At 38.5% G+C, this 141,828-nt stretch overlaps 13 protein-coding genes and 1 long non-coding RNA gene across 22 annotated transcripts; 3 read left to right on the forward strand and 11 right to left on the reverse strand.

Annotated features, from left to right (window-relative positions):
* Positions 1-787: 787 nt before the first annotated feature.
* On the reverse strand, positions 788-2,170 carry LOC121747584. The gene is made up of 3 exons (XR_006039225.1): positions 1,733-2,170; positions 1,554-1,637; positions 788-1,454 (listed from the first exon to the last, which is right to left on the reverse strand). It is a non-coding gene; the product is annotated as an uncharacterized LOC121747584 (long non-coding RNA).
* Positions 2,171-2,935: 765 nt separating this feature from the next.
* Positions 2,936-4,896, reverse strand: LOC121747583 (E3 ubiquitin-protein ligase RMA3-like). Of its 2 annotated transcripts, none has more exons than XM_042141657.1 (2): positions 4,805-4,896; positions 2,936-3,960 (listed from the first exon to the last, which is right to left on the reverse strand). In XM_042141657.1, the coding sequence occupies exon 2, from the start codon at positions 3,935-3,937 to the stop codon at positions 3,263-3,265; it is 675 nt and encodes a 224-aa protein (XP_041997591.1). In that variant the 5' UTR covers positions 3,938-3,960; positions 4,805-4,896; the 3' UTR covers positions 2,936-3,262. The 2 variants fall into 2 exon arrangements, with proteins under 2 accessions (XP_041997591.1, XP_041997590.1); XM_042141656.1 differs by lacking the exon at positions 4,805-4,896 and adding an exon at positions 4,682-4,785.
* Positions 4,897-5,920: 1,024 nt separating this feature from the next.
* Positions 5,921-18,579, reverse strand: LOC121748481 (phospholipase A-2-activating protein-like). Its single transcript, XM_042142868.1, has 24 exons — positions 18,439-18,579; positions 18,222-18,345; positions 17,426-17,757; positions 16,414-16,517; positions 15,993-16,061; positions 14,825-14,885; positions 14,404-14,543; positions 12,446-12,635; positions 11,992-12,053; positions 11,762-11,850; positions 11,493-11,565; positions 11,339-11,398; positions 10,959-11,105; positions 10,832-10,870; positions 10,703-10,743; positions 9,841-9,927; positions 9,456-9,621; positions 8,449-8,526; positions 7,781-7,917; positions 7,179-7,255; positions 6,885-6,954; positions 6,625-6,690; positions 6,259-6,410; positions 5,921-6,127 (listed from the first exon to the last, which is right to left on the reverse strand). The coding sequence occupies exons 2-23, from the start codon at positions 18,294-18,296 to the stop codon at positions 6,276-6,278; spliced, it is 2,298 nt and encodes a 765-aa protein (XP_041998802.1). The 5' UTR covers positions 18,297-18,345; positions 18,439-18,579; the 3' UTR covers positions 5,921-6,127; positions 6,259-6,275.
* A 6,780-nt stretch (positions 18,580-25,359) lies between these two features.
* On the reverse strand, positions 25,360-27,407 carry LOC121748412 (UPF0496 protein At4g34320-like). 2 transcript variants are annotated; one of them, XM_042142758.1, is made up of 2 exons: positions 26,921-27,407; positions 25,360-26,767 (listed from the first exon to the last, which is right to left on the reverse strand). In XM_042142758.1, exon 2 carries the CDS (start codon positions 26,618-26,620, stop codon positions 25,508-25,510), a length of 1,113 nt encoding a protein of 370 aa, XP_041998692.1. In that variant the 5' UTR covers positions 26,621-26,767; positions 26,921-27,407; the 3' UTR covers positions 25,360-25,507. The 2 variants fall into 2 exon arrangements, with proteins under 2 accessions (XP_041998692.1, XP_041998691.1); XM_042142757.1 differs by having other exon boundaries at positions 25,360-26,809.
* Positions 27,408-28,040: 633 nt separating this feature from the next.
* Positions 28,041-33,088, reverse strand: LOC121746718 (dolichyl-diphosphooligosaccharide--protein glycosyltransferase 48 kDa subunit-like). The gene is made up of 13 exons (XM_042140636.1): positions 32,597-33,088; positions 32,260-32,396; positions 31,983-32,108; positions 31,767-31,820; positions 31,557-31,670; positions 30,634-30,689; positions 30,525-30,566; positions 30,082-30,157; positions 29,891-29,962; positions 29,678-29,803; positions 29,490-29,594; positions 28,706-28,789; positions 28,041-28,376 (listed from the first exon to the last, which is right to left on the reverse strand). Exons 1-13 carry the CDS (start codon positions 32,868-32,870, stop codon positions 28,329-28,331), a joined length of 1,314 nt encoding a protein of 437 aa, XP_041996570.1. The 5' UTR covers positions 32,871-33,088; the 3' UTR covers positions 28,041-28,328.
* Positions 33,089-42,929: 9,841 nt separating this feature from the next.
* LOC121746508 (mediator of RNA polymerase II transcription subunit 13-like) lies at positions 42,930-58,431 on the forward strand. 3 transcript variants are annotated; one of them, XM_042140377.1, is made up of 24 exons: positions 42,930-43,123; positions 43,304-43,366; positions 43,455-43,595; positions 44,703-44,776; positions 45,592-45,731; positions 45,805-45,891; positions 46,029-46,116; positions 46,191-46,274; positions 47,115-47,192; positions 47,326-47,405; positions 47,886-47,964; positions 48,111-48,434; positions 49,054-49,113; positions 49,200-49,458; positions 49,802-50,053; positions 50,880-52,232; positions 52,937-53,210; positions 53,284-53,398; positions 53,550-53,637; positions 53,803-53,881; positions 54,437-54,729; positions 55,323-56,421; positions 56,653-57,021; positions 57,387-58,431. In XM_042140377.1, exons 3-24 carry the CDS (start codon positions 43,572-43,574, stop codon positions 57,995-57,997), a joined length of 5,910 nt encoding a protein of 1,969 aa, XP_041996311.1. In that variant the 5' UTR covers positions 42,930-43,123; positions 43,304-43,366; positions 43,455-43,571; the 3' UTR covers positions 57,998-58,431. The 3 variants fall into 3 exon arrangements, with proteins under 3 accessions (XP_041996311.1, XP_041996310.1, XP_041996312.1); XM_042140376.1 differs by lacking the exon at positions 43,304-43,366; XM_042140378.1 differs by lacking the exon at positions 43,304-43,366 and having other exon boundaries at positions 49,215-49,458.
* A 753-nt stretch (positions 58,432-59,184) lies between these two features.
* Positions 59,185-62,525, reverse strand: LOC121747956 (deSI-like protein At4g17486). Of its 4 annotated transcripts, none has more exons than XM_042142137.1 (4): positions 62,362-62,525; positions 60,265-60,518; positions 59,840-60,127; positions 59,185-59,668 (listed from the first exon to the last, which is right to left on the reverse strand). In XM_042142137.1, the coding sequence occupies exons 2-4, from the start codon at positions 60,473-60,475 to the stop codon at positions 59,415-59,417; spliced, it is 753 nt and encodes a 250-aa protein (XP_041998071.1). In that variant the 5' UTR covers positions 60,476-60,518; positions 62,362-62,525; the 3' UTR covers positions 59,185-59,414. The 4 variants fall into 4 exon arrangements, with proteins under 4 accessions (XP_041998071.1, XP_041998072.1, XP_041998069.1 ...); XM_042142138.1 differs by having other exon boundaries at positions 60,265-60,625; XM_042142135.1 differs by having other exon boundaries at positions 62,278-62,525.
* Positions 62,526-63,855: 1,330 nt separating this feature from the next.
* Positions 63,856-66,409, reverse strand: LOC121747955 (arabinosyltransferase RRA3-like). The gene is made up of 2 exons (XM_042142134.1): positions 66,046-66,409; positions 63,856-65,291 (listed from the first exon to the last, which is right to left on the reverse strand). The coding sequence occupies exons 1-2, from the start codon at positions 66,226-66,228 to the stop codon at positions 64,164-64,166; spliced, it is 1,311 nt and encodes a 436-aa protein (XP_041998068.1). The 5' UTR covers positions 66,229-66,409; the 3' UTR covers positions 63,856-64,163.
* Positions 66,410-75,569: 9,160 nt separating this feature from the next.
* LOC121749711 (HVA22-like protein k) lies at positions 75,570-78,542 on the reverse strand. Its single transcript, XM_042144308.1, has 8 exons — positions 78,326-78,542; positions 77,830-77,888; positions 77,472-77,569; positions 77,125-77,176; positions 76,925-76,988; positions 76,214-76,309; positions 76,043-76,115; positions 75,570-75,905 (listed from the first exon to the last, which is right to left on the reverse strand). The coding sequence occupies exons 1-8, from the start codon at positions 78,356-78,358 to the stop codon at positions 75,778-75,780; spliced, it is 603 nt and encodes a 200-aa protein (XP_042000242.1). The 5' UTR covers positions 78,359-78,542; the 3' UTR covers positions 75,570-75,777.
* A 4,213-nt stretch (positions 78,543-82,755) lies between these two features.
* On the reverse strand, positions 82,756-89,640 carry LOC121749605. Its single transcript, XM_042144178.1, has 17 exons — positions 89,413-89,640; positions 89,074-89,249; positions 87,928-88,325; positions 87,588-87,813; positions 87,271-87,516; positions 87,069-87,187; positions 86,573-86,671; positions 86,384-86,471; positions 85,894-86,123; positions 85,586-85,770; positions 85,263-85,462; positions 84,519-84,851; positions 84,338-84,439; positions 83,904-84,201; positions 83,656-83,804; positions 83,296-83,580; positions 82,756-83,217 (listed from the first exon to the last, which is right to left on the reverse strand). Exons 3-17 carry the CDS (start codon positions 88,224-88,226, stop codon positions 83,005-83,007), a joined length of 3,072 nt encoding a protein of 1,023 aa, XP_042000112.1. The 5' UTR covers positions 88,227-88,325; positions 89,074-89,249; positions 89,413-89,640; the 3' UTR covers positions 82,756-83,004.
* Positions 89,641-105,072: 15,432 nt separating this feature from the next.
* LOC121746594 (polyol transporter 5-like) lies at positions 105,073-110,458 on the forward strand. Its single transcript, XM_042140486.1, has 3 exons — positions 105,073-105,297; positions 105,407-105,769; positions 109,195-110,458. The coding sequence occupies exons 1-3, from the start codon at positions 105,159-105,161 to the stop codon at positions 110,250-110,252; spliced, it is 1,560 nt and encodes a 519-aa protein (XP_041996420.1). The 5' UTR covers positions 105,073-105,158; the 3' UTR covers positions 110,253-110,458.
* A 9,059-nt stretch (positions 110,459-119,517) lies between these two features.
* LOC121746600 (oxidation resistance protein 1-like) lies at positions 119,518-122,908 on the forward strand. Of its 2 annotated transcripts, none has more exons than XM_042140493.1 (8): positions 119,518-119,839; positions 120,612-121,076; positions 121,173-121,245; positions 121,329-121,409; positions 121,527-121,590; positions 121,952-122,039; positions 122,356-122,440; positions 122,615-122,908. In XM_042140493.1, exons 2-8 carry the CDS (start codon positions 120,646-120,648, stop codon positions 122,642-122,644), a joined length of 852 nt encoding a protein of 283 aa, XP_041996427.1. In that variant the 5' UTR covers positions 119,518-119,839; positions 120,612-120,645; the 3' UTR covers positions 122,645-122,908. The 2 variants fall into 2 exon arrangements, with proteins under 2 accessions (XP_041996427.1, XP_041996426.1); XM_042140492.1 differs by having other exon boundaries at positions 119,519-119,839; positions 120,607-121,076.
* Positions 122,909-122,986: 78 nt separating this feature from the next.
* Positions 122,987-125,712, reverse strand: LOC121746601 (ABC transporter I family member 10-like). Its single transcript, XM_042140494.1, has 5 exons — positions 125,417-125,712; positions 125,064-125,150; positions 124,415-124,540; positions 124,203-124,325; positions 122,987-123,289 (listed from the first exon to the last, which is right to left on the reverse strand). The coding sequence occupies exons 1-5, from the start codon at positions 125,666-125,668 to the stop codon at positions 123,080-123,082; spliced, it is 798 nt and encodes a 265-aa protein (XP_041996428.1). The 5' UTR covers positions 125,669-125,712; the 3' UTR covers positions 122,987-123,079.
* Positions 125,713-126,091: 379 nt separating this feature from the next.
* Positions 126,092-140,975, reverse strand: LOC121749793 (phosphatidylinositol 4-kinase alpha 1-like). The gene is made up of 26 exons (XM_042144429.1): positions 139,792-140,975; positions 139,320-139,661; positions 139,069-139,230; positions 138,705-138,875; positions 138,411-138,569; positions 138,185-138,312; positions 137,789-138,095; positions 135,124-135,292; positions 134,773-134,990; positions 134,076-134,234; positions 133,802-133,984; positions 133,180-133,689; positions 132,734-133,093; positions 132,065-132,279; positions 131,719-131,902; positions 131,474-131,610; positions 131,225-131,375; positions 130,604-130,870; positions 130,227-130,304; positions 130,073-130,144; positions 129,495-129,667; positions 129,216-129,411; positions 128,408-128,548; positions 127,318-127,526; positions 126,693-126,854; positions 126,092-126,606 (listed from the first exon to the last, which is right to left on the reverse strand). The coding sequence occupies exons 1-26, from the start codon at positions 140,680-140,682 to the stop codon at positions 126,348-126,350; spliced, it is 6,003 nt and encodes a 2,000-aa protein (XP_042000363.1). The 5' UTR covers positions 140,683-140,975; the 3' UTR covers positions 126,092-126,347.
* Positions 140,976-141,828: the final 853 nt, after the last annotated feature.

The following is a 141,828-nucleotide window of genomic DNA, read 5'->3' on the forward strand; positions in this document are numbered from 1 at the left end:
TGTTCAGATCTGATCAAATTGAACAAAAATTTGATATGAAATCCGAATACTTACCCCTACTAATTAATATGAAATCCGAATACTTAAGAAGTTTCAACGAAGGGTTGGTACATGAAATAATTAAAAGAAAAAGATTCTTCTAGTGATATTGAAAAACTAAGCCAACTAGTCCAAGATGACACTTTAATTTATTCTCCGACCAACAACCCACTCTTTTTTTACTATAAAACTTGGGTCTCCGATTTCATTGACTACGATGCTTAATTTCATGATTGATCGATGAGGATTATTTATTTAGAGATCAGTTCCATTCCAGCCAGCGACACAAACAATATTCTACAATGAAGGGCAAACCGCTACAAGAAACAATGCATTCGGATATTAATATAACAAAAGACCAAACTTGTCCTTTCTGTACTTACATTAATCACAAAAACAATTATTGTCACAATAACATACATGCATCATGATATTATATAGTATACTACTAATACATATTGGTCATGCACTTAGTGCATGCCCACCAAAGTTCTCGTCATATATTCAACTCTTTCACAAGATTACATGCATGCATATGACTCAAGATGGCCCGAAAAATCTATATTGCCCCAAAATGAAAATAGCCCGACCCCAATAAAATTTAGTTTGATTGACTCAAAACAAAAAATATCATGTGCCTAGTAAAAAACAATCCGATTGACATCTCTAATTCTATCACTTAAAGTCGTCTCTGTTACATACTATGAAGATATCATCAAACACATCCTTGACATAGAGACCTGAAAATTATCATGTACTAGCTCTTTAAAGCTGCATATTGTTCCATCTACATCAAGAATGGAATGATATCAAAATATTTGAAACATCCACCAAATATATTATTTCTTGATCTATGTATGTGTCTGCATCCACCAAAACTACTTTTTTTGGACACATATATAGCATGGATCTGATGTTGAGAGATGAGCCTCTTGTTGAGGTCTCTCAAGAGATGAAAAATGAAAGAGAAATACGTCTGTCTCACCTAACTATGAATATGATGTCTAAGTTTCTTCATCTTCTCTCTCATATGTATAACCATAATGATGTGTTTTTTAAAACCTATGATTCTAAGGCAGGACTCAAATTTCTACGACGTAGGTCTCCCTCGTTTATGATTAGTTTTTGGTTGCTTTGAAGCAGACGAATCAACGAACTTGATCAAGAATAGTAGGAAGTTCATATCCTCAGGAAATTCGTCTTACCTTCCTATAACCACTGCTGTTCCATCTTGCAAATCCCAAATCTTTTTATGACGACAGTTGTGACTATGGATGCAAGATTTGTCTATTACTCAACAACTCAAAAACAGAGAAATTTTGATTTTTTTTACCTGTGAATGAGATAGAAAGCTGATGCAGGTGGTGAGCATGATACCACCAAAACCAGCATGTAGACTAGGCATACTTGGATCACTATGCATGAGACGAGACGAGACGAGACAAAACAAACAACATGAGACGGAAAAAACAAGAAGAGTGCACTATTTTCTTGAACTTAACGTCGATCACTACCTATAGTTCAACTGTTCAAGGCAGGTACTGTTCAACCTTGATGGGGACTTTTGAGTTAGGCCGTCATGACTCTAGCAAATTTTCCTGGTTGATCATAAAGAAACAGAGTATGTATTATCCAGCGTATGAGAAGCCCTGCAAAAAATATACTATGATAGCTTCACAGTAAATGAGCTTACATTCCGTTAGGGTTAGTACTTAGTAGATCAGCGTCTGAGATAGGCAGGGATGTTCGGTAGAGCTTCTTGTCCCCGTTGATTTGCAGCGTGGACGGATTATGCTTTGGTTATTCACAAGTTACAAACAGATTTGAATACTTCTGAAACATTTGGATCTTCCAGAAATGCAACATCACAATGCAATTCAAGAACGTGGAAGAAAATTATGCCAATAATTTTACAGAGAAGTTTCAAGAATCAAGCATCTAGATTTGCCTAACTGGTAGTACAGTATTTGTCAAATAACGATAACTTAATTAATTGTATATCTAAAACATACAATATGTAAAAAAAGTTAAATCACTTAACGCTACAAAATATAGATTACTAATCGAGATTGAGACAATATATGCTACTCCTACTTAATTAATTTTTAATCGTGTTCGGTCTATATAAGTTCTAAATTGATTCATAGATAGCATTCTTTACAAACTTATACTTCTTTCTTTTATTACTATTTATATAAATTATTATTAATGTTTACTGTATGTATTTTTAGTATTTTATCTAGAGCAGAAACCAATTATTATTAAAGTATTAATTTATATGATAGTACTATATATTATAGATTTAAATGTGCTTGAGAAATTAATGAGTGTTTGGAACTAAGAACGAATAGTAAAATCTCAATTAGTAGGATTTGAGAATATCTAATAAAGTTAAAATATGGTTCGCTTTTTAAAATAAATACTCCTGGTAAAATCTCAATTAACTGTGTGTTCAGGGGGACAAGTTAAAATATCATTATATAGAACTATGTAGATTTTGTTTTTCTAAATCAAGCCAATGTATATGTTTTTCTCAACCGGAAATAAAGGGGTAGAATACCATCGATAGATTTTCTTTCTATTTTCTTAACAGAGCAGATAAGATTTTGCTTAAATATACTTATATCCCAGTATGAATATGAAATACTACTAAGGACTATAATAATGAGAGTGGTATCCGATTAAATTGGAAGAAAAGTTCAATTGACGTATAAAATAAATAACATTTGCATACCAAATTAGGCATGTGACATTGCAGATAACTTCAAGAATCAACCAAATCAGATCAGACATTTGGACCTTTCTTTCTTCTCTAAAATATCCAAAAAACAACTCCAGAAAATTCATCCAGATCAACACCACCACCCACAGGAAATAGAATGAATCCATACTCTCATTTGAACTCTGAAACCACACACACAAACACACATAGTGAAGGAGAAACAGCTAAAAATACATAATAGGTGGCGAGATAATTACAGATCAACCTAGCGATACATAAAAAAATCCGCATTCGATTTTTATTTAAGCAAAGAAAACTGAAGCGAGTGATTGTTGTGGTAGCCACAGGAAAGTATAGTAGTCCCTCATCACTAAACTGTTAACTATCATAGTATTATTTAGCCTGTAACACTAACACACACAAGTGGAATATATCCTATTTCAACTATAAATATACAGTTACCATAACTTTGGTTGGTAAGTCTTGAACCAGATTTGAGTATCAACCTTCATGCAATATTAGATGCAGGAGTAGGGAAATTCCGACGATGATGAATATAATCTTCCAAATAATTGGTTTCCATTCTATTGGAGCAGTATGATAGTTATGAAAGCCATGAACATAACCTCCATGAAAGGAGCTCGAAAACAGGTATGGGGCTCCAGAGGTGGCTCCATACACTGTGGCGTCGTGGAACCCGTGCACCTGGAGGTTGAAGATGGCCGGTATGACACCAAAGAGGGTAGACAGTGTCAGGTGGCCGAATCTTGCAGCTGACATAGGCATGGCTCTTATGATGGGGTCCAGCTCGTTTGGTTGGATATAGTTCATATCTACACGAGGGGCGGCCGTCTGTGGTCTCTGCCCCATTGGTCGATTTGGGACAAGGATTCCCGGGAGTGATCGGGACCTTGGATCACAATTTGATTTCCCCCTTCCGTATATGGGGATTAGTTTCTCCTCCTGTACAATGGCCTTGCAAACAGGGCACTCGTGGCAATGTGAGTGGAGTCGGAGCCACTGGTATAGGCACGGCCAGCAGTAGAGATGGCCGCATAGCGTCACAATTGGTTCTTGCGCTAGTTCAAAACAGATGTTGCATTCGAAATTTCCTGTGTCGTAGACTAAATCAGCTGAAGAGGAGGCGTCCATCAATTCACCAAAACCGCGATCCATATGTACAGCCCCGAGCGTTGAATCTGTTAGATCATAACCAATGCCAAAAACAACATTCTGATTTATATCCGTTTATACTTGATGCAAAAATCAAATTAAACAACATATGAATATATGAATTAAGGAGGAAACAAAAATAATGCCAACAGTCATCAATTCAATAGTTAAATCGATCTTCACATTAAAAAAAGAAAAGCAAGAACAATACATCAAACAACTTACACAAACCTAAAAATAAAGAAACTAATGACCTTCTCAATGACATATAGATCAAGTAATAATCTATCTATTGGGATTCACAAAATCTTACCATGAACAATTCAAACAATTATTCAATTTAGAAAGTATGAAATCTGAATCAAATTTTAACATACAGAATGCATCAACCTAACAACAGTAAAATCAGATTAACTTCGGATCAATCTCAATTTCAATAAACAACTGCAGATAATCAGATTACCGGAAAAAAAATTAAATTCCAGTCCACTAAAAACATATTAAAAGATAATCGGAATCATTCAATCGCAGAACTTCAAACATTAAACAAAACCACTGTTCCCTCAATCTAAAACCATCCGAAAAAATCAAGCTACTCAGATATAATTAATCACTCACTGAATACTAAAATCCAATACATAAAACAAAAAATCACAATTAGAACACTGAAAACACACATTAGATTTTTCCGAAGAAAAAAAAATTAAAAACCACAGACAAGCATCATCCGAGAAATTAGATATTCACCAGAAGAAAACATCAAAGCGAGCTGAAATAGATCAAAATTAGAAGGAAGATAATACAGATCAGGTAGAATTTACAATGTATGCATGAATTAAAGCTAAACGAGTGAAAATAGGGAAATCTAACCTCCTGAAGTAGTATACCAAAATACAACAGGTAGGTGGGATTAGAAAAATAGGCCGTAAATTTATGGAAGTTTGTGAGCGTGGAAAAGAAAAAATAAAGAGGAAATACGATAATTTACAGGGACTGATGAGCAAATACGGATAATTCTTAAAATGGATCTTAACCACATCTTCAGCATCCCAACAAATGGTCGGTGATTGCGGGCCGTTGGATTCCTTGATCAATAAACACAACATTAAATTAAATAATAAACAGAAATTACAAACATTTTATTTAACCTCTTTTGACATATTAAATGAGTAAATCCTCCTGGAAATTACAAACATTTTGTTCCAAAGCAATATTTCGCAATGATATTACAGCATATACGAAATTGCGGATTAATGTATAATATTGTTAGAGGTGGATGTGATGATGTTTCCAACCAAAACTCTTTTTTTCTTGTTTTATTTGTTGGTAAATAATGTTTTATACATGAGTGTCATTTGACGTGTCGCGTCAGCAATATACAGTACTGATAGGGTATGTACTATGTATTGAATAATAATTTTGCATATGTTTGTGTAGAAATGTTAAAATAGCAGTAGGAGTATAACATTTTGGTATAAGTGACAATAACATAGTAGTATGTGTTTCGGTACAAACTCTACTTAAAACATAGACTGCTACTTTTAACAATATCAATTTTTTTATACTCCATTTCTTTTAGGGAAAATTGAGACCAACAACAACATCAACAAGCAAGTAGGTTACATCTACAAAAATCCCGATTTCTAATTTATTAAATGATTCATAAATACATTCCTTCAATGTGACACGACTTACATCTAAGAAAAGGGCGTATTTCGTCCTTTTTTTATGTAAATTGATTGTTGTGGTTTGAATAAAATGTATTGTTTGAATAAATTACTTTGACGGTAAACAGTTAGACATTAAATAAGATTAATTTTCAGTTCGTTCTCGTCTTTGTTTCAATTTAATTATACATAGAATCTTTGAAGTTTGCAAGTAGAATGAAACAGAGGCAGATGTAAAAAATCATTTTGGTATTTACTTTTTGTTTTATTTCAATTCGATAATTTTCTCTCTCAGTTAAAATGTTAGTACTATATTTTGTTTATTAGTAAATCAATTTAACTAGAATTTATAAATAAGAAGAAAAAAATTGGAAAAGTAGATAAATTGTATAGTGTTCAATTTCTTAGTACTAAAAAATTACGAATACGGGATAGTGTTCAAAGATGTTAGAACTGGTGTCGCCTCAGGCCCGGTCGTCTTGGATTATAGTATGTTACAAAGCCAGCAGTGGTGACTTACACAGCCCTGTTGAAGTAAAAGAATCAAGCAAATGAAGCAGAGTCTCGTAACATGGCCTCACTATTATGTCTAAAATTAAAGCCATGAAGCGAAAATTCTGCAACAATGTGCACCAGAGCTGGAAAGGGAATGATTACCAGGGCATCATCATCAATCAGCTCTGTTTCGCAACCAGTTCAATGTCAGCTCCAATTTCAGCAATCTTGGCTTCCTTAGACGACTTTGCTGTTTTGGCAATTGTTAGCACGTCGAAATCCAAAGCAACCCTTCTCACTAGGCCTTCGAGCATCTGTTTTAAAAAATTTGGCATTGGGAGTTACGAAAATGTTCACAGCTTTTGTATTCCAGCTTTTGTATAACCATAATAAGTTCATCCATCACTAGGATAACAAAAGGTATATAGCAGTTGATAGGGGCATTAAATATAGCTTGGAAGAGAAATTCAGTAACTAGAAAGTAGAAAGTGGCCACTATTTCAAATAATGAAATGCAAGAATACATACCAGTGAGCCAATTGCCACCATAGCCCGAAATCTGGAATCGGAATCAACTGTTTCCCCTTCAGCCATCTACGGGAGATGACAAAAGAATGCAACAATATAAACATTAGTTACATCAATGAAACTTCAGCTCACTGCTCCAGCTAAACATGCTGTGACTCAAGTGCTTAAAGGAGAAAGGTTGACTAACTCAAATTCAAGACACCCATCCATTTCAATGTCTTTCATGATGAAATGGACAAAAACCAGCAAAGAAAGGATACCTCTAGTGCTGCCGAAAGAACTTGAGATTGGCCTTCCTCATCCTTCTTCTCAATCAAAAGAACAGCATAACTGCAGAAATCAATAGTTATCAACTCCAAGAAATTTTGTACAGTACTGATATTGCTCTAAAGTCAGCAATTTTACTTGCAAATCATCTTAAATCGCAAGTTCTAACATGAGATCATAAGTACTCCATATAGCTCATCATTTTCTCTCAAACAAAATGGAAAGAGCATTTGGCATAGATTTAAGTCAAAGTGAAATTAAGACAATTCACTAAATCTTCCACTTACTTGAGGATCAAAGTTGCGTAGGACAATTGGACATTCTTATTTGAAGATGAACAACAGCATGATAGTGCATCAAGAACCTACAAGATCAAAATATTAAAACTTTACCATAAATAAGTAAAAGCCTGTGCGAGTACCAGATGAGACAAAAAGAACATAGAGACAATTGGGAAATGAAGCAAGTTAGGAAAGAGAAAAATAGTCACATGCTCAACAACATAGCTATATTAGCCACCCAGACACCACCTACCCCTCCCCCAACCCTTGGAAGTATTTTCTGCAAATACACCCATGCAACCCGTCCACCAGCCCCATCAGATCTGTATCTCTTTCCTCTCACAATGTCACACAACCACCACCATCATGCAATCGCCGCCGCCACTGATGTTTTCCTGCTGCCCCCCCTCTCTAGTTTCTTTTGTTATTATATTTTTTCCATTTCGTTTTCATTTTTGGGGGTATTTAGGTCAATTTGGCAAAAAATTATCTTTTGAAGTTGGTGACTGAAAACAAAATTCCACAATCCAAAGTGATTACAACAATATTTGGTTCCACAACATATGCCACAGGAATGAAGGGTGTTTTCTGCATAATATCGCTCTTACCTCAGCACGATTATTTAATAACCATTCATGGTAGCATGTGTTTTTGAAAAGATTAGTAACTGCACGGAGGCAGGTAAGCAGATTTGCAGGAAGCGGAGGACTCGCAGTCACCTTCTTTATCACCTCAATGACTATATCTGATAAGAACAAATTCAAGAATGAAGCAGTAACAAATGAATAAGAAAAAAACTTAAAATAATAAACACAAGACCCGGCCCTCTAGAAACAGCACCCTAAGCACAGTCAAGCTAGTAGCAGCCCCAAAAATTAATATATACTCCCTCCGTCCGCGAATAGGAGTCCCGTTTTGCCATTTTAGTCCGCCGCGAATAAGAGTCCTGGTTCACTTTTACCATAAATGGTAATAGGGTCCCACCTTCCACTAACTCATTCCACTCACATTTCATTTAAAACTAATATATACAAGTGGGACCCCTATTCCATTTACTTTTTTCCACCCACTTTTCTTAACATTTCTTAAAACCCATGCCGCCAAGAAATGAGACTCCTAATAGCGGACATAGGGATTAGTTTATAGATCTATATACCATGTGGAAAACAAGAAAGTAAAACATGAAGAGCATTCAACAACAACAGGAACCTATTTGGTGAAACAGATGTGAAAAAGAAAGTGAAATGAATAATCACAGAGCTAATCTCATTAGTACCATCTTGATCCTTGACGTGCTGCATAAGCTTCGCTGCTCCATCCGGGTGCAACACAATCATCCTTACTACGTCAATAACTGCAACAATGGCTTCTAGATTAGTAAGAGATAAAAATAAAGTGCCTGTGTTGGAAAAGTTATTTTTGTCACTGAAAAAGGCCATGCATGCAGCCTTCCTTTTTAACATATAAAGGTCTTTCACACACAGTTTTCTCCTTTATCATATCCCACACAGTTTTCCCACGGTAAGTGTGGTGTGGAGTGGAGGGAACGGGTTTATTAAATTGTTGGTAAATGTATTTTGAGTAGAGAAAGGTCCCTCAAGGCTCAAAGGGTATTGTGTTAGGTAATAAAGTGTTGGGCTTTTGGTAATTATTGAGTATGCATGGGGTTTAAAATATAAAAGAATGGATGGGGTCATGTACTAAAACAGAAACACCACAGTTATTGTGGACGGACGAAAATGGAAAAAAGACCACATTTGCCAAGAAAAGTAATGCATTGTTCTGTATGTTAGCTTTCACAATTTCATAACTAAATGAGAAATAGTATCTACGTAGTCTGTCCCTACACTAGAGTTTGAGATGATGCATTTAAAGTTTCTAACATGGCAAAAATATGCAACTCAGTATTCTCTTAAATAAAGCTTGAACAGAAAATTTGTGCCTAGTTTACCAACTTTTCAGTTTAAACAATCCTGTATATTTTCAATCTAACAGGATGCAAAAAATGTCAAACGAGCAGCTCCAGCTTATTTGATTGTCCATCCAAATCATCCCAATGCTAAAAATTCCTCAACACAAACACTAGAATTTTTCCACATTATGAAATGATCAAGTAGCATCTCATTATCACATTACCATATTTCTACAGATAAGTGGTTAAACTAAAAGCGTATGCAAATATGCATGTGCACCCGCATGTTTCTGCACACACATAATTACACAAAACAAGTTGATAGCTTATGTATGTAGATACTATCAAACTATAGATCTAAAGATAGTTACCTGGAAAAAGCAAAGCAACTGGCCATGTTTTCAGAACTTTCAACATCAATGCCACATCAACATCTGCAAATCTACTGCTATGGTAGTGTGATGTGTCTTTCAAGATCTTAACAATGGCATTAAATCTAGACATATCACTGTCACTCAATGATAAATGTTTCTTTTCCTACAGGAATGCAAAAAACAAGTGTCAGACAGAAATAGGCTAGCTAAACAGAAACTAATCAGTGCGTGGCAATTAACATTTACAAGGTCAGAGGAAGAGGTGGCAGCAAAAATTAGAACTTTCAACAAGTGAAGTAACACGCAGAAGGTAAAACAATGCCATAGCTGACACCATATAACAAGAGGAAACAATAATCAGACTATGAAGGAAACAGATTACCGGGTCAGACAGCAGGGAACTGTTAAACTCAGAAATCTTCTTTAGGATTCCATCAAACTGAGCTGTGTCGAATGCAAGCATCCCTCTCTGCACAGAAAAAACAAGTATTAAGCATACTAGAGAAAGTAACCAGCATAAAGATTTTTTTGGATTTCGTGATCCAAAAAAAGCATTTAGTAAAGTATATGCGTAATAACTGCCATTAGTAGAAAAATACAATGGAGTACTGCATCTAAACAACATCGGCAGTAATCCTCACTGCTGCAAATATTATAACTCATTTAACCTAACTTTACACTTGGAAATTGATGCCAGAAGTAATTGGTGATCTTCAAGTTATGACCGAGGTATCTTCATCATACAATTAGTGAAAGAAGATCCACATTCTGATATTATATACCATAGGCATTTATCACTCTTTAAATGACATATCAAAAAACAAGACACTGTTATCTCCTGAAAATCAGAAGTGGAACACTTTGAAGCACGGAGACAAAGATATTCCATTTTTATAATTCTAAGATATTCCTATTTACTTAACTTTTACCAACCTGGAACAAGGACAGTTCCTAGGTTTAGTGGATTGTGTTTTCAATGTTAACATGGTTCACCTAACTTCCTGATATTTAACCAAAAAAGTGTCTGCAAGACTAGACTTCCCAGTGTTTTTCCCAACAACTCTCAATTTGTTCTCTCACAATAACACATCCCACAAACAGTTTCAAACACTTTCTGATGAAAATAAATCATACATGATCTAACCAAACCAAACCAAAGCATATGAACATGATTTATAACCTACCACAAAGAATTAAGCTCAACAGAGGAAAAACATAAAATGATTAAAGTTCACAAAAATTACTTTTGGAATGTGCTTGTAAGAAGGCTTTGACGATGATGCATCTGCATTAATACAGGCAACAATTACAACCTCTTCCACTAATAATCGCAGGAAAATGGAAAAAGAGAATACAAATTCAAGGATAGCAACCTGGGAATTTTGATGGTGCACCAGGAACATAAGCACTGGCTGAAGAATTAGAACAGAAAAATAAATGGTAAGGGTGAACAAAACATCAAAATTTATCCAGATTTACATAACAAACGCTGGGCCTTACATCCAGTATAAGGGTCTCGAAATAATGGATCTGGAGTAAAATCCTTTTGTCCTGTGTTTTGCAGAATAAATTCTACAATCTGTTGCCGGTAAGAAAGTGGCAAATTTTCATTGAGTAACCACTTATCAGCAACATCATATGGATTTTCTGTAGCACAGAGGTGTTTACAACATCAAAAGACTGATTTAAGTACCCCACAATTGTTCACAGAAAGAGAGAGAGAGAGCAGAATAAGAAGAAACAAATAGGGCCACAAGAAGATATTGAACTACAATATTTGGATTGCACCCATAATCGCATTACAAGCCGAATTTGATAAGCCAAAGGTACAAGGATTCCTATACATTCCCTAAAAAGTTTATGTTCTCAAAAGAGCATACCTGAGCGATTGTAGGGAAGTTTTCGTATAGGTTCACCGTCTCCAATGTCAACATCGAATACTGGACATGCCATGTAACTTGTTATTTAGTTTGGGGGGGAGGGGGGGTAAAGAAATGATATAAAAGATGATAAGAGTAGATATGCAAGCCTAACCATGGTCATACTGAACGCCATTGAGCATGGAGGACTTCATATTATCATCTGGTCCATCAACTACTTCACCAATCTAGATTGGAAATGAGGATGAAGTACACATGAGTCAGTTTGGAAAGCACAACCAGATAATTAACAAAAATGATAATTTCAGAAACTGATTAGGGTTTAGGGATTAACAAAATTGAAGGGCAATTCATGGCAAGGTAGTCGTCTTGACTCTTGAGGAATGTGAAATAGCCTAGTGCTGGACCACAAAATGCAATTACCTTATCCCACTTCTGTTCTCTCATATTCCAAGCATAGGCCACACCATTATCTCCTTCTCGAACTACCTTTGTCTGTCCATCACTACTTCCTGATCATTTACAATTGAAACATTTTTGCACGCATGAATAGAGTAGAAGCTCATGGGTGATTCAAGATAGACCCAATAATTACATTCGGAGGATCATAAACTCTAAATAGATGCAGTAGAAAATAATGATGCCAAACATACCTGGAGTCTTTAATGAATCTAGACCTGGTAACTCTTCCAATTTCAGGCCTCCAACTCTTTTCCTAAAGCACACCAGGTGAAAAACATCAGCAACAGAAAATGCACAGAAGATGTTTCAGAGTGACTCTACAGCTACTCTCTAGGTTACGTACAGTCTACCAAATTGAAACACAAAGCTTCAAACTTTAAATAATGTCATTCTTCTGAATCCACAAAACTACTTTCATCTTCAGTGTCTCCACACATAATGAAATAATACTTCAACATCTTGAAAATTCTGCCCTTTTTTCTCCAAACAAACAAACAGAGTGCATAGTGCATACATAGGCTTTCTGCCTGAACTTGGTATCACTATGCTCATAACCACACATAATGATCCCTTGAGCACAATACAGTGAGCACCTTAATTTGTCAATTTCTTGACCAAGTGACAATAGAGATAGGGCATGGATACCTGCTGAGTTTGTATTGAGAAATTTGAGAAGTAAATGAGTCAAGCTCTACAGTGTCAGCAGTCCTTTCATGATCTACGGTCCAGATGCGCACGATGCCATCAGAGCAAGCAGTCACAATATCGCCATTTTCCAAGAATTTAGCATCCCAGACGCAACCAGGATGCTCTATGCTCTGCACACAAATTCCATCTGCAATAGAAACATTATTTTTCATGCTAGATAAAGAATTTTGAATCATGGCATTACATGCACACTGCAATAATGATATGATATATAGAGGGTTGCACTAGGATAAACTATCCCATTAGTGCACAACTAAGAACTAAATAATTCATTGAATTACAAAATAGATTGTCTGGATTCTGTTTCCCGAATATCAGTATAAAAAATCGCGCAAATCAGGGAAAATAAAGGAAACGATAATATTAGAGCAGTTTATGTAAAGCTAACCACTTTCTCTCTCCTAAAAATATCTCAAAACTTTGAACTCCACATAACTCTCTCGATTTAAATTATTACTCCCCCCGTCCCATGCTGCTCACACTTTTCATTTTAGGCAGTAAATTACAGATTGAATAATTAGTGTAATTAAATTATTATCTTTAGTATAATAAAAATAAAAAATACTTAACAAAGGAACACTTTATTACCTTTAATATCTTAATAAAATACTCTGATTCTTACTTAAAATAGAAATAGTGCAAGTAGTTTGGAGCGGCCCGAAACAGAAAAGTGCAAGCGGCATGGGACGGAGGGAGTATCAAATTTAAAAGGTAATTTGATGAGAATTATAGCGACATCCTAATTGCACATGTTTTAGATGAGGAAACTTGATAACATTTTTTTTGCATGTTCATATGTTTGTGTGTTGAGTGTTATACTGATATTGATATTCCATGAACGTTTGTGTTGATATTGATAGGCTTCAATTCATCTTTACACAGTACATGAATTTATATATATCAGTATATCCTTCCGGCAATGTCTGCAGTATGATCTATATCACTTTATCACTTGCCCTATATCTATATGGTAAATAAAAAAGATCATTATGAGAAAATTTCGACCCATAACTACTTATCCACTAACATCTTAAATGCATCATCCTAATGTGAAGAATATATGTACATGCAACATATCAAAATATGCATATTAGTACCAGAAAGATACGCAATTGATTATGGAAATGTGGAGTTACATTAGGATATACAAGTACCTTAGTTTTAATGTTAGTTTTAATGGACCATCATATCCTTTTCTATTTAAATTAATTACAAAATATTGCTACATGACATGCGTTGATACCATTAATCAATAAATCAAATGAATATTATTGGTTCTTAATATGACTTGAATTGTGGTTTTCTTTAATACAGCCCTATACATACATAATCAACAAACCAAAATTGGACAAGTTGATATCATCTCCGATTATCGACACTAAAGAAATAGAGAATATTGAGGAAAATTTTTAGCAAATAGACATTGATCTAATTTTAAGTAAAGAAGGACCATCACGTGGACTATATAAATTTGATTGAATATTCTATATGTCTGTTGGCATATTACTACCCAACAACCAACTGGAAGACAATCTGAAGGAATAAAATACAGACAAATTTAAGCAAGGCCAAACATCGGAAGTAGATAAATATATTTGCTGATCACATCCATGATCCATGGCAGACACAACCATCATAAATACATAAAAAAACAATTAGGACAGTCAAATCCAAATAGAAGCTCACATTGTACCCGGTAGTTAACCAACAACCAAAGCAACAAAGAGCTGATTGTTCGCACATTGTCCATAGAAAGGCAAATTAATCCACGGGACTCATCAAATCTTGGCCAAATCAAGTATGCATTAAAAACGGAAAGAAAATAGTTTTTAAAAAAGAGTTAATTAATTTGTGGCAACTGGCAACAGAGGAAAAGGAAGAAAAAACAGAATCACCTTTCCATATCTTTGCGGAACAATCCTCGCTAGCACTGACTATAAGGCCAGATGCATGAGCATCTACAGAATAAACAATGGATGTATGACCAACCATCTCCATTAGAAGCTCCCCACTAAGGGCCCATAGCCTGATTGTACTGCCATATAGAAAGTAAATAACGATCAGGAGTGATCAGAATGAAGACAAAAACAGAGGGTAAAAGAAGAGAAAAATTATTCATAATCTTCACTAACGCCAAAACTAAATAGAAGTTGCTGTACAATACAATGTAACAATATCTGTATCGAACTATAAACACTTATAACAATGAGAGTAGCTAGCCACCGGGAAAAGTAGATATCAAGTCGATTATAGATATAAACCCTCTTTCGTTGTTATATATCTCTCATTAGCATGTCTACTCAGGAAACATCTTACCCATCATGAGATGCAGAAAGAATTCCTAAGTTTGGCATAATAGCCACTCCTCGAACAGTATCTGCCAAATATGAAGCGCAGCAAATCAGAATTCGTTAGTGAAGGAAGTAATTAAAAGATTAAATTAATGTCTTCCTCATTTCAGTTAAATCATTACCAAAAATTAAGATCAATCTAAAATCAACATTCATTAAGCTCAATAGATCCTTTCTATGATGCTCAAGAATTAGCATGTCTAGGAGTGTAAATGCCAAACTACATCATGATTCATGAACTACTCTAGGATTAAAAAGTAAGCTCAAAATTAATTGGGGCCAAATTAAGCTTCTTGAGTAGCTTGCAAGCTCAAATATACCACTCTCGATAGGCCAACAAACTCTAGGTTATTCATTAAGTAATTGAGCCCCATTTAAGCTAAAGATGTTAAAGCTCAGTGAAAGATCAAGCATTACAGTTTTTAGTCAAGAACTCAAGATCGACCTTAATCACACCCCTAGGCATGGACAACCATCACCTCAACTGGTTTGCATATAACTTAACTAAGTTCTAGGTCCATGAAGTGGTCTCCTGTCTTGTTGCTGACAACCTAAATATAAAGATGCACAATTGACTATTGCATATGCCACAAGATAGATAAAACCAAATTACAGCACATGATTGTCTTTTCATAAGAGCTTCAGGTTTTAAAGTGCACACATTTATATAATGAAATTGAACACACATGCTGCATCATGCATATTTAAAAAGAATTGACAGTAAGAACATAAGAGTACCATCTATAGCTAAGAAGCCATAATTGTTACACAGGAATATCCAAGACGAAGACCAATATGTAGATTACATTTGAATATGCTATATCAGATTGCATATTTGCATGACATTTTAAGAGCAACAAAAACAGTAGAATTAAAATAAATAAATAAATAAATAAAAAGGGAGACTGGAAGAAGGAGAGCCTACAAAGAACATTAATAGCATTATATATCACCTAAAGCCACAGTAATACCCAAGAGGAACACTAATATATATATTACATTTTAGGAAGCTTGAGCTTGTATTAGTTGTGAATCAAAATGAAAAATTGAAAAGCAACAAAAATATTGGCATTACCAGAAACTTGATAAATTACAGGGACAAAAAAAAATGGAAGAGTGGGTGATAAAATAACCTGTATGTCCTTGAAAAGTATGGATACAAGACTTCCCTTTCCAAAGCTTCAAAGTCATGTCACTGGAACCTGCATTAACCATTAAAACATATTGTAATTGAATGTTGAAATAAATATCTACCTTGCAAGATCATCAATCTCAAGCTACACAAACATTTTAGCTCCACTAGCAATTTAAGATGTCAGATTTTTTGGTCACTGAAAATACTTTTATATGGAATAAAACCAAAAGTAGCTAGAGATAGGTTTACAATTGGGATTGCAATTTTTTTCCATAAAAAGATTATCAGGATAAAAATTTCACTAATAACCTGCACACTGAACCATAATTGATGCGAGGAAAGCAATCAAGATAATATAATAAAGTAACTAAACCAAAAGACAGCTGGTGAAGTTGTAAAAGAAGGGATGAAGTCATTGCCTGTAACAAGCTCGCCAGAGGGCAACTTAATAACTGCTTGAATTGCTGCCTTGTGAGCTTCCCATTCCTCAACTTGTTGACTTCCTCTCCACCGTCTCAATGTACTAAGAAAAAGCAACCGCATCAATCCAGTTAGAGTGTAGCAAACAAAAAAGTCCCTTAACATACTTTGGGGGGGGGGGGTCTAAGTATAAGCTCTCGTAAAATGTTTTAGAGTGCTGAGTGAATTATAAGAAGCAACCTTATATGCTCCCAAATATGTGAAGGAACTTATAAGCTTACCCTCAGGGGGGAAGGAGAAAGATGTAAGCTATTTTAAGATCTCAACAAAACTCCTTTATTTTAATTAAAGCATCTGGATTATCATTATTATAATCAAATACAAGCTGGTGGTTTTTTATTCAAAACCTCAATGACTCATTTTTTGAACAGATTTCTTATCTTATAAGCTCCAGCCTTGACACAGGATCTTTCTATCTATATATAAGCTTATGGCACACCCTTTTAAGCCAAAAACATATGCTCCATATATGAATATATAGTTCTCTGTCACAAAACAGTGCACCACATAAAATTAGTCAAGTGACCAGTTGCATTACTAATTCATCTAAATTGAAGAGAGACCAGTCACATCAATTGCGGAGAGAGCAGTCACATCAGAATCCTTCGGCATTGGAATCGCCGCAAAACAAGAACACTCTGCATGTCTTTCTGTAAATGCCATATCTACAAGTCTGAGTAAATCTATGTATATGCATACCAAAAGTGACTGCCTAAGGCCAAGGATGTGCAGTTGTGCACCCTCAACAAGTGGCTAGTTGGGTTCCTACAGCTTTATCTAAATAAAATATGACGAATAACTATCACAGCAGGGATTAGATATCTAGGAAAGAACTTAATCGTGTTTGACTGTTTGTTACGTTAGTTAATCCCAACTAAAATAACTGCCACAGCTGGGATCATAATCAATAATCATGAAAGACATTATCATCATTCAGAAAATATAGCATACCAGTCCACGGATGATGACACGACATCTGAACCATCCAATGCAATGCCAGTGACTTGCAATTTATGACCCTTCAGCGTATGCACTTTCTCTCCCGTCGTCAGGTTCCAGACAAGAAGCAAAGTGTCCATCCCACCTGACATAATTCCTCCCTCTGGAAAATCTTCATTTGGAGGAATCCAAGCCAATGGCCCCACAAAACTAGTGTGGCCCAATAATATCTTTGACATTGTATAATCACGCTTTTGTGATTCATCCAAGGTCCAGAATCTAACTGTTCTGTCTCTTGAAGACGTTGCTATGCCAGCATTCCCGCATATGCATATACCTCGAGCCTAAAGATGTCAAAGTCCACAAAGCACATTAATAAGCACATTGAGTTCAGTTGTACTCATTATGAAGACAACCAGATAACGTCGATCAAAACTACATTAAACATCAAAATATTCCAGAAATGCATACTCTTACAGCATTAGTATTTCAATCCAGTTCATTAAGCCATTAAGCAGATAGTTTGAAACAAGCACCGAACAAAAAAAAACCTTAATTCTGTTTCAAAACTTTACACCGGTATATAAAAAACAGCACATACTCGAATCATTGGTCTGATCGATCAAATTAAGAATAACTAACTTGAAGTATGTCCAGATAAACATAAATTTCACAGTCAACTGTTCGTGATTGAATGAAATGCACCCAATGACATTGTGACTCGATAATAATATATCAAAACAGCACACATCTATTATCAAAAAACTAAACACGCTATACTCGTAATACAAAAATTGAGAGATCATACATCATCCTCGTGGCCTCGAAGTTGGCACCTCAGTTGATACTCCTTGAAATCGATATCCATAGAATTTGAAGCCATTCCTCAATTCGCGGCACGAGAGCTTTAGGGTTTAATAGAGGTTGCTTTGCTGACAAAAATGAAAATTTGAAAACATATTAAGCTGAAAATTAGGCAAATTGCCAACGGAGATATCAAAAAATAGGCGCAAATGATGACTTACATCAGTGAATTTCAGAATTGTAATGAGAGATTTGGGAACAGAAGTTGCTTTCCAGTATGTTGTTAGCGCAATGAAACTATTCCAGCCGTGAAATTATGAGAATCGGTAATAGGTTGCTACGCAAGTTAGTGAAGACGAGCATTCTCTCTCAACTCTCTCTCTCTTGAATTATTGGTATGGGCTAATTGCTAATGGGTTTGGTATCGGGCCTAATAGGCCTATGCTCTATTGAGCCCAATCATCATAGGCCTAAGGTTGCGCCTTGTATTTCGTTATATCTGGTTGACTGTTCTAGCCTTCTAGGAATTTTAACGCGATTTCACACTTGTTTGCTTGAATTCATCCAGAGATAGGAGGAAAAATCAGGGAAAATATAAAGTTTTTTTTCACATAATTTAAGAAAATAATATTTAGTTAATTAAATGAAAAAAAATAAAGTATGAAACGGGATAGAGTAAGACAAAATTTAAATATTAATTTTTACCGAAATGATAGTATGAGTCAATTACCTTATGCGTCCCAAAAAAGTACAAATTATATACCAAAAAGGCAGAGGGAGTACGATTTTTAATTATATTATGATATGTTTTATGGAATTATTTTCTTACAACTTGCATCCAAATCAAAAAATTTAAATAGTACGTTATTAGTGGATGGTACGAGTTTTAGTACAGAATTGATACAGGAAAAGAGATATAGAGAAAAATATTGGAGTGGGAAGTGAGACTCGGCGAGAAAAAACTACCAAAATAGAAATGATGAATTTTGGTGAACAGGTTAAAAATGACAAAAATAAAACTATTGGTTGAGGATGCAGGGAGTAATATATTTGATTCTTGCATAAACAATAGCCATGTAGGGTACAATAACTGTGTTTTAACAAAGTGAAACTACATTTGTTAGTCCTTGGACAATGCACTAATATCATTTGCAATCCTAAATATTTAAAAGTTATACCAAAAACTCCTGCACATTGATATAATATCGTTGGAATGACTTTTACACTATCTAAGACATAAATATCTTCAGGCTATATGGTATTTATGTATGCTTTCATGAGATAGAGAATCATCACTTTAGTCAAAGTTTTGAGACATTTTTTGAAAGAGAAAATAGTTAGTTATAACTAATAAGTTGATATAATATCCTTAATTTTTATATTCACAATATTGATACTGTAGAGTCTGGATTATCTAGCTTAATTTGATAATCCAGTGACTACTATTTAGTTATAATTAGCATGTTAAGGTTAGTTAACATTTAATACATTCGGTGCAACACAAAAAGTAATACCCATATGTAATGAAGCGTAAAAATGGGAGGTGGTGAAGAGGGATATGGTAGGTGAATCAAACTTATTAAGTATAACTAGTATTTTATAGTATTATATAGATATCGATTAATAAACAATACATCATCCCTTTCTTCATAAATGAGTAGCTAATTCTACGCTCGATACGTACATTCACATTCTCTATTTTTATAGTATGTATTAGTCTTGAGCAAATACCAGGCTCTTTCCACTTCTAGTCTTCATTAATACTACTAACGGAACCGAAATTTAAGTGCACACAAATTCAACAAGCGCTTACTAGTGGTATGTTACTTTCTATTACAAGTCTTCTCCACATATCCCTTTTTCATGTGGTCTCGTCATGACATTTCAACCTTGTCCTTACTTATATGTCGCGTCATGACATTTCCAAATTCCACCTTTTTAAAAGGGCACACTTGTTTTTCTCCTTCTCACCTCCACCGTACGTATCATTATCACTTTCTTCCCCAATTCCACCTTTTTAAAAGGGCATGAGCACCGCCGATGCTAGCTTGACGACGTCGCCGCTCCAAAACGAACAACTTTACATGGAGCATGTGATGACGGGGGAGATGCTTGGGTCCTTGGACAAGGCCTTCACTCAGAAGCTCCATCGCCTCGCTGCCTACAAGAAGGTGTCCGCACAGCGGCGGCCGTGATCTGCGTTTGGGCCGCGGCAGCCAATGCGGAGACACTCGGCGTTATGATTATTGGCGCTAAAATTGCTATTTCACGCGCTGGCTCGAAGGTTGCAGTTGGAGGCCGAATCTTTGTCGGAAACCTTTGATGATGATGGGGAGAAAGTGGCGGCGGTGGAAAAGTGCTTTGAAGAATTACTAGGGAAAGTTGACGACTACCGTGGTGACATGAAGTGGGTTAAACAAGTTGTGATTCGAAGCAGTATCTCCTAGATATGCTACTTGTAATATTGTTCAATTTGCAAGATTAAGTATCTCTATGTTTGATTCGTAAGATTGAATCTCCCAACTTAATTTTAGATGTATTTATCACCTTATAAATAAAAATACTAGTACTCTACGCATCATAAATAACTAGTACTAGTATTTTTATTTCCACAACAAAAGAAGCGAGTAATTTGTAGGGTTCAAGATTGGCAAACACTGAATATTTAGTTTTACTTACAAAAATCCGAGATCCTAAATTTTTGCTATTGACACATGTAAATCCTTTATACGGAGTAAATAATTATATGATCTAAATTGCACCAGACACGAGAATGAATCGTAGCCACCTAAGCTTTGTTGCATGGGGTGTGGATGCATGCAAGTTTTTCTCCACACGAATATTTATATAATCTCATTTTGTGTTAATATTGGTGTTTAATCGTCTTGGGTGATCTTTGATACGGAAAAGCTTACTATCATTATAATTATTTATTATACTATTAGTTATTCAGTCTAATTTATTAGTGTTCTTATTCGGAAAGTTACAAGTACAATCAAAGTGTTTTGATTAATACAGTACGGAGTATAACTAAACGACGATTGGTGATGAACCATTCAATAGGTGCTGAAAATTGTGGAGCTATATAAAGCATTTTGATCATCAAAGTTTCAGTCCACAATCGCTTTGAAGTTTGAATGTCTAAATATGAAGGAAATGAGTCTTCAGTTAGGATCGAGTTACTAAAGACATGCAAAGTGTGTAACAATCGATAAAAAAAAGTCAAAAAAAATTTTCCCCGGTCTCATTAATTGTTCCATTTTATCATTTTCATCTAGTCCTTAATTGTCTTATTTCATTTTTACTATATTAATTTGGTAAGTGAACTCCATATTTTACTAACTCATTTCACGCATAATTATTATAAAATTAATAATCACTTCGTCCACAAAAATAAACTAATTTCAGCAAAATTAGACTAATTCTAAATAAGGAAAGTTTTAAATATTTAATATAGACCTCACAATCCATCAATACTACTTCCACCATATTTTTCTTCCACTCTTTTACTTTACCAATTACGCATTAAATTTTGTGTCATTTACAAATGAATGAACTACGTAAATGGTACTTCCTCCGTCTCATAATAGATGTCACACTTTCCTTTTTAGTTTATCCCACAAAAGATTTCATATTTCATTTTTTGGAAAAAGCTTTCTCTCACATTAATATATATATATATATATATATATATGGGAGCGTTATTCTCCTTTTCACATCTTAGATCATTTTTCCTTCTTAATATTACGCGTTAGATCTAAGGCATCAACGGATCAGATTGATTCTATAAAACTGGTTCCGTGTTGCATTATAGAAGGTGGTTGTATGCATTACAGGGTTATTATTGACATTTGACGGAAAAGTAACTGTCACATTTTGGTATCTGCGAATAATGCACCACATGGTCACGAGTAATGCATATAATTGACTATATAATGCACAATATGTGAACTGCAATGCATACGAATAAGATGTATCATGTTATGATGTTTGGACACACGTTTCTTGTTTCCCCTAAGGGTTTAATAAGCTTAGGGGCTAGGGTATAGTATGTAGACACGTATGTAATCTTCACATGGTAACAAGTAATGGATATAATTGACTATATAATGCACAATTTGTGAACTGCAATGCATACGAACAAGAAGTGCTGTGTTATGATGTTTGACACACGTTTCTTGTTTCCCCTAAGGGTTTAATAAGCTTAGGGGCTAGGGTATAGTACGTACGCATTAATAACAAATTATAAAACGATACGAATAATTCACCAAATTGTCACGAGTAATGGATGTTATTAACTATATAATGCACAATATGTGAACTGCAATGCATACGAATAAGATGTACCATGTTATGATGTTTGACACACGTTTCTTGTTTCCCCTAAGGGTTTAATAAGCTTAGGGGCTAGGGTATAGTACGTAGACATTACTAACAAATTGTTGTTATTGGAATATACGTATGTGCATTATTTGGTTTAGGTAGTGCATTATGTAGCTGTTAATTGTCATTATCTCAGTATATTATGCATTATTAGAGGTATTGTGTATATGGGTTAATCAACGGATTGAAGATTACATACGTGCATTTAGTAATGTCTACGTACTATACCCTAGCCCCTAAGCTTATTAAACCCTTAGGGGAAACAAGAAACGTGTGTCAAACATCATAACATGGTACATCTTATTCGTATGCATTGCAGTTCACATATTGTGCATTATATAGTTAATAACATCCATTACTCGTGACAATTTGGTGAATTATTCGTATCGTTTTATAATTTGTTATTAATGAGTACGTACTATACCCTAGCCCCTAAGCTTATTAAAGCATTAGGGGAAACAAGAAACGTGTGTCAAACATCATAACACAGCACATCTTGTTCGTATGCATTGCAGTTCACAATTTGTGCATTATATAGTCAATTATATCCATTACTCGTTGCCATGTGAAGATTACATACCTGTCTACGTACTATACCCTAGCCCCTAAGATTATTAAACCCTTAGGGGAAACAAGAAACGTGTGTCAAACATCATAACACAACACATCTTGTTCGTATGCATTGCAGTTCACATATTGTGCATTATATAGTCAATTATATGCATTACTCGTGACCATGTGGTGCATTATTCGTAGCGGTTTCCAGCCATTATTAGATTACTATTGTACCCTCATAATGCACAAAATAGGACAAATAATGCAACACGGGATTAATTACCCAATGTTGATCTTGACCGTCCATTTCTCTAATCTAATGGCTGATATTAAGAAGGAAAAAGGAGGAAATATAGGAAAAGGAAATGAATACATCCCTATATATATATATATATACTATTTTCTCTCTCAACCTAACACACAAAACAACATCACCTAAAAACATGTGCCAGTCCCCAAGTGTGACATCTATTATAGGACGGAGGACTTGATCTTTCACTTTCGCACATAAATGGTACCTGATTTTTCTTTTACTATATCGTTTTTGGTACCTATAAATCACATTTTTGGTACCTGATGCGATTTTCAACCCAAAATGACCTCTAAACAAATACATTTTCCCATTTGTGTCATAAATAATATTTTGGGCACACAAAACTAGTACCAAAAGTGATATTATAATATCTTCTCGCATTCTCCTCACTCTTTGTACTATTATTATTAATCAATATTAATATTATTATTTTGATGTTATAAATTAATAATTCATTTATTTTTTTAATATCATTCAAGTATACTTAATTATAATTATAGTTATAATTATATTCAATTATTATAATAATATTATTGTTACAATACTAAAAACTAGTAGTAGTTAATAAATAATTATAGTATAATTATTTAAATTATGAATTATATAATATTATATAATTATAATTATAATTATAATTATTATTATTATTATTATTTTATATTAAATTAATAACCATTCAATATAGTTTTGATAAAAATTTAAAATTGTGAATTGTATTCATAATGAGTTGAATATTTTTAGTTAGGTGTTTCTACCCTAAAATGAATATAAAATAATTTAATAAAGAATATTTAATTGATTTAATTACTTTAAATAATTAATGTAATTAGATGTTTGGTTCTTGATTTATATTATGAATGCAATTAGATGTATGTATAAAACACTAAAAAGAAAGAAGAAAAGGAAGAGAAAAGAAAACACATGAAATATAAACTAAGGAGAAAAAAGGAAGAAGAAATGAAGATAAAGTACTAAAAAGAAAGAAGAAAATGAAGAAAAAAGAAAGAAGAAGAAACTGAAGAAGAAAAAAGGAAATAAGAAAGGAAGAAAAAAAAATCACATGTTTGGTACTTATGATTATTTTTGTCACGAAATACCAAAAACGATATAAAATAAAGATCAGGTACCATTTATGTGCGGAAATGAAAGATCAAGTAGTTCACTTCATCACTCTTTATAAATTGATCTATTTTTTTGGACATGAGGAGTATATAAAAATATGATTAATATTCCACTAACTTTTTTCACTTATTTTTCTTAACAAACTTAAACAATTTTTTACAACCGGCACCAATAAAAAATGGAACAATTAATGAGGTGAAGAGGGAGAGCCAGTAAGCCATGACATAGCTATAACCAAACACAATTATGTACCAGTCACCTTATAGATAATTGACTTGTACACAACAACGCTAGTTGATAAAAGCAACCTAATTTACCTTTGTTTGAATTTAAAAGATGTCTTATATACTTTGATATTTTTGTAAAACAAATCCAATGTGCATAAATTTTTGTAGTACAAGATTGTAGACGGCAAAAACGACAGGTCGACAACAATCTTTTTAATTCAAACATGAAAATATACTGTGACATGATATCTTATTAGTATTTCTCCAGTAATAATAGTAGTAGTAGTAGTAGTACTATTTTAGATTGAGGACTATACATATATGATGGGATTATATTTATGATGATTAAATACTTTTATTAGAATCTAGTATTTGAACATGTGATATACTAATTCCATTCTACTAAGTATATTACAAGAAGATAAAAGGTAAAGTATGATCACAATCACCATTACTGATATACTAGTAATATAGCAACTATTCCACAAAAAGAGAAATGCCAATAATCACATCACAGATGAAGAATAAAAAAAAATTGAAGATGAGGAAAAAGACTGAACTTTGAACCAGCATAAAGCCATATTCTTAGCAACAGAAACTATTATAACGAATGCAATTAGTCAGGCTAACATCCAAATATTCCTTGTCTACATATCAATAAAACAAATGATCCAACATTTTTCACAATGTTCAATTGTTAGGATGTCTGATAATCCGTTGCAGAATCACAGTTCTAGCCCTTCGAATGTCCCTGCTACACTTATCAGCCTGCACTTCCAATTCCTCAATATTCTTTGTAAACACCACCAATTTCTTCCTCATCTCCTCCACACAAACCTTCATAGCATCTTCATTCTTGGCGAAATCCGCCATTTTCAAGAGTGATTCAATCTCAATCTCCAACCTATCAACCAGCACTCGAATATTATCCAAATCCTTAATTGCAATGTAGGTTCCAACATTCATACAGTTGATGATCTCCTTCTGCCCCCTCAAAGCATTCTGATAGTTCTTGAGCAGAGAATCCATCCATCTTCCCATCGAACCCAACGGGATAGAGGCGGCCGCTGCTAGGGCAGCCGCCACAGGCGGGGCAGCCATGGCAGCAGCCACCACCGAGCAGATCAGCACAGCCGCAAATGTAGCTGCAAAGATCACCGTGGACACCTTCCTCCATGCATGGACGGACTTGAGCTTCTTGTCGAGCTTGTTCTTCCTCGACTGCAGCCTCTCCAGCATCACCATCTGCTGCCTGTAGACAGACTCAAAGATCGTGAAGAACTCCTCCGTGAATGGATCCCCTGCTTCCTTGAAGTTCCTCAACTCGAGCAGCGTCTTCGTATACCTCCCCTCCTCCTCCTCTTCCTCGAACTGCTGGAGGGCAATGTGGATAAGCAGCTGCCTGTCTCTTGCGGACTTGAGGCACTTCTCTAAAGCCGTGCAGAAATCAAGGATCTTGAGGCTGTTCTCAAAGTATTCCTCGACGAACTCGAACAGCTCCTGATTCTTCCAAATGTCCTTCTTGCAGTCCAAGATCACCTTTACCACTTCTTGATTCATGTCGAGGAGGCAGGCTGTGACCTCTCGGAGGGAATCAAACGACATCGCTCTGACCTCAACTCCAGCAGCTAGGGCGCTGATCGCGTTGTTTGTTCGACAATGGAGGGCTGCATCGAAGGCTTGTACGTCAGCATCGATCTTGCACGCGGCCTCGTATGAATTCAGCTCCGTTGCGAAATGCAGATTGTTGATGTCGTTTGCAGCAGAGGTTTCACCCTGGCTCTTGCTCATGTGGCTCCCCATTTTTCTCAAGAATCCTAATCTAGAACGGACAAGAACTGAACTTTGCTGGAAAACACGCACAAACAGTAGACAGATTGCAGAATTCTTTGCTTCAATTCTTTGACTTAACTATTGGGGATCGGGTTGGATTAATCGATGCAAGAGCTTCTTCAGGGGCAATTTATCAAACAGATACGAGTCAATCAATATCTGAGAAGAGAGGATCAAACAAGCTTGAAGCAAAAAGGGATAAACTCGTGGAAACTACAAACTAACAAAAAGTAGAAAGATTCAAATTATTAAGAAAAGTACATAACACACCTGATAGATCTCTTGACAATTGAGTTAGAAAAAAAAGCGCGGTTTCAAACCCTTGAAATGGAATCACAGAGCAGATAGCAAGTCCTGTTACAGAAATTAAAGAGAAGTATTCTAAATCCAATGGTTAGGGCTTATCGTTTGTCTGGAGAAATCGATCTGATCTAATGTAATGCGGCAGATGAAGAAGCCTAAAAGAGGAATAAATGAAGAGAGTTCAGAGAAAAATGGAGAGTATAGCTTGCACGCATAAGACAATGTACGCAGAAATCGTAAAGAGATACGCGGGAAGCAATGAGAGACTTTTTCCCAAAGTAAAAAGAGGTGGAAGAAGCGCCATTCATTTTGCTGATGCATATAATAATATAAACTGGAGAGAGAGAAAGAGACGAGTGTTGCATTGCTGAACCGCGTAAAGGAACACGACTTTGTGAAGTTACGCCATAGCTGAAGATTTCGAAGCACGACTGTCAGACTTTCTTTGCAAGTGAACGGAATATACAACCCAGGCCAAATATACAAGGGAAAGTGACGTCACTCTCTAATTTTCAACTCTGTTTTTTAACCTTTTTTTTGTGTAGAGTTAATTTTATCGATCTTGTATAAGTCCACCAAAAATAATCTCATATTTTTCCATTTACCAAATTAGTCTCAACTAAAATGAAAAGTCGCTCATAATTTATTCCTCAGTTTTTATTTTCTTCTATTATACTTTCTCCATGTTTTCTCTTTCTCTCTAGTACTCTCTCTATCTCATGTTACTTGCACTTGCACTGTTACTTTTCGACTCGTCACAAACTCCTTACACTATTTATAGTTTAAGTTATAATTAATGCATTTAATTAATATGTTAGTTCAAGTCAAGAGCTCCTTTATTAAGTGATGTCTCATTACACTTAAAATTCTAATTTAATTACACTAAAAAATCAATCTCAAATTTATGACTTAAAATGAAAAGTGCGAGTAATATGGGACGGGAGAGTACTACTTTAGTTACTGTATCTATTTCTCTCTTACTTTTTCAACTTCTTATTAAAACATGTATATATATCTAGTTCTAGATGTTTTTTGAGATGACAACCAATTTCTTCTTGATTGATGGAGAAACCAGCACCCTTTGGTATGGCAATAGGAACACGGAGGGAACATTTAAAGAAATGAAGAACCAAAATCTCAAAGATTACAAAAACAAGTCTGCAAGTGAAGGAGTGTGAAGACTATCTTCTAATTACTAAGAAAATGTTGACAAGTCTCAGCGGTTATAAGCTTCGTTTGCTCCAAATGTTTCAAGCACGACTCACACATACTATCTACTACCAATACCGCAACTATCTGATAGTACTCCCTCATTTCAGTTGCAAAATCGAGCCTCGAATGCATAATCTCATCTCTCGCCATCAACCAAATCGCGCTACTTTGTGTACAGATAGACCAAGGTGAAGACGAAGAACCCCGACATCTGTATAATTTATCATGACAAGAGGATCATAATACGAAAGATGGAATTTACCAAAAGAATGTTTCAATAATATAGGGAATAAAGGGGGATAGGGGAGGAAACTGAAAATAAGATTTCAGAACTTTTTTAGGTAAAAAATGACCTCAATCTTGAAAAAAAAAAGAGAAATTTGAATTATTATTCCTTGAAGCATGAGGGAAGATCTCCCAGAATTTCAAGATTTTGAAAACATGAACAACCAAAGAATGTAAAAGCTGTGCTGCAAGCAGTCAATGGAGGAATTTGGCATCAACAAGCAGATAGATGCAGAAAGAAAGAGAGGAAGATACCATCGAAAAAGATGCTCCATAATATGGAAGAGCAGCAGGTATGAATCTTTCGTACTCATTATGTCTGAAAGGTCGAACTGGAATCTGCATATTTTAACATAATAGTAAATGATTCAGAGAACTAGATTTACAAATAAGAAATTGGTTGTTGATTAAATACTAGACATATAACATGAAAGAGGTGCTTGATATTTAAAATAAAGCCAGTTATATTCAAGAACAAACAAGAGAAAATTAGCACCAAGCATCACGAGATTAAATGGACATGCTGGAAAACTGACTCCTCAAACAGAGAGCGGGAAAACTATTAATCAAATGGCTATATTAGATAAATGGACATGCTGGAAAACTTTGTACAGAATATCAGAAAGAAAAATAGATGCGAGATTATATTTACGTGGTTTTGGAAGTCCAACAGCATTTACATTTGATGGTGAATATGTGTGTTCAGAGAAAGTACCCAATAAATTTCCAAATGCTTTATAAAATGTAACACCTTGCTCAAAAGTAACCAGTGCAGCTATCTAGAGATACCCACATGTTCTTTCATCATATCACAAAACAGTCAAAGCATTCACCATATCCTACTTTGCATGTGGAAAGGGCCAGAAGAAAATTTATAATTCACAATAAAGCCTGAGATTTGTATTGTAAATCTCGCCAGTGATGTTTGACTACAATTAACACAATTAAATTCACAGGAAGGAGAAAAAACACTTAATTAGAACAACTCAGTGTGGAATGCATATAACTCAAAGGATGTGATCTACAAAGAGGGAACTACCTGCTTTGATAGACTTAAGGCAGTATACCCAAGTCTCTGGTACTCAACTTTGAACTGGAAAACACCATAAACATCGGGAATCTTAAAAGATGTATAATAAAGGCCCTGTAGAAAATAACAATTGATTACATGTTGCAAAGAAACACATCATGGCCAAGTTTTGCATGCTGCATTAAACAAAATAGCACCTTCTCATTGCTTGACAGGGTTTTCAGAACATATGGGCTCATCATGTAAAACTGAACCTGCATATCACCAGCCACATATGGTTCCCAACTACTGCCAGACCACTCATATACTTCCACGGAGTATTCCTTCAACGATTAAAGAGTCACTAACTGAACCATGTCACTTCAATTTATTCATTCTCGTATGCACTAAATCCAGTAAAAGACTATTACCAGGTCATCTTTTATTCTGTACATTGAAGGTTCATCAGTCTCACCAACTTTATTATGTCTTACATTCACAGCCTGAAAATATGAGAATCCTCAATATCAAAGTAAAGAAAATTTATATAAAACAATACTACTGTGTATTAACATGAAACTGTAATACCAAACAGGCTAGCTAATCCAGAGAAAGAGCAAACCTTCAGATGACCTCTTTCATGGAACACCCATTTGCTAAGTTCAACAAAAAATTGCTCATTCCCACATTTCTCATGTCTGTCATAGGAGAAATAGAACAGTCATTTTATCTTCAGATAATAATAAGTAAATAAATAATTACATTCTTCAAGGAAGAGGACCTTACTAACTGTCTCAAAACAAAAATTATATTCCCGATAGATATCAGTACTGACAGCATACACTCCCACTTCCCCACACAAGGCCCCCTCCCCCCATCAGCCCCTCTTATGAGATTGCAAAATCACTTGCCACTATGACTATAGAGATCTGATCTCTTGATGCAACCGCTTATAAAAAGACTCATATAATCACAATCTACCAATTTACTGAAATCAAAATCCTAAAAGATCAAATCAAAGATTAAAAACATGCCAACTTCATATACAGGATTGCATTCACTTACTTGGTAGTGCTTCCAGCTTTCTGTACTCCAGAGCGGAAGAACCTGAACAAAAGATAAATTTCTATAAATTGTGTTACAGCATGTTAAAGTGACCCATGTTACTACTAACCTGTCACTGAACACAGTAAGTGAACCCGATATCAGAATCCGAGCATTGTTTCTTGCCTGAAAAGTATACATTATAATTTTTCATACGAAAAATCAATATCTCGAGGTGTCTACAAATGATAATCCAAATTCACAAACCAGAAGATGAACCAAACATTTCATTGCGCACAACATATTTATTTTTGTTCTTTTCCCAATTGGGTACATATTCAAAGACGGTTTATGCACTGGCATTGAAGGACCACTTCACTAGGAAGTTTGGTTTTAAACCTTGCCATAGGGTATACACAGGTTAAATGCAACCACTTTGGGCCTCTTCCTAAAGATTGTAGGCCAGAGAAAAACCAGCTAGAGTTCAGAAAATTTACATTGGTACTTTTGATTTAAAGCACACTTGTTGACTTTACCAAGTCAGGACATAACCTAGATAAATAAGCTAAGCGATTAAATATGTAATCACGACTTTCCTTCGGCCCAAACTTGGCTTTGTTCATATTTATCTACCACAGTATTCAGAAGTTAAACAACAATTTCATGGTCGATAGGTTGGTCATGAGAATAATGCAAGACAAACAATAAAGCAGCAATTTGCTTCAAAGGGCTTTAAAAGGTAACAACAATACTCTTGCTGACCAGTGAGGAAACAAGTGCGTCAAATATCAAAGAAGCATATGTACTACCAGCAAAATTAGCACAGTGTAGTACAAGTGAAGTTTCCACTGACTAGTTTTTTACTTGATGGTGATTGGATGTGCTAAAGTGCACAACAAACAGTATGCTATAAGGGTGGGATGCTGGTTTCTTCAGTTAAAATAATTTTCAGTTAGAAGAAAATTTGAAATCACTTTCTAAGTAACTGAGCCCAAACCCATGTATGGGAACATTTGGCAAATTATCAATCAGGAAATTGGTAAGATGATATACCTGGACTACAGAAACCAAAGAGATTGCTGAACCAATCAAAGTGGGAGGACTTGATAACTTGGATTTTGGATTTGCCGAGTATGCTGCTGGTGAAGCAGAGAGAACTTTTGTCACCTGCAAAATAGAGCAACTATGTGAGATATATCAAATTGGATAATATCTATATTCAGTAAACATAGCTCGTATGCTTTACCAAAGTAGAAATCTTACCAAGCTGCTTGAAGGATTTATAGAGTGACCAATTCCCTTAAACAGAACAGGAGCCTGCAGTAAAATCAGGACACATAAACACCAGAGGAATGTTTGGGTGGCTTATAGGAGTTGGTAGAATATTAAAAAACAAGTAACGCTTCATATGTCAGATGAAATTTGTGGTGGTCAATAATTTATGGAATATATTTTGATGATATCTGGAAGAAGATATACCTCTATTTTCCTGCTCCCCAAGATAACCTCGGAATTAACAAAGTCATCATTGGCAATCAATGTATGATGCCCTTCTGTCTCTGAAACTGCATGATTTGTGTGGTCAATTACCATAGCTGTTGGGTCCTAGCATTCAAACACAAAATTTCACACATTTCCCGGATGATATATGAAAACGAATAATGCATCAATTTTCACATTAATTATCTAAAATAAACAGAAAAATTGAAGATAAAGAGTGTGCTAGAGAAGCAGAATTGACAAAAATAACTCTCACCTCATCGAAATCAACCCCGCATTCCACAGCTATCTCTCTAATCAAGTCTGAAGCCGATGTATCGGCAGCCAGAATTAAATCATGACCGGAATCAACAAATTCTAGCAATGACGCAGCATCGACGGACCCGCCAAACCCTAATTTTGCACCAAGCAAAAAGATGAATAACAAAGACAAATCAATAAAAGCTAAACGAAACAGATATCTCACACCTAATTGGAGTGCCCATCACATACAACAGTAACTCGTGATTTTCAATTTTTTCACACGAAATTCATAAATACAAGCAACTTTAAAAGGACATCCGCATTTGCAGTAGGGCAATTTGTTCACTCACGATCAATTGTCGGGGCGAAGAGAACAATGGCGTCATACAAATACTGTCCATATCTCTGCAGAGCGAGCTTTGGATCATCCGCTAGCTTGAAATCGAGATCAAATCCTCTGGTCTCCAACGACTTGAAGAAGATGGAATGCGACGACTTAATCGCGAAGTCGTCGAGCAGGACCAGAACACGGCGATCCGTGGGTCTGTCTTCAGAGAATGCGGAGCATATGATCGCGAAAAACGGAACAGAGACCAAGAATAAACAGAGAGATATCTTGATCATGGCGCTCGATCTCGAAAATGAAGGGTTTTAGCTATGGAGTTTCCGCAAATCACACTTGTTGTGTGAGAGTGTGTTTGCAGTCCGATCCCAGATCTTTTTTTATTTTCTACTCGATTTTACTAGTTTCTAAATAAATGGAATCGGGGTTTTTTCTTTTTTTTCTAGAGTAAGAATTTAGATTCCGTATTTGTACTGAACTTTGTTTGGGAGAGACTAATGAGATGGGAGACGCATCTCAATTTTTTCAGAATTTTTTTTAACGACGCTTAGGGAGAGACGCATGTCACTCGGGCGAAAGTAGCTCTGCCGCTGCCTCTGTTTCTTGGACAATTGGAGTTGTCAGTCACGTCTTTTCCCCATTCAACAGAAGTTTTGTTGTGTGCTTGAAAAAGAGGATAGCATGTTAATCCAAAGAAGCATCATTACTCTTTGAAAGCAAGAACTTTTTTATAATTTATTAATGTAAACGAGGTGGAGCATATAAAATCACAATGCAGGGTAAAGTAACAATTTTTTTATAAAAAATAGAAAAAGAGAAAAGGAAAGCACGAACGTCAATGTATTTCTATTATATATAAATATAAAAATATATTTCATTGCAAACCATCATCAAGTAACATGCACAAACTAATTAAGTATATTTAAGGTGGTGTGTTCAGATACTTTAAAGAAGTGAAATTCGAAATTAGTCCATGAAAAATACATTTTGCATTTTTTATGTTTTTGAATTAGAAAAAAATATTATCATAAGTATACAGGAAATGAAAAATCAAAAAACTTATCTTTATTTTCCAATTTTGCTTTTGAGCTCTAGAAAATAGAAATGGTAAAAAAAAAATAGTTTGTTTCCCTCTATTTAATTGTTGTCAGTTTTCCTATATAATGAAGTTACAAGACATTTTAAGACGTCACTTTCAATGGTCAATAAAAGTTCTTGCTTTTCAAAGAGCAATGATGCTTGAATGGGGAAAAGACGTGACAACTCCAATTGTCCAAGAAACAGAGGAGCAGAGCAACTTAGAGACGCATGAGGGACATGCGTCTCTCCCTACATCGTTAAAAATTTTTCGAAAAAATTGAGAGACGCATGTCCCTCATGCGTCTCCCATAAAGACGCATAATTGTAATGCGTCTCATTAAGAGGATACGCATGAGGGTCATGCGTCTCTCCTAAACCCGGAACAAAAAAAAAACTTCAGTACACTTACGGAATCTAAGTTCTACTCAAGAACAAAAAAAGAAAAAACCCTGGAAATCGTGGTTTTTCTATTTTCTGCAATTCTAAACAAATGGAAATCGTGGTTTTTCTATTTTCTGCAGTTCTAAACAAATGGAAATCGTGTTGGTAATCATTTGACGAGATGGCACGGGATAGAAGTCCATGGATTCGGGTATGTCGGATATTCTGCCCGGGCAATAACGTGGTTCATTAAAATTGGTACGCCTAAGGCCATCCGCAATGGGCGGACGATGGCACGCCCGGTGGCGCGCATCGCCGCGCCATTCATCATCCGCCCCCACTGTGGGTGTGTGGCATAGGCCGCGGACGATAGTCGCGGCCTATGCTTCGGGCGCGACTTAAACCGCGGACGATGGTCATCGTCAGCGCCATCGTCCGCTCCATTGCGGACGTCGCGGACGATGGTTGCGGACGATGGCCATCGTCCGCGACATCGTCCGCCCCATTGTGAAGGCTGCGGACGATGGCACGCGGTTTCGTTTTTTTATAAATAGCGTTCATTTGTAACATTTCATTTCACACGATTTCATCTTCGAAACTTACATTTACATAATTACTACGAAATGGATTCAAGCCCCAATAGCCATACGTTTAGCGGAGAGGCGCATTGGCCGGGTACAGAACCCGGTGATTATCGTTCGTTCGGCGACAACACCCATTACGATCCCGATTTCAGTACGGAATCGTATGGGTTGTCTGATATGGAGCCGTCGCCGCACCGCCCAACCGCATCGGCCGATCCCGCCCCCGCAGCGACCGGTGCCGCCAAGGGGAAGGCGAAGCGGAACCGGCAGCGGGCGCAGAAGTTGCCGCCTCCCGGTGACTGCGATGAGTACGCCCCCGGCCGTACGAACTACACCGGCGACGAAACTCTCACTTTGGCCCGGTGTTGGGTAGATATATCGGAAGATCCGATATTCGCCAACGACCAGAGATAGACCGCGTACTGGGAGTGCATCGCGGACCTCTACAATTTGGTCAAGCCGCCGACCGCGTACAAGCGCAAGCGTGAGCAACTCCGCAAGCACTGGGATCAAATCAAGAAGCAAGTGAACTTGTACTCGGCGGAGTTCGAGAAGTGCGCGCGATCACAGGGGAGCGGCGAGAGCGTGCACGACGTGCGCTCTAAAGCGATGTTGTCGTACCGGTCGATGTTCGGCGAGTTCAAGCACGAGGCCATCTGGGCGCTCTTGAGGGAGAAGCAGAAGTTCCAAGGTGGAATTCTGCACACTGGTGCGCCGAAGAGGACGAAAGTCACCGAAGCTGGTGACTACACGAGCAGCGGCAGCGGCACTAACCCGGTTGACCTCAACCGGACGTACGTGGATGAAGGGAGTTCCGGCACACCGGTGTCCTCCCGGCGTCCTCCCGGCATCAAGGCTGCGAAGGCCAAGGGGAAGGCGACCGCGACGTCATCGTCGACCGCTGCAACCCCTGATCCGGACCCGGATGAGCTCCCGACGCAGACGTCCACCGCGTTTGCGTCGTTAGCTACAGCGTCGATGGCAAGGACGATGTTGCAGACGCACAAGGCCCTCAAGAAGTGCACCGACCCCGAACAAGCCGAGTATCTCCGTGCATTACTCGATGAGTTGCGTAGGAAGTTGGGAATTGGCCCGACTTAGTTTTTTTCTTTTTTTAGTTGAATGGTGTAATTTTTTTTTATTAAAACTTCGCCGCTTGTTATTTAGTCGTTTTTTTTTACTCGTTACGTGTTATTTGAAAACAGTTAAATTAATTAAACAAAACAACAAAATGATGATGTGGCGCGTCATAGGGCGCGCCTTAGGGCGCCCCACTGCAGGTGGAGAAGGAGGAGGATAAAAATGCTGACGTGGCGCACCTTAGGGCGCCCCACTGCTGATGGTCTAACTAAATGTATCTATTAATCTTATGTACTTGTTTTAATAGTATTCCCTCTATTTGTGTTAGTGGAATATAAAACATATTTTTGTACTATAATATTAATTTTATAATATAATGTGACTAAAATAAGTTAGTAGATTGTAGTCGAATTTACTAAATATAGTACTACTACAATAAAATGGGACAAAATTTGGAGATACTCATATTGAAAAATGGAGCAAACTTTATAAGGAGGAGAAAATGTTAAATTGTGATGTAGCTTATAGTACATGTTATATTCATAAGAAATAGTGATATAGGGTTGATTTGGTGTAGGTTTAAATGTTTAAATATGGTGATGCGGAAGGTATGGTATATATACCAGAATCACAAAATAGTTATGAAAGATGTTTGACAAAAACTTGCATGTGGCTTTTACAATGCGCATCTCAATACATATCTCACATTCTCCGTATTCCATTGTCATTGTTATCCCTCATTTACACTTCTTTTTAGGTGTCATCGTCTCTTCTTCACCGTCACCGACGTCTTCTCCTTCCCCTCCTCGCCATTGTCTCCTTCTCTCTCATCTTCCTCAACTGCCACACCACGTTCGATTAGTTATTGCATATATAGTTGAAAATGATATAGATATTTAACAAATTGAAAGGGGGAATTTGACCTAGCTTGTAGTGAGAGTCCAACTTTATTTTTTCAATTTTCGATTCGGACCGAGTCAATGATCCGCATGCTCACGATAGTGTTTTTCGTAATGTATTAGCAACTTTAATTAATAATAATATAATAACTGATATGGATATAATATTCTCTGATTTCATTCTTTTTCAAACAAATCAAACCAACGTCATTTAATTGGTATGGTTTGACCATGGAGATCATCTTTATAAGTATATTGTTTTTGTTTGGTAGTACTTGATTTAAAACGTTATCCCATGTTAATAAAGTTATTTTTATATTTTAGAAAGTTCTAAGTTAATTGAGTAATTTCTAATTTTGACAAAAATAATTCTCTTTTTTACTTTATTCTCTCCAACTTTTTTCATCATCCATTTAACACATTATTCTTAAACTATGTCCTGAAAATAAATGTCTCTATTAACAATGAACGAACGGAGTATTATGTTCAGTCTTATATTACCAAATTTGGAGTTTTCTCAATAATAAATGACCCAACACTCATATTCGTATATTTTACATTATGTATTAGTGTGTGTCTATGAGCTCTATTTGCTAAGTTATTTATAATTAAATTTTACTTTATTCTCGTTCAAAGTCAATTAAAGTAGACGAATTAAAGTACTTCAACGATCCATTGCTCATTAAAGTGTGCAAGACGTCATTGTTGTGGTGAAGCGAGAAAACTACGTTCGCAGCAAAAATATGTACTTGTGTAAGAGCATCTCCAGTGGGCGGACATCCCATTAGGACATCCACTAGGACATCCCAAAAACACCTCCTGCCACGTCACTAGGACTTCCCATCCCACTGCCACGTCACTAGGACATCCCCTCCTATGTCCGCCCTTCCCACTAGGACATCCCGCAATAAAAAAAAATCACAATAATTTAATTACGTAAAAACGGAAATATAATTTTGACACGGAATACGGGAAAGTAAAATACGGGCAAAAATACATATTCATAAAACATAAAAAAAACATAGTTAAAAAAAAAGCAAAATACATAGTCATTCAAAAAAAGAAAAATACATAATCCAATGGGCCCGGCTCACTCCGCGCTGTCCTCGTCGCCCGTGCCGCCCCCGTCACCCGTGCCGTCACCCGTGCCGTCACCGTCGCCCGTGCCGCCCCCGTCGTCCCCTCCGCTAAGCTCGGCGCCATCATCTCCAATGGGGGGCATCCCCAAATCGCGCCGACATCCATCGATGACATCCTTCAGCATCCTCTTGTACAGCGGATCGGTCGTGCTATGCCACCTATGCATGGTCCGGACCAAGCTTGCCGTTAACTGCGCGCGGGCGAGGCGGTCGATATCTTCTTGGGGAGCAGGGGCCTCCGATTCAACCTCGAACGACCCGCTACCGCTGCTGGTTCCCCTAGCCCTCCGTTGCGCAGCCTTTTGCCCAACCGGGCGACGACGACGGCGAGAGTCTGATTGCGGTAGCGGGGACACTTCATCGGCTTCCGGGAGCTCGTGCGAACCAGCACTGCTGCTGTATTCACCGGAAGCGTTGATCTTCGTCCGCTTCACCCAGCCCGATTCGACTCCCCCACAAAACTTTGGGGAATCCTTCACCACGAGAAAGGCCTCCCACTGGTCGAATTGTTTGAATTTCAAGGCTCTGTCAGGGTACTGAGAAAAGGCACGGTTCCGGACATCCTCCTCGGACATACCGCTGCTTGCCTGGCGGAGGTTGTTTTGGTAGAGGCCAGCAAATCGACTAAGCTTAGGCCTCAACCGTTCCCACTGTTTCCGGCACTGTTCGGGAAGGCGACGCTTCGCACTAGCCGGTTTGTGTGTGTGGTAGGCTTCAGCGATCCGATGCCATAGTCTGTCAATATGCTGGTTGGCACCGACATAGGGATCCTCGACAATTGCAATCCAAGCCTTCGCAAGCGCGACGTTTTCCCACTGGCTCCAGATCGTCCTCTTTCCCGTCTCCTCATCCTCCTCCTCTGCCACCGTTCGTGAGGAAGACCCTGGGGCTTTCCCCTTGCCCTTGCCACGTCCCTTTCCCCTGCCCCCGCTCATATCATCGGGCGTCTGCCTGACTGGAGATATCCCCAACTCCTCAAAAGAGAAAGTGTCTATGCCGGTGAACTGAGTATCCGGAACATAAGTGGAAGGGGTATCAGTAGACTGCATATCCACAACCGGCCGATAGACATCGTCCGCTAGTGGTTCAGGGCCCCTGCCACCCCCTCCCACATGCATCATCCCCGGCATCATCCCCGCCATCATCCCCGGCATCATCCCACCCATCTGTCCCATCATATTTGGGGTCATGCCCCCCATCCCCATCCCCGGCATCATCATATTTGGGGTCATGCCCCCCATCCCGGCTGCCCTGGGCATCATACCACCCATACCGCCCATCTGTCCCATCCAATTATACATATAAGGGGACATCATCCCACCCATCCCACCCATCTGTCCCATTCCCGGTACTGTTGTCGCATTTCCGCTGGCGTTTCCCTCCAGGTCGATGGGAAACGCCGGAGTCTGCGACTCGCTCGTGGCCGGGGAGTTCCTATCGTTCTCCATTAAAAGTAGAAATGAAATTTGTAGTAAAAGAAGAGAGAAACTTGTTAACAACAAGTGGTGCAAATGAAATGAAGTTCAACGAGCCGTATATATAGGGTTTAAAAAAAATAAAAAAATTTCGGACGTCCGAGCGGGACGTCCGACCCTTGCCACAGTGGCGGACGTCCGCCCGCCAGGGACGTCCGAGGACACCCGACGTCCTCACGGGACGTCCGTATCCGACCCCAAACGCCACAATGGCGGACGTCCGGGTCGCCCGTCGCGACGTCCGACCGGACGTCCGCCACTGGAGATGCTCTAATATTTCGAGAATTTGAAAAGGGGCGTTTAGTTAATAGACTAAACAAAAAATATGTATAATAGCTTTGCTCTGAACGTGTCAATGGCGTAAATGTACAACCATGTATTTATTGTAATAAAACAAAGCTCTTAAATGAATCGACAATATAATTGTTTAATTGTTGCGCGATTACAATTACATCATTTTGAAGATAACTGCATACAGTATAATAAAGATTAACTTTATCAGTAAACTGTTTCTTGATTTTCACATCATTCCAAGCGCATTAAAGTGTTGAACGTGAGATTAACTAACATTTCAAGCACATATAATAAATCATTGAATTGAAGTTTTAGCTACATGCAAATCGGGAAAGTGAATGAACTCATAGTAAAAAATCATAAGTATTTCCATCAACTAAAAGAAGAAAAAAAAACACTTAAACTCCTATTATAAATAATGAAAACAAAAAAGGTGTAGCATAAATTAAATGCAATGCACTCAAAGGAGTCAAACCTACAAAATTTTAACTTATATTGAGTACCTGGTAAAATATTGGTAAATACGCGATTCAGGACTAAAGAAAGACACCAATCAAGTAGACAATGAATATTTGTTATATTTCTTGCACTTGATGGTGGAGATATGAAAGTCCCTAAGCCTACGACTTAAGAAAAAGAGAAATATGTATACCCAAAGGTATGATTATAAAGATATTGAGAATAAATGTGTATTGAGTTTTTATAGATGGATTTTAATGAATAGAGATTTCGCAATATCTTATCTTTGGTTTCTTATTGTATGATGTTCATGAAGAAGTTGTCATTCAATGATATATCTCTTTAATCATTCATCACCCAAATCAGCGAATAAGAAAATAGGAAAGATCCACAAGAATCAACCCTCAATCACGATGCCTAAAACCCCACATCGAAATCCAATCCGTATCGATAATAAATACTAGACTACCTTAAATTGTAAAGAATAGTAGAGATAATTTATTGAGAATAAATTCTTCAAACCATTGGAATCCCAAAAAAATGACGAAAATAGAGGATTTTCGAAGATATAGGGTTAGGATTTAGCAAAATATAAAAGGAGATTTATAGCAAAACTACGTCGGATCAAGCGCCCTTTCGTATTTAATGGGACAAAGTCGGGCCAAACGTTTTGGCCACGTCAATTTTTGCGTCTGCCACGTTACACAACATCTTAGAGCATCTCCAATGCTGGCGGACGTCAAATAGCCGTCAAATAGCCTTCACACTGCCACATCATCAGCACTACAATTCTCCTGCCACATCAGCTTGCCACATCAACTGGACATCAAATAGCCATCAAATAGCCTTCACACTACCTATCCACATCACTAATAACAATTATATAATTTAATTTACAATTGTATCAACATACATAATTTAATTTACGAGACAAATACGGAAAATTCGAATAATAATATTAAAATTTAAAAAGTACATTACTTTTAAAAAAAGTACAACAATTTAAAAAAATTACAAAAAGTAAAAAGTACATTAATTTAAAAAAGTAAAACAAAATCACTCATCGCCGCCGTCCTCGTCTCCGTCGTCGCCCAACGCTTCTTCACTGCCGTCGCCGCCGCCTCCGTCGCCACCTACGCCGCGGCTATTCCCGCCGGTGTCCCTCCTCATCGCCTCCAGTTCTTCACGCTGGCTCTGGAGCAATACGCGAAGAAAATCCTTCACCTCGGGGTCCACCGCCGCTTGGAAGTCGGCTAAGGTCTTCACCATTTGAGCGCGCGTTTGTTGGCGCGCGAAGAATTTGAGCTCCTCGGTAGACCTGCCGAGGGGGGATGCCGAATGGACATCCTGGGAACTCGGTGTGCCCCCCCTCGCAACCTGCTGCGCCCGCCTTTGCCCAACCGGGCGAGGTCGGCGACCGAACGACCGAGGAGTCGGGACCTCCTGGGCCGTCTCGGGGAGGTCTGACGAACCACCGCTGCTGCCGCTATAATCTCCGGTATAGTTCAGTCTCTGCCTCTTCGGCCAGCCAGCGTCGACGCCTGCCCGGAATTTCTCCGACTCGTTGAGCACAACGTAGCAGTTCCAGTAGGTGAACTCATAGTACTTCTTATCCGGATCGGGGTAGGCTCTTTCCGCAATCCTCCTGCAGTCTTCCTCTGTTTGGCCACTGGTCTGCATGCGGAGGGCGTTGGCGTACAAACCCGAAAATCGAGAGACGCCAGCCCTGATTCGGTCCCAGCACTTCCGGACCTCCTCCCCGGTGCACGGTCTCCCTTCAGGGCAAAATGCCCTGTAGGCTGCAGCTATCTTCGCCCACAAGTTGACGATCCTCTGGTTGTTTGAAACGAGAGGATCGTCGCAAACACTCACCCACGCCTTGGCAACCGCAACGTTCTCCGCGTCCGTCCACTTCCTCCGGCCCCGGATTTCGGCGCGGGGCTGCGACGACTCGCCGACCTTCTTCGCCTTGCCCTTCTTCTTACCCCGCCCTACTCCCTGGCTTTGAATGAGAGTTTCAGAAACGTCGTTAATATCAAAACCCAAGTCCGCTAAGGAGAAGGTCTCCGAATACTGTGCATCCGTTGGGGTCGATGTGTGCGAAGAACCGGTGGAAAAATCAAAAGTCGGCCGATAGGCGTTGTCCCCCCCGTGCGTCGCCTGCGACTGTGGAATCATATGTTGCGCCGGTGGCATCATCTGCTGCGCCGGTGGCTGCATGCCGGGTGCCCACCCCGGCATCATCTGCATAGGGGGCTGCATGCCGGGTGCCCACCCCGGAATCATCTGCTGCCACGGGTACACGTTGTAGTACCCGCTCATTGGAGGCCAACCACCTCCCCCAGGAGCCGGGGAAGTATGGGACCCTGCCCCGGGAGTCGGGGGCGTCTGAGACCCTACACCGGGAGCCGGGGGAGTCTGAGACCATCCCCCGGGATTAACTGGAGTACCTTCGTAGTTGTTCTCCATTGCTCGTTATTGATCTTGTACAGAAAGTAAGGTAGAGAGAGAGTACTCGTTAAAACAAGTGGTGCGAATGAAAATGAGGTTCAACGCGCGTATATATTGTGTTTTGCGAAAAAAAAAAAAAAATATTTAAATCCGACGCCGGTTTGGCGCCGATCCGGGAGCCACAATGGCGCCCGTGAGGATCGGCGTGGGAACCGGCGTCAGCGCGGGAATCGGCATGGCGACGCCGATTTTGACGCCGATTTCGCCCACGCCGGTTCCAATGGTTCGGCGTCAAACCGGCGTGGGCGAAAAATCGGCGCTCCGGTGGTGACGCCGACCATTGGAGATGCTCTTAACTTAGTACTGCAGCTAGTGATCTAAAGTGGTGACTGATCTAGTTCATTTTTAATTTATTCAAAATTGAAAGTATGCGAATTTGACCAAAAATTATGATTTTTATGACATAAAATTATAAATACTCACGCGATGAAGAATAAGAATGGAATCTGAATTTACGGGCATTACAAAATCGAAGAAAGGCGCTCGATTGCTCTGGTGCCCTCTCGCAAGTTAAATTCAGACCGCCACTTGCAACACCTTCCATTCTTCGCGCACTCAAACTCCTCGGCGACAATCCGTTTCCCCCTATTTCCGCGGCCGATTCTGCTATTTTCCGCCGCCGAAGTACAACGGTACTGATTCCACCTGCTATCCACATATGCGATTAGTTAGAAATCTAGTTAATTATCCCTTTTACTATTTTTTGGGTTTTAGTTCAGTTGCCCTTTTCCGAATTATTATTTTTTGCTGGAAGATTTGAGCATTTGCATGTGCGGTTGGGTTCTTATAATTTTTAATTAAATTCTCGATAGATCGGGTCGGTTCTCTGTGTTCAATTTCAGTAGCTCTTATGGATTGAATTAGAAGAGCTTAAGGTGAAGTTTATGTGGTTTAATGTTTTTCTTCAGCTGATAATAGCTGAAAATTGGGTTACTAACGCAGTCACTGATGTTTTATGTTCAGTTTTTAAATGACTTTCATGTGCGGAGCTTGTTATTGAGGAGGTGTCTATATGAGGTGTTGAAGCCTGTTAACTTTGGTGGACGCTGAGGAGAAGCCTGATCAGGAGGCAAATCACGGATGTGGACAAATATATTCAAAATCGTAAGTTTGTAGGGTTTATAATTCACTGCAGTATCCAGTGAAGTCGAATCTTATTATTTTAGTTTATTTTGATTGCACAATACCAGTCTTAATGGTCCTAGGCATCTCTGAGCTATTTTATTGCACAGTAGTCCCGCCCTACTCAATTCTGTTGTTCGAATTTCACTTGTCATTATATTCTCAAATGTGGATATAATGATATTTTCTGATCATAGTGAGGTGTGGAATATATAACTCTGAGTTGTGTAAGCCAATCGGTCAAAAGTTTGATTCTTAATAGCTATCCTTTCGCTATATGCTGCACATATATTAATGACTGTAGACCTAGCTAGATAACAAATTCAGTTTGATACTCTCAATAATAGCATCTTAATTTATGTCGGTAAAAGTGTAGGGTCTTGTTTAATTTTATATTTAAAATAGTGATAAATTGATAACATAGTATGCCTTAAAATGAACATATATATAGTTGAAGACTACCATTTCTGAAAACAGTTTGCTTAAGGGATTGAGGAATCACCTTTCATCAAGCACCCAGTTAATCATGCTCCTTATGCTGATATAAGGATTTCCTTTCATTATTTATAGGTATGGCGGAATCATAAGAAACCTATTTGTTTTCCATTATATTTATTTTTTCACATGTGGAAAGTTAATATTCACTATAATTTGGTATCCCATTATGCAATTCAGTACTGCCATATGTATATAGTTTGAAAACATAACTGCTTTATTGTCCTCTACTCTTCTACATTTTGGATTGAATAAACCGTTAAATGTTTTGGCACACTTGGTGTCAGGACATGCTCAAGTCTGAACTTGCCTGAACTTGGCAATATTTCCATTATCTGGAAACTTTGCTTCTAATCTTAGACATGCCACATGAGAAAAAATTGCTTTCCTTTGAGAACGAATGAGTCTTCCCCTTGTTCATCAATACATGCATCTGCTGAACTATGTCCGAAGAATTTATCATCTTGTGTCCCTATTTTAATTTTCTTTTATGATTGCATATCTTTTCATTCTTTGAAATTATGCTTTATTGTAAATTTTTTAATCCAATTATTACTATATGTAAGTGTTTGTTTCCCTCCAACCTTTTCCCAGGGAGGTTTGCATCGGATATCATGGTTTCAGTTTCTTCCCAATGAATTTGATTTCAGCGCTCTACCTGATAAGAGGTGTGGTTTTGGTCTATCCTTTGCCTATAATGTTGAATTAATTCTAAGAGATATCGCCATCGGTGTAAATAAGTGAACTTGACTAATCAAAGTGCTCGTTTCATTGTTTGAGATTTTTACATACATCTAGTTAGTTTAAGGAAGATTTTTCAAATTCTTACATGTATTGTTTTTAGAGATTAATTTAATAGATTTGGGAAAGATTTTTCAAAATGTACTTGTATTCTTGGTGAGTTGGCCAAGCAGTAGATAGGTTAATGCATGAGGCCAAAGGTCTCAAGATCGAGTCCTTCGTGGCGCTGCCTTTGAATTTAAATTCATTAACCCATAAAAAAAAGAGACCTAGAGATGGGAGTAATGTGCTGTAGTATGTATTACTATTTTTCTTCAGGGTCCCCTTGCCTTATTGTAGTTTCTTATGTTGATAGTAAAGATACTTTGTTTCTATTAGAAAAGAAGTGCTTGTGTCTCATGATTTGGTTCTTAGTATGTAGTCTGCAATAGTGCTGGCAGAAATTAATCTGTACTTATTACACGAAACAGCATACCCTATGGCTCAGACTCATATATGGACATGATATCTCTTGTATAAGGAAACATTGATTTAGATATGAATTTCTAATTTTTTTTCATTTTTTTTTCTGGAATAATTGATTTAGGCACTCATAAGGTTCATCTTCTGTATAACCGTGTTAATCATGTGGTTTCTCCCATGACTTATCTGGGAAATCAATTGGTCACTACACATACGCACACAAACTCTTATGGTTTGGATTTAGATGTGTGCTGATCATTGCCCTTTTATTATTCTAAAGTGTGAAGGTGGACCCGAAAGATGCAGCGATGTCGGCAGTGCTCTCAGCACATCTGCAGCTGCAGAAGGAAGGGTTTCTCAGCGCATGGACTAACTCTTTCGTTGGACCCTGGGATCCTTCTCAGGGTCTGCATAATCCTGGTAAAGAATTATAAGTTGATTAGTAAGAAATAACACTGTGTTCCTCATTCCTGGTACTCATCTTATTGATCAGATGAGAAGATTAAGCTTTGGCTTTTTCTCCCTGGTCAACACTCCTCTATCAATGAGAAGGCACAACATGCTGTTGCCACATTGAGAGGTATGGTTCCTGTGTAGTAATTTTGTATGAAGTTAATTACCTCTTCAACTTACCCCTACTGCTATTACATGTATTCACTCCTTAGAGATAATGGTGGATATTTTTTGGTAAATTAAGATATATATATTTTATTTCAGTGCTCGCATCTGGATTTTGGGTGTCTCCTGGCGATTCTGAAGAAGTTGCTTCTGCCATATCACAGGCTTTAAGAAACTGTATAGAAAGGTTGTTCCATGTCTCTCTTTTGCTTGATTGACAAGCATAAACAGTAGTTAACAAGGCTTTTTTCCCTTTGACAGAGCACTTAGAGGCTTTTCATATGTACGATTTGGGGATGTGTTCTCCAAGTATCAGCCATTTACTCAGAATGAAGAACTATTCAGGTTCATTCATGTTATTAGTGCTCTTTCTTTTAATATTTGGTATTTCATTGAATGTTTGTAGGTGTGGGTTTCCCTAGCATAAGAATTTAACGTAGTAGATCTGGGTACTCTTCTATTTTATGTTTGCTGTTTAATGAAGCATTTAGATTTTATAAATCTTGGTTATAATACCCAGAACTGGCTTTTCCACATTTATATTCTTGGCTTAAATACAATTTTAGGTCTGTACCATTTATTGCTTTCATGTTAATGATTTTGTCCATCAGCAGGAAAAGATTAGTGATGTTGGGCCGAACCACTGAAAAGGACATTTGTACTTTAGCTCTGATTTTTCCAGCTCATTATTGTTTGGTTTTATAGCCTGTTGCCCCCACAAATACACACACACACACACAAAGGGCGATGTACTGTGCTGCTTTGGCTTGTTATGGTGCTATCCTCAATGACCGCTGGAAAACTTGAATAGGTTGCTGACGATTTATATCAAATATAGGGCAGTGAGCATGCTCCAAAAAATAAAGTCCCTATTTCAATATTAAACATAGATTGCGTGAGATTGGAGTTGTATTTGTGCTTAAGACTGCTAGGTTGACTTCACCTTTGGGGACATCTCATCCTGTTTCATTACCTAGTTTTTGGATTTCTAATATTGTTTCAATGAGTGGTACTGTAACCAGTATCAATCAACTATGGTGGATTAACTGAAACTGCCCCCTTTTGAATTTCTTATTTTCATTTTTGTACAATATTGTATGTGTCTTAGTGTTTTGTTCCTACTCAAGCCATGATGACAGTTCTGGCATAAAATCCACCTCCTGAACTTGTATTTGTGTTTTGTAGGAGGGGTCAACCTGTCGCTGAGTTCATCTTTGCTGCAACAGAAGAAACAATATTTGTTCATGTTATTATATCTGCTAAGTTAGTATCTTGCATCTTGGTATTTTAATTTATCTGTATTTGCCAATAGCTTTATCACTGGTAGTCTTTACATTGGGTCTGGACCTGATCCCTTAATATTCTTATGAGCATGAATTTTCTGGCACACTTTTAGGCATGTCAGAGCTCTTTCAACTGGCGACATTGAACCTTTCCTCAGCAGCTCTAGCCGGCGTACCAATGACCAAATTTCAGGTGTGTTTTTGGTCTAATAATCTGCTATCTTCATCGCATTTGACTTGCCCCAGTGAGATCTTCTCTCCTTGTCCTTTTTGTTGATGAATTGGCAAATTTGGAACAGAATGAAAAGCTGAGTTCTGAGATGTCTTGAAATATGTGTTAGACTTTGTCTACTGCTATATACTCTTGCTACTTTGATAATCTAACAATCTTTTGCTTAACATGGTTAAGGTGTTAAAGTTTTGATATAAAATTTGGTTATATTTTGTTCCATTCCCTATATATATATATATATATATATATATATGTATGTGTGTACATGCTGGACTATATATAGACCCTTGAAAGTATTTAAGATACCATGATAGATGAACTTGTGAAAACCATTTATTTTATTTTTTTTATTCACTGTCAAATATCTCAAGCTGTCATGAATTTCACAGCCTGTGACTGATCTACTTAGACCCTCATACTAGCACCCTTGTGTTTTTGCAGTTGTTGTTTCTCCTCATGGAATGCGTGGGAAGCTCACGGGATGTTGTCCTGGTGATCTTGTAAAGCAAGTGTTTCTGAGGTTGTTATAATTACTTCTCTATGTGTATTCTGTATTTTATTTATATTTACCTTTTCAGTTGCTTCCTCCTTTAACAATTGAACTTATGGTACTCTATTGTTTAATTTCTTTCTGGAAATTTGTTTTTATATGTCATAAATGTACAGCTCCGGAAAGTTTAGAGATCCAAATGGAACTTCAGGTCTTCCTTTCAAAGTTGCTCGAGGATCTGGACTGCCAACTCAACAAAGGGGACAAAATTGCTTTGTTGAAGTGACCCTTGGTTGTCAAGAAAAGCTGGCGCGGGATAGTGCGAACTTGCATAGTAACTTTTCTCAGCCTCATGGCACTGAGTCTCCAGCTTCTAGAATATGTAATCAGAGGTGGCCTTTAGACAAGCTTCCAATTTGTGAAAAAAAGTTTGTCTATCCAACAGAGGCTGTTCTTGTTCCAGTTATGCAGACATCTTTTGCAAGATCATCTTTGAAAAGGTATTACTATGATCAATGAAGTATGGAAATTTCTGATTAAATAGTGTTCTGTGGAGGGTTGGATCTTTTGGTAATTTATTGACTTAGATAACAATTGGGATCTCATTAGTACGTAGCTTATGATCCGGTTTGGGGTGGTTATTCTTCTCTCATCAATTATTCTTTGTAGGCCAATATTACATTTTTATTATCAAAATTAAATTATCTGATTGCATTGCAATATAATAATTTTTAATAGACGAAGAAGAGTACAAATGTAAATCGGTTATGAAGTTGAAATTGGAGCATCAAGAATAAGAGACAAGGTCCATATCTTTAATATTCTTTTTTACCTATTGTGTGATTGTTTATTCACCAAAAGGAAGATAGAAGCATCATTTATGGCATCATCATGATCATAGGCAATACATCAAAATATTTTCCTAAATATATCAGACTTGACGGGATAGCCTAAAAACTGAAGGTTTAAGGTTACAACCATATTATTATTGCTTGAAATCTAGGCCAATTGTCCCGGACACGCCACCCGTCAGGCCAAATGGGTCCACTCGAATTGACATCCCTAACCCTAGACAGTACATGCAAATGCATTTACTCACACAGTTTTTGTACTTTTCAGATTCTGGCTGCAAAATTGGGCTGGACCGTCTTTGTCAGCTTCATCACTTGTTATGCATTGGTTAGCCCTAAAGTTTCTAATCTATTTATCATCTGATTTCCATATCTTTTATTGTAGGCCATCCCTGAAGTTGTGCTTTTAATCAGTTTTGATTTTGGCAGTGATGACAAAGTTGATTCAATGGATGGATCTTCTCTTGAACCAAGTGGAACTCGTTCTTACCATGGTTATCGTAGTAGTAGTAACAGTAATAGTAGTAGCTATGGCAGCATGAGCAGTTCCTCAAGTGACAGTGATCGCAAGGTCCTGGGAGCTCGTGATCTTGAGGCAGATGCAGATTCTTTAATGTCCAGACAGTCTGGTTTATCTTCCCTGGGTCAGATGCCAAATGATGTCCTTCAATTGGTAACTTTTCCCTTATAATAATTGACTAGAAAACGCAAGGATCTTTATTTTCTTTTTTGAACTCTATTATCTTGTAGTTTCATGTTCTTTAGCTTTGTCATATCTTGTAATTTTTGCCTTTTCCAGATATCTTATCCCTTTGTACCCTATCTTTTTACTGATCAAAATTTGCTTGTTTCCTATCGGACCTGAGTTTGTTTAGTTATTTATATGTGAAATTTTAGTATATATCTTTTCACTTCCTGATTTAGTAATTTTCCTTTGATGTGACTTCTTTAACTTTATAGATTGAAAAGCTTTGCATTTGAAGCATCTCATTTTTTCATTTTCATTTCCTGCTCAGGGTTCTAAAAGGCCACGAAGTGGGACTTCCGAGTCATTTGGTCAAGCAGGCATGGTTTTGAATCCTTCCATGACAGATTATGGTACCATGGAAGCCAATATGTCTATTAATGGGGCTACAAATGAAACTGTTGGATCTCAGTGGGGATGGGACGATGATGATAGAGGCATGGGGATGGATATTCAAGCACTACTATCAGAGTTTGGCGATTTTGGTGACTTTTTTGAGAATGATGCTTTGCCACTCGGGGAGGTAATTCTATATCTTTTATTATATGCTCCAATGTTATCAATCTCGTATGGCAGCTTATGGCGGTTTGCCTAAAAACCGCCACAGGGATATGGCGTATTAGTATGGCGGACATGGCAGTCAAAAATTAAATAAATAAAATAATACTTATATATTTATATATAATTCAAAAATTCAAAAAATATTAAAAATATATCATCTAAAACACTTTAAACAATTAATAAAGCATAATATACCACTCTAACAACCATGTTTCTTGCATAATGCCCTATTCCTAAATGCAGTACACACGCAATGTTGTCAAATGTCGGATATGGCGGTGCTATGGCAGCGACATGGTGCTATGGCGTTTCCACCACCAAACGCCATGCCATAGCGCCATGGCGCCGCCATATCCGCTATTTGATAACATTGATATGCTCTATTGGATAAAGTAATACCAGACGACCTATTTGGCTGGCTGGGAAATGCTGATTTCTAGAGCTAGGAAGCGAACCGGGCCTTGCATTTCATTTATTATCTTGAGTGATTGAGGTCTTTATTGGTGTCCAGTTCTGGGTTGATTATAGATTGTTTGTGTGTATTTAGTCATTTAGTGTCATTCATTATCATCTTAATTCTGAAGTTCAGCAAAAAGCAATCAATTTTTTTATTTGGCTGTGTGGTAGAAAAACATTAGGTGATCTTTACATTGTGCGTTCTTTTTTGAGGTACGATGTGAACTTGAATTATCCTTTACAAACTTTCTTGACAGTTACGTCGCTTTTTCAGCAAGTAAGCTTAACCTTTTCAATAACAAAAGTTGTGTTTCCTTTTTTATACAATGAAGCCTCCAGGGACTGCTGAGTCTCAAGTTCTCATGTTTCCTGCGCCTGATGGTGGTGAGTTGTGTAGCAGCCCCAGCACCTCAGTGATTGATGTGCCAGATCGAATGCTTGTATCGACAGGTTTTCCAACCTTTGATAACTTCAACCAACTAAATGCTCCTGATTCTGTGGAAGATTCAGTCATCAAAAACCAAGAAACCACAAAGAGTTCTGCTCCCAGGCAAGTTACTTGTATGCTGCCATCTTCCAATATTGAGTTTGATCACGTCGTAAAGGCTGAAGCACTGATGTCATTTGCCCCAGAATATGGGGGTGTGGAAGCCCCTAACAGTGAGATCTCCTCTGTGATTTTTCGAAGCCCCTACATTCCTAGATCTTGCAAAGTGGATTCTGCATCAAGCTCAAGCCATTATGTGTACTCTGCAACACCTCCTTCCCCTTGCTGTAATGGATCTCATGAGAAGTCCATCTTGCCAAGTGAGAAAGCTTGTACAGAAAAGAAAGAATTGTGTTCTGCGTTTAAATCAAAAAAATATTACACACATGTTGAAAGAGGAAAGCAGCAAACTGGTGCAAGTCATAATAGTCTTAGCAAAAGTGAAGTTGGAGGTTCATCAGCACAGTTTTTTGCTTTGAGCCAAGCAGATGTCAAACCTATCTCAGCTAAAGCAAGTGACAGCTCACAAAAAGGAGATAATTGTCTCCCATCCGCTAGGACTGTCCTTGCAACAGAGATTGAATGCCTAGTGTGCCAGGTTTCCATGTGTAGGTTGCGACATACACTGCTTTCTTCCAGCAACATTTCACCTTCTAGTCTGAGTGGATTATCTTGTAGCAGCACTCAAAATCTAGGTCATAATGATTCAAGCACCATGGTGGACAATATGTCATGCAAATCTGAGTTGAAAAAGAAAGAAACAATTCCTGTTAGGATAGCTGGTGATGTAGATGGGGGAATGCTAGATGGGTCTTTGACTGCACCAGTTGGGGTCTGGCGTTCTGTTGGAATTCCCAAAGTTGCTAAGACAGGTTCATCAAATATGGAGGTCTGCCCATCCATTCCACATAATTCATTCATGGAAGAAAGTATGCTTTCATACGGACTACGGCAGCCACTACAGGAACTTCTTGATGGTATCGCATTCCTTGTTCAGCAAGCTACTTCATTTGTTGATGTGGCTCTGGATGCTGATTGTGGTGATGGTCCATATGGGTGGCTCGCACTTCAAGAGCAGAGGAGGCGTGGATTTTCATGTGGACCCTCTATGGTACATGCTGGCTGTGGGGGTCTTTTGGCTTCTTCCCATTCCCTGGACATTGCTGGAATGGAGCTTGTTGATCCACTCTCAGTTGATGTGAGATATGGTTATTTGTTTCAATTCATGCTGATTTTTTATTATTGAGAATTTCTATTTATCCAGACAAGAAAGGCCACCATTCTCTTTCCTGCTGGCCCTTTTACCTTTACTATATTTCATTCTTTAGTTTTCCTGAACAGTTGGCTCTTTTGAAATGTGTACTTCCTACTCTGTGTGATGCACATGCATGAGTGGGTTCACTCCTTTCTTGTTTAATTAGATGGGGAACAAAGAATATTGTGGTTCTTATGAGTTAACCTTTATTTCCTAGAGCTCTAATTTTCATTGCTGAGCAAGTACATTTACTGTATTGTGGGTAGGTCGTTGCTGATGAAAGTAACTTACCTCGGCTCTGGTTTTCCTTTGAGCACCTTTAATAAATGGATGCAGCAGAACTACGTGTATTGTACCCTTAATGATCACAAAAACCTTAAGATTTCAATGAATTTTCTATTCAATAGTATGTTGCTACTCTGCACATCTGGTCATTATTGGGCTTGTTCTGACTGTTGAAAGATGGGCTTTATGTATGTAGTAGATAGCTTTTGTATAGTATTGTAATTTTATTTGGTGTAATGTCAGTGAACTCATCATCATGAAAGTACAAATTCTTTTTTATCATTTATATGCTTTTCATTAGTATGTCACGGGAGCTTCTCAGACAATACACGACTCTTATGAAAATCTATTGTCATGTTCAGGTCCAGGCTTCTTTAACAATTGGTTTACTTCAGTCTGACATAAAAGAAGCGTTGAAATCTGCATTTAGCAATGCAGATGGCCCTCTTTCTGTTATGGATTGGTGTAGGGGCCGTAACCCATCCAATGAATCGGCGATGACTTATGATGGACACTCTGCGGAGTATATTGCTAGTGCAAGTGAATGCCGAGATTCTTCTAGTACAGTAACTTTATCCGTAGGAGATCCCATGAGCCCATCTCTGACCTCTGCTGGTGGAGCATCTGGGCTCAAAGGTATTATGCTTATAGTTCAATGATTCTTTCACCTTATTTTACCTTTTGAATAGTAATTCAGTTGCCATTACAGGTGATGGAACCAGGGGGGATGATGGAGGTACTTCTCTGATGGAGTCAGATCAGCAACACTGCTCATGGATACGGCCTACACTATCTGTTGTTCCATTTCCATCAATACTTGTTGGGTATGCATGATATCCTTGTATATTTGGTATATGTTTAAGCCAGTAGCTTAACTTTTTAATCCACGTGCCACCAGAGTTTGGGCTTTAGGATGTATATTGTACCTTCTTTTTTTGTTACTTAGAATATGTGATGATTTCATTATATGCATAGGTACCAAGATGATTGGCTCAAAACCTCAGCCGGTTCCTTGCAACTGTGGGAAAAGGCTCCTCTGGAACCTTATGCAACTGTGAAACATGTAAGACTGGTTAATCTGTTTGTTTTTAAACTTTGATGGTCCTGTGCTCTTTCTTCTTTTTCTTTCATTCTCTGGTGTTAACAAGGCCTGGAAACTGCCCTTTTGACTTTTGATTTTCAGTTTGATACTATAACTGATTTACATATTTCCTTGTCTCTCTTGTAGATGAGCTACTACGTGGTATGTCCAAATATTGATCCACTTACAACAGCTGCTACTGATTTTTTTCTTCAGCTTGGAACTGGTTAGTATCATTTGTATTTCGTTCTGTTATTCAGCCAAAAGATTCTTCTTGCGCTTACGAAGAGTTTTAGATATATAATCTTGAGAGGTATCTAATATGATACTCTGATATGTTGCCAACAATTTATAATTATCATAGTATGATATCTGTCTATCATAAACCAAACAAAGAAAACAATGGCAGATTTTGCAATCTTGAGCTAAAATTTTTATATGCTTCTCGATATTACTTGTTTAACATGTCTGACGAACTTAGCCACTTTATTATTTCAGTTGGTTATGAATGTAAGCTGTTTTATTACGTTTTATTTGAACCTAGCTGCTTTCTGTAACTGTAGGTTGTTTATTTGAGCTTTTATTTTTGCTGGCTCTAGTTCTTTAATGCACATACATTAGCTGTAATTTGGTTTCACTATAAGTTTTGTTCCTTCACGTGAGCTAACTCCTATATGTTTTTCTCGCTAGCTTAAAAAGTCCTATCCTACTTGTGTGTTTTCTGGGTCGGATATCTAAAATTCCCAATCTCTCTCTCTCTCTCTCTCACTCACAATTTCAGTTTATGAAACCTGCAAGCTGGGAACACATTCACCCCAAAGTCTGGGAAATGAGTTGGATATAGATTCCAAGAAAATATCACCTGGTTTTGCTCTTCTTGATTGCCCTCAATCAATGAAGATAGATACCAACAATGCATCTATGTTGGGATCAATCAGTGATTATTTCCTTTTCCTATCAAATGGCTGGGACCTGACTAGTTATTTAAAGACTCTTTCTAAGGTTCTTAAGACCTTGAAATTCGGTTCGTCTGTGCCAGGGAATTCCAAGGAAGGAAATGGTGGACCATGCACTGTAAGTTCTGAACTCTGCAATTTTTTATGCTACTTACACCATCTTTCTACAACTCCTTTACATTCGCAATCCGACCCTGTATTTCATCTTAGTACCAATGTGTTCTGTTTGCTACTGCAAATTAAGGCATATAGTGGTTCAATACATCTTTAATATCCAGATGAATATGTTTATTTGCATGAGATCTCCTTTTTGTTACTGTAGTGTGCAAACTAGACTTCAGGGTCACAAAATCTTCATTACCCTGTTGACCAATTGGCAAGTGGTGACCTCTTTTAGGAAAGAAAGATGCATAACTTTTTGGGGCTGTCACCACTCGTTATTTCAGTCTTGTTAGATTTACCATTTGATTTTCTTTTCTGTATATGCTGCATGATATTCTTAAGGATTGCAAAAGATTGTCTCTTTTAACAATTTTACTTAAATGCAGAATTGAGATGTTCCATAATATGAATATTCTCTTCATTTTGGAAGTATATTGTTATTTTGATTATTAGTGTTCTCCTTTGCCCTTCTTCGTCACATTATAAATTCATGGAGTGGATATGCATTTCAATAATGGTTTGGAGTTTCATTCACGTTCATTGAATCAGGTTGTTTATGTGGTCTGCCCCTTCCCAGAGCCTCTTGCAGTCCTACAGACTGTGGTTGAAGCTTCGATTGCTATCGGATCAGTGATTCGATCTTCTGATAAAGAAAGGAGATCCATGATGCACAATCAAGTTGCAAAAGCTTTGAGTTACCCTGCTTCTGTAGATGAATCATTTTCAAATGTTTTGACTCTTACAGGATTTAGCATCCCAAAGCTTGTATTGCAGATTGTGACTGTAGATGCCATATTTAGGGTTACTAGCCCCAAGCTAAATGAGCTGATCATTCTAAAGGAAATTGCTTTCACTGTTTACAATAAGGCTCGGCGAATTTCACGGGGAGCATCTGGTGAGACAATGTCATCATTATCTGTGCCAGGGGGTTCTCATTCAGTCTTGATGCAAATGTCTCCGTCAGTTCCTGGTATGTGGAAGGATTGTGTTGGTTCTCGAATTGGAGGACCTCCTCTTCAGAGAGAGAGTGAACTTGATACAAGCTTGAGACAGGGTGCTTGGGACAACTCTTGGCAGACAGCAAGGAGTGGGGGGCTTGGAGCAGATCCCAGCAGAACTGGAGATATCTTTCCTCTGGATGATATTCGTTGTTTGTTTGAACCACTTTTTATTCTTGCAGAACCTGGATCCATTGAGCGTGGGCTTTCACCCTTTTTTGGTAATTCGGCAGATTCATCAAAGCTGTCAGATGATTGCACAAGTACTAGCTTTGTGCAAAATTCTACTTCTTCAGTAACTGGGGATAATGGTCCTGTTTCTCAGCATGATTCCTTGGATTCAGATGGTTTGACATCTGGCCACCAAAAATCAATCCCAAGTCTGCATTGTTGTTATGGGTGGACTGAGGATTGGCGCTGGATGGTGTGCATATGGACAGATTCAAGGGGAGAATTGCTTGACAGTTGTGTTTACCCCTTTGGAGGAATCAGTAGTCGGCAAGACACAAAGGGTCTGCAGTCCCTTTTTGTCCAAATACTACAACAAGGATGCCAGATTCTTCAAGCTTGTTCTCCTGATGCTGGTGTAGCTAAGCCTAGAGATCTCGTGATTACACGAATTGGATGCTTTTTTGAGCTCGAGTGCCAGGGTACTGAATTAACTTTACATTTGCGAAACCAACTTATTAGCAGTTTTCCTGTACTGGGCTCTTCTATTATTATGTTTATTTCTGCATCAGAATTGTTGGATAACGTTTAGAGTAAGACATTATGTTTCTGGTTTTCGTAGTATCCTAGTTGGTTAAGATTTTGAAAGAAATTTTGAACGATTGTTTGAGTGGTTTTCAGTTTTCACCTCAAAAAGTGCCATCTTTTTGCAGAGTGGCAGAAAGCTTTATATTCAGCTGGGGGTTCTGAGGTGAAAAAGTGGTCTCTGCAGCTCCGTCGTTCCCTTCCTGATGGAATGCCAGCTGGCAGCAATGGAAATTCTTTACAACAGCAGGAGATGAGTTTAATGCAAGAGAGGGCACTGCCTTCTTCACCAAGTACATTGTACAGTCCTCATTCTAAATCTTCCTCATTCATGAAAGGTGGCATTGCACAACCTTCCTCGAGGAAGCAGCTAATGGGTGGGCATGCAGTGTTAGACAATTCAAAAGGCTTACTGCAATGGGTACAGAGCATCAGTTTTGTCTCAGTCTCGATTGATCATTCATTACAACTGGTGTTACAAGCAGATTCATCTCCTGGTACTTATCAGTTCACTTTGACTCTTTGCTTTAGATTTGTATCTCACTGAGATTCATCAATGTTTTAAGTGCCCATTTAATGTCAGTGTTTCTACTTTCTAGCATGCTAAGTCCTGGAATGTGATGTGTCTTAAAATCTCTATGGACTTTGATGGTTGTCAGGTCAGGACTTGAATTTCTAGGCTTGTGCTTGTGTCTGACTCCAAAAAGTTTGGTGATTGAAATATGGGTTTTTCTCGTTCTTACATTTGTGGCGTGTCAATGATCTTTTATCTATGTTAATCCTATTTCAACCTACTAGCTATATATTGTTGAAAGTTTCTTCAGCCAAGCTGTATTTTTTTCTAATAATCCCGTTGTTGCAGGGTCAAGTCAAGGTAGTGCCACGTCAGGTCTGTCAGGCTATCTTGAAGGATACACACCTGTGAAGTCCCTTGGGTCTACATCAGCTTCCTACCTTTTAGTCCCTTCACCGAGCATGCGCTTTCTGCCTCCTTCGGTTCTTCAGCTCCCTACATGTCTCACTGCAGATTCCCCGCCTCTCGCCCATCTTCTACATAGCAAAGGATCTGCAATTCCCCTGTCCACGGGTTTTGTCGTTTCAAAAGCAGTACCTTCAATGAGGAGAGATGCCAGGAGTTTATCAAAAGAAGAATGGCCTTCAGTTCTCTCTGTTAGTTTAATTGACTATTGTGGAATTAACGTTGTCAGCCAAGAGAAGTCAGGGAAGGGTGCCAATAAGCCTGTGGGGCGAGGTGTGAGCTCTGAATCCAAAGATATCGAGGTGGAAACGCACATCATACTAGATACAATAGCAGCAGAACTCCATGCTTTGTCCTGGATGACTGCTAGCCCAGCATACTTGGAGAGAAGATCCGCTTTGCCTTTCCATTGTGACATGGTTCTGAGACTCAGAAGGCTTCTCCATTTTGCAGATAAGGAACGCTCCCGGCTTCCAGAGAAGGCACCGACATGACATAGAGGTATGTATTGTTCGCTCGACCTTTCATACTGTACAATGTACATAATTCAATCTCAGCTTGTGTGTAATGAGGCGATGTGCAGCCATCACTTGTAGACTTGTAGTTACAAGGATCGATAAGCATCTAGATAGGATCGCCCCTTTTGTCGTTCCATCAGCATAGTCTTGACTTGTAGAGATCGAAACTAATGTTAGTGGAATCACATAGTGAGATGCGTAAATAGTTTATAGAGATGCAGATGAAACATTTTCGGCATTCAATTATGTACTATATTTCCATGGTGGAGCATAATGAATGTAAGTTGGTAACACCTACCACCATTGATTGACTGTGGAAACGAATGATGGAACTTGTGCTTTTGGTTCATGGTGTAACATCTAGAACATTGATTTTCAGTTATTGTTGTTGATTTATTTTGTGTCATCAATATTATTATTTCAATTGTTTGAGTTGATGATAATTCTAAATTTATGCAGAAATATATATTATTAGTGTATACATTCTGTGTCGCGAGTCCTGACAAGGTTTCTTTCCCTGGTTTTGTTTGTTTCCTTGGATAATTATGTGGTTATTCGAGTTTAAGGCTAGTTGGCTAAAAACTTAATCATTGAAAAATCACTAATTAGTTCTTAAAGATATATTCTTACATGGAGAAATGCTAAAACCATTTACATTCAGAAGCATTTCATTTTCTTATTTTGGGGCAGAAGTTCTTCATGTTATTGAGAAATAACAATCCCCATGTGTTTTTGTCTATCCTAAAGTAAAATACACTTTGGTTTTGCCATCAATCCCCATGTGTTTTGGTCTTATCAATCCATACTAGTACAAAAATTGGAGTGAGGGAATAATTCCAAATCCTCCTCATTCCACATGTTATTTTTCGCTGGATATTAATGTTCATCTATTTTAGTGGGTTGAATGTGCTACAAATTTCAAGCTTCATTTAATTATTTTTGTTATGCTTCAAAATAGACTGTAGAAATATTTAATGATGGTGTTTATATTAAATGTTAGAAAATCAGCTTATAAATTAAAATATTATTAATGTTTGATAATGTAAACTTATGTAATTAAGTGAATAGTTAGTCATTTTTGTAAAGATAATGTATATAAAAATATAACTTGTCAATAGTGATTTGTAAAGCATGAATGCCTATTTGGGGAAAATTTCAAATTCTTAGCAACAAATACATCATATTTCTGCAGATGCATCATCAAGAAAGTACAAGAAGAAAGATGAGAACATAATACACACATTACAGAATAGAGGAAAAACAGCAACAGTTTTACCCTCAAACCTCATTGAGATAACTACATTCAATGTGGTGGTACTTGTAACCCAAAAATTAAAACAATCTAAGAATCCACAAAAATAGAAAAGAAAAAAGAAAAACAAAATCCTATTCTCTAACCTTCTTTCACAGATTTAGTACTTCTTGATTTCTTTAAATCCCAAGGAGGCAGACAGCCTTTATAGTGTGATTGTAAGACCAACGATGATATCGATGCATCTTTCTCCTTTGGGTGCATAGAAATCGAAGAGAAGCAGCTGAAAGAGCTTCTCAGACTCTTCTTCTCACTCTCTGAATCTTGACAGTTTGTATCATGTGGCCCCTTGCTCGTTTTTAGAGCCACCGGGAGTATGCAGTTGCAGTACGAGCCTATAAAAAAACCTCTTAGAAGGAAGTTCCAATAAACCAGCATGAAGTTTTCTATGACTGACAATTAACCACATTTATTCAGATAAAACGCATTTTTGGACTCCTCTATAATATGATGCATCAAAATGAGATTAATAATGATCAGGGGCAAGATATATGAAGATAAGATACCTATCCTTGCCAGACGATTCACCCATTTTGGTATCCGTTTTCCAGTCAGCTTGTAGCATATATCCTCACAGAAATGGTTGCAGTTTTTGACAACCAAGTGATATGTATCACCACAGTAATTTGTGGCCTGCTTCTCCATGAAATCTCTAACTTGGTGAGGGTTCAAATGTGTCGTGCCAATAAAAATTGACCTGCGAAACCTGAATCCAGGGCATTGCCGGGGCTCAACTTCAAATACACCACTAGTAGGAAAGTCGTGGGCTCCAAAAGCATATTCAATGTCATACACTGCAAAAACATAATTCCTATGCACTCAGTGAATGGACGTTTCAAGTATCAAACGAGGAGATAACAAAGAAAGTACTATATAGGAAGAAAGGCAATACAAATCAAAAAGACGTTATAAAGTAAGAGAATCTCTCTACCTTCAACCCCAGAGTGAAAGACACCAAGTCCAGCCCAGTAAACATAGCCGTTGACAGGTGTTAAATCATAAACATTGAGGTAAACAGGAGTGTTTCCTTGGCTAAAGCTAGCTGATTTAACCTTAGGAAACACGCAGAACCTTGTCGCTGATTCTCCCTGCGTTCGCAGAGGCACAATTGATCTCCAACTACTTTTGAATTTTGATTTCATGTTCAAGGGTGAAACCAGGAATGGCTTAATACCCAGTTTCAGCCTGTAACATTATTTTAGATGTCAATAACTCAGCATCAGATTTATTTCTCCCAAATGTACATACACAAATATGAACATCCAGTTTGTGGAAGTTGGAAGGAACAGATCCTGAGTAATTAAGAAAATATGTTATCAAGATTTTATCCAACTTTTATTACAAAATACATCTAATGAAAGCATCGCCTACTTCAATTCAAAATAAAAAATGAACTACAACATTTTTCACGTGAATGAAATCGACCTTGTGACTGAATAGTGAATTCATAAGGCAGACCTTCTACTGAAAACATTCAAATGTATCATTCCCCCAAGTGCAGTATAGATCTCAACTATCAGTAACTTTATTAAAGAAAGTATCATTTGCTGGAACTATTAACAACTGCTGCCTTTTTGTCTTTTAGAAGTTCTTAAGAATTTGCTTTTAACTATTGAAGCATAAAATCTTATCATACAAGATTTGGGCTTTTTATTTTCTTTTACAATCAAAAGGAAGATTAAAGAACCAATAATTGAGTGCAATTAACACTCTACAATTATCTTTAAACGCCCAAGATTGAAAACAACAGCCATTCTTAATAGAGGAGGCACACAGTAGTAAATCATTAACTCGACTTTAGATGCATGGATATAGACAAAAGTTTTGAGGGCCATAGGCAATGTGTAATTGGGATTCCTATGAAGCGTGTAAGAATAGGAAATTGACACCATACTGTTTCTCGTCAAACAGTAACACATGGCAATATGCAGAAAAGGACGTTGAAGTAGACCCTCAAGATGAAGATGGAGATGATTTGTTTTGGAGACAATGATTCTTGGGAAGATATGGATCAAACGAGTAAACATAAACATTATCTACACTATTTAGCCCAAAAATGACTAGATGATTTTCCATTGCCAATATCAAACACATTTGATATTAAGGTGATATTCCTTTGCTTCAAAATATGGCAAGCTATGCTACCTCATTTCTGAAAAACAATATGAAGATGCGTAAACTAAACTACTAGGAATATGTGGACTTCTGAATTATCCACTCCAACCATATATTATACACACAGAGACACAAACACACACATGTATAGTAGCCCATCTCCATATTTGGAGAAAGGTTAAAATATGGCTACAGGAATAAAATGGAGGAAATAATTTAAGGCAGAATAGCAACATTTTTTAAGGTACATTGTCATTTTTTGACGTGGTGGGCTGAATGATGACAACTTTAGGTCGATACACCAACAAAAGCCAACTTTCTAATGAGATAATTAAGATCAATCATCATGTTTCCTAAGATCTCTCAACATATTCACCACAACCTCATTCACCTAGGAAGACCAATCAAATCCAGGAAGAACTAACTATTCAGAAAGTGGTGATGATTAAGTAAATACAGAAAAAAGTTGACCAAAAAATCCAACGAAAGAATCCCCTCTGCCACAGAACCAAGAACCATGAATGAACGTGGGACAAAAGATTGGACCTAAAATCTAAACCCAGAGCAAAAATTGAATCTTTTAAGGTTCAGCCACAGATTTCAAGAAAACCAAGAAATCCATAATGGAAAAAGAGGGTTCGAAGAGACCTTCCAATGCAAGAAAATCACACTCACTAAAGAAACCAGCAAAGAAAGGAACCGAAGCAATGCAGGCGGTGAAATAAAAAGGGAAATTCTTAAGCATAAAACGAAATACAGTTAGAGGAAAATTGTTGCAGTTGCAGTGCAAGAAACAGAAAGAAAAGGGAAACCCAATTCAATTATTTACCTTAAAAAAGAGGGCACTCATTGTCAAGAAATGTTTCCTCCTCTACTGCAGAAAAAGTAACCGCTTTCACAGCAGAAAACTCACCTGAAAGAGGAGTGTATGTGACTGAACAATGGGCATTATTTTCTCTTTGGTAGCAGATTCTGATGCAGAGAGAGAAATAGAGAGAGGGAGGAAGAGAGAGAGTCAGACTTCACAGCTGTCTGTCTCTTTTGAAGATTCAAAGCCTAGTTGAAAGGAAAAGAAAACAAAATAGAGGGGAAAAAGTTGACCTGTAAAAAATGCCAACTTGATTCTATATTCAAAACATTCAGATTATAGTGACAAATTCAAGTATTTTTTTCTCAAGAATTTGTTGATAAATTATTTGAATCCGTGAATAAAATGCGAAGTCCCACTCCAATTTGAACATTTTGACTTGACTTTTGTTGTTTGCGCCCTCGAATAATTCGAATCGATTGATAAATTTTAGCAATAATTCGAATCAATTGATAAATTTTTTAATTCTCCATTTGTAGAAACAATTATTTCATTTTTCCAATTGAGAAATAAAGGACGGTCCAATTATAGAGCATTGAGTTGGTAAATTAATTTAATGGAATTTCCTTAAGCCGTGTGACATAATAATCGGTCGTCAACGTGTTGCCAACTAGTATTATGCAAATTGCAATTTAAAGAGACGCTGAAAAAGTAGGACGAAGAGATGGGAATATATAAATAAATAAAAAGAAAATAAAATTTAGAAAGTCTTTATACTCCATATATCATGTAAGTAATTAGAAACACAGGAGTAGTAAATTATATGGGTCGTTACAAAATCAGTTTATAAAAATATGTTTTTTACTAAAGAACATCAAATACAAACATTCTATTTATTAATTGGACGGTAAGCATCTGATCAACTAATGATCGTCCATGTGAATTCGAGAGGAAAAAATCGTTATAACTTTTAGTGAAAAAACTTCTTTTATATACTTAGTTATATCACAACACCGACCAATCCCGAATTGCTAATTCTGAATTATAAATAATAAATTGTTTAATTGATTTTTTAGATAAATATGGTGCACAAAAGAAAAAAATAGCCATAAATATCAAATGAAATTGGATGCCCTAAGTCTAACTTACACTGAAGGCGTTCTAATTTAAATTCTCAAACAAATTTAAGTTCCGAATTAGGATCAAACTTTTGTTTGAAGTCCAATAGAAACTTTTGGTCTTAGTTTCTGAGTCTTTTGTCAAATATTGTTATTCTATATAATGACTAATGCGGCACCAAATCAGCGATTAAAAAGAATTAAATTACAAAATTCGATCGTTAATAAATTGAACTACATGCATGAATTGTTGTTCATTTTTCCACCTCAATAGAGTAAACTCGAAAACTTGTGAACGTTAGATCACATGCATATGTTCGGAGAGATGTAATGCAGGATTAAATTCGTAATAGGAGTGGAAGTGAAATGAATAAACATGAGATATAATGTAATTTTGAGATTATGGAGATAGATGAATAAACATGAGATATAATGTAATGGCTACGAACGACCCTACAAATCAAATTTCCACCGACAAACATTTTCAAGATCTCATCACATTCCGATTTCATTATCAAGTTGTCATGTCCTGTGACAAGGAAGTTGACTGTCGAATGCTAGAAGAGAGTAAAAATTACATTCCACACCAGAAAACACTAACTGTAAAATAAATTTAAAAGTAAAACCATTTCTTATACAAATGGAGAAATGCCAAAAGAGTTTTTATAGTGAAGCAGATGCTGAGGGGTTCTTATTCGTGACGTACCAAACAAAAAAAGATCTTGTCGCGGTTTAACTGTATAGTGAAGCGATGCTATGACATGCTAGTAGAAACGTTTTGAGTTTCTACTAAGATGAGCCATCGGGGAAGGGGTCCAAAGCATCTTGCTTCCCGTTCACGTAGTATTCCACAACTGCCTTCATTCGCCACAGCTTATCAGGGTGATAATTTACATGGATTACGACTGGCTTCAGCTTACGCAGCTGTGAGTCTTTCCTGACGGTTTTGAAGAGAACTTTACTGTTCATGAACATGTAATGATCCATAGTTCTTCTGGATGCATGAAGCCCCTCATAACCAGGATGTGATGGGTAGAACAGCTCTTCGTTGAAGACTGCTTGGTCCCAAGCATTCTCTCGAGCCAGCCTACCAGCCACACGATCCAAGAGCTCTATAGAGGGGATTGTGGGTCTAATATAGAAGAATCCAGAGTTGTAAACCCATATCCTCATTGTATGAGCGTACCTAGCCCAACCCATTTCAGGTTCATCGAAAACATCATTGTATCCGTAAGCTGTCATGTTATTGTGACCATCAGTCATGGACTCCACGTCCGAATCCCTGTAGAGATGCTCAAATGGATTTTGCAAGTAGACTATGTCGACATCTGAGAGCAAAACACTATATCCCATCTGCAAGAACTCCCTCAAGATCCGAAACTTCAATCCCGAGACAGCGTGATTTCCTCCAGTTCTAGCAATAGATTCAAAGTTCTTGTCTTCATTTATTTCCTCTACATCTTTTTTATATACTGGAACACCATTTGCTAGGCACAAATTGTAAATTTCCTCATCCAACGCAAAGACCAAGTAATTAGGTATCCCTACTCTTTTGATATTTGTGAACCACACCTCCAACATATCCTTAACATTTGAATTGGCAAGTGTGACAATGATTTCATGATTGACAGCAACTTTCTCCAGTAGCTTGGCCAATTTTGGGTTGACAGATTCATTAGGTACAACTGCAGGGTTGGTTCGCAATGCCTTAACAGTGCCAAAAGGGCCAGCCTTTTGCTGTTTGCCTAACACCATCACCTGTTTCTGGGCATTATCCTTCCCTTGCTCAGCAAACCGAAGTTTCTCCGTCAACTCCTTAACTTGCCTTTTCAACTCTGCATTTTTCTCTGAAGCAGCGACAAACTCTGATTTTAACAAGTTGATGCGTTCTGATGATTCACATGAAGATGTAATAACCTGGCAGATAGATCAACCATGGGCAAAATAAAGTTTTACAATGTTAGAGAAATTAGTTCCCCAAAGGTCAACTGGTAACCAGTCATGGAAAAAGAAAAGCAACCCGATATATAGACAACCAAGAACCTACTGATAATATATGGAGTAAAACAAAGATAACACTGATAAACTCCCATCCTCATCTCCTTAGTTATACTCTAATTATGCAAACACACACGCACACACACAAAAGATGCACTATACCTGTTTTGATAAACTACATAAATCTTTATTAGACATTCAGAAATTAAAACCATAATCTGCATAGTTCTAAGAGACTAAAATTCACATACATAAGTCACTCATATTGTTCACTTTTTCATTCAGCCTACAAACAAAGCTCAGCAAGAACGCAGCTTCTCTAATTTTCTTCACAAAATAGCTTTATTTCACAGTTCGTAGGGTCCGATCACCATCAAGCTACTAAAAACAACGATAATTTTTTCTTTCAAATTCCATCACTTCAAACCAAGTCACCTAGCCGCAGGGGAAGCTTCTATTCCTAATTTCCTACCAATTTACCACTTGAGTTTCAGTCAGCTCATGCAGCAGTAACGGAATATAACAATTCAATTCAATTATCATACCAAAATATAGCAATAAAATTCAAACATCACCGATCCAATTCCAAATCAAACACTCAATTTCTAGTCAACGCTGTTAAAATCTCATAAAATAGCTCGAGTTTGAACAGATGAGCGGTAAAAAATTGTACCTCGGGATCGGAGGCGGCGACGCGGCGGCGACTTAGCGGCGTTGACGATAGGACGAAGAATCCGTCGGGATAGAAGAAGGCGAAGACGCATCCGAGTAATATTCCGACGAAGATGGCGGAGGCGATTCTGGATTTGCCGCCGTCCTTCTTCATCAACGCGGTCTCTCTACGACCACCAAGCATCACTTTCTCACGGCGGATTAGCAATACGCGATTGCTACAGCAAGCATTATTCAACACGAACTCAGCAGTGCCAGTAATTAACAACTGATAAATTAAACCAAATAATACTCCTAATCACCATTATTTCTCTACAGCCAACTCAGAGGAGTAGACTTTTATCCGTTCAACGTCATATTTTTCTGCATTGATTATAACTACTAATCCTCTTTAACAAATTACTACTACGCCTTTCATTTTACTAAAAAAATTATTCGTTTGCTTTTAGCTAATTGCTGAAGTTCACTCAATTTTAATTTTACAGGAATAGTTGCAATAATTATTTTATCAAAATGCATGAAATTCGGCATGTTCTCCAAATATGAAAAACATTTTCAAAATGAATATTATTCACAAATTATCTAAAAACACTTGGTCTAAGCATCCGCAATGGGGCAGACGATAGGCCGCCCGATGCCTCGGGCGCGCCATCGTCCGCCCACTGTGGGTGCGCGGACGATGCCCGATGCATCGTCCGCGCCCTATAGATCGTCCGCGAACGATGGCGGGGACGATGCAACGTGTTTTTTTTAATTCTGAAAAATTTATTTATATAAATACCCTCTACACCACCTTCATTTGTAACCTTTCCATTCATTTTTCCACACTCAAATTACACTATAAAATAGATTCCGGTGAATACCCACCTTCATTTGTAACATTTCCATTCATTTCTAACTCGTGTAAAAAAAAATTTAATCAATGTAGGATTTGCCGTTTTTAATTAATAGTAGTATATTTTTAATTATTTTGCATTGACATATTTGAAAACATTTAAATTAATTAACAAAACAATAGTGAAACCTATAAGGCGGCCTTTATGGCGCCCCACTGCAGGTGGAAGGGTAGAAGGATAAAATGTTGATGTGGCGGTGCATAGGGCGGGCTTTAGGGCATCCCTTAGGGCGCTGCTAATGCTCTAAGAGCATCAATAACCCCGGCCCGGTTTCAGGCCCTAAGTCCCCTCCACGTCATCATTCCTCTACAGTTGCTGCCCAGGCCCCAACTGCTCTAACCCTGCAGGCCACAACCCGGGCCGCAACTAATAAATGACACTATTCACAACTTCAACCTATTTTAAACGTAAAATAAAAAACGCCGGAAATTTATAACACGGAAAAGTTAATTTCGATCGAAGATTGGAAATTACAACATAGAAATTTTAAAATACAAAATAAAAACGATAAAAAACACAACGTCAATGCTGGAAAACATTGGTGCGAGTCCAAATCTCTTCGATTAGATAGGCTTGGAGGCGAGTGTGTTGTTCCTCTTGGCGCATCGCAGCTGACCGGGCCATGACATTGTGGATGTCGGGAGGAAGGCCCTGCACGGGCGGGTCGGTGACTACGTAGTCACTCCCGGTGCTGGCGAGCGGATCGTCGCTCCACAAAGTGACATTATCTTCCTCGTCCTCAACGATCATGTTATGCATTATGATACATGCATACATGATGTCGGCAACTAGTGACCGCTGCCGACCACGGGCCGCTCCCTTCACGATAGCCCACCGTGCTTGGAGGACTTCGAATGCACGCTCGATATCTTTCCGAGCCGCCTCTTGCCTTTGGGCAAACAATGCCCTCCGATCGGTTGTGGGAGATGTGATAGTCTTCACGAACACGGGCCATCGAGTGTAGATCCCGTCTGGTAGATAGTACCCCACACTATACCGATGGTGGTTGGCTGTGAACTCTACGTTCGGCGCTCGCCCGACACACAAGTCGTTGAATAATGGAGACTCGTTCAACACATTGAGGTCGTTGTTGGACCCCGCGACACCAAAGTAGTCATGCCAGATCCACAATCGTTGGTCGGTAACAGCCTTCAAGACAATCGTGGGATGTGTGGCCTTGTGCCCGCTAGTGTATTGTCATCGCCAAGCCGTTGGACAATTCTTCCACTGCCAGTGCATACAGTCGATGCTGCCAAGCATCCCCGGGAAGCCGTGGGTCCGCTCGTGGAAGTTCACCAACTTCCTAACGTCGTCGGTCGTTGGCTTTCTCAAGTATGTATCCTTGAATGCTTCGACGACTGCCCGACAGAATCTGGCTAGGCACTCCCTTCCAATAGGCTCGCTTACATGGAGATACTCATCTAACATATCCGATGTAGTTCCGTAAGCGAGTTGACGAATGGCAGACGTACAATTCTGCAACGTCGATATACTTTGTCGGCCCACAACATCGGTGGTTTGGCAGAAATATGTGTCACGAGCTACAACTGCGTTGACAATGCGTAGGAACAAAGGCCTCCGCATCCAGAACCGGCGACGGAACTTCTGATCACTCCATCGCGGATCGTTAGAGAAATAATCCGTGAAAAGCCGCAAGGCAGCTTGTTCACGGTCTCGGTGAATATACATCCGAGTACGCGGTACCCAGACTTGTTGTTCGTTCCAAACTTGGATAGCAGCTTGGTAGCGTTCCACTTCGTTGTTGATTTCTTCTTGGATTGTCGGTACCGCCTCTGCTAACAATCGGGACATTTGAGCTTTAACAATCTTTGACGAGAAGGCATTTTTCGATTTTTAGGAAGAGATATGAAGTTGAAATGAAGTTGAATGTGTATGAAAATGAATGGAGTAGTATTTATAAAAAAAATTTGAATTAAAAAAAAATTCGTTGCGGCCCGGCCCGAACACGAAATAACCCTGGGCCGGCCCGCGTTGCGTCCCATCCCCTACCCGTTAACGCGCAGCCGGGCCGGACCCCAGGACCGTCACCAGGCCGCAAATGCGGCCCCAGGACCGGCCCAGGCCGCAACTCTCTCCCGTGTAAAGCGCAGGACGGGCCGGGACTCGGGATTTGTGGCCCGGCCTGTAGCGTTATCGATGCTCTATCACCCTCAAAATTTGGTACTCCTTGAATATTGAAAAAATCTACTTATTTGGACACTAGGAGCTTTTGCATTATAAGACCACCCGCAACGCGTTAAGCGGGTGGCACGAGTCCCGTTCCTCCGTGACGAGACGGCGCGGGATGCGTTGCAGCGTCCCGTCCCGTCACCAGCCCGCCGGATCACCCGTCACGCCGAGATGCCGCGCGAGACGTCTCGCCACGCGCTTCCGCGACGTGGCGCGCGCTGGGGCCATGCGTGACGCCCACTCGCCGGCCCGCGAGTGGGTTTTGTCACACTGACGCAATAATTCATTTTTTGTTAAATTTGAATTTAATAAAAAAAAATTAAAAATCTAAAACGGTAATATTACCGTTTTCGACCGTTTTCCTTTTTTTATTTTTTTATTTTTTACTCTATAAATACTCCTATTTCATCTTCATTTCACACACAAACACACATCTAATCCTCTCAAATCATCTCTCTTTCCTTTCCAATTTTCATCTCAAAGCATCTCTTTTATTCTTCCCCCAAATTTAATCGATCTAATGGATCCATATGAGCAAATTCTTCCCCCAAATTTATTCTCCCGCCCACGCCCAACTCCAAGATGATCAATGGAGCACATTTGGGCAAAATTTGGCGGAGAAAATTATTAAATTATGTATTTTTAATTTTTTTAGGAAATTATTAAATTATGTTTTTTTTACGAATTTTATGTTATAAGTTTATTTTATTTAATGAAGTGTGTTTTTATTAATTGAATTTGGTTGGAAATAAAAATAAAAAATGAAATTGAATGAATAGTAATTTAAGGGACGGTTAAAGGACAGATAAGAAATGGAGGGTTGCAAGTTCCGTCCCTTAGTTAACAGATGGAGTAAAAAAGTACAGTAGAGCCCATAAATAGTAATTTAAGGGACGGTTAAAGGACAAATAAGTAACAACATTGCAGATGAGCTAATGTTCTCTGCTGTATTCAGACAACTTGGAAGTAGGGGGATTCCATTTTGACTTCACCGAACATAAAGCTTCGATTGCAAAAAATATTTATTGCCAAAAAAAAAAAATTTATTTATTGCCAAACCATACGTAGTGCAAAAAGATAGACAATTAATGAGCACAGGCCACAGATAATGTTGGTCGCGTCTTAAATGAGAAATGAATATGCAATTTATTGAAGACCCGTACCATCACAAGCTCACCAAGCAAGCATCAATTTACAAACATAAAGAAACTGAAAATACATATCAATAATGTGACAAAGTGTAGAAAGGTATATTTTCTATTATATTCTTCACAATGACAATGGTACATGATATATAAGCTAAGGAGATGTTATACAAGCTAAGATTTCCTCAATCAATTTCCCTAATCAATCCGCTAGAAATCTTCTCAATTCCGTGTCTGATTTTATGCAATCTTCGTAGAATATCCCTTTGATTCCTTCTATGATTTCCAACACTCCCCCTCAAGTTAAGTGACGGGATTTCCGAAACTTAACTTGCCCAAAACTTCTTGAAAGTTCTTTGCTGGAACGGCCTTCGTCAAGATGTCCGCCAGTTGGTCTTCGGATTTCACATATGGGATTTCTACTATCTTTTCTTCAAGGTTCTCCTTTATGAAGTGTCGATCAATCTCAACGTGTTTGGTTCTATCATGTTGCACAGGATTTTCTGAGATACCTATCGCAGCCTTGTTGTCGCATAGTAGCTTGCAGGATTTCTGTGACTCGAGATTTAGTTCCTTCATTACTCTCCTAAGCCAAAGTATTTCAGTGAGTCCACTCTTTATGCCTCGGAACTCGGCCTCTGCGCTTGACAAAGCCACTACTTTCTGCTTCTTGCTTCTCCAAGTCACCAAATTTCCACCCACAAAGGTGAAATAACCTCCTGTTGACCGCCTATCAACTGGGTTCCCTGCCAGTCTGCATCCGTGTATCCATGGATGTCGAGATGTCCATTCTTTCGGAACAGCACTCCATGTCCCGCGGTTCCCTTCAGATAGCGCACCACTCTAAGTGCTGCCTCCCAGTGTTCGTCTTGTGGATTATGCATGAATTGACTCAGAACTCCAACGGCATATGCAATGTCCGGCCGAGTGTGGGATAGATAGATGAGTTTCCCTACTAACCGTTGGTACCTTCCTCGATCGATTGACGCTGCTCCTTTAATTATTTGAAGGCCATGGTTCTGCACCATAGGAGTATCTGCGGGTTTGCATTCGAGCATCCCTATTTCTGTCAAGAGATCGAGAACATACTTTCGTTGATTAATGAAGATTCCCTTTCCCGATCTGAGCACTTCAATCCCAAGGAAGTACTTGAGATCTCCTAGATTCTTCATCTCAAATTCTGTAGCCAAATGTCCCTTGAGATCCTTTATCTCCTCTGCGTCATCGCCTGTAATGATCATATCGTCTACATAGATGATTAGACAGGTGATCTTTTCCCCTCTCCGCTTGATGAAAAGTGTGTGATCGGAGTTACTCTGCTGATAGCCATATTGCTTCATTACTTCTGTGAACCTCCCGAACCAAGCTCTCGGGGACTGCTTCAACCCATACAGTGTTTTCTTCAGTTTACACACTTTGTCTTCTTCAAATTCTTCTGTGAACCCAGGTGGAGCCTCCATATAGATGGGATCTTTCAATTCTCCGTGAAGAAAGGCGTTGGTGACATCATACTGATGTAGTGGCCAGTCTTTGTTTGCCGCCACTGATAGTAGGACCCTTATGGTATTCATCTTTGCGACTGGGGAGAATGTCTCTGAATAGTCCACTCCATGAGTCTGTGTGTAGCCCTTTGCTACTAACCGAGCCTTGTATCGATCAATACTTCCATCTGGTCTTCGTTTAATTGTGAAGACCCACCTGCAGCCAACTGTGTGCTTTCCATTGGGCAACGGGCTAACTTCCCAGGTGCCGTTTCTTTTTAGTGCCCTCATCTCGACGTGCATTGCCTCCCTCCAGTGTTTAATTTTGACAGCTTCTTCAAAGGTTCTAGGGATCTCCTCCTCACACAGTGCCGTATGGAATGCTCTAGCCATTTTTGATATGTTGGCTTCGGCAAAGTTTGCTACTGAGTACCTGCTCTTCCTTCCTATTCGTTCTGGAGAATATCTCTTTGGCAGAACTCCTCTTGTACTCCGTGGAGGGAGTACATACTGCCCTGTATCCTGATCAATAGTGGTATCCTCCTCGTCTTCTGTATCAAGTGAGTTAGGGGTGATATCTGAAATTTCAGGATTACTAGATATTACCTCGGATTCCGTTACGGTTGGATTAGAGGCACGCGGCGGAAGCGTTGTTGGGATCGTCTCCGTAGGTGAGATCGGCTCATGAACAGTGCCAGCTTGCTCTGTTGGGTCCGAATCAAAGGTACTTGGCACATACCACCGTAGGGAGTCATTTTGGACAGACGGCTCCCCCTGTCTCACACTCCCCCCCTGAGTCCCAAGGTGGTAGAAAAATTCAGTCTCAAGGAAGTTGCAGTTCATGGTGGTAATGACCCGTTTGGTCTTGGGGTCATAGCATCGATAGCCTTTCTGGTTAACCCCATATCCCAAGAAAACGCACTTAATTGCACAAGGGGAGAATTTATGTCTTTCATGTTTTGGGACGTGCACGTAGACGGAGCAACCGAAAGTCCTAGGTGGTAAGGATAAGGCTGATGGGACTTTAGTTAAGGTAGATAAATGATCCAGAGGGGTCTTTCGGTTTAGCACTTTAGTGGGAAGGCGATTAAGGAGGTAAACGGATGTGGCTATAGCTTCAGGCCAGAAGGATGGGGGTACCTTAGAGTCAAATAAGAGGGCTCGGGTCATTTCAAGAATGATTCTATTTTTCCGTTCTGCTACCCCGTTTTGTCTGGTGTATGGGAACAAGAAGTTTGGTGTACTAACCCATTTTCACTGAAAAAATTTGTCATGGAGCTATTTAAAAATTCCCCCCCATTGTCAGATCGCAAGATTTTGATAGATGTCTGAAATTGAGTTTGAATCATTTTATAAAACATCACAAATTTATCATATACTTCTGATTTATGTTTCATGAAATAAACCCAAGTAGCTCTACTGCAATCATCGACAAATAACACAAAATATCGAAAACCAGAACTAGTTCCTACGGGCGCTGGGCCCCACACATCAGAGTGAATCAAGGAAAAAACAGTGTCAACACGAGTATCATTTGGTTTTAAAAGAGTTTCGGTGGCTCTTGGCCAAAACACAGGCTTCACATGAAAAATTTCTAGGAACAAAGAGTTTAGGAAATAAGGATTTCAAATAACCCGGAGAGGTATGGCCCATCCGACGGTGCCAGAGCCAAGTATCTTGATTAGTGGACCCGTGAGCAAGCATCGCCGCACCATCTTGTCGAGCAATCTCGTCCACAAAGAAAAGCCCACGACGCTCAGTGCCACGTCCAATAATCTTCCCCGTCCGGATATCCTGCAACATACAGAAGTTCGGTTGCATCAGCAAAGAGCAATTTAAATTCTTCGTCACGTGACTGATTGACATTAATTTCTGGGACAGTTTAGGAACATAGAGGCAGTTGGGAATTTGAACATTAGGGAAATTTTCTATAGTTCCCGCCCCTTCAACTGGTGTTATCCCCCCGCTTGCAGTCTTAATGTGTGATTTTTGGGTCTTATGAATTTCTAGAAAATCATTCCGATAGTAAGACATAGTATCGGTGGCCCCACAATCGAAGATCCATCCCGTGTCATTAATAATACTACACTCTTGGGCCTCAAAAGCATAAGATAGATTTTCTAGGGGTGAAAACATGTTTTTGCATATAATGGGGTCGTTTTTGGGATTATCAAGAATCTGGGGGGTATTTTGTTTATAATTTTCGGAATGGGGTAAAATGCCAAATTTCTTAAAAGTTGAGGATTTAATTGCAAAGCTGTTTCTAAATGGGCTAGGGTTCTCATCCCCCAGCCCAGTACCTCCATTCTCGTCGTCTTCAACCAGTAGAGAGGCGCTCATCGCCTCTGCGGTCTTTCTCCCGTCGCCGCTGCTTTCACTGCGGCTGCCACCGCCGGTCAAGAGACCTCCGGCTTCGGTCCTCCTCTCCTGGAATCCCGTCACGGCTTGACTCCCTCCGCCGGTCGAGAGACCTTCAATCTGGTTTCTTCCTCCGCCATTGATTCCGACGGCTACCTTGGCTTTGGCGGCTTTCTCTTCCTCCCACCACTCTGGGTACCCTACCAATTGGAAGCACGTTTCTTTGGTGTGTTTGTGCATTCCACAATGGGAGCACCAGAGGTTTGACTTGTCTGGCCGGTTGTTTCCCCGGCGGTTGGTGGCCGAACGTGGTGTCGGCGTCGGCTGGCCTCGGTTTTGTTTCTGTTGTGGACGATACTCCCTTGCCCCAAATCCGAATCCGACCCCCGATGATGCTTCGTTTCCGACGGTAATGGATGTTGAATCGGACGCCGGTGACATGATCTTGAGTCGAGCTGCCTCCCGTTTCACCCATCCATACGCTACGTCGGCTGAGGGGTAGGGATCCTCTTTGAGGATCTCTCGTCGGATCCAATCATACTTCTCGTTTAGTCCGGGGAGAAATTTAAATAGACGCAATTCTGATTTGATCTCTCGGTATTGTTCTACTCCTTTGTCGCAGCAATTCACGGTCTTGTGTGAACACCGATCGATATCGATCCATAGACCGTGTAAACGGCTCCAGTACGCTTCTAGCGTTGAATCTCCTTGCAATATCTTACTCGCCTTGTCTCGCAGGTCGTAGATTAAGTACGAGTCCGTTGAACTAGCAAACGTCACCGCGAGCGTATCCCACAGGGACTTCGCCGTTTGGTGATGTGCGAAGTCGGCTATGAGATTTGTCTCCATGTTGTCGATAATCCACGAGAAGACTATCAAGTCTATCTCTTCCCAATCCGTGAAACCGCTCTCCCCTGGCTTCGGTGGGGACGGTACTCTGGAGATGTGGCGGTAGACTCCTCGGCCGCCAATGGACACCTTCATTAATCGTGCCCACAGTGAGTAATTCGAGCCATTCAGTTTGAAGGCTATGGTGACACTCTTACTTGACCTGATTTTTTCGGCTATGGGTTCAATATTGGGTTTGTTTTCTGACATTTTTTTTTGGACAGATTCTCGCCTGTATTGGTCGAGAAGGGTATTTTCTGGGCTATGATGATTTGTTTCTGAGCCTTAAACCTGCTCTTGATGCCATGTAGAAAGGTATATTTTCTATTATATTCTTCACAATGACAATGGTACATGATATATAAGCTAAAGAGATGTTATACAAGGTAAGATTTCCTCAATCAATTTCCCTAATCAATCCGCTAGAAATCTTCTCAATTCCGTATCTGATTTTATGCAATCTTCGTAGAATATCCCTTTGATTCCTTCTATGATTTCCAACACAAAGTACTTTTTATTGTAACTAATACAGCAAAGGCATATCATTTTAATTCCTATTCACACAAATAAATAAGAATGTGCCATCATTGATAGACAGATAGATATAGTTATATATACAACCATGTGAAGAGTGATTTAGTAGAGCAAAAATTCCACAAACACTAGCTAAATGTAGACATCGATACTCGAGACTAGGCTAAATACCGAAACAAAGTAGGAACATATATTCTAAAAGCGATTGAAGTTATAGGCTAAACAAACTACAACTTATTTGTCAGCCCTCAACTTCAGAATCCGAATCCGAATCCAAATCTAAATCTGGAGTCTCCACACGTTGGCTAGGAGTAGGACCTCCGATTTGCCTTTGCGTAGGGTGCAGTATTTCTTTAACCATTTGATTAGCTATAAAATAAGAGACTCGGTTTATAAGATAGTGTGAAGTTAGAACATCACATGCTGATCAAGATCATGTTTTTTATAGATAAAAAAAAGTAACAAAAGTAATTTCTGGTTGTCCAATTGTAACAGAAAACAAGCACCTGACAACAAAATCTTCGTGAGGATTGACCTCGTAACCTGAATTTCTGTTTCATGTTTACTCGCAAATTTCACCTGCAGGAACATATTAACATAAAGTCATAAACTACGTATTAATACCCAAGCCAAGCTCAATATCTTTTCTGCTAGAAGTTGCTGGAGAAGGCCGTTACCATTTCACTACGGAAGAAAATCACAATTTGATCAAGCCTGGCCTGATGTTTCTGGAGGAAAGCCCGCAGATAATTCGTATACAACACACTTGCCCCCTACCATAATAGGACATTAGAGTGTATAAACATTCATAAATTATGACCAAGATGCATCATCCTAGGCTCTAGCATCTAGATACCTAAAGTGAACTTAATTAGATAGTGTATATTAAGAGGTTGATATTTGATCACACTATCAGTTTTTTTCTTCCAAATTTGTATATACCAAACAATGTTTGATGTTGTTCAATTGGTCATAAGTAATTTATAAAAACCATCACCAAAAGCAACAAAATGCAGATAAAGATCCGCTACCATTGCTATTGAAACACAGGTGTACATAAGAAGGATATGATATTGACGAAAAACTAAACCAACTATGACAACAGCACCGTATAATGAAAGTTTCAATGCCCACTGCAGAAAACAATTCAGTCTGAAGCATCATTAGAAGGCAAACATAATTAGTCAGTTTTGCTTATCCGTAGGCAAACTGAAGATTCTCTTCACCAGATAAAAAGTTTGATACTAGACACATGCATCAAGCACAAAAACCGCAAGTGATACATATCAAAAATAAAATAAGTCATTTACGAAAAACAAAAACACTTCAAGATATAGAAAAACCTTAACAAAACCAAACAGAACTGGATTTATTTTGCTCAAACCTACCTCAACAGATGGCAGTTGAAGCCAGACAAGAAATGCAAACTTTAAATGGTAGTAGAAAGGACACCTGATAAAACAACACAAATACCAATACCGCTGGTGTTATTAAAAGCTACAAATCAACCCTGAAAAACCAGCAGACAGTAAATTGAATATTTTGTCTCTTCTGGGGAGGTGGGAAGGAGATTTCTTCAAAATAGTACCAATAGAGAAGCTTATCAGTGAAGGTCTCAGCAACAGTGAAGGATCCATATGCTGCAACCATTTACCACTATCAGAATGAAATAAAAGTAACAGTGAACTCTAACAGACTGAAATTTCCTGTAACTTCGCAGAAGTAACAAACGCATACAGAAAGCATTCTTTAGATTCCATTTTATCAGGTACCATCAATAAAAGCATAAGATAAAGTTATGTCAAATTATAAGGTCATTCAATTAACAGCCACTAGTATGCATATTAAAAAAATCACAGTTTAACATATTGGAGAACAAAAGTTTTCGGCCATGATAGACATTAAGAATCAAGTTATCCATATCGCCTCACTTACCAGCCCAGTATACAAGCCATTTATGTTGGTCATCTTGATCCTTCGACTCAATGGCCTTGAATGTAGAATAAACAGGTAAGACAACCCCCACAGAGCAGCTGAAAGAAACATGCAGATTGTCAGCAAGCTATCAGCATTCATATTCTATTCATGGACAACATGACTCAAAAGTGAAAATGGTGAAAAATAATTAGCTTCAGTGATGGTTATATGCAGAAGATACAGAATCTCCTTCAAATATACAACAGCTGTGGTTAGAAACTGCCAGAAGTTAAACCCTATGGTTAAGCAATACAAATCTCATTATGCCTATTGGCTCATAATCGACACTCATCAGAGAATATAATTCAAAACTCACCATGCTGTACGAACTACAATATTGGAACCAAGGGGACAGAGAAGTAATCGCAGCCCGACCTGCAATAGCACGAAGCAATAATTATATTATTTCCAAATGCTCAAATGCAGGTTTTAACTAACAAATAACAATGCAGCATACAAACACATGCGCATAGAGATAAATATTCACTGTGTCTAGACTCCATGAATGACCATGTCGATGTAATAATCAATCATCCACCACAATCGCATACACACAGAAAAGTTCACAAAGGTGCCCAACAACGATTTAAAATTTTCAATTATCTTATATTTTCCGCTGCTTAAAATTTTCATGATTCAAACAAGCAAAGAACGAAAAAAAAAACAGAAATCGACAGATTTACATCTAGGAATTCCTCGCAAAGTATAAGCTGTTTAAAATTTCGATAATGATTCATGACCTAAAAATTCAATAAAATAAATTCCGATTCCGAATAAAAGGCGAAGGTCAACAGATATGAAGAGAATTTTACGTCGGAGGAGATGCTGGATCCAAGGAAATTCATCCTTAATTCTTCACAAAATTCCTATTAGTCAATCTCCGCAGGAAACACACCGCGATACATACAAACTAGAGTGCTCACGCAATTTCAATACCCAGCTCTGACAGGGAAACCTCTCTCGTTTGCAATTTGAAATTATTCAAATAAAAATCTGAAAGAAAATTATCAGAATGTAAGGGAGTGTGACAGAGAAGAAAGGCCGGTAACGCTGACACTTATCCGTCCCTTAAATTACTATTCACGGCCTCAATGTACTTTTTTACTCCATATCTTAACTAATGGATGGAACCTGCAACCCTCTGTCCCTTAAATTACTATTTAATTAAACACACTTCATTAAATAAAATAAACTTACAACATTAAAATTTGTAAAAAAAACATAATTTAATAATTTCCTAAAAAATTAAAATACATAATTTAATAATCTCCTCCGCCAAATTTTGTCCAAATGTGCTCCATTAGATCATCTTAGAGTTGGGAGTGGGCGGAAGAGTCACGTGTCCTTGCCCGAATAAACAACCGTTCTTATATAGACGGATGCACTCCACTGCGTGGCAGACTACTTGTGGTAGAGCTTGCGGGGTCTTCAGGGTCGAACCAATTTCCCGCTTCGGGTACTTCGTCTTGGACAATCATGTTGTGCAAGATTATGCACGTATGCATGATGTCGACCATGCTCTCCATAAACCACGTACGAGTCAGGGCTTTGATAATGTTGAAGCGCGCTTGAAGAACCCCGAACGCCCGCTCCACATCCTTCCGAGCAGCCTTCTGCTTCTGCGCAAAAAGCGTCTGCTTTGCGTTCACAGGCATGGTGCACGTCTTCACGAATGTTGGCCACTTTTGGTAGATGCTATCGGCAAGATAGTACCCCATTTTATAGCGCCGATTGTTAGCGGTGAAGTTGATGGCCGGCGCTTTACCATCCAAAACTTCGGTGAAGAGGTCGGATTGGTGGAGGACGTTTATGTCGTTGTTCGAGCCGGAGACCCCGAAGTACGCATTCCAGATCCATAGCCGGTAGTCGGCAACGGCCTCGAGTATAACGGTAGGGTGAGTGCCTTTGTGGCCGCTCGTGTACGACCCCCTCCACGCCACCGGCAATTCTTCCATTGCCAGTGCATGCAATCGACGCAGCCAAGCATCCCGGGGAATCCGTGCACATCTTCGTGAAGGCGGAGCAGGAACTGGCAATCTGTCGTGCTTGGCTTCCGGAGAAATTCGTCGCTGAAGGCTGCCCGGGACGCCTTTGCAGAATTGGAGCAAGCACATTCTCCAAGTGCTTTCTCCAATGTGGAGGTATTCGTCGAACACATCCGCCTTTTGTCCAGTCGCAAGTTGACGGATTGCTGCAGTACATCTTTGCAACGTCGTGTGGCTGGGACGGCCGACGGCGTCGAATCTTTCTTGGAATAACTCTTCCCGAGCCGCCAATGTATTTGCGATGTGGAGAAGTAGCGGTCGCCGCATGCGGAAACGGCGACGGAAGTAGGTATCTCCCCACACCGGGTTATCGCAGAAGTAGTCGCGGACTAACCTTACGGTGGCTTCCTCCCGATTACGATGGATGTAAGTCCGGGAGCGTCTTTGGGGCGGCGCGGCTTCCTCCGCCTCCCGGCGTCGATCTTCATCAAGTGATTCTTCCATTATTCGACGCATTTGCTCATATGGATCCATTAGATCGATTAATTTTGGGGGAAGAATAAAAGAGAGGATTTGAGAGGTTTAGATGTGTGAAATGAGGATGAAATAGGAGTATTTATAGAGAAAAAAATATAAAAATAAAAAAAGGAAAACGGTGGAAAACGACAATATTACCGTTTTTGAATTTTTAAATTTTTTTTATTAAATTTGAATTTTTTTTAAAAAAAATGAATTATTGTGTCAGCGTGACGAAACCCACTCGCGGGCCGGCGAGTGGGCGTCACACAAGGCCAGAGAGCGTGCCACGTCGCGGGAGCGAGTGGCGAGCCGTCTCGCGCCGCGTCTCGGCTTGATGGGCAATCCGGCGGGATGGTGACGGGACGAGACGCTGCAACTCGTCCAGCCACCGTTCCATCACGGAGGAACGAATTTCGGGCCACCCGCGTAACGCATTGCGGGTGGCCTTATGGTCTATGGACTTTTGATTGACTACCTCTAGCCTGTAAGGGTATATAAGAGTGTCCACTATAAAGCGGACACCCCAATAGTCCCGCCCTAGTTTCCGCCACTATGGTGGACACTGCCAATAGCCCCAATCTTTTTTTCATTTTTTATGTTACTTCAATTATAATTAAATTTATCGAAGTATACGTAATTAGAAGAAAACGGTAATATGTGAAGAAATTAAAATTAAACACTAAATTTTTGTCGTATTAAAGTATATGAAAAATTATACAACGAAAATTTAATCTAGTGCAAATCACAAAGGTGTTCACACTGTGCCGCCTCCCCTACGTGCCCAAACTTCTTCAATCAAATCGGCCTGGAGTGTGGTATGTGTTGTGGTCCTGCGCATATCAGTAAAACGTTAAATCAAATATTCATTGCTCCGTGGTACGCCCATCTGGATCGGCGCGGATGCAACACAGTGACTTGTACTTGCGCCCTCTTCCGGTGCCCAGCGCTCTACCGCAAATCCTTCGTCCTCTATTATCATTTTATACAATATGATACATGCTAACATAATATTCGCGACATCATCTTCGTGCCAAACTCGTGCCGGGCACCGTATAATGGCCCACCGTGATTGGAGGACACCAAAAGCCCGCTCAACATCCTTCTTAGCACCCTGTTATTTGCGCGTAAAATATTGTTTCTTCGGTCCAACCGGTTGGCGAATTGTCTTGACGAATACGGGCCACCGCGGATATATCCCATCAGCCAAATAGTATCCCCTACTGTACTGCGTGCCGTTGGCTATGAAGCTGATTTCTGGACCCTCCCCCCGGCACCCAATGTTGAAGAGCGGCGATGACTAAAGAACATTAATGTCGTTGTTTGAACCTGCCACACCGAAATACGCATGCCAGAGCCGCAAACGATAGTCGGCAACGGCTTCCAGAATCATCGATGGATGTTTGCTTTTGAATCCAGTTGTGAACTGGCCTTTCCAGGCCACGGGGCAGTTCCTCCACTCCCAATGCATGCAATCGATGCTTTCTAACATTCCTGGGAACCCGTGGATCGAACCGTGCATATCCAGCAGTCTCTGACACTCATCAGGGGTGGGCTTCCGTAGGAACTCCCCACCGAAAATTTCCCGGATCCCTTTACAAAACTACCTAAGCACTGTTAGGCTAGTCGTCTCATCCATCTGTAGGTATTCATCGAATATATCGGCTGGATCGGCGTAGGCAAGCTGCCGGATTGCAGCGGTGCACTTCCGATGCGTAGACAGCCCGATCCGGCCAGCGCAATCACGCCGGAGGGTGAAGCACCGGTAATGCTCCGCCAAATTCGTCGCTATATGGTTGAAGAGCCGTTGCGACATTCTGAATCGTCGGTGAAAAATCTCGGGTGGATAACGGGGGTTATTCACAAAGTGATCAGCCATTAGACGCTGGTGCGCACCGACGTGGTCTCGTTGGATGGTCCGCCGATGAGTAATCGCACGAGGGATCGTAGCCTCCGCCTCCTCCGCCAAGCGCGCCGCATCCTCCTGGGCGGCCTGGTGTTGCACTTATTGAATCAGAGAATTCCACGTGTCTTTCCACAAATTGTTCATTTCAGACCACAAATTCTAGTGAGAGAAAGTTTGAGGGATGAAGAGTTGGAATGATGTGAAAATAATGAATGGAATGTGGTGTAATTATAGATGAATTAAATTGAATTAAAAAATAATAATTTCGCCGTCCTCCGGCGCGCCTATTCGACGCGTCCTCGCCCCGAAGACGCCGATTGATCGTCCGCCTCGGGGCGGACGTGCTCTCCACTATAAGGCGCCCCGTCCTCGCCCCCGCCGGGGCTATAACCGCGGCGGTTCCATAGTGGACACCCTCAGTCTTTTGCTCATGTTTCTGGGAAGAGACAGCTCTAATTTTGATGCAATTTTTTTTTTTTTGAGGTCGAATAAATGCGGTGAGGATTGAATCGAATCGAATCCATGTCTCGATTAGAGTTTAATAGGAGTATGACATATTTGTACATTATCGAAGTTCACTTATTCGATCATTGGTGTAAATATTTATGCGTAAGAGATGAATTTTACGAAAAATTAGTTGTAGTCTGAATTTTTGTGCAAAATAAAAATTTTGCTGTATTAATGGGTGCTATAAGTAGCAAGGGTCGAATTTTGTGCAAAATTAGTAACAAACCCATCAAACTACTATTGCTCGAAGAGTTGGTTACAATCTTTTACAAAATACTTTTTGAACCAAGAAACATGAAAGTATTGAAACAAAATATGTAATCTTGTGTTGCAAAAATAACTAGATAGTAGAAATAGATTTAGTTAATCGTAAAACTGTACATGTAATTTGCAGCAACTAGATTTGCATATTACAGCATGGGGTTAATCATCGCATATTCACTTGCGTTTTAGAACTACTCCTCTCCTCTCCATCTATACCTTGATTTCACTTCTTCCTTTTTACTTCTTTTTGTACCACTACTACAGCTTTTCTGAAACCCATAGCAAAACTTACATTAGTGTTACAAAACAATGATCAATGAGATACTGATCCATTAACTGCCTCGAATTCGGGTTTTACTGTTTGTTCAACAACAAAATGATCGACGATCTTTACAGTGTTGACAGGATCGTGCTGAGAAGAACGCGATCTCCATTTGCTGGGAAATTTCCTTTGGTGGTGGCTAAGGTCAGGTTGTTGTTTCGATTCACCTTCCCAACTAGGATCCAGCTTCCACTCTTTTGGCACCTTCAAATTACACATGCGGGCCAACCTTAGCACACAACGATGGCAACGAAAGAAAAAAAAAGGACCATTGTTTCTCACCTTATCCACAGCAAGTGTGAAAACTTCAAGATCGCCTTTTAAGTTAATATGGAACCGAGTAAATGACTTGTAGTTAGCAATGCGGAGGGAAGAGAAAGCCTCGTCAAAGTGTATGTGAAGCCAATTGATGCAGATATATAGGTAGCTTCCAAAAATCAATGAAACGATGGGAGTTGAGAAGACCCAGTAGTAAAGGAAGACTGAAGCATAATATATTGCAGCCCCTCCTCGAGAAAATGACTCCATCCCGTTCTTGCAGATATTGTTTCTGGTGACAGCCATCACCTGAATAACAATATTTAAACTAAGATGGAAGGGAAAGGCTCATAAAATGAAGAAAGTTATATACTGTATATTCACCTCAGGGATATCAAATGCCGACATCAGATATTTAATGCATGCTGGATAAAGGCCGAGTGTCCATTGCTCAATACGTGGTCGTAGGCCAGATGGGTCGGGAAAATGCTCACTTTCCACGTATCGATACCATTCATACAGAGTATGGTACCCTGAAATGAAAATTTAAAGACAATAACCGACAAAACATCAGTTATTTCTTTTACTACTAAATACTACCTATGTAGTATCCCAACCAACAGGGCATTCACCTGAAGTTGCCAACAATTTATGCCTAATGCAAGTCTCGATACCCAATTCCAAAAGCAGCATGAGAATCAAGGCAGCAGAAAGGTGTGCAGAAAAATGGAGAATGCCTACTGTAAATTTTCTCTTGCGGGACAACTTTGAAGGCACGAAGGTGACAGCAGTAACCAACAAAAAGAAAGCACCAGCCAAAGATACATACGAGTGTCCAAGCATATAGATGAAAGCATCCCATACTGATCCGAAGAAGCTCTTCAAGTGACCAGAAAACGTATCATCCTGTAAGATGTGATCCAGCTTACACTAGAAAAGGGGGAAGGCAATCAGTAATCTTACTGTCAATTGTAAAGTTTGAACTTGATACTAAAAGCAGTCAGGATGCTCGCTTCTTGACTACTGAATCAAGGTATTCAGTGGCAATAACCAGGAAAATATTTACCTGTGGAAACATGGAAAAGGCTAGTAGAAAGTATATAATACCGCCTATGAAGTCAAACTGCCAATTTTTCTTCCGAAACTTTAATATGTTTCCTAGAGCAATCTGCACCAATATTATAAACATATTATTAGAAAATTAGCATCTAAGAAGTTGATGCATCAATCATAAAATTGCAGATTACCCTGCTTGAGTCTTCAAAAGATGGATAAGCTGCCTTGCTTTCGTAAGAAGCTTCATATAAATTATCAAAGTTACTGAAAACATGAGTCGGGTGCAAAAATGCTCCACCGCAACCATTAACAAGTAAATGATGTACATATGCGGGCTCCTCTGAGGGAACATGAGAATGGCGCATGTAATGATGCAAGTCCCCTGCCACTCGTAGTTTGCACCTCCCTTTTAAATGGCCTCGTATCAAGTGTGAAACATTCTTCCCAGTGACATCATCCCAGTACCAATCGAGTAACCAGTTAGGCTCATGAGTCATGATGATAACTGAATCACAATCCCCCACCTGTGAAGAAATACTTACAATTAAAACATCTAGTCTCGCAATAAAATAAAACACAAGGTAAAAAAAAGAGCTAAAATGTAACTAACTATGAGAAGATGAGATTAGCAAAACCAAAGTAAAGGTTTGTAAAAAAAAATAATTGTGTTTGTCTATCTCCAACCACAACCACGAGTATGATCATGTCAGTAAATGAGCTTTCTGGCCTTCTCCCTACTGTTTGCTAGTATGTTAACATCGAGCCTCTGTATCTTTTAACTATCAGATATTATTCCTACTTATAAGTGAATATAAATATCTAACAGACCCCTAGCTTACATGAGAAAACACTATCACAAATATAAACAAATTCAAGAGGAATAAACAATATAACAGCAGCACTTGCCACAAAAGTCAGATATTAAGAAATTATACCTTTTCTTTAATCAGTTCCGAAAAGAACTTGAATTGGTAGACATCAATATCAGAATGGAGAGCAAGGTCAAGGCCAAAGACCCACCATCGTTTTGGAAGCTGAAGAGCAAAATAGCTTCTCTTTTGGGGCATAAACCATCCACCTAACCAACTTTTATGACAAATATACCGCATAAATGTTTGAAGCCCATCAAACCAATCTGTAAATGAGAAGAAGACGCCATGACAAATCTATATTAACCAGTAAAAATATCAAAACTGAAATAAGGAAGTCAAAGTAGCACTTAGTTCAAATCTGGGCAACCAACAGAAACTAAACCAACCATGATTTCCAGGTATAACAAAGCACTGAGGACCATCATACTCCTTCAGTAATGACATCCCACAAGGCAATTCTGGTTTATTTGCAGCTATATGCTCCCCCTTATACCACTGAGGAGGCTGAAGAGCATCTTCAAAGGGACGAAAAAGGCGTCTCTCATACGTAAATGCAGATGGATTAGGATACCTGAAATCCAGATTTGACACCCTGCTCAGTATTTAACCCTACAATATACAGAACTTTCAGTAGTCCCAGTCTTAACTAGAGTCCAAGAAAATAAATAGCAGAAAGAGATCTCGTTGATCTTACGCAAGATCACCCCCAATAAGGAGCAAGTTACTTCGTGGCAAAGTAATCGAGGAACCATTACTTTGAACCCTAAGAGAAGGCTGAGCAAGAAGCCGTGCCACACTATATGAAGAATTGCCACCGTCGCCAGTATCGGCCATAAAATCAAACCACAACTCATCGTGCTCACTGAATTGGTCGTACAAAAGATCATCTTGCTTAGCTGCATCTTCAACCTTGCTCATTGCAGCCTAATATTTGAAAATTGCAGAGTATGAAATCACACACTAAAAATCAAATAGCATATTGCAGACTTCATGATAATATACGGTAGTGACGCCAGTATCACAATTAAAAGCAAGTACCTTACAAGAATGGAGCATGAGAAACAATTTTGAAAAATACATGAAAAAGCTTGAAACATGTTTGAAGGAGCAATTTCATAAATTAGATATGTGAAAAGTAACGGGGACCAAAAAAAAGAAAAGGGAAATTATAATGATTAATGTACCTGCATCATACGCATGTCAAAACGCCCAACAAACACAGCAACTGATACCAGCAGATCAAAAACTGTCTTAAATAAATCAGCAGATGTCCTAAACCATATGAGAAGAAAGATTAAACTGATTGGAGGTTCCACCAAATAATATAAGCATCCATGTGGATTGTGGAACCATGAGAGAGTCTAAAACTGTACCCTGAGTACCATGGAACCATATCCAGAAAATCAGGCTTCATTTGCTTCTTCTTCAACTTCTCGGATTCTTTTTGTGATACAGGGTGAGTAAGAGCCCAACTGTTGGAGTTATCAATTAGCATCACCAATTAGAATAAGACTAAAAAATGAGGATGACAAGATCAGAAAATGCACCCACTTATCTCAATGTCTGAGGGACATGTAACCTAAAGATTTACTTAAATTGTGAGAAAATGACTAAACAAAATAACTAATGGCCAGATTATCAATAACCAAGACTATTCCACGCTCATTGTTTGCCCACTGAATGTTGCAGTCCAACTTAGCTAAATGGAAGAAACAGAGTTATGTAATTACTTTAACCAACACACAACGTGATTTGTTCGGTAAAGACTACACTGACATACGCTTAAATGGAGGCAAAATGCATCACTTAAAGGAGCCAGACAAAAAAACAAATCTGAAGTACAGCAGATGGTGTCTTGTTAACTCTCACCCTGTTGATCTCTCCACAACATAATTTGCAATATAAAGACCTATAAAAGTGGCCCACAATGAATATATAGGTGAAATTTCAGCTGATGATTCTGCACACGAGCCACCGCTACAAGTCAGCTGAAAAATGTGCAACAAAAGCATAAGATAATTTGACATGTTGATGTAAAACAATGGCTGATGGCAGTAGATTGAGAACATACCTCTCCATAAATGACCCATTTTGACAAAAATGGATAATCATTGGCGGAACCAACTGGAGCAAACCATGATTTACAAACTTGATCTTTAAACTCATTCATGCGAACAAATTTTGTAAGCCATGAATTCCTTTCTTCCTTGTTCCACAATGTAAACCAGCCACAATTCCTTCTTTCAAATGTCTTTTCTTTAATGTTAGCTCTGTTGCCACAGTGGCTATAAAATACACAACATGCTACACTTATAACCTACACAACAATAATGGCAGCAATAAGTAACAAGGAAGTTTAACCATTTCCAGAATACTATCAGAACTTACAGCACAATTTTGAAGGATTGTCAGAATTGCAGGTCTTCTTCCAGCCACCCGAGCAACAAGGCCAATATACCAGAGGCCAATGAATACAATGTGAAATACAAGAAGAAATAAAATGGAAGATATGTAGATGGTTAAAAACAAAGAAAGATTCATCCTCATATCAACTCCCATTGATTGAAAACTAGGAAGATGATATAAAGCAGCCACCAGTATCCATGCTATGTACCTGAAACGTGGAAGACTCAATTACAGAACCCACTATCCTAATCTCATGACCTTTTTTTCTGAGTTAGTATATAGAAATAAAAATTGATGAAATCAATTGAGAATGGAAACATACCAGCGACTGAAGTTTGAATAACTTGGTTTGATTGTTTTTCCTATAAATGGAGAAGAAAAGAAATAGAAGAACCCCAGCAAGCACGCATACATAGACCACCACTTAAAATTGCTGTCTAACTTCTGAACAAGAGTGTGCATGTTATCTGATGATATGAAAAATAGGCATCCTATAAAAACAGCAATGACAGCATGGCGTGAATGTTCATGCGGATACGGATACGTGTGAGTGAATATAGTCCTAACTGTCTCCATCTTTAGAGTCTCCAATAAACCAGGGTTTTGTTTATCAGAGCCCATGATTCTCTCTTTGGATATTTGTCACCTGTTCAAGTATTTCAGGGTCTTCTCTTGCAAGATAGAAGATACTAGTGCACAACCAAAACTAGCAAGTGGATCCTGAAATATTTCCAAAAAAACACAAGTAAAACAAGCATGCACTTTCGCTTTAACAAACCATTATATCATGGTATATCTATTTCAACTAGTCCAAATGAGTGACTAGTCATCAGAACTTAGAATTATCTATATTGAGTATCACCTTTGCAATGCACAGAGGCTAAAGGGACCAATTACGTATGGAAAGCCTGTAATTAAGCCATAAACATCAATCTATTTGATGCTATTATCACCACGCAGATCAATCCATTTTCAAGTGATTTCTAGTTTAAATATTTAAACTAAATCCATAATTATGTATTATTGTGATCCTATAGGTAAAAAATTTATTCACCACAGAATTGTATGTTCACGTAAGTCATAACAAGTACTAGTATTGAAACACTCAGTGTGAGATGATCACGAGTTTCTTCTCTAGTCACTAATTTGGTGATGGGATTCATTTTAGATTTCATAACATTTCCGTTTCTAATTTTGTTCTTCTGTAAGTCATGCCAAACCATGCAAGAAGAGACTACTGGTGATTCAGTTTGACAATCAGCCACCCATCGGCTCCTAACTCAAACACTACCGTACAGAAAAAACAACACGAGCACTATCTCAAACAACCGCAATCCAAAGCAACCACCACATAATTCACCAGATGAAACTCCAAACTAGGGCTATCAATAACCACGCACAACAACAAATCATATGAACAGAACCGAAACCAAAGCCTACTCGCATTAGGCTGAATTCCTAGACTCACCGTCGTTCTCCACCGATATAACAAAGGTCCGAAACCAAAAGCAATTCAGAATCAACCAGCATTCAGCTATCGCGTCGTCCACGCGGTCTCCGATACAGAAATGGTGGCTGCTCTGCTCTCTTTCCCGGCAACCAATCTCGAATGTGATAGGCAACCGAAATTTTCAAAATTCCGCGCTAAAATTGACAATGTTAAGGATTTCCGAGATTAAGGAAGATGAATATTGAAAGAACAAACGGAGAATCGATAAATATGGTTAGAGATTGGTATTCCTTGTTCATCACCGCCCTACATGTCTAAAATGATGACGTGTCCATTTCTCAATCGCATGTAGGATACCTCCGTCGTCGGGAAGCTTGGCGCCGCCGCGTGATTGGACGGTGTTTTATCGTCTCCGGCGAGCTCTGTTTGGACGCTTGTGCTTCGCCGGTGTATTCTCGGTGCCGATAACTGGTCGTCGGAAGAGGAGGTTATTTGATTTGGGAATTGATGATCGATTTGGGGGGAAATTTGGGGAAGAGGCACAAACGACGTCGCATAGTAACCTCTTTCCTTTTCCTTTTGTTTTTTTTTGGTATATTTTAGAGCATTTAACTACTTATATATCTGGAGTTAGTTATGTACTTATTTGATATTTCACATACTTATATATAGTATTTTTGTGAGTGATAATAATTTAATCAAAACGAATGAAGAATTGTGGTATTCAAATCATCGTCGACCTTCAAGTATAAATAAAAAATAAAATCGCTTAAAGAAAATATAATGCAATTATTAAGAATTAAATATTTTTTTACTTGATATGTTATGATCCTAGTATTTCACAGGTGTCATAAGAAAAGAACCTTAACTTAAATAAGTCGATACAAAATCTTTACACAAAATATATTCTGTGAGGTAAAAAAAGGAACAATTCATCATTACAAAATGAGGAATCGCATTAATGCGTGCTGAATTAGTTAGGTTGATTAGATGACTAAGTCTTAATTACGGTGATTAATTGTTAATTAGAATATTAAATGTATATTGATTGAATTGATGCAGTTGTGACAGGTATTTTTTTAGGATAAAATCATAAAATGACAACTGAACTGAGAGGTCAGAGATGGAAAAGGTCGAAAGTTAGGAGGCCAAGCCATTTTTTCCAGAGTTGAGGGCATAAGGCCCAAAATATATTTGGTTTTTACATCATCTATAACAGTAAAAAAAAAAAAAAAAACTACGTAAATGGTAATGATCTTTCACTTTTTCACACACATGAATGGTACGCGATCTTTATTTTATATCATTTTTTATACCCCGTGACAAAAATAACCCTAAGTACCAAACATGTGATTTTTTTTATTGTGAATGATACTTTTGGAAATTTCAATTAAATAGTACCCAACATGCGGTTTTTTTCTTTCTTTCTTGTTTCTTTTTTTCTTCTTTAGTTTCTTCTTCTTTCTTTTTAGTATTTTATCTTCCTTTCTTCTTTCTTTTTTCTTTTTTCTCCTTAATTTATGTTTCGTCTCTTTTTTTTCCTCTTCTTTTTCTTCTTTCTTTTAGTGTTTTATCTAATTGCATTCAAAATATAAATCAAGAACAAAACACATAATTAAATTAATTATTTAAAGTACTTAAATCAATTGAATATTTTTTATTAAATTATTTTAGGGTTGAAATACCTAACTCTTTATATCATTATGAATATAAATCAAGAACAAAACACCTAACTCTTTATATCATTATGAATACAATTCACAATTTTAAATTTTTATTAAGACTATATTGATTAGTTATTAATTTAATATAAAATAATAATAATTATTATTATTATATAATATTATATGATTCATAATTTGAATAATTATACTATAATTATTTATTCATTACTACTAGTTGTTAGTATTATAACAACAATATTATTATAATAATTAAATATGTTATAACTATAATTATAGTTAAGTATATTTGAATGATATTAAAAATTAAATTAATTATTAATTTATAACATCAAAATAATAATATTAATATTGGTTAATAATAATAGTATAAAGTGTGAGGCGAATGAGAGAAGATATTATAATATCACTTTTGGTACTAGTTTTGTGTATGCCCAAAATATCATCTATGATACAAATGGGAAAATGTATTTGTTTAGGGGGCATTTTGGGGTGAAAATCGCACCTGGTACTAAAAATTTGATTTATAGGTACCAAAAACGATATAAAATAAAGATCAGGTACCATTTATGTGCAAAAGTGAAAGATCATGTACCATTTATGTACAAATCGTACTATAAATTATGTATGTTGCCCCATTTTGATCTATTCTTGTTACGATCATAACTTTAACAAATTTTTCAATTGTTCTATAATCTCATATTGAGAGAAATTATGTATGATGTAACAAATAAAAATTACTATGTGGACAAAACGTTTAACTATTTAAACAACTTCATTTAATATAATAGTCAGTCACGATTTTTTTATTTTCACACATGTATGCACCACGTCAATAAATTCAGGCATGTGACACGCCAAATGTTTTCGCCATATGGTAATTGAAAAAATATCAAATATATGATATAATCACTTATTTTTTTAAAGTTATGGGATCGACAAAATTGACTAAACTTGATTTTTTTTCGACAATTTACTCTATTATAGAGAAACAAAAATTGAATCGGTGGATGTCAAACAAGTGGGTGGCTGTCATTTATATATACATAAATGTAGTGATTTAAAGCTAAGGGGCATTCAAGCAAACCCTTATAACTTCAATTGTTTAACATTAAAATCAAGAGTAAATGTCAAAACTGGTCCTGAACATATGCACATTTTATGATTTTGGTCATATATATTATCTTTTGAATCTTTGCATCCTGAACATTTCAACTCGGATCACAATTGATCATACACTAACAATTCTATCAATTTTTAAACGGTTTAAACCCCGATTTTGACCGATTTTGATGGTTTTAACAGTCTCATTCGGGTTAAAACAGTTTAAAATTTTGGGTTAAACGGTTTAAAACAGTCCCATTAGTGTAAGACCAATTGTGATCCGAGTTGAAATGTTCAGGATGCAAAAATTCAAAAGATAATATATAGGACCAAAATCATAAAATGGACATATGTTCAGGACTAGTTTTGACATTTACTCTAAAATCAAATACCGCTAAAACCTTATCGTTCTCTGAAAAAAATCAGAACATGTACACTGATTAGAAGTACATTGAGCTTATACAATTGTGCACTCCTACAATTTTGATATGAATATAAATATTTTAGTTATTTTGTAATTTAAAGGTAGAATAGCATTATCAAAATTTTAAATAAATCTATACATTAATTTGGGCGGGCATGGCATGTTCGATTAATTTAATAAATCATTGACTCCAGAGTCAACTTTTGAAAAACATGATTCGAAAGATTTGAATGGGGCCATATAACATAGACTTCTGCTGTCTCATATATATTTTGGTAGGGTGGGTAGGTACGGTATACCTTACCAAACCATCACACTATATACCTTATTGTAAATACGGTATGCGAAAAATTCATACATTTACCTTACTAAAGTTTTCGGTATACCGAAATCCGGTATACCTTATTGTCAGTATGGCGAATTTCGATACCGATACCGTACCGAAGTTCGGTATACCTTACTTTTGCGATATACCCGACTTTCAACATCAATTAAAATAGAAGATTTTAGTTTTTAGAATACTATTTATATTTTATTATAATTTTAAAACTAAATTAAATATAATTTATTCATAATTATATTTATATTTCACAATATATTTTATAATTTAAAAGTATACTACCTCCGTCCCATAAAAATATGGGCAGATGAGATGGCATGAGAATTAAAACAAAATTGGTAAAGTAAGAGAGAGAGGGAGAATGGTAAGGTAAAGTAAGAGAGAGGAGGAGAATGGTAGTTAAAGTAAAGTTAGTGGATAGTGGACCTATAATATTAAATTGATATAACTTTCTAAAAATGGAATGCACATATTTTTATGGGATGGAGGGAGTATTAAATATATTTTTATATATAATTGTGTTTATATTTTTGCGGTATATACCTTAGTTTTCGGTATGTAGCGGTATACCGTGGTATTTGAAAATTTATACCGTTACCTTACCGGAATCTTTCGGTAAGGTATCATACCGTACCAAAAATCACAGTATACCGAAAATTTGATATTTTTGGTATTTTTTCGGTACGATAAGGCTGGTATTTCGGCATTTCGGTAATTTTCTCCAGCCCTACGCTTGGAATATTAGGTTGTGCTGGAAATTGTTTTTGCATTAATATAATTGGTGTTTTGCGCAATGATTACTTTTATTGAAATAATGGCGCGTATTGCTAAAATTAAATAAATTAATTTAATCTTGCTTATACATTAGATAAATGTTGTATTCAAAAAGTTTAAATAGTTAAACTAAATATTATGAATTGCTTATCCTAAAATTGCTAAGTTTTGTTATTAAATTGAAATAAATAATTATATTCTGAATATTCGTTTTATGCTTTAAAATTCAGCAAACTGATAAGATGGATAGAATGTAGATTCCGGGTTATATTCAGATTGATTGTGATGGACTGCACTAATGAGTTTATGAAATAATTTGGGTGACTTTGTAACTACATAATTGAGAGTTTGAAGTATAAATTATAAGTAGTTTGCAATTCCAACTTTACTATTTGTATTATACTAGTAATATGTTAGAATTTGGATTGAATTATAATTTTCAATTATTCACAATTTTACAATTTAAATTTTATTGCCAAAATGAAATATTTGAAATTATAAATAATTACTATAAAATTGGGGACCTCTCAAACACACACAATGCTCAACATACACACACATTGGTATACATACACAACACATACATTCCCCACAATCCAAAATAAATAGAGAACTATATATCGTTGGCAACTGGAGATAACTTATTTTCAAACCTCTTTTTTAAAATAAACACTTCAGTAGCAGTTAGAAAATTGAAAAAGTCCTCCAAAATGAAGTAATGAGAGTGTGTTATTAAATTATTTAAAAATTTTCAGATATAGCATCGTGTCAAACTCTTTTCCGCAAGTATTTTGGAATTGAAACGTCAAAAACGATAGGCACATAAATCAGATTGGGACACCCAATTTTGTGGACTCATTTGTGTTCAATAATTGCTATCCAATGTATTCACAATCACATGTTACTATACTTTGAAAAATCAAACCCGCGTGGAATTGACTCCCAGACTAAACCATGCACCGTCGTTTGATAACCACTTAACAATATATGGTATGGTATTTAAAATGTATGGTGATAATTAATTGGATTTATTCAACTCTTTTTGGTAGCAGTTGTAGCTTACTAATTTGAGACCTTGAGATGAATTTATTTCGTCAATACATTATTAATCCTTCCATCCCCAAAATAAACATGTTGTATATGATATATATTTTAATGTAAAAAATAAAGAAAATAAGTAGTCAATTAATATATATTATTAGATAATGAGATAACATCATTAATAGTAGTATAATGATTCGTGAAAATAAAATTAAAAAAATAGATGTTGACCAATTTTGTAAGACGGAACAATTAGAAAAAATACTATTTTTTGTTGGGAAGGGGAAGTATTACTCTATCTCTCTCCCTTTAAAAATATTATTCCCTTTGTCAAAAAATACTCATACAACATAATTTATTCAACTTCTATTTTTGACAAGTTTTTCTCTTTTACGGCATGGACTTCACTCTCACCACTAACAACATTTTAATTACTTTTTCTTTCAATCTCTCTCTTTCTTACTTTACCAATTTCATATTTTAAAAGTCATCCATTCCCAAAATCTCTATTTCATTTAACATTTTTCGATAGCATTGGTCTCCATCAATATATAGCTTCTCCTAATTTTTAGATAGATTTTTTTGGCTTAATCACTTTTTGGCTTCAGCATTTTGTTTAATTGGAAATATATCATTAGTATTGCCCTCCAATAAAAAGTACTACTTCATCTGTTCCAACTAAGTTGAGTCGTATTACTTTTTTAGGATGTTCTGACTAAGTTGAGTCATTTTCTTTTCCGACAAAACACCAAATATACAATTCGTTCACTTTATTCCATCACCTACTTTATCCTCATGTTAGGCACTTAAAGCCCATTTTTATCTTAAAATCCATCTTACTCTAATTAATTATCTTGTGTTAGCTTATTATGCTTACTAAACATGCAAATCATCTCATTAACATGCTATGTTTTCTTTTTAACAACTTTGAATAATATATTTCTCTTACTCGTTTAAATTACTTTTAACTTTTTTCAATACTACTAGTACTCAAAATAAATGTGTTGTAAACAATGCAACGTAAGGAGTGACTTATAAGTTTTTAATGTGTTAAATTTGTAATATAATGAGTATCTAGTAAGCTCATACAAGTCAAAAGAAAATTAAGACTGGAAACATATTTATGTGACTGAGAACGATATTTTATTTGTCAAGCAGCATAAAATTGTCATGTTTTGCTAGTTGCATATTTGTACTTTCGTAGTCAAATTGTAGTTCAAATATATCAAGCAGGAATTTTACTACTACTACTACTCCTATATTGCTTAAAGGAAATATACTAGTACAGTATACAAAATGAAAAAAGGCAAAGGAGAGCCTCTGGGGAGGACTATTTTTTTAAGGCTGCAATTGATAAATTACTCTTTTATCTTGTTTGAGTTAATGTCATTTTTAGATAGAATTACAGTTTGCTTGGTTATTACAATTTGCAACACACTTTTGAATTTTGATATATATTGATATAATAATATCCAAAGAATATCATTGTCACGTTGTTATTAGAAAATCATCATGGAATTAGCATTCAAATTAATACTAATAATTTTTTTCTTAATTTTATGTTGATTATAAATTACATTATTTAGCTTGATTTCACGCAGTTTTCAGCACTAAACTGATCAACCATTTCCCCAATGGTTTAGTTTTTCATACGTAATTATTATGTCTAAAATTACAAAAAAAAAATTGATTAAAAATCCAAAGTGCAAATTTATCATGTGAGTGCCAAAATACATCATTATTCTTTTTTGTTAGTTGTCAATTTGTTTGGCAGACACGCATAAATATGAAAATATGTAAAACAATATCTAGCTACAGTTTAATCCCAATAAAAATTAAGGTTACGAAAAGAGAAAAAAAATATTCTCGTAATGGATTTATTAAAATACTAACTAATTTAAATTGGTCAGGCCGATCTACTGCAATGGGAAACATATACCTAAAATTAATTATTACATCGTATATGTTTGGATAGACATATATCACACTCTAATAAAGTACATAATCTATTTTGCTATGTAGGAAAAAGGAAAAGGAATGAAGAAAAATATTGATCTAATTGTTTGTTAACATTTTCATGTGGTTGAGTATTAGAGCATCCACATCCGTGCTCTTGCCAACGAGTACGGATGTGGGCACGGTCCCACTTTTACTCTCTGCTCTTAGGCAAGAGCACAACACCCACATCCGTGCTCTTTCGCAAGGACAAGCTCAAGGCTCCCACCATTCTATTATTCAATTTAAATAAAAACATTTTCACAAAATTAAAATGCATTAAAATTACCAGAAATAATATCACAAATTATAAAAAATAAAAATTAAATAGTTAAAATCATAAAAACTAAAAATTACATAATTAAAATGCTAAAAATTAAAAATTACATAATTAAACTCCTAAAAAATAAAAATTACATAATTAAACTCCTAAAAAAGAATTACATAATTAAGGCTAAAAATACCCCCGTGGAAGACTATTCATCCGGCTCTACCCCCAATGTTCTTGGGAGACCCTGTATCATTGCCACATGCGATCGAAGTTGCTCGGGGGTCATAGTTGACCTATCGGCCAAATTGAGTTGGGCCAAAATCCCCCACAACGAGTTGGTGGGGGGTTGAGGTGGCACATAGGGAGCGGGGGCGGATGGAGTCGCGGCGCGACGGCGGTTGGCCGCCGCCTTCTTCCTTTCTTGCGGCCGGCGTTGGGAACTGCTCGGGTCGGCGTCGGGGCTACCCAAGTTAGCTCCGGCAAGTTGTCTAGCCACATCGTCGGAGCCGGCGTCGAATAGGGATACCGACCTCGACCGTATGGAGGAGGAGCTAGAGGAGGATGATACGCCACCCCTATACTTCGGATGCGCTCGCGTCTCCTGCTAAATGTTGAGGTACTTGAACGGCTAGTAGTTCATGGATTGGTAGGTCGCCAAGGCGGAACTGATGATGTCAAGCTCGCTCCGGCCGCTCGCTGCCGACCGCTCTTCCTGGAGGTAATACCCCTAGAACTTTTGGATTTCTTCGTTGGCTCTGTATATGACATTGCGCACCATACTCTCGTTGCGCTCGATTGTTCTAGCCGGCTGGTTTTGATTGTACCGGCGACAGATGCGCCACCAATAATGGTCATCGGATTGGTTCGTGTCAACCTCCGGATCTTCGGAGATTGACAAGTACGCTTTGAATAATTGCTCCATCTCCCCCGGAGTGTACGGGGTGCAGACACCACGAGTAGAAAGATGAGGAGTTTGAGAGGGGCCGCTCCCTCCCGCTCTAGGCACGGGTGGTTCGGGTGTCCACCCGTATTGCCCTTCGGGGGCATCTTGGTCGTCGATCGGGTAAGGCCGGTAGCCACCCGGAACTTGCGAACCTTGGGTTTGAGGAGGGGCCGAATATTCCATTTCAACACTAGGAAATGGTTGTCAACCGAACCAATCAGGGTTCCAACCGTGGGAGCCGGAGGGGTGATCGCCGGAGCCGGACATTTTTTTGTTGTGAGTGAAAGAAAGATTGAGAATTGTAAGAATAGAAATGAGAGAATTTAGATGAGAATTGTGTAGTGTGGTGTGAATTTTTTGGTGTGGAAGTGAGGGTATTTATAGATGAAAATGTGTATTTTTGGGGAAAAAAATTGAAAAATAAATTAAAAGTGGGTAGAAAACGGATATAATTTTTTAGAAAGTGAAAAAAAAAATTTATTTTTATTTTTAATCGGATTTTTTAATTAAAATCCGATTTAAAAAAAATAAATTGCCAACGGCATTGCAGTTGGCCAATCACAAGCTGACACGTAGGCTGCTCGCTAGCACGGACATGCTCGATGCATCGAGCAGCGCCGTGCCAGCGGCAAGAGTGCAGCGAGGAGCAGCGGTTGCCGTCCCGCTGACACGGACGGACGGACGAACGACGAATTTCAACTGATGTGGATGCTCTTAGGTGACAATAACTAGCTGCTGAAATACGTGGACAAATTCGAGTTTCATTTCCCTTTTCTTTGTCCTAGATATGGGGTATTATACGCATCAATGATACGTCATAGTTGAGAATTAAGTAATACTATGTTTTTTTGCAATTCATATAAAATATAAAAAATTGAATAAGGTTATATATTTGAATAAACAAATTAGCTACACTTTAAGCCCTCATGATTAACGTCACCTGTGTCTGCCCGTGATTTAGGTTATTAATTAACAATAGTATATAAAAGACAAAGTATTTATAATATTGTCACTAAAGAATGAGTCTCACCTTATTAGAAAAAAAATAGTTTTTAAAATTGGAAAGTGCATGCTCACGTGAGACTCATCAAAAAGAAAAGAATACATATTTTTATGGACGAAGATAATAGTTTTTTTCTAGTTTCTTATAGCATAAACCTTAAATTGTAGTGTCAACATCACAGTGAACCTTTAATTAATTTCTTTTTCATAACTTATCTAATACTAGTACTAATTGTTTTTAGTTTATTGGTAACAATATATTAGCATTGATCTTTTCATCATCAGAGCTCAGAGTTCATTTTGACATTTTTGCTCATTAAACAGGCTTGAGTGCATTCTAATAAGATCTTATCTTTGAATTTATAATTTTATAAGTAATAGAATTATATTTTTAAAACTTAATTATATTCCAAAAAAATGGTAGAACGGCCTCTGTACGGTTTTGTACTTTTGTTTGTTTACATTTTTTTAACGTCATTTTTTCATTAATTACTACTACATTGAGTTATAATCTTCTTGCAGTGATTTTTTACTCACTAGTCACTAAAGATAAAGATTTGATGACACGTAACGACTTATAATAATATGTTGTGTACATTCAAAGTATAAATATAGTTATCAAATGTTTGCATTGAAGTTTAAGTTAACTCAGCCAATAACAACCGTTTTAAACTAAACAGTGAACTACATAAATAGTCTCTGATGTTTTTATTTGTGATACTGCAGGTCCCTGACAAAAAAAATATCGCCACAAGACTCTGACCTTAAACATAATCACATATCATGTTTTTGTAGCCAATTTTCGGACTAAAATAACCAAATGCCTTGAAGGGCATTTCAGTCATATTACCCTTTCTTGCAGGCCTACTTTGCACACAACTGCACTTTTGTCAAATCAAAGTTGATGTTTCCTAAGGCTGTGTACTGTCCATCTATATTTTAAGTGTTTGAAATTAATTTCTCTTCTCTCATTGTAATTCATCCTTCCATTGTCTTTCGTCGTGTGATCCCTACCGTCGTATACTCTGTTGTCAATTCATTCTCTATAGCTGAGCTTCATATCGCAATTTAGGTAACTTGCACTCTGACCGATTTGGGTTGATTTTTTGGGTGTAATTTGCAGCTGATTTGGTTGTATTCAATTTAGGATTTATGTGTGTTAGGTTGTGTCATGCAATTTTTTTGGGATTTCATTTCAAATCAAAGTTGATCTTTTCCAAGCTGTGTACTTCCCTCTATATTTTAAGGGTATAAAATTAATTTCTCTTCTCTCACTTCAATTCATCCTCCCATTTTCTTTCGTCTAATGCGTGTGATCCCTACCGTCGTGTACTCATTTTTCAATTCACTCTCTATAGCTGAGCTTGAGATCGCAATTTAGGTAACTTGCACTCTGACTGATTTGGGTCGATTTTGTAGCTGAATTTGGGTGGATTTTGCAGCTGAATTTGGTTGTATTCAATTTAAGGTTTATGTGTGTTAGGCTGTGTCGTGCAATTTTTTGGGGATTTCATTTCATAAATAATGACGTATAAGTTTTTAATATGTTTTGCGTTTTAATTTCCAATTCAGGTCCTTGTTGCAATGTCTTCTTCAAGTTCTCAATCGTTCGGGTCAAGTTTAAATTGGGATTGGCTTCATCCACAGATTGTGAACTGTAATCATGATCTTGAGGCTGAGCTTGTGATATCTAGGACGGCTGCTAATCCTGGTCGACGTTACTATCGTTGTCCAATATGGAAGGAAGATGATTGCAGATTCTTTCGTTGGTTTGATGCGGGTCTATCGCCAAGCCAAGACACTTACTTTCAAAGAATCAAGCTCGAACTAGACAAGTTTGAAGAACAACTCCGATGCAAGAATATTGTGGAATGTGTTCTTGAAGATAAATTGCGCATGAAAAGTGACGAATGTGAAGATCTGAAGTTAAAATTGAGCATGAAGACTGAGGAGTGTGTACGTCTTAATTTAAAAATTGTTAAAACCAAAAAAATGTCCCAAAATATGAAGATTGTAATATTGTTGTTATGCGTTGTAATTATTTTCCTAATGTAATAGTAACACTTTTCTTCTTCAATCAGTAAGAGGGGATTTTTTGGTACTAAACCTTTGAAGTTCCACTGTAAGTATAAGGAGTAAATAAATGACACTTTAATTATTGTACATGAATGAAGTTTTACAATCACGAATGAAGTTCCCGAATAGTTACATTAAACTAACACTCTGAAGTTTTATAATCACGAATGAAGTACGCATCTTTTGGTGAAATACTACCCTACGTACAAAACTTTTTGTTGAATAACACCCGACGTACACAACTTTTTGTAAAATAACACCTTACATACAAGGTTAAAATATGCAGTACTCAATTAATATACGTATAGGTAAATATCAACAAATAAAGCATACACAAAAGTATAGTGATAAAATACAGACAAAACATGCAGTTAACTACAACTACATACAAGAGCCTTCTCATAAAGCATCTCGTAGAATCTCTGGCCTACAGCTTCAGGATCCCTGAAGTTCTCGTAGTGTATATGCACACTCGAATCAAGGTGTGTCCGTTCCAATTCAGCTTTGTAGTCGAACAGTCTCCGGTATTTGAGGCACGCCTTGCCAAAGATATCTTCTAATGCACTGTCTCTTGCGCGATATGCCTTCATCCTACCAACTTTTAGCCCGAACTCCTCATCCACACATTGTCGTATAGCTGCCAATGGAATGTGGGGATTCGCTTTGAAGCTGGAAGCTCATTGGTCAGCTTGAATGGGGTGTACTTGATACCATTTCTACGCAACCCTTCCAAATCCTCTAGATCTTGTAGATCTTGTAGCTCATCCACTATTTCTTGCTCGTATAGTGGGTTTGTATCCGACGAGTTCCTTTTTTCCACCATAGGGGAAAACTTTCGCCTTTTCTTGGACCCTCCGCTGCCTCCATCAGTCTGTTGTCCAGACCCTTGTGATTCGGTCTCCGGATCCGCACTCCACTGTTGTCCCAATTCCTGTTCCAGTTGTTGTTGCTGACATAACGACTCGTAGTATGAGGTAAACATTTGTTCATCTCGACACATGTTAGCCAACGAGATAAAATGGCCGACCTCATCAGCATCATCATCTTCATTATTTCCCTCATTATGAAGATGACATCCGTCGGGAACATACTCAAAAGAAGGACAATAAACATCATCTTGGACAACTGGTACGGGTTTTTCAGACGCTGCTTCAGTTGGAGCTGACTCTTGCACATGGGTGTCAGCTTCGGACATGAACAATTCATGGGTAATGTCCTCAACGATCGGAAAGAATTCGTTGTCTACCCGTATGTCCGGCTGTGGTTGACAACCACCGTCCATGACCGGTTGGTACACGTCTTCATCTACAAATGCTCATGCCCTGTACGAATCTGGTTGGTGAACTACAAATTCAGATTCAGTTGCAGATTCATCAACATAGACACTTGGACCAATCAGATTGGAATGGTCAACAGATGAAGGTCTAGATACATCCTACAATACACAAAATCACAGCTGAGGTACTAAATCACAAATGAGGTACACAAAATGTATACAAAATCACAAATGAGGTACTAAATCAATTATGTAAATCACAACTCATTACCTCTGGTACGTGTGCATGAGAGTCTCCTCCTCCAACTTCTCATACTTCTCCAACATATTCTCCTCCAACTACTGCTATAGATTCAACGTGTGGTACTGCTACTGGTACTTCTCCAACTGCAGAGACCAGGGCTTCGGATGGTACTGATTCGGATGATACCACTTCAAATGCTTTCTCCAAATTTTGACGAGCTACCTCCTCATCCTTCTTCCTCTGAGCACGATCATCTTCTAAACTCTTTGTAAGATATTCCTCGAACTCAACATCCCTATCATACCAGCCAATCATCAAAGGCTTACTTTGGTGCCCTTGCAACTGATCCCCCTGCCTCCTCTTCGTTCTGGGTTTTTGCTTTGCCACATTTTGCCCGGTTTTTTCAATCTCTTCAATAATGACTCCTGGGGGTTTCAACGCTCTGAATCTGAGAAGCTCTTGCGCTTCATCCCTCATTTTTTCAATATAGCGTTAGCCCGGGTTATCTCCACAATGTAAATGTGAACTAACTTTGTCGTAGTAGCAGCCACTTCGAGGAAATCCTGTAGATGTGTATCCTCAACAATAGGCATCAAAGGGCCGCCTATTAAAACCCCCTCGCAGTCATGACTGTACTTTGGATCACAATAATAGAACTCACATATCATCTTCCTATCATACTTCAACTTTAACACCATACTCGAGAGGTCTATGAGCTGGAAATGGTTTATGTTACAGAAATCGAAGAATGTCAAATACCCACCAACATACTTTTTCTCATCTTTGGTAAAGAAGAATGAACCTCCATGATGGAAAGCAACTGAAAACTTTCCAGGTTCTTCCCCTGTTAAGGAACAATATTCGGACAATCAAAAATCAAACCAAAACATCCAACAAATATTCACAAAAATTCAATTTCCGGAGCCCTAAATCACAAATTGAGAATTAAAAATCAATTTTCGGGGGTCCAAAAAATATTCACAAAAAAATCAATTTCCTAAACCCTAAATCACAAACTGAGGATTAAAAACATAACTTACTATATTCATCTCCTGGGACGAAAAAATCCAGCCGAGGATCTCGGATATCCCAGGTTTCTTCTTCCACATCTATGACCTCCGGTGCATGTCTCGGTGGTGGTCGTCGTGGTTATGGCGATGGCGGGGGTGTGGGTTCCTTTTTACGACGAGACGAATTCCGTGATGACGATGCGCCTGAGGATCCAGCGCGCTTCCGTTTTGGCGCCATTCATGCAAGAGAGATTTTTACAGAGGGGAGCAGATAGAATGAAGAGTGAAAATAAGTTTGTGAAATTTTTAGGCGGGGTCGGAGAGTGGAGAGTGGAGTACCTTTTTTGTGAAATTTTTAGGCGGGGTGGGAGAGACTGAAGACTGAAAATACTGGTGGTGAAATTTTTGAAATTTATTTGATAAATAACAAATGGAGTATTGTATACGTGGCGTGTATATGTGGTGTAACTGCATACAAACCGCCGCTGACGCACAAACGTCAAACCTGATGGCTGACGCACAGACGTCAAATCTCGACAGGTTGCAGGCTGCCACTGCATATTTCCGTTTGATATGACCATAATACCCTTTTAGGGCTGAAGGGTCTTTTAGTCAGAAAAAATATGATATGTGATTATGTTTAAGGTCAGAGTCTTGTGGCGATATTTTTTTTATCAGGGGCCTGAAGTGTCACAAATGGAAACGTCAAACGTCAGAGACTTTTTATGTAGTTCACTCTAAACTAAAATTTCAACCTACGAACAAAAGGTCAATCTCTTTTAATAAATCACCTTATTATATATACTTGTACATCTTTCATCAAGTCACTATATTATAAAATATAAATTCAATGCATAACCAATATTCCAACATAACTTATTACTGACCTCATATATTTTTATACCCCACTTATTTTGGCTCTCTCCCAAACTTTATGAATTATCTTTAATACTTTTTGGATAATTAAATATATCACCAACAAAAATGAAATTCCTAATTCCATTATATACTACTAATAAATTACATGTTTCTTAACATCTATACCAAAGCTTAAAAGAGAATATTACACTTCCAGATATGTCCAAATCTTTTTTGAAAAGATATATTTTCAGAAAATGTCACATAAAAGTTCTAAATGATAATCACATTTACAATAGTAAACTATGAACGAGTGATCATCAAGTTCTAAAAGTAGATAGATCTACCCACTCATAAATAATAATACTACTGCAATTATAAATTTATTGGACGAAGTGTGATCTACAGTTTAATTCGTAAGATACGTATCCAACTAATAAGAGTGGAGTTTTAATTCACCCAAATCACTTTTTTTTGTCACAGTGCACAATGTGATTGATAAAATGCATATTTAACCAGTAGGTAGCAGTTTCAATTCATCTAAAAAACTAGAAGTTTCACTTGAAGTTGGACTATAAACTATTTTTTATACTATGTTTTTAAAGGGTGTATTGATAAATGACAAAGTGAATTGAAGAAAGCTCCAAAGATCATCTTATTGATAAAACTCACTGCAAATGTGGTCAACTGGTCGAAGTCAATATATTTAATAGTATAATGAAAGTATATGGAGTACTACTATACACAATCGATACCAACTTAATAATAATAAAAAAAATGTCATATCAAGTCCAAGAAAGAGTCTCGTCTAAATCTCATTAAGGATTGATAGATGACGTGAACAATTGGCTATAATGATCTTTGACCTTGTGCCATTAATAACTGAGCTCAAATAGTTAAAAGTTTGATTAAGTTAAATGTTATTTTGTTCACATTCCCACTCCCACTCCCACTCTCTCTCTTCTATATAAATCCATCCCACATGCACCACTCACAGCAAAGCCTCTTATCCTAATAACCACCAAAATTCCAATTTCAAACCCCATCCAACACCGCCACTCTCATGGCTGAAAAGAGGCCGGAGAATAACGGTGCCGCCACCATCGAATCCCAACTACCCACACCCATTAAACCAAAGAGAAACAAATATGCTTTGGCTTGTGCTTTCTTGGCTTCCATGACCTCCATCTTACTTGGATATGGTACATCAATTTCCTTTACAAAAATTCTCTTCATTTATTAGTTGCAATATTTACTAATTTTTTGCTTTTTTCACAAAAAAAATTAATTAAAATATTTTGCTACATGCAGATATAGGAGTAATGAGTGGAGCCATAATCTACATAAAGAAAGAAATACATATGAATGACGTACAAAAGGAGGTGATAATGGGAATTCTCAATATCTACTCGCTTCTCGGCTCCGCCGCCGCCGGCCGGACCTCCGACTGGCTGGGCCGCCGCTACACAATCGTCTTCGCCGGAGCTATTTTCTTCGTGGGCGCCCTGCTCATGGGATTCGCCACCAACTACGCCTTCCTCATGGTTGGCCGCTTCGTTGCCGGCATAGGCGTCGGCTATGCGCTCATGATAGCGCCCGTCTACACGGCGGAGGTCGCCCCGGCCTCCGCCCGCGGCTTCCTCTCTTCCTTCCCGGAAGTCTTCATCAATTTTGGTAACTCTTTAATTTACTTTTTTTTGCTAATTGTTTTAGTATTATTTTGGGGTTTGAGTACTCTAGCGAAATTTTCAACGTGACAAAGTAAATAAGAATTTGGGTTTTGTCTATTTATTAGTAGTACTAGTTAATGTTCTAATAGAGAAAAGTATACAACTCTTTTAGGAAAGACGAGCTTAAAAAGATTTTTGAATTACTTCTAACAGAAAAATTATCCGTCAGTCAGTCATTTGAGAAAAATACCACTCCATACAAACGAATTTTGAAAGGTTACGGAACTAAAGATTAGTTTATTTCATATGGGTTTCTAAATATGAACGTTAAATTTCTTTTTTTAGAAAATATTTAATACTCAATTTCTAAATATACGTATTTATAAAAAAAATAGTATTTATAAATATGGGTTTTGTTGTGAGTAAGGACAATGTTAAACAGTATTTATAAAAAAAAATAGTTTCCGAAGCACAATTTATTAATAGTGGATTCAGTTTATATATGTTTAAAATAGTTGGTATATCTTGTCTATGAGTACTATGCAATACATATATTTTTGTTTATATTTATAGTACTACAATTTTAGGAACAATCGCACGTGTATATTTAAGTCTATGACAAGTTTCAATGAGTTGAGATTATTTTATTTTAGTTCCGGTTATTTCACGGAAGAATATTCAACGAATCAATGTAGGAAACGATTTGTTTGATTTTCTCCAATTGTTTTAGGCTGTTAGAAAGATTTTGTAAACTTAATTTATTCAGCCTGTGGATGACTAAACTAGATGACAAGATTGCATATTTCTCAATGCATTAAATACACTAAAAATGATTCATTGTCGAAAAAAATATCACAAAAGATTCCAATTTTGAGTCAATTAAACCCGGAAAAGGAGGCATATTTTCTAGCCTCATATTTGAAATCGAAGAAAATTCTGCATTTCAAGGGTCCAATTAATCATCTACCCACATCTTGCAAAGACACGCAATAATAAGAGAAAAAATTAGTCGAAGAAAATTCAGCATGAACATATCATGTGTGAATTGGTCTAATGGCTTAATAGTATAAGCATGCAGGCAAAAGCCTTAAGTTTGAGTCTATCACAACGTAGCTCCTGCTCTTAAATTTAGAGCATCCACAACCGTGCTCTTACCAGCGGCACGGTTGTGGGCCCGGGCGGTACTATTCATGTCTGCTCTCTGGCAAGAGCACAACACCCACAACTGTGCTCTTCCGCAAGGACGAGCACAATTAATATAAAATTCAATTACACAAAAACATTTTCATAATACTAAAATTCATTAAAAAAACCACAATAAAAATAACAAATTACAAATAAAATAAAAAGACATAATTAAAATCCTAAAAATTAAAAATTACATAATTAAAATACTAAAAATTAAAAATTACATAATTAAACTCCTAAAAATTAAAAATTACATAATTATTGGCTAATATAACCCGAGGAAGACTACGCATCCGGCGGCACCAACCCCAATTGTTTTTGGAGACCCAATATCATGGACTCGTGCGTTTGAAGTTGCGTGGGGGTCATAGTTGACCTATCGGCCATATTGAGTTGGGCCAAAAGGGCCCACAACGAGTTGTTCGGGGGTGGAGGTGGAACATAGGGTGCGGGTTCGGGAGCAGGGGCAGATGGAGTCGCGGCGCGACGTCGTTCGGCCGCCGCCTTCTTCCTACCTTGCGGTCGGCGTCGGGAACCGCTTGGTTGGGCATCGGGGCTACCCAAGTTAGCTTCGGCGAGTTGGCTAGCCACTTCTTCGCCGGCGTCGGATAGGGATGCCGACCGTGAGCGTTTGGAGGAGCCGCTAGAGGAGGATGTTATGCCTCCCTTATACTTCGGGTGCGTCCGCGTCTCCTGCCAAACGTTAAGATATTTGAACGACTTACCGTTCATGGATTGGTAGGTGCTCAGCGAGGCGGTGATGATGTCGACCTCGCTTCGGCCGCTCCCGGCATTCCGGGACTCCTGGATGAAATAGCCGTTGAACTTGCCAATTTCTTCGTTGGCTCGGCCGATGCAGTTGCGCACCATACTCTCGTTGCGCTCGATCGTTCCCGGCGGCCGGTGTGCATTGTACCGGCTAGAGACGCGCCACCAAAAGTGATCGCCGGATTGGTTCGTTCCAACCACCGCATCTTCGGAGATTTCCAAGTACGCCTTGAACAATCTTTCCATCTCCGCCGGTGAGTACGGTGTGCGGACACCGGCGCGAGATGGAGGATTCGGCATTTGGGAAGGGGCGCGAGGCCTAGGCTCCGGTGTCCACCCGTAGCGCCCATCGGAGGCACCTTGATCGTCGATTGGGTATGGCCGGTAGCCACTCGGAACGCCCGAATCTTGGGTGAGAGGAGGGGCCGAATATTTCGTTTCCGGACTATGAAACGGTTGCGAACCGAACCATTCGGGGTTCCAACCGTGAGAGCCGCTTGGGTTGTCGTCGTTACCGGACATAGTGGTGTTGTAGGGTGTGAGAGGAAGATGAAAATGGATATGAGAGATTGATGATGAGAATTGTGTAGTGAAAGTGTGAATTTTTTGGAGTGAAATTGGGGGTATTTATAGATGAAAGTGTGTATTTTTGGGGTAAAAAAAAAATATTAAAAAGTGGGGAAAAACGGTTATAAACGGATATAATTTTTTGGGGAAGTGAAATTTTTTTTTTTTTATTTTTTATCGATTTTTTTTAATAAAAATCCGATTTTTTTTTAAAAAAAATAAAAAAATGTTTGAAACCAACGGCTATGCCGTTGGCGAATCAGAGACCGCCACGTGTGCGTCCGCTGGCACGGACGTGCTCGATACATCGAGCAGTGCCGTGCCAGCGGCGCGGTTGCAGCGGTGGCGGTCCTTTGCCTTGCCGCTGGCACGGACGGCGGTGGCGCCAACCGCCACCGCTGCGGATGCTCTTATGTTCGCGTGCCTATCAAAAAGGAGGGAAAACAAGTTGTACTCCATTATGTTCATTTGCTATCTAAAAGAGGGGGGAAATAAGATAACAATGTTATGATTTACTTCTACCATTTAAAATTTCACTTTAATTTGGTGCAAATGACTCTTATTTTTATACGCTCCTTGTGTTTTAAACTAATTGCTATCGTATTTTATTTTCCACCGTCCCAAACTACTACTCCCTCCGTCCCAAGCTACTCGCACGTTTCCTGTTCGACACGGGGATTAAGGAATGAGTGATAGACAAAGTCAAATATTACGGCTGTATGTGATAATTTTTATTAAAAATGGAAAGAGTGCAAGTAACTTGGGACGCCCAGAAAGAAAATAAGTGCAAGTAGCTTGGGACGGAGGGATTACTATATTAGTTTATTGTTGTTTTTATTTTACTGTATTTTTTTTGGTAACAATATTGTTGTTTTTATTAGCAGTAATATTTATTTTCAACCACAGGCATATTACTCGGCTATGTTTCAAACTACGGCTTCTCAAAGCTCCCCACCAACATAGGATGGCGACTCATGCTCGGAATCGGCTGCATCCCGGCCGTCTTCATCGCCATCGGGGTCCTCGCAATGCCGGAGTCCCCTCGCTGGCTCGTGATGCAGGGCCGCCTCGGCGACGCCAAGCGCGTCCTCGACAAAACCTCCGACTCCCCCGGGGAGTCCAAGCAGCGCCTCGCCGAGATCAAAGAAGCCGCCGGCATCCCCGAGCACTGCACCGACGACGTCGTGGCCGTCTCCAAAAAGAGCCACGGCAGCGGCGTCTGGCGCGAGCTCCTCCTCCACCCCACCCCCGCGGTCCGCCACATCCTCATCTGCGGCGCCGGCATCCACTTCTTCCAGCAGGCCAGCGGCATCGACTCCGTTGTCCTCTACGGCCCGGACATATTCAAGAAGGCCGGGCTTAAGTCCGACACCGACCGACTGCTGGCCACCATGGCCGTCGGATTCACCAAGACGATCTTCATCTTGGTGGCCACGTTTTATCTGGATAAGGTGGGGAGGCGGGCGCTGCTCCTGTCCAGCGTGGCAGGGATGATCGTGTCGAGCATGGCGCTGGGGATATGGCTGACCGTTGTTGACCAATCGGATCGGAGGGTGGTGTGGGCCCTAGCGCTCTCCATAGCAATGGTGTTAACCTACGTGGCGTTCTTCTCCATCGGGATGGGGCCCATCACGTGGGTCTACACCTCGGAGATATTTCCTCTGAGGCTGCGGGCGCAGGGTGCGAGCATAGCTGTCGCAGTGAATCGCGTCACCAGCGGAGTGATTTCAATGACGTTTATATCCCTGCATAACGCGATTACGTTTGGAGGGGCGTTTTTCCTCTACGGTGGGGTTGCGGTGGTGGCTTTTTTGTTTTTTTACACTTTGTACCCTGAGACGCAGGGGAAGACGCTGGAGGAGATGGAGGGCTTGTTTGGCACATTTTTTAAATGGAGGACTACGCTTAAGGAATTTGACGAGAAGAAGAAGAAGAAGAGCAGCGAAATCCAAATGCGGAATTGAATTTATAGATAGGTAGGGCTCTGGCGAGGGCAAATGTGTCATTTCACTTGAGTGTGTTGTTTTGCTCTATTTGTGGGGCTTTACATGAATATCATAATAGTACTAATAATCTTCTAAAATGTGTAACAGTGAGGTAGTGAAAAATATATACGCCGTATACATTTTGTTGATCCAAGAATATTCAAAAGTGTCTATTATTGAACTGACCCCACCGAGTTGCTACAATGATTCGAGTAAAATTGCAAAAAATGGCTCTACTATTGCTGAAGATGTACAAAGTACAATAACAGTTAATCATATATTCTATAAAAAAAGTGAGAAATGGCTTTGTATAATATTTAAAGCATGAAACTTGATATGATTTCCTGAGTCAAAATTATAGCATTAGAAACAAAAGATCGTATCTATTCGCGTACCAAAATTAAATGGTTACTAAAATGATGTCGAAATTATAGCATTAGAAACTGATGGGGTACGTACTAAACAAGCCCAATAGCAGTGACGGCCCATCAGCCCAAAGCCCAAGGAAGAGTATCAGTTCGGCATTACCAAAGAGTTCGGCCCCAGCCCACAGCTCGGTAAAAGCCGACCAATCAAGCTCTACTCTCAGATCGGCAAAAGCTGCTCGGCAATAGTTCAGCAGTTCGGTCTCAGTATTCGACCGAACTGGGAGATAGTGGACTCATGCAGAACCTCCACGACCTCCACTACACGATCTATTTAGTGGTGTCAACTCATGCAGGATCTCATGCAGGATAGCGGACCAAACAAAGAGATAGTGGACCCATGCAGGATCTCATGACCTCCACGACATCCACAACCTAGTTAGTGGTGATGTAAGCCACGACCTAGTTAGTGGTGATGCAAGCCACGATCTTAGTTCAATGTATAAATAGAACTTAGATCAGATAGACTAGGGGGGAGGAAGAAGCTCTCTAAACATCAAATATCATATAGCAAGCCTGTATTTGTAAGCTGTAAACCAGATCAAGCAATACAATCTTGCCCTCCTTTCTTCCCGTGGACGTAGATTTACCTCAGTAAATCGAACCACGTAATTCCTTGTGTCGTGATCTATATATTTTTTACCCGCATTTACTACCATCAAAAATTCGCCCAATCATCACTGGCGCCGTCTGTGGGAAACAGAGAACCAAATCTGTGATAAAAGCGAGTTTTTGATCCTCTTCCACTAAAAAAATGCATACCAGATCACGTAACACCCATAATACCGTTCGTGATAACCATGAGGAAGCTAGTCCAGCCCGCAGATCTGGAAAACAGCCTCGGGAGAAATCTACTTCCAGTTCTCACGGAGAAGGAACAAGCCGCTCAAGGACTCATCGCACCGAGTCTTCCCAGCAGCCCGATTTGAACGAGGCTGTCAAGTTGTTTTTGGCCGAGAAGCAGGATGAATTCTTAACATTCCTGCAAACAGGCCAAAAGCCTGAGACGAAAACGGTGGATTCTCCCTCCTCATCCAGACATGAAAGTCACTACCGCAGTAGTGCCGTGTCTTCCAGGAAGAAGAATCCTCAACCCCGACATGTTCCTGTTCCTCCTCGGTACCGGAATCACAGGAGAACTCCGTCTCCTCCATACCGAAGAGATGTCGGGTTCGCCATGTACGGAGCATTGAAGACTCCGTTCTCGGACGATATCACCCGAACTCCCTTACCACAGAACTACCGAACTCCGTCAATGACTTATGACGGGTTAGTGAATCCTCATGACTTCCTGGGACGCTATCAGTATAACATGGCGAACCAGGGTCTCAATGAGGTCCATATGTGCAAGCTGTTTCCCGAGCTGCTTATCGGGAACGCAAGAAGGTGGTTCGATAGCCTCCCCCAAGGCAGCATTAGATCTTACCGAGATCTAATGGATGCTTTCCACAGGAGGTTCTTTCAGAAAGCGGAAGCCCGAATCACTTCGGCTCAGCTGCTTTCTACACGTCAAGGTCGCGACGAAAAGATCAGCGACTTTATGGCGAGGTTCCACAAGGAATGCCTACAAGTAGATGATCTCAATGATCTACTTGTCATTTCGGCATTCCAAAATGGAATCCTGCCCGGAGCTCTCTACAGAAAGCTCGTGGAATGCAGTCCGCAAACAGCTCAAGAGATGTGGGACATTGCGGACCAGTTCTCCCGTGCCGATGAGGCAGACCGTCGCAAACGGTCTTTAGACAGCTCATCCCGAGGAGACGATCAGGGACATCCTCGCCGAACTCCTTTTGGCGATCAGGGACATTCTCGCCGAACTCCTTTTGAAAGGATTCAAAGGACTCCGGTGCAAGACCGATTGGGGCCACGTCTCAATCCTGAGAAGCCGCCCGCTCAGCTCGGTTAGAACAAGCCAAAGGACAATGGGTAGAAAATCTCCCTCAAGTCCTATGGTCCTACCGAACTACACCCAAAACCTCCAACGGAGAAACTCCGTACAGTCTGGTGTACGGCACTGAAGCCGTGATTCCAGTTGAGATCGGCGTACCCAGTCCCCGAACTCTAAATTTCTCCTCAGAAATGAATGATGACGGACTGAGAGCCGAACTAGATCTGGCCGAAGAAAGAAGAGAATTGGCCTGCATAAAAGCAGCCAAGTACAAGGAGCAAGTAGCCCGGTATTATAACCAAAGGGTGAAAAAGCTGCAATTTCAAGTGGGAGATCTCGTCTTGAGAAACAACGAAGTAAGCCGAGCAGAAAAGCTGGGCAAACTCGAACCCACATGGGAAGGTCCATATCGGGTGTCAGAAGTCCTCGGCAAAGGGTCTTACAAATTGACTCACATGTCAGGAGAACAAGTACCCCGAACATGGCACATTTCCAACCTCAAGAAGTTCCATTTGTAAGAGACAGTCCGGTCAGTCAGTCTTGTGTCTAGTTTGGTCCTAGGGGTATGTGCTTTGTTTTTTACTTGTTTTTCATGTTTGTCTATGTACGTTTTGTCTGTCTATGTGCGTTTTGTCTGTCTATGTGCGTGTCGTCTCTTACAAATGTTACTGAGGTATCTTGTTCTTCGAAGGCTGATCCCCTTTTTAGAACATGTATAAGCCAACGATTGTGAGTCCAAGCTTCTAAGGAGGATACAAGACCACAATTCAGCTTAAGAAACAAGCAGTTCGTCTGAAACGAACTGCAACAAAGGGAAAGTCCGATCCACGCGATAAAACTCGCCGAATTAGGACAAGGGAAAGTCCGATCCCCAAATTAGGACAAGGGAAAGTCCGATCCGAGCGATAAAACTCGCCAAATTAGGACACAAGCTTAGTCCGGTCAAAGAAATTTACTTCATAAGACCAAAGACGAGTCCGGTCAAAGAAGTTTATTTCATAAGACCGAGGACCAAGTCCGGTCAAAGAAATTTACTTCATAAGACCAAAGACGAGTCCGGTCAAAGAAGTTTACTTCATAAGACCAAAGACGAGTCCGGTCAAAGAAGTTTATTTCATAAGACCGAGGACCAAGTCCGGTCAAAGAAATTTACTTCATAAGACCAAAGACGAGTCCGGTCAAAGAAGTTTACTTCATAAGACCAAAGACGAGTCCGGTCAAAGAAGTTTATTTCATAAGACCGAGGACGAGTCCGGTCAAAGAAGTTTACTTCATAAGACCGAGGACGAGCACGATGAAATTTTTTCGCTGAGCTGTAAATACGCAGTGATAGAAGCGAAATGAAGATTTCATTTATTAAAACTTGTTCGGCATACAACTCCGCTGCCCTACGAGAAGGCGTTACGCTATTACAAAGGACTATTCTACTGTCCACGGTTGCTAAAGTTGAGCCACCTATTCAAAAAATCCTCGTGAAGCAGAGTTCGGGCGTTCCGGGCAGCTGAAGAATAAGCAGGTCGACGAGATGCTCTGATCGACCTACCGCCTCTTCCTTGAGTCCGGGAAGTTCTGGCACCTCGGCGGCGAAGAGTCTCTTCACGAAGCATTTGTTGATCTTGCTCACTCATAATCACAGCTCCTCTACGAACTTCAGTCCGTCCTTGTCTTGACGTTTCCGGTTGCTCCTGAGTCCGTTCTCGTCTTGACGTTTCCGGTTGCTCCTGAGTTCGTTGCTGATTTGGAGTAGGATTTTGAGCAAATGGATCAGAGGTTTGAGCTGGAGTGTGAGCATCTGTTGGCGGGAAATGCCTAAGGAATCTCTCGATTGAGGGACGCCGGGAAAGAATGATGTCGTACCGAGAAGCCCAGCGCCGCAATGATTTCACGACTTGTTGGCAAGCCGAGCTCTCCAGCGCATTGTTCCTCCGGAGTACATGATATTCCTCCCACAGTTCGTCAACTCGTTCCTGAACTTCAGAGATGGTCATTCCCCCGCGCCTGCTGATGAAATCCTCATACGCAGTCCTCTCAGCGACGGCAGTATTCAGTTCGGCCTCCAGATCTTTCTTTTCGGACTCTAAGTCCTTATTGTCGGCCTCCAGCTTCACTAAACAAGCCAAGAGTTCGTCATTCTTCATCTGGTCAGCTATGGCTTTTTTCTCAGCTTCGTCTAAAGCGGAAGAGTACAGCCGCTTCCAGTGAAGTACCTCCAGCTCCTTAAGAGTTAAGAATACAAAGCAGCTATGTCAGTTCGGCATTTCAGTTTACTGAACAGGTAGTAAACCACAACAGGAGTAAAAGAGAGTACGAAAAGCTATACGAAGACACAAGTGTAGAAAGAAGAATTTTTTCATTCATAAGAAAAAAAATTTTACACAAGGAGGGCTTCAAGGCCATTTTACAAGAAGGAAGAAACTAAACTAAGAGAAGGGAGACGAAATCATACTCCGCCAGCTTCGTCTCCGGCTCCTCGGTGAGGTTCAGCTTCCTTCTCCTTGTCTGCCTCAGCTTCAGCCTCGGCCTCCTTGCTCCCCCCAGCCTGCTCGGTGCCCCCATCACCGATCAGCAGTACCTCTTGCTCGGCCTGCCTGTCTCCGGTCTGCTGATCAAGCTGCTCGGTCTCACCCTCTCCGTGGAAAATTGGAGCGGGTGAAACTGGCCCTAAGGAGGCAAAGATAGCCTCCATATTCTCGTCCCGGTCAGCTCGGCAACTACGAACTCGGTCAGCAGAAAGCAGAACCGAGGACGAAGCAAGCTCCTCAAGGAGCGGCAGACTCTGGAGACGAGCTGCTATCTCTCGGCCGTACAGCGGCAGGACGACTTCGGGCCCCTGCTCGGCATTATCGGTCATCAGTTTCAGCAGATCACCGACAAAGGCCGAAAATTGATTGCTCAGAAAGAGTTTCTCCGCGAAAGCACGGAGAACCTCCCCTTGGGCAACCACGGCGGCAGCATCCCTCCGTTTCGTCTGCTCTCGCTGGATGACGAGCTGGTTCTTGGCAAACTGGGCTTCATCCTGGGCCGAGATCCTAGCAGCTCTGGTCTTCTCAAAGTCTGCCTTAGCCTGTTCGGCCTGGTGACGAGCAGCCGCCAACTTCCTCTGCATCTCAGCATAATCGTTGGACGCTTTGGAGAGTTCAACGGCGACGAGCTTGGAGAGCATATCGTTCCTCTGAAAATGGAAAAAGGAAAAAGTCAACCGAGGGGCCACAAAAATACGGGAAAAAAAGCAAGGCCAGAAAATCAAGAAGAGAATTCACCTCGGCGAAGTCCGTGGGCCATAAAAAGGGCTCACAGATATGTTCCGAAGGAGGCGCCAAGACCACGTCTTTCTCTGGCGCTCTTGGGGGTTTCTGAATCCTCCCCTTCCCCCTTGCCGAAGTCGACTCCGGCTTCTTTGGATCCGAAGAGGTCTTTTGCCTCTTCGGATTCTTCTCGGCATCAGACGCCGAGCTGGTGGTTTTCGGCCTCTCCGGTTCCTTAGAATCGGAGGATTTGCGACCGAGCTTGTTTAGCAAGTTCACTGCCAAAAAGCAAGAAAGCAAGGTTAGTTTTCGCCACAAAAGCAGTAAGGCACAAAAAAGAATTCCTCACCCTCGGTCTCTTCGTCCGAAGACGAGGAGTCGAACACGAAGTCGCCCTTGACGAGCTCAGACTCCAGGTACTGCTTCCTAATCATAGGAATCTTATTGAGCTCGCCCTCGAGCTCGTCCAACGGTTCTAACCGAGGATGAGGAATCACGGACTTCGGCCCTCTCCACGGAAAGCCCGGAGCCGCTGTCCTATTATAAAAAAAGAAGCGATGTTGCCACTTTGGCCACTTGGTTTTGCAGAAGGCCCTAAAAGGCTGTAAAGGGATCAAGTAAAACCAAGATCCTTTTCTCTTAAACTGGAAAAAATTAAGGATTGCCCTCAGAGACAGATCCTTATCTAGCCTACGCAGTTCGGCAGCAAAGGCCGATAAGTGCCTCCAAGAGTTCGGAGTCACCTGACCTAAAGGGAGTTGAAAAAAATCAAGCAGCTCTACAAAGGCAGGGGGAAGAGGGAAACGAAGCCCGCATTCCAAGCCGGCTTCATAAACGGTGGCGTAACCCTCCGGCGGCGAGTCAGCCCTATGAAGGTCGTCGGGAATCGCAACCTTCCCCCCAGGAAAAAAATATTTTTCGTGTAGGGATATCACAGTATCCTTACTCAAGATGCTGTGAAAATACTCTACGGTCTTCTCCCCGGATTCTTTCCGGCTAGAAGACCCCTTACCCCCTTTCCTACCGCTACCTGACTCAGAAGAAGAAGAAGACATGGTTCTTACTCTTTGAAAGTCTGAAGAAATTCTGAAGAAATTCTTGAAAGCGGAAGGAAATTTTTACGCAAAAGAGAGAGAATGCAGAAGAAGCAATAGCAAAAGTGTTCAAATGATGAAGAAAGGACGTATTTATCAGATTCGGAGAAGATTTCAAAATCATCGCACCGTTTCGAATCCCACCTTTTCAGGATTCAACGGCCGGATTTTACTGTCGCATTTAATGCAGTCACGCGCAAGGCACGTCCCCTAACGTCAGCCTCCCCCGTACCTTTATCCAGAATGCCGAAGTGACTCGCTTCGCCGAAGTGATTCACTTCGCTTTTCGGGGGGGGTAGTGATGGGGTACGTACTAAACAAGCCCAATAGCAGTGACGGCCCATCAGCCCAAAGCCCAAGGAAGAGTATCAGTTCGGCATTGCCAAAGAGTTCGGCCCCAGCCCACAGCTCGGTAAAAGCCGACCAATCAAGCTCTACTCTCAGATCGGCAAAAGCTGCTCGGCAATAGTTCAGCAGTTCGGTCTCAGTATTCGACCGAACTGGGAGATAGTGGACTCATGCAGAACCTCCACGACCTCCACTACACGATCTATTTAGTGGTGTCAACTCATGCAGGATCTCATGCAGGATAGCGGACCAAACAAAGAGATAGTGAACCCATGCAGGATCTCATGACCTCCACGACATCCACAACCTAGTTAGTGGTGATGTAAGCCACGACCTAGTTAGTGGTGATGCAAGCCACGATCTTAGTTCAATGTATAAATAGAACTTAGATCAGATAGACTAGGGGGGAGGAAGAAGCTCTCTAAACATCAAATATCATATAGCAAGCTGTATTTGTAAGCTGTAAACCAGATCAAGCAATACAATCTTGCCCTCCTTTCTTCCCGTGGACGTAGATTTACCTCAGTAAATCGAACCACGTAATTCCTTGTGTCGTGATCTATATATTTTTTACCTGCATTTACTACCATCAAAAATTCGCCCAATCATCAGAAACAAAAGATCATATCTATTCGTGTACCAAATTTAAATGGTTACTAAAATGATGTACTGTATTTGAGTTGCTTAAAAAGTTGTCCGAGCCCTGTCTAGGGCTGGCAAAATATACCGAAATACCGCACTTACCGTACCGAAAAATACTGAAAATACCTTATTTTCGGTATACCGTACTTTTCGGTTTACGGACAGTTTTAGGTACGGTAAAGGTATGCATTTTGTATATACCGCGTTATACCGCAATTGCGGTATATACCTCAAATTTACTGTATATACCGCAAATAACACGGTATATACCGGAAATCACTGTATACCGCATATTGCGGTATACCGAAATCACGGTACGGTATCCCGATAAAAGCGGTACGGTAAAGGTATGTTTTTGGTCATACCGCACGGTACGGTACGGTATGCGGTATGACCATTTCGACGTGGTATACCGTACCGTTCCAACCCTGGCGCTGTCCCACGGCTCTTCACCTCTAATACCACCCATATTGTGAATGCTCTCATTGCACTTTATTTTATTCACGCCTTTCATTTTTTCGAGTATAAATTTTCTCTCTAGATATAATAAACAGCAAATATTAAAATTAATTAAATTGAATGGCTATTAAAGACTATGAGACCTATTGGAAGGCTATGAGATAGGATAATGATGTGGCATGGTGAATTTTTGATAGGAGTCGTCTCATCTCCCCTATTGTGAATACCTTTACTCAATATATTAAGTTCTTAAATCACCTTTATGAAATTTCAAATATATAGAGATGCTACTTTATTTCTAATTATGAAATGCTACTTTATTTCATGTGAAAGAGGGCCACAGACGTTTCATATCCAACTTTTATACTAAATGTTTCCTATAAAAACTATTTCGAATACTTTGTGGATTTAATCTTGAAAGCTTTCGTTTTTATGAAATAATAATGGCCCCAAATAAATGTCCTCAAAGAACACTTTTTAAAACTAATCATTTTGTTGATTAATAATAATATTTCAGTTGTTTTCATCGATAGAGCACCTTTAAATTGCCACAAACCGGTATTCTTCGATTATAGTTTAAGGAGAAAATTTTAAAGATAAATATTACTACTGAAAAGATTACGCTGTATCTTTATATTTGTGACTCGAATAATTGTTATTTCAACATATAAATCTTTTACGTTGATAACTTAAACTAATGGAAATAAATAAATATCATAAAACATATAAACAGCAATTATAATTATTCGACTGAAATTATTTGTCTGTGAATTGGGATTACTTTAGTCGCTAAGATAAAGTACCGAAAACCTTAACGACCGAAGAACATTAATTAGAAATGGTTATTTTAATTAAAACTTACAAAAACATTATTATTACTACTATTATTTATTAATTACAACTTATATCTTGTTCAATTTTTAATCATCAATTATCATTAAAATCTAATAATTTAAAATTAAAGTTCCATATCTAACTCAGTCGAATATTGATTTAATTATTTACTTAGATCAGATGAGTAACGTTGGAGTATGAAACTTTAATATTTATTCCTTTCTTTGGACAGAAGGAATTTTTAAAAATTTTATTTTTGCACTTAGAAAAGGAATTTATTTCAAATTGACACCAATTTTCCGCTTCAATTGACACGGATCGAGGACAGTCGGTGACTGCATCATCATTCCTTCTCAACATTCTTTCTTCCCTCAAAAATAGCAACTTTTATTAATCTTCCACATCACTTTTACCCAATTCTGGATCTGGGCTTCTTAAAAATCCAATCTTTTCAATTTCTTTCCCCCCTAATAAACAATAACCTGCACGGAATTCTCTACAAAAGGGGGGAAGAAAGGTATTGAAAGGGAAGGGAAGAATGCACGTCATTAGAGACAAGGTTTACGATAAATTATCGAGTTTGTTTTCCGATTCGCAGACATCCAATGAGGTGGTAGATCAAGAACCTGAGGTACCCTTTCGTTGGCTACCTTTTTAGGCTTTTTCCTGTATATTTTTTAATATATGAATGGTTGAAATTGATTTTAAGCGATTTGATGATTTTGGTAAAAGCAATCATATGATCCATGTGTGAAGGCTTTGAATTTAGTTTTTTTTTTGGTGCAATGTGGTTGTGTTTTGAGATTTGTTTTGGTAATTAGTTATGCTATTTGGGGAAATTTTTGGGTTTATGATGCAGGAATAGTGCTCAATTTGATCCTGATTCAGTTAGGGCTTATAATAGGTTTGATCGAGCTGAAACACCTGAAAATGTCAAAAATAGTATTGTGATCTGATGGGAAAAGGCAGCGTCAATTAGCTTCCTTTTTGTCATAAATTCATCTATTTTTAGGTTAAATGACCTTGAAGAATAGATTCAGCTTAATACCTAATCTTTAGTGATGAATGTACCTGGACAAGAATGTGAGTTGGACTTCAAAAGCAGTCTCATTTGGTTCAATCTGAATTTTAGCTAGATAGAGGCTTTCATGAAGGTAAAAGGAGATATTACGTGGTGTTGGATCAACGGGAGTAGCTCTAGCTGGGTTAATGCTTGATGATTCTTTCTTGAAAAGTGCTGATTGCATTTCATGTTGTTGTTATATTTTCATATGTTATAATATCTGAAGCCTCAAGCATGGTAAGGTTCTGTAGTTGATATTCATTGTTTTTAGATACTCAACAAGTATCTATACTGTTTAAATATTTTTTTAACAATACTAGGTTCTATTTGTGTAGGCCAGATTGCATGCTAAGAATGGAAAGTCGCCGTCTTCTATGCTTTCCTTTCTCCCCTCAGCCAGTTTCAGCTGGAACCGACCAAATGAGCAAGCTAACGGAGTTACGTCTACTGGTTCACAGTCGTTTCAATGGAGAAGTAAAAGTTTTTCATTGAAAGATAAACCCTTGGACAGGACAGAAAGCTATGATGATTTTCAAAAAGAAAATAGTGGACATGGCTCGGTGAGGAGCCAGAATCCTGATTCATTTGGCAGCCAATTAGAAAATTCAGTACCTGATGCTGAGAGAAGCACTAGTAGTGGCTCTAGCTCCGATACATTTGAAGATGTCTTTACGCCACATAGTTTTGAGAAGTCCTTGCCCAGCTTTGTCGATGAATCTGTGTTCATCTCTCCAGATCTATATGAGTTCCTCGAGGCATCACTCCCTAACATAGTGAAAGGTTGCCAATGGGCTCTACTGTACAGGTAAAATCGATTTATATTTGTTGATACTGCATTCAGTTATGTAATTTCACAATCAGGGCTTGATGCACGCTCTATAATTTACTGAATGAAGGGCAGTACGGCAAGACATGGCATATCACTAAACACACTTATCCGAAAGAGTGCTGATCTGAACGGTCCAAGTTTATTGGTACGTTGACCTCTAGATCTACCTGCTTACATATTTTTTTGAAACTTCTAATCATTTACAACTGATCCATATTTTGTCTTTAGATCACCGGAGACAAGAAGGGTGCTGTATTTGGTGGCTTATTTGATCGCCCTTTAAAGGCTACTTCAAAAAGGAAATATCAAGTATGGCATATGCTTCTCTCAGCTATGGAAATCATGTTCCAAATTACTGTTTCCGAATTCCAGTAGCACATTTGACCTTCTTACGCCGTTTATTACCTATTGTCCTCTACTTGACAGGGAACAAATCAAAGTTTTGTTTTCACGACAATATATGGTGAATCAAGGCTATTCAGAGCAACTGGTAAGCACATCCCATTGTAACCATAGTAAGAGTGTGCTCTATCTTAGCGGGATGTTACCCGGTTCACATGATTAAGTAATTCTTTGGATTCATAGATATTTTTAGCATATGTGGGCTATGGTTAGGTTTTACTTACGTAGATGCTAACTGTCAAGTAAAATGAACAAAAGATTGTGATTCATATTTCGAGGATGCGTGCTAGATTGCATTGTTGAAATGAATAATTTTTCATAAACATATATTTAGAGTATTGCCTGATTGCTATGATTAAATATCAATAGGAGTTCACTTGAAACGTGTTGTAACACTAGTCACTATTATAATCTCAGAACTGACTACCTTTATCCGTTTATTTGTATAGGTGTGAATAGATACTTCTATTTGTGCTTGAATGATTTGATTGCTTTTGGAGGAGGTGCCAAGTTTGCTCTGCGCTTGAACGAAGATCTGTAAGTTCTTTTACCACATGGCTTCATACTAGGGGGGGGGGGGTTCACTAAGTTTATTTAATAAAGCACGACAACTCCTGTATCTTATACAGTAAGATTTTAGGCCTTTTTGTAAAATATGACGTTGGATCTTGAATCCCTGATTGAGCTTAACACCATGTTAGTAATAGAAAAGGTGCAATTACAACTACTAGAATTATAAGTATGTTTTCTGGACAAGAATTCTCTTTTCAACAAAGAAAATTAGAGCCCTCCTACATTTTCAAGAATGAGTTTATAAGCTAGTCTTGACTTATTTGTTGATCCTCCATTGTAGATTATCTGGAACCAGTGGACCTTGTGAAACATTTGGGAACTCGTGTTTAGCTCATGATCAAGAGTTTGTATTGAAGGATGTAGAGGTACTCATTCTAGCTATTTACCCTTCATAAATCGTGTACATTTTAATTTAATGCATCTTAATGAGATTTTATTCACGGGTGCCCACACTAGGTGTTTTTTATTTTATTTTTTAAACAGTACTTATACTAATACATATACTGGTTTTTTTGCTGATCTTGTTATTTCTCTTGCAGCTGTGGGGTTTTACACATGCATCTCAATAGCTTACATGAAAGCAAAGCAAAAGACCACAGTATGTTATTGTGTTGCAACTTTATACTATGGAAGACCAATTCTTTGATTTTAATTTATTTATTTTTTCTCCAAACATGTACAAGTCGGGCATTACATTTGTCGCCCCCATTGGTTGGTAGAAATTAAACTCGATATTTATCTTACTTGTGTTGTAATGAGTAACAATTCCTTACTAGTTTGACAGGTCTTATTTCAAGGTCTTATAATATCCAAATTTATATATTTATTCCTTACAAATTTATATTTATAATATCCAAAAGCTTCGAGGCTAGCAATATAATCATTAGCTACACTAAAAAATCGATTACATGTTTTGATAATTTGATGTATTATTGAAGAAATGTGAGAGTAGATATAGATGTATACTGGAATCCAGTGAAAAGATACATGGCGATGCTAAATATTCAAGAATTGATATGCTTAATGTAAGAAGCTTGCTTAGACTCAACAAAATTCTTTATGGTGGAAGCATTGCCTTGTAAAACAACCCTTCCATCTTCCATGTAGACGGCACCATCTGCATACTCGAGTTCTTCTAAACGATGAGTAACCCATAATGCTGTAGTTCCTTTGGAACTAGCCACACAGCTTTTAACTGCTCTTACAACCCCAACCTATCAAAAAATAGCAAATGATCTTTGTTCACATTTTGAATGATGCATCTCAACATATAGTAGGTCGATACATATAGTACTAATATAAGCTAGAGCCCATGTTCAAATACACTTGGGTATGCAGCAATACTAGGTAAATTGTGACATCATATCATGTTAATAAACAATTATATGAAGCCATGGCCTCAAATTAAGCAAGAATGTATTCCCTCCGTTCCATAGTAGTGGAGACATTTCTTTTAAGATAAATTGTGTTAAGTAAAGGAAAAATAAAGTAAGAAATGAAAAATGTAGAGAGATGAAGAGAGAATAAAGTAAGAGAGAGTAAAGTAAGTGAGAAGAAATGTGTTGACTTTTACTAAAAAAAGAAATGACTCCACTACTATGGAACGTACCAAAATGGCAAAATGACTCCACCACTATGGAACGGAGAGAGTAGATCACAACAAAACTAACTTATTTGACGTCTTAAGAATATGCATATATCTAATGCTGAACTTAATAATATGGAAAGACCAATGCACATGCAGCCGTGCATATATCTAACCAACCATATAGCTCAACATACCAATACAGGCAAAGTGAAAATGTGATGGTATGTGTTTTAAGTAGGATCATTACCAGTAGAAGTGAGTCCAACATCTGTAGGATAGGTGTGGATATCTCACCTTTTTATTTTTGGTAGAAAATTTGGATATCTCAATTTTACTTTTCTGTGATACGTTTTGAACTTGTGATTCTTCTATGTATTTTGCTCATCACATGGAACAAAATTTTCAGGATTTCAGAGAGTGGTTTTTTATTTTAGGATTTCACCTACTTTACTTCAGATAGCACAAGTTGTGAGAGGCCATGAAATTCTTATCCTCCATTCCACAAACAACCAAAAAAAGAAACTAGGCCATTAGCATACCTGATCATCTTCATCCAAGAATGATGTAAGTTCATCTAGTAACAATACTTTGCATGCTTCCGCCAGAGCGCCAGCTACAGCAACCCTTTGCTTCTGACCACCACTAAGGGTCTGGACGGGTCTCTAGATGGTTGAAGACAACAGTCAGACTCGCAGAAATATATAGCTCATAAACATTTAAATAATTTATCTTATTTTGAGTTTTGACATACTTTCAAATATTCATACATGCCTACAGCATCCAAAGCTTCAGCCACTCTAGATGTAATCTCATCATTGTCTATATTGAATTTGCCAAGGCCAAAAGCCACATCCGCCTCCACAGTGGGCATAACTACCTGCCAAAAGAATGGCGAGATTACAAAATGGCTTATAAAAATAATTTCTGACTAACACAGATTTGACATGTAGCCACACATGGCCATTTCTGATAACAAAAACTGAAATGATAGAAGCCCTACAAAAGTTTCGATATAATAGCAAAGTTTTCTGACGTATCCTGTGCATTACCTAATTAGATCCACGACAATGCCTCCGTTTTCCTAACATTAACCATATATACATGAGGAGGAGAAGTTAAATAAGTGTTTATCATGTAGGTCCTACATCTTATACTTGTTGAAGAAAGATGGCATGTCCCATAATATATTCCAACCAACATAAATCACAGTCACAACAAACTGCATAACACCTTTGTAAAGTGTTCCTAAATATATCAGCTTAGTGTTCTAAAGTGCTGGTGGCTTATATCAAAACATTTTAACTTAGGAAAAAGACAAACAAAAAGGGATTTATGGCAATCTGACTGCATCAGAGAAATAATTTACAGAGTTACAAACGTGACATGTACTTGATCGGTACCTGATGGTCAGGATTCTGGAATACAAAACTCCTGGGCTTATTCACATGCAAATACCCACCACCTGGATTCAATAAACCACCCAAAATCTGCAATGTGTTGTGTTTAAATTAAGAAATTAGGGTTCATGAGATTAGAGAAATATCCATTCCCCAATATCGCAACCACACACTTCCCATACATGTTTGCATCATAATACATCATGCACACAGGTGAAACAATAAAACAAATTAATGTTGCTTCCAATATAGGTATCTTCACGAATATCCAGGAAATAAGTTGTCTAGAATTTCAACAAACAATTGACAACAATTCACACACATTACATATGTCAAAAATCAAAATCGTTATATACCTTTAGAAGTGTAGATTTCCCGCAGCCATTGGGACCCAGAAGCATCCAGAACTGGCCGGAGGGGATGGTGAGAGAGCAATCGTTGATAATTGGGACAAAATTTCCCTGCCGAGTCCTGACGGAGTAGCTTAGATTCCGACATTCTATTGCTGAGCTGTTAACAACTGCGGCGTAATTTTCTCCGGTAGAGTGAGCACGGGGAACTGGAAATTGCACCGCCGCTGTGGAGCGAACCACGGCGGTGGCATTCATTACGATAAATATTTGCTATAATAAAAAAAAAGGTTATATATTTATTTGACTTATATGCTTCGATGATTTTTAAGATAAAATATACTCCTATTCTGCATTGTGTGCATTTTTTTTATGATTTGCTTATTTCTAATTTAGCATACTTTTATCTCTCTATTCCCAAAGCAATTAATAACTCCCAACAGAATATATTAAGGTGTTTATTTTCTAATTTTGAAATTAACATGCCATATTTAATGTATTGCACGCACTAGTTTAGAAACAAGTAGGATTAGTACTCTGATAACCCCAGAGTTTCTAGCATAAGCAAAAGAGAATATGAAATCATAATATAAATATAAGTGGCACGAAATAAATTAACCGTAATGAAATCGAGCTACTACAGTTTTTCAAGTTGAGGGATCACATATAAGTGGCACGAAATAAATTAATCGAATATTTCCATGATGAAATCGAGCTACATTTTTACAAGTTGGATGGATCACACCACGCATCGCAACTCTGTTTCTCAGTTCTATCTGAAAAGGTTTAAACGAAACCACAATAAATATAAATTAAATAAATTATCAGGAGCATCGCCAAATAAATAACACCTATATTTTCGTGGCTTTCTCCTCATTTCCCAGCTACAACATACAAGCGTCAAAAAACATAAGGAGACCAAGATTATACAACTTCCTCATTTCTCAATGCCTTGCTGGAGATACTGAATCAAATCGTATCCAGCCGTCGTCCACTTATTGTAGGCATCAGTGCATATGCGGATCATAAAATTGGCTGCTTCGCGATCGCTCATTTCTGGATGGAATCTCTTTCGAAGATTTCCAATAGGATCTCCTCTGCTGAAGCAAGGCAACCCGCTGTCGAGCATCATGGCCACCGTACTTAGGATCCCATCCATGTAGCGGCGTGCAGCAAGGTAACCCTTTACACACAAGCTGCACAACGAAAGATGAGAACGTTAGCTAGCATCAAGCATAATTCTTGAAAAGAGAGACAGACCAAGATACTACTAACACATTACCTTACGAACTGGTACCACGTATCACTTTTCATCACCCCTGATGGGTCGAGTAGTTGAGTCATCTCGTGACTCAGTTTGAAGTGAGCACTTTCAAACCTCATGTTTCCACCAGGAGAAGTTTCCAAAATAAAACCAAAATCAATATGAACGAGCCTACCTACACTGCATTCACAAAGAATCACAACAGGCTTAGCATGGCCAAAATCGATTGTCTAAGGATGTAAAAGGTAGTAAGTACTCCATTTATTAAAACTAACTGCACAATTGAACCAACATAGATTTTCATGCTATACAAGTTGACTGTTAAATGTATTTTAATCATCAATCACATTTTTTTCACTCTGAATCATCAGAGACTGTAATGCATCCTGATAACATGGTGTGTCTAATCATTCAACAACAAAATAATCCCCATCTCCTTAAGATAGAACATCAAAATATTTGTAGAATGTAACAAAATAGAGTACAAGTTGATTCATGCCAAAAAATAATGGCAATCTAAATAATGAACTTTGGAGACTTAAAGGATGGTATTGTGAACCACAGAATCCATCTATGGATTTGAAATGACCAAGTAAAGCTTTGGGTTATTGTATTTTAAGCATTGATGCGCATATGCACTTACCTGTCAAATAAAAGATTCCCATTATGTCTATCTTTTGGTTGAAGCAAGAGGCTAGCAACTGCATATCCAGCACTGCTAATGAGAAAATTCTCCCTAGCAGTTTCAAAGCTGGGTGATCCAACTGGCCCAAAGTCCTGTTGAAATATCTCATATAGACCACCATCAGTGGTCTCGCCCATCTGACTCCTACTTCGAGAATTAGGCACAACCTGTCAAGCATATAGGTAGGAAATTTAGGGCAAACATTGATAGGAAGCGGATATGAGAATATGTCGAGCTATTTAAGGGAATTGCTTCAGAGCTCAGCACCCATAGCTTATTCAAGAAGATGCACTGTGGATACAGCATAGAGCACCAGCTTCTTCAGAACAAATAAGTAATGCAAGTTAAATTTCCTTCTCGACAACCAACACAAGCCTTTTACATTTTCTCAACCAGATAGGACACCAACAATACATGTCAAAAAAACTTTATTAGAATGGCATTTGGTAAGTTTTTTTAAATATATTGCCTCGTGACACTTTTCAGAATAAGTAATAACTTAAGTTATAATGCTGATTGGTACAGTGGAGTAATCCTGAATACATCCTGAGAGTTACTACTTAATATTAGTATAAGCCTCATACTTTGTCTTTGTGAACAACCATGTGCAAGTGAACCAGTTATTTAATATTCTCTTCCCATTAGAATGACAGTTATTTAACACAATCATGTTTGATCCATTAGAATGACAGTCCCATTTTTCTAAGAGTCCAATAGACAATTGTGCTTGTGTCGTTAATCATCATTCTGAGTTTCACGCCTAGAACAGTTTAGTTTTGGTGCTTGCACAAATAAAAAATATGTGTTCTGCCGTACGAAATAAAACAGGATAGTCGACAGATCTCTTATTTTGTTAACTAATTCACCAAGTGGCGAGGTGCACATTAATATATTATCCATAATATCCAAGAAAAGCAAATTAGAAAGAAAGATAAAAGGCAATAGATGCATGATGAGCATTAAATTGTGAAGAAAGCGTATGGTAAAAAGTCAGGGCATGCCAAAAATTGTTCATAGAAGTATAATGAAATAGATGACGTTGACACACCTCAATAATTCCTCTCTCTGGGCCAGTTGGGAGTACTCCATAAGGAAACAAATATAGACTAAGATCAACAGCTTCAAAGATGTCCTTCAAAAGCGAAATAACTTGCAAAGCAAGTACATCTTGTCGGCAGTCATCTCCAACCTACAAGCAAACCAGTTGCATCAGGATAAGAACCATATATTTTCAGACATGCTTATCTACTTCTCTTTGCTACAACTAGGAAACAAATTAACATGGATACTTTCTTAATTGCATGCAGTACACAGGCATGCTGCAAACCACATAAAGAAGATTAACACATGCATAATCTTAGAAAGAGAGAACAAATCACAGACAGACACACAAAAAAAGAAATTCTATCCTTATTTCAAATCTGCCTACATGATCCCAAATTAGTAAATCACAAAATAAAGATTTAGGTTCAAGGGCCCCACATGTACATATATTTAAAGTCTGCACAAACTTTGCAACAGATAGCCTCAGATCAAATACACAACTGCCTTTACTTCATAACTTTGATGTGCCTTCTTTACTTGGCTATTGTTCTGTCATAAGATCTTCTTTCTGTTGTTGCTAATACATCAACCACTTTTTGATCTTATCTATCAGTCCGTCCTTATAAACTATAAACCAGGTAATACGTGCCTAGCAAACTCCAGTAGCCATTAGTTTTGCTCCAAACTTGAATTGAACTACGAAAACATTCAAATACATACAAGCTTACAGGTCCAACGGATCAGCAGTTCATGGAGTTAATACCTTAAGATGAACTATGCTAAGCACCCAATCCATTCAGAATGTCATATACCTTGAAAATACAAGCTTGAGGCTTTATATCATTATGATCCCCATCCCGCTCGATGACATTGAATGTTATCATTATAGGAACTTTTGCTGCTGATTGTAAAGGTATTCCACTATCAACCTGTATACCCCTTACAAGTTTTCCGGGAGCAGTAGGTAGGTAGAGGTCATCTCCATCAACTTGGATTTTCTCCAATTCTCTATCAATATTAAAAAAAAAGGTATCTCGCCATTAACATTAAATAGGAGACACAACAAGCAAAATTTGAATTGTAATTCCTACTTTCTTATGCCAGCCCGCCTATCCTCTTTTGGAATTGGAAAGAGGACACCGGATATAGATGTAACCTTGTCAAAGAAATCAAATTCTCTTTGAAAAATAGCACGCGCTTTGGGACTGAAACCGTCAATTATTTTTTCTCTTACTACTGGAAGCAAAGCTTGAAAGGCGACAGTCTGAAGAAAAAGAGAGGGAAAAAAATTAGTTAAGTATAAAAAAGACCACAGCTTCAGAACTAAACTAAAATAGAAATGATGAAACAGAAACTGATTATTAAAGTATTTCCAAGGGAAACTATCATACTTAAGGACTGTTTTAGAATGGATATACTGCAAGCCATCTATTATCAGTCAACAAACAAAATCAATCTTCACATACAATAATATGTGACTATATATGACATTCAAATAAAGAAATGCTTGGAATTCTGCAGAAGATCAATATAACATGCAGAAACATCTATGCCTATAACTATTAACATAATTATCATGGATTTAGAGAATACACACTAACGATTACAATGACGAATGTGTAAAAACAGAAAAAATTGTATTATGTTCTTTTCTGCATCAGAAGTATACCGTGGGAGACGGCAAAGGTGCATCTTTTGCCCCTGTCCCTGCCCCTGCCTCAGGAACACAGGCTTCTTCACCCTATAAGGAAAATCCTGTCATAAATAATTCAAACAATAGATAAATTGCATAATATGCTGTATACCATCAGTAATTTTTTCACCTGTAAGTGCCATATCAGAATATGGGCAAAGATATCACTTCGTTGAGCAGCTCTAAGAAGGTAACCCTCAACCAACTTCTGCAAATCGAAATTGCTAATATGTAAAGTACAGTTCTGATATAATATTCAAGTAAAGTGAGAACGCTGAAAAATTTTCTAATTTAAGTGATGATTTCAAGTAAGATCATTTACTTAAACATGCAAATACTAGTTGTTTCTATTATACAAATCAAGGGCGACTCAAGAGACATGGACACATGGCACCAAACTAATAATACCACCTAGCTTGCAGTTTTAATATGTAGACTTCTTTACTTCACAATATCACTCTGCTATATGGCACCAAAATGCAATCACATGAAAGCAAGCCATCATACCCCTTCATCATGTCTTAGTGCCTGCACCAACTGAGGCATAAAGAATGTCACTCTATCAGGAGGATAAGATTCCAACACCCTGAGAACATAAGCCATGACACGAGGGTGCCCTTTATATGCTGGGGTAAGGAACTCTAAAGCTTGCGTAATTGAACAAGCTGCCCAGTGTGGTAATTGTTGCAGAAGCGTTGAATTGTCGTCTACTGCTTTGGGGGTTATGAAATAAGGCAAAGCTTCTGGAATACTGCGTATCTCTGTTATATGTGCCTAATAAGAAGAAAAACAATGCACAGGTTAAAACCATGTCAAAACAAATAACGAAAAAAGATGGAAAATACAACCAATATGTTATGTGTTTAAACATGAAAAGTCTCATCTAAACATGAAAAGTCTCATCTACATCTTCCATCTTATACATAATAGTCTTACTCGAAATGGGAAATCTGAAACTGTATTAAGATCAAACTAATAGACTCAGAAAGGAGTTGTTTGTTGTAAGGCTTTCTTGCTTTAATTAAGACTCTTATTGAATTTTTGTATGTGTTAATTTACTCACTCCTGAACTAATATGTTGTGCTAACATGTAAATTTATTTAGTCTCGGGAAAGTTCATAAGTGTACTTGGACTAGCTGCGTGATTTCAGTCTTCAGAGAAGAATTTGCTGGAAATCGTGCACCTAATGACAGAGCAATCTGAGGATCGACGGTAAAAGCAGTCCTTGCACACTCAGCCCATTTGTCGGAGCTAATTTTAAGCCGGGAAGAGCTTTCCCTGTACACGAGTTCAGTATTGGAGATATCATATATATCACCACAACTAAACTAAAACAAAATCCAATGAAATAGTTTGAGAAGGTCAACGATCATTACTTTGATCCAACAGGATGAGCCCAAACCTCAAGTCTGTCAGCTTCGTGTTGGCATAACATAAGAAGTAACTGTCTCCGCTTCTCTCGCCCAACAGCATAGTTATCCATCTGACCCCAGATAGGATGATAGTGATCCTTCTGCAGAACATAAGAATTTTTCCTCAGCTTCGTAAAACCCATGCATAAAGAATATCAAATGTTTTATGGTGTATGTCTGTGCACTTCAGGATTTTTATAATTACTTACAGAGTCATTTGTGGAGCTGCCATTTTCAACACCCCGAGCTTTCGGATCATGGTGTGTTGGGTCAACCCGCTCATTAGAAAGATGATGGACAAACACTAAAACGGATTGAGCTTCACTCTGGGCAAAATATTTGTTTCTCGAATCATACCACTCTGGCTGGTGAGCAAACCACCCTAAGGCAGCTCTTTTGAAACGGAAAAAATATTATAAAAAGGAATAGAATCAGAGGTCTACACTGAGTCAAAGTAATCAAACAACTGAAAAAAAAATTCAAGCCAGCTCAGTGTACAGATACACTCGGTTAATATGTAAAAAATAAATTTATGAACATGACAAAATGCTATACCTATATATTCTATCTTCCAGCAACTGAAGCCCTGATCTGAAGTTCTGAAGGTTTCCCTGTGTATGACACGAACAAAATTTCAAACCGAAAAGCATTAGGGTGAAGAAAGTTCCTACGGCAACTGGATGTCGAGTAAAATTCCAGGGGAGTTTTGTTGTCCCTTGTAACATCCGGCCAAGTAGCAAAAGCTGTTCAACACTGTCATGCCGAACTACCTGAAAAGACAATATTTCAACGCAACAAGTTAACGCGCATTCATAAGTGCGTTACAGCTTAAGGAACCCACGACAAAAATATTTTTTGTCATGCAACATTTCTAACTTGTCATCTTTGGCAGCTTATTTAGCAATCCCTCCGTCCCACAAGAATATCCACTTTTGGTTGGGCACGGGTTTTAATGCACAATTGGTAAAGTAAGAGAGAAGTAGAAAGAAAAAGTAATTAAAGTATTGTTAGTGGAGAATGGATCCCACCTTATAAGAGAGAAAAGAGTTTCCAAATTTAGAAAGTGTATATTCTTGTGGGACGGACTAAAAAGGAAAGAGGGCATATTCTTGCGGGACGGAGGAGTATAGAATTAAAGCGTAACATTTGGGATCAGAATTAAAATTTGATACAGACGACAGAGGCTTTAAATAAGGCCTATGAGAGTAGATAGTTGAATCTTACTTCAAATCGATCAATAAAAAATCCAAGCCACAGTCTATGCGCCATTATTTGTTCAACCGGGTCCTTCTCTGGCCGCAACTGGGGCTCACCAGCTACAAGTTGGGGCCTCAATTTCGCAGAAGGTCCAGAACACCTTATATCCGAAGCAAATAGGCCTCGCTTAGTGTCTATTGTCCATAGCCATGCATCTACCAGCTCAGCAAGAACTACCGAACCCAACTGAGGAGCAGCAGAAACCAGCCATGTCCAGATGAACACGCCAGTCTCCACAGCATCAAGTGTGGTTATGTAAGCTGGACACCAGCAAAGAAGGCGCAGAAGTTGAGAAAAACTCTCGGGATTTGATTTTGAATCCGAATCCTGATAAAATATGTTAAATCATGTTTAAAAAGACAAGAAATTGAAGTCATAACTAATATAAGGAGAAGTTTACGCAAAGTTATTACCAGATTGGAAAGAAGCAAAGCAGTGGCTTGAGAACAAGTTTCACGGAAAGATGATTTATCTACTTCTTCCCCTTTCTCTGCAACAGTTACAAACTTCTGAAGCAGCTTTACGAATTTGGAAAGCAATACCTCATTGAAGGATTCTTTTTTGGGCTGTGGTGGCTGTGCCGACCCATCTGGATTATCTTGATTTAGACCACCAGTAGATTGATCAAGACCACCAATGCTCTCATATAATCTTCTCATTCCAGCAATTTCTCCTGCATGGTTACACTTTGCTGTCGCACTGACCATACCAGTACCAAGAACCTCCAAATTGAATCCATCCATCAACTTCAGGTTTCCACCTGATGCAGCAGCGGCGGCCGCCATAACTGCAGGAATATTTGCAGTTTTTGGACCGTTCCAACAATCATTTTTACCTGTGCCTATCCGTATCTCAGACAATAGAGAAACAACATCAGCTGTTGGCTGTGTTCTCTGCCAAGTATTAGCCTTGCAAAGGTTTTCCTGAATATAGAAAGGGTACAAGAAGAGCTGAGATTCCGTATAGAAAGACCGAGGAAAAAAATATGAAAAATGCAATGAGTATAGATGCCTTCCAGTAATGAAAGTTGCAAACCTGAAGAAGACCCTGACTAGTGCACGGAGCATGTGAAAGCGACACAACAATCCACTCACGGACAACCTTTTGGTACAAAGTTCGGACACTGGTAATGTAGGCAGGATCACTCACAACAGCAGAAGGTGGATCATTATGCATTGAAAGCAGAAGAGCATCCAAACAAGATGAATTCCACAATATCTGCAAGACATGTAAACCATATACAGGTATTCTTAGAATGTGAGCTAGAAAATGAAGTGTGAGATGATGAGAAAACCATATGACATTTTACCTGAGGTAATCTCTCTCTGAGTTGAGTTAACAAAGTAATAGATATGTCTCGTACATGCTCATCCCTTTGGGACAAGTTTTTTATTAGAAAACAGGCATGAACCGAGAGAGTAGACTCCCTAATCTCAGCTTCAGGCCCAGTCTCAGATGCTCTATCCTCCTAGAAAGTTGATATAGACCATGACATTTAGAGAAGGAATCTCTATAATAGAATAAAGAAAAGCATATTGAGAGAAAGAAACAAACAGAATAAACAAACAACTTACAAGCTTAGAGCACATTATATAAATTAAATTGGAAAACTGTTCTTATAAAGGTCACCAGAATTAAGGAGTACTCCCTCTGTTCCATAGTAGTGGAGGCATTTCTTTTGGGCACGTGATTTAAGAAAAATTGTGTTTAAGTGAGTTAAGTAAGGAAAGAATAAAGTAGGTAATGAAAAAGGTATAGAGATGAAGAGTGAATAAAGTAAAGAGAGAGTAAAGTAAGTGAGAAGAAATGTGATGACTTTTACTAAAAGGGGAAATGCCTCCACTACTATGGAACGGAGGGAGTACAAGTTATGCCAGCAGTTATCCAAAAAAACGAAATATCCCAATAAGACCGCTGAATTGTCAATATAATGCCCAAAAGAATAAGCCAAACTTGTGCAGATCCACAAACAAGACAAACAGAAGAGAGGATGAGAAGGAAAATACCAGCCAAGTTATTGCTGTTTCAAATGCCCGATGAACAATAGCAGTCAAACACTGAGATACAGCAGGCATAAGATTAGGACTTCTTAGGTATTCAAAGGCGCAGCTGAAGGCACTCCGAGAGCCAGTTGCATTTGGGTTTCCATTCAGAATACCTCCATTGCTGCTAAATCGTATTATCTCTAGAAATGCTACTGCTAAAAGATAGGTTGCTTTCACACCTGCAGAAGTCAAATATGGTATCCAAATTTTTAGGATTGGAGTCAATCACTTAAGTAAAAGAATGGTGACTAATTTCAATACATCCAAATATAGGAGTCTGATTTGCCAAAATAAAATATGCTATTCAAAGACCTGAGATTGTACTCATTGCAGAAACCTCCACCCGCCCTCCTAAAGCAGCAGCAAGAGCACTTCTTTGAGTCACAGCAGCTTTCTCATTCCCACTCCCTCGACGACTACCTGGGTTGTGCAGAGCATTGAGTTCCAACTCATCTTCAAGCCATTTCACAGAGCTCACAACCTGAACAAACAATTTTGCCATCAGAAAAATTAGTTTTACCAAGTACTTAGCACATGTAACTAAAACATCAATAATGGCCCCAAGTAACGGATATAAAATCAAATAATATCCAAAACACTACCATAAACTTGACGTAAGATACATGCTAGGAATGATTTGACCTGTTTAAGGGACCTTATACAGTTATACTCCACCTTATCAACTTTGATTTCATTTTAGAAACCAATTAAGAAAAGAGTTTTTAATCATCATTGTACATCTACACAGGGAACAATGAAGTTATTCAACAAAAGGTCAAAGGACTCTAATATTGATTCTTGAAGTTCAAGAGTATCATTTTACAATACATGCTAAGATAAATGAACTAAAATACCCTCTGAAATAAGAGTAAACCCAATGTCTTAGTTGCTTTACATGAACATGCAGTGCATGCTACTATCATTCTCTTTTTTTCTATTTTTCACAGTGAAATCTAAATTCCTGATAGCATGAAAAGGAAATATATCAAGCATTCTTTGTTTCTTACTACCATCTTTCTTTCCAATTCAGATCCTTGAGCCAAGAAAGAGGACTAGACATACATGACACCATTTGTAATATTCAAGCAATTAATCTAAAGAGAAAAGAGGTATTCGGACACAAAACAATTCATGATTTAACCATTAAACGACATTTTAATCATACTCTTTACGATTCAAACAATGTTGTCAAATAGCGGCTATAGCAGGGGATATTGCGCTATAGCATATCAGTTTTTAATGAAAACGCTATCGCCACACCGATACGTAGCATTTTTCTGTGGCGGCCGCCATACCCGTGGCGGTCGTGGCGCCATAGCGCTACCATATCCCGCAATAGCGGTATTTTAGCCCAATTTTGACTTTTTGGTGCTAATTTTGACTTTTATTGGGCTTTTTATTTTTTAATTTAATTTTGCATAGGCCCAATCAGCCCACCCCAATAATTCTAAACCCTAATTCCACAACCCCAATCTGCCGCTTTTCATCTCTACTCCTTCAGTCCTTCCACAATCTGCCACCCACCATCGCGCCGCCGCCGCCGCCACCTACAGCAGCCGAGCACCTTCCAGCAACAGTCCAGCGACCAGCAGTCAACGACAAGGTATTTTTCTATTTTGTGGTTCTATTACATGCTTTACCCATTCTATAATGTAGAGCTTCCGGTTGTGAGCGCAATTGGAGTGTCTTTGAGCAGGTTAGTACTTTACTACTTAATGTACTTTTTTTTAAAGATTACTTACTGTACTTATAGTGATTTAGTTTCTAATAATATTTATAAATAACAATTATGTGATTAATTATATTTATTTTGTAGATTCAAACAAAAAAGAGAAATAGGCTCGAGCATAAGAGGATGCAAGATTTGGTTTATGTGAAATATAACCAAAAATTGCATGATAGGAACAAGCTTAGTGCAACCGATGAATTTGATCCTATTATTCTCGATGTTATTGATGAGTGCAATGAGTGGCTAGTTGGGGAGTTGGATGATGATGATGATGATATTGATGGTGGTAATCATTTGGTTCATGATGACGATGATACACTTGATTGGAACATGGTGTATAAGGCTTCGGGTGTTGGAGAGCCTAGGACATATACTAGGTCAAAGAAGAGGAAAGAATCTTCTACATCTAGTTCAAGTTGTCTTAGAGTTTCTAAGAAAAAAGAACCTATCATACCTAGAAAAGGGAAAGGGAAAAGGAAAAGGCTTGCGCTTGTAGATGAAGAATCGGAAAAGGAAGAATTTGAGGATAGTGTAAGTGGAGATCAAGAGGATGAAGCAATGGAGGATGAAGATGAAATGGATGCCGATGATAGTGATGATGATGAGCTAGAAGACTATGTTGAGCTTGATGATTGATGTCTATTGAGCTTATCATGGTTTTATGTTTTGTTGAACACTTGAACTAAAGACTTTAATTGCTAGACTTTTATATAATTGTTTTCTATTTTATGCTTTATTACATGTTTTTAGAGTTTTTAATGTTATATTTTTATTATTTTCTAATTTTTTGAATTATATATGAATATATGAATATTATTTAATATATTTAATTAATGACCGCTATATCCCGCCATACCGATACGCTATATCCCTGTGGCATTTTTCGGGCGAACCGCCATGAACCGCTATACTGCTTTGACAACATTGGATTCAAAATGTTCAAAGCCAAGTGAAATCCAATTTTATTGGTGGATTCATGTACATAGAATACAGAGAGATATCATGCTTCACATTGATAGGGACAAATGAACTTTAGTGATCGCAAATTAAAGTTAAAATCACCATGGTTCCAACAAAACAAGCTTGCACAAGTATATTCGAGTATATTGATGAATGATGATTATAATCAGAGGTAGGAAAATCCAATTATTTCTTTTTTATTTCAAATCAATAAAGTTACCCACGTAAAATAAAGTTGGCCAAGAGCGAAGATAACTGAGTGCTTATTTAATAACCAGGTTAACTTACGAGAGGTGGGGTCCCTTGAGAAATACGTTGAACAGCAGTAGACCATAATGAATTCCACATGTATGGTCCACCCACAGCTTGGAGAGCAGTGGTGCCCACACTGCCTGCACTATTAAGTGAAGTTGAAACTGACTTTGACGTAGCTGCAGTTTTCTGTATCGGAGGTGCTAACCCAAAGAGCGCAATATAGAACCACAAGTTACGAAATAGCTTTAAGAGTGAAGGTTCAATATCTACACAAGGATCAAAATCAGAACATATTTCAGCCACAGCAGGAAGAAGAGGACCAAGAAAATCTGCTCCACTCCTGAAATATTGGTTTAACTAGTTAGTAAGTCACTCACGAATTAGTATCCAAAAACTGAATTTTTACAAACAACAATTGCTAAACTTTACCTTCCACTTTTGGACTCTGCCGCCAGGCCGACATCTGAGCAAAGTGATAGTAAGCGGTGACGGTAATCTGACCGCAACTTATTACATGTAATACCACTTGCAATCAACAAAAATCCTGCAGGTAATGTCTAGAGGTGATTGAATCAGTGAGCAACTATTTGCTACAGCAGAATTCCACCCCTCGTGGAGTATCCTACCAATATTCAGATGCAATGTTGAAACATACCTCAATACGTTCCGTTGTCGCCTCAGGTGCCTGGGTTTTACTTTCAGCAGAGCCAACTTCTGAGAGTTTGCCCATGTAGCTTCGAGTCATCAAAACCACTGCTTCGCGGTAAGACTTCTCAAAACCTAAACTCGCCATGCGAGAAACAGCATCAAGAAGCTGCAGTAACTCAACAAAAGCAGGTTGAGAAAATAATGCAAGATATAATTTATAAGAAAAGGCAAAAATGAAATGACATAGCATGAAGCTCAAGAGAAAGCATAAGGATTTTATGTTAAAGAGATTGGAACTTACACGAAGCCTCAATAACCCAGGAGTCGAAGCATCACCTTCTTCTAAGCTTTCAATAAAAAGGGGTAGTATCATATCTACAACTTCATGCTTCTTAACAAAAACATTGAGCTCAGCCAACAAATGTATGATGTTCAGCTGTATAGGTGGGGTTGCTGGCTTCTCTTTTCCATCCTGATAATGCACATAAGAATGTCAAGCCAAAATCAGAAGAATGTGTGAGTGTCTTGGTCAATTGGCCTCACTGAAATTTACTTTGTCCATTGTTTTCTAACTTTTAATCGATAATTCAATAAAATGTTATGCATCTTATTGTTAATATAAAAGAAACAGTTGCAAGCCTGGAATAGTGTTAATGGATACTAACCTCTTCGTTGTAATCGTTTCGTTCACGAATACTAGTTGCCAGTCCCATGATAAAGGTATCCAAGGGAGCCCGATCCCTGGACCAACCGAATTCAATTAACTCACAACATGTTTTCAGGACACTATTGAACATAGATCCTTGACTGCTAGCTGAAGTATCGGCCTGTTCACAAAAGATCACAAGGAAGAAAAAAGATTGTTTTATGATATTAACTATCATACGGAGCAAATCTAGCCAAAAACTGAGTATACCTGAGCGCAAGTAGCCAGCACAAGGGGTTTAAAACGAATAAGCAGAACCCGGAGGAGCTGACCTCCACGAATAACAGCAGCTTGAGAGATGCCAGAAATCAAACAGCCAAAAAGATCTTCACAAGCTCTCAATTTACGCCACACGGAGAACAAGCATGCCTCCGCGGCCTCAATTAACAATCCAAGAGCTCCATGCAACAATTTTTTTGAAGACTTTCCTTCTGTGTCAAGAGATGCGAGAGTCTTGATTTGCAGCAACGCAGCCGCTTGATACACTGACAGCTTTCTGTTTATCCTGACTTTCAGCAACTGCCCCTGCTCCGACCAATCGCGCTTCCGTATCTGTCAATGCCACAAACAATTTCAGCGATAATTGTTTATGCATTAATTTCAATATATATTTAGCAGTATCAAATTTAATGGCAACCACCTTGACACGGAATTGTGCAAGTTTATTAGAGTTAGTCATTACCTTCAGGAAATCAGCCATTGAGCTAAGTTGACTCTTTGCTATTCCCCGCACTTGCTCTATAAGGCGGGGATCAATAGCCACCTTGCTGCATACATGTCCAATCAACTTGAAAACAATTTCTTGTTTTTCAAGACCCTCCACCGGCTCGTCCTCGAAGAATTTTAAGTTCCTCTTATAAGCTGCAGGAGCAGATAAGTCTCCATTGCTTTTCCAAGAAACGTTGTCCACCCCATTCGCCACAATACCAGAGCTGCTTGATGAATCTGCAGAAACATTAGGGGACTGATTATAGTTCCCACTCAGCGGAGAGCCCTGCGCCGAACCTACATCAGGGGTCAAAATTCCTTCCTTTGGAGAAGTAGGAATCCCAACATCAAAGCGATCAAGAAGAAATCGTATCAATTTATTGGCATCGGCAGAAAGAATAGGAGGGAAATTCGAACATAGAGCATTCAAGAAAACCCTAGATATGCTTGAATCAGCATTCGCCATCGTCTGAAGTACAATTTCCCCCGTGAATCCCGCAACATCGCTAGAAAACTTAGGACATAGTTCGGCCGCATTCGAAATGTAACTCATGGAATCGGTGAAGAACGAAGAAACATCCGCGGGATAAAACGCCTGCGGCCAGAATTTGGGATTAAAGGTCAAAGGAATTGAGCGGTAGAACGCGAGAATCAGCGACTTGGGGGTTTCGTGTTCCGAATTCGGGCATTTCGAAAGGAATCGCGCGACCGCGAGTATCGCATGGAGTTGAGACCTGGAAACCGTCGGCGATCCCGTCATCAGCGACTCCGCCGGCGGGCAGCGGCTGCAAATCCACGCTATCTTATTACCAAATTGCGCAGGATTCTGCGCGATTAAATCGCAGAGTTCCACCAACGACTCCATTGCTCGAAATCTAACTCCGATTCGTGTAGATTCTCAAAATTCCAACTCAATTCTCATTGATCAAAAGCAGCAGGTGCCGCCGAGAATCACAACAACTGAATGCGGTGGGTTTCGGAACGGAATCCAGCAAAATTAGGGTTTATGAACAGCGGCGGAGATGGGGAATAGATGCCGGGGATTAAACGGCGCCGTATTGAGACTTTCGCTCTTCGTCTTCGCCCCGAGTTGTGCAGCGTTGAGGGCACACATTACCGCGCCTCCGTTTTTTCAGATCTTTTTGTTTTTGTCTCTGCCTTCCTTTTTCTTCTTTTGTTTTATAAATTTTTATTAATTTTGTGTATCAAATTCTATTTTTTTTCCTTTTTTTGTATAGCTCCAAAAAAATAGGAAAAAGGGATGGTACGGCTTGTTCTTGTAATTTTTTATACTATTCTCTTAAGAGAAACAAAGTATTGCTACTACTAGTTATTTAAATCAACTAATTTGATGAACTAAATTATAAGTAATGATTCCAGTGTCAGATTTCTCTCACTCGCTCCCATTAAAAATATGTATATTTTTTATTTTCATTCATCTCACGAAAATATGTGCATTCCATTCTTGAAAAATTATATTCCATGTAGATTCCATTATCCATTAACACTACTTTAACTATCATTCCTCATACTAATTTTATCTTAATTCTCGTGTCATATTCATTACTCGTATTTTTTTATAGGACGGATGAAGTGAGTAATGATTACATATCAAATTTTGTACTAGTAGTATATGATTTTAATTTTATTTTTCTCCAAGAAAATGAATTTGATTGGCGGCAGCCGGCTGCCTTATCTGTTTGTTACTTTGTTAGATGCTGGCTGTAACTATGCTAAAAAGGAAAAGCAATAGTTTTGAAATTAAGATTCTATCCATTAAAACATCAAGGCCATGTTTGGTTGGCGGGAAAGTAAAGTTGACAAGGAAAATGATTCCTGGGAAAATGAATCCCGGAAATATGATTCCTAATAACTTTACTTTCCCGTGTTTGGAAAATATCAAGATTTGAAAGTATATATTTGATTTAAACACTAAACTAAAAATATACTTATCATTTTTTATTTATAAAAAATAATAATACATATTATTTAATAAATTATTAATTACAAA

This window comes from Salvia splendens, chromosome 9 (assembly GCF_004379255.2).
Source record: "Salvia splendens isolate huo1 chromosome 9, SspV2, whole genome shotgun sequence".
In the NCBI taxonomy this organism is placed as follows: Eukaryota; Viridiplantae; Streptophyta; class Magnoliopsida; order Lamiales; family Lamiaceae; genus Salvia; species Salvia splendens.

Coding starts and splice junctions, on each gene's coding strand:
- LOC121748412 (XM_042142758.1), bottom strand. CDS start 26,620: ATGGGGAGCCACATGAGCAAGAGCCAGGGTGAAACCTCTGCTGCAAAC.
- LOC121749711 (XM_042144308.1), bottom strand. CDS start 78,358: ATGAATTTCCTTGGATCCAGCATCTCCTCCGAC. Junction 76,310..76,924: donor TTCAACTGCCATCTGTTGAG/GTAGGTTTGAGC, acceptor CTATTATGGTAG/GGGGCAAGTGTGTTGTATAC. Junction 75,906..76,042: donor CACGAAGATTTTGTTGTCAG/GTGCTTGTTTTC, acceptor CTTATTTTATAG/CTAATCAAATGGTTAAAGAA.
- LOC121746600 (XM_042140492.1), top strand. CDS start 119,747: ATGCACGTCATTAGAGACAAGGTTTACGATAAATTATCGAGTTTGTTT. Junction 121,246..121,328: donor TGAACGGTCCAAGTTTATTG/GTACGTTGACCT, acceptor TTTTGTCTTTAG/ATCACCGGAGACAAGAAGGG. Junction 121,591..121,951: donor AAGGCTATTCAGAGCAACTG/GTAAGCACATCC, acceptor TTATTTGTATAG/GTGTGAATAGATACTTCTAT.
- LOC121749605 (XM_042144178.1), bottom strand. CDS start 88,226: ATGGGCTCTGATAAACAAAACCCTGGTTTATTGGAGACTCTAAAGATG. Junction 87,188..87,270: donor AATGGGTCATTTATGGAGAG/GTATGTTCTCAA, acceptor CACATTTTTCAG/CTGACTTGTAGCGGTGGCTC. Junction 84,440..84,518: donor CTTTTGAAGACTCAAGCAGG/GTAATCTGCAAT, acceptor ATATTGGTGCAG/ATTGCTCTAGGAAACATATT.
- LOC121746601 (XM_042140494.1), bottom strand. CDS start 125,668: ATGAATGCCACCGCCGTGGTTCGCTCCACAGCGGCGGTGCAATTTCCA. Junction 125,151..125,416: donor GGAAATCTACACTTCTAAAG/GTATATAACGAT, acceptor AACACATTGCAG/ATTTTGGGTGGTTTATTGAA. Junction 124,541..125,063: donor TCCAGAATCCTGACCATCAG/GTACCGATCAAG, acceptor TTCTTTTGGCAG/GTAGTTATGCCCACTGTGGA.
- LOC121748481 (XM_042142868.1), bottom strand. CDS start 18,296: ATGGCTTCAAATTCTATGGATATCGATTTCAAGGAGTATCAACTGAGG. Junction 6,955..7,178: donor TACGCAACTTTGATCCTCAA/GTAAGTGGAAGA, acceptor TGATTTCTGCAG/TTATGCTGTTCTTTTGATTG. Junction 6,411..6,624: donor TGGTGGCAATTGGCTCACTG/GTATGTATTCTT, acceptor TTTTTAAAACAG/ATGCTCGAAGGCCTAGTGAG.
- LOC121747955 (XM_042142134.1), bottom strand. CDS start 66,228: ATGCTTGGTGGTCGTAGAGAGACCGCGTTGATGAAGAAGGACGGCGGC. Junction 65,292..66,045: donor TCGCCGCCTCCGATCCCGAG/GTACAATTTTTT, acceptor TCTATCTGCCAG/GTTATTACATCTTCATGTGA.
- LOC121746718 (XM_042140636.1), bottom strand. CDS start 32,870: ATGATCAAGATATCTCTCTGTTTATTCTTGGTCTCTGTTCCGTTTTTC. Junction 30,158..30,524: donor AAAGCTGGAAGCACTACCAA/GTAAGTGAATGC, acceptor CTCCTATGACAG/ACATGAGAAATGTGGGAATG. Junction 28,790..29,489: donor CCTTAAGTCTATCAAAGCAG/GTAGTTCCCTCT, acceptor TAAAATATGCAG/ATTCCAGTTCGACCTTTCAG.
- LOC121746508 (XM_042140377.1), top strand. CDS start 43,572: ATGTGGACAAATATATTCAAAATC. Junction 47,965..48,110: donor GTAAAGCAAGTGTTTCTGAG/GTTGTTATAATT, acceptor ATAAATGTACAG/CTCCGGAAAGTTTAGAGATC. Junction 50,054..50,879: donor ATGCTTTGCCACTCGGGGAG/GTAATTCTATAT, acceptor TATACAATGAAG/CCTCCAGGGACTGCTGAGTC.
- LOC121749793 (XM_042144429.1), bottom strand. CDS start 140,682: ATGGAGTCGTTGGTGGAACTCTGCGATTTAATCGCGCAGAATCCTGCG. Junction 128,549..129,215: donor CTCAAGCTTGTATTTTCAAG/GTATATGACATT, acceptor GTTTGCTTGTAG/GTTGGAGATGACTGCCGACA. Junction 127,527..128,407: donor CAGAGAGAGGAATTATTGAG/GTGTGTCAACGT, acceptor TATGCTTGACAG/GTTGTGCCTAATTCTCGAAG.
- LOC121746594 (XM_042140486.1), top strand. CDS start 105,159: ATGGCTGAAAAGAGGCCGGAGAATAACGGTGCCGCCACCATCGAATCC. Junction 105,298..105,406: donor CTCCATCTTACTTGGATATG/GTACATCAATTT, acceptor TGCTACATGCAG/ATATAGGAGTAATGAGTGGA. Junction 105,770..109,194: donor GGAAGTCTTCATCAATTTTG/GTAACTCTTTAA, acceptor TTTCAACCACAG/GCATATTACTCGGCTATGTT.
- LOC121747956 (XM_042142137.1), bottom strand. CDS start 60,475: ATGAAATCAAAATTCAAAAGTAGTTGGAGATCAATTGTGCCTCTGCGA. Junction 60,128..60,264: donor CTTTCACTCTGGGGTTGAAG/GTAGAGAGATTC, acceptor ATGTTTTTGCAG/TGTATGACATTGAATATGCT. Junction 59,669..59,839: donor GAATCGTCTGGCAAGGATAG/GTATCTTATCTT, acceptor GTTTTTTTATAG/GCTCGTACTGCAACTGCATA.